This window comes from Carassius gibelio, chromosome B20 (genome assembly GCF_023724105.1).
Source record: "Carassius gibelio isolate Cgi1373 ecotype wild population from Czech Republic chromosome B20, carGib1.2-hapl.c, whole genome shotgun sequence".
Taxonomy (NCBI): domain Eukaryota; kingdom Metazoa; phylum Chordata; class Actinopteri; order Cypriniformes; family Cyprinidae; genus Carassius; species Carassius gibelio.
Window position 1 is genome coordinate 26,959,901 of NC_068415.1, and position 141,665 is coordinate 27,101,565.

The 141,665-nt window shown below is 40.1% G+C and overlaps 2 protein-coding genes, 1 non-coding gene and 2 pseudogenes across 4 annotated transcripts; 3 read left to right on the plus strand and 2 right to left on the minus strand.

The window, feature by feature from the left end:
• Positions 1 to 5,010: 5,010 nt before the first annotated feature.
• On the minus strand, positions 5,011 to 69,584 carry kcnk2b (potassium channel, subfamily K, member 2b). The gene is made up of 7 exons (XM_052586549.1): positions 69,344 to 69,584; positions 44,264 to 44,574; positions 34,791 to 34,908; positions 31,081 to 31,241; positions 14,680 to 14,902; positions 14,463 to 14,602; positions 5,011 to 9,460 (listed from the first exon to the last, which is right to left on the minus strand). Coding segments are annotated over exons 1-7 (1,278 nt in total). The 5' UTR covers positions 69,345 to 69,584; the 3' UTR covers positions 5,011 to 9,136.
• Positions 38,746 to 38,864, plus strand: LOC127984599 (5S ribosomal RNA). Its single transcript, XR_008160620.1, has one exon. It is a non-coding gene; the product is annotated as a 5S ribosomal RNA (ribosomal RNA).
• Positions 69,585 to 85,797: 16,213 nt separating the features above from the next.
• On the plus strand, positions 85,798 to 89,363 carry LOC127983553 (uncharacterized; annotated as a pseudogene).
• A 6,366-nt stretch (positions 89,364 to 95,729) lies between these two features.
• Positions 95,730 to 97,673, plus strand: LOC127983554 (uncharacterized; annotated as a pseudogene).
• Positions 97,674 to 100,625: 2,952 nt separating this feature from the next.
• Positions 100,626 to 105,549, minus strand: LOC127983480 (uncharacterized). Of its 2 annotated transcripts, XM_052585686.1 has the most exons (5): positions 105,316 to 105,549; positions 103,685 to 103,765; positions 103,402 to 103,567; positions 103,188 to 103,303; positions 100,626 to 102,078 (listed from the first exon to the last, which is right to left on the minus strand). In XM_052585686.1, the coding sequence occupies exons 3-5, from the start codon at positions 103,565 to 103,567 to the stop codon at positions 101,266 to 101,268; spliced, it is 1,095 nt and encodes a 364-aa protein (XP_052441646.1). In that variant the 5' UTR covers positions 103,685 to 103,765; positions 105,316 to 105,549; the 3' UTR covers positions 100,626 to 101,265. The 2 variants fall into 2 exon arrangements, with proteins under 2 accessions (XP_052441646.1, XP_052441645.1); XM_052585685.1 differs by lacking the exon at positions 103,685 to 103,765.
• Between the last annotated feature and the right edge of the window lie 36,116 nt (positions 105,550 to 141,665).

Genomic DNA, 141,665 nt, shown 5'->3' on the forward strand with positions numbered 1-141,665 from the left:
AAGTTTCTACAGTCAGTGATGGTTTGGGGTGCCATGTCATCTGCTGGTGTTGGTCCACTGTGTTTTCTGAGGTCAAAGGTCAACACAGCTGTATACCAGGAAGTTTTAGAGCACTTCCTGCTTCCTGAACAACTTTATGGAGATGCAGATTTCATTTTCCAACAGGACTTGGCCCCTGCACACAGTGCCAAATCTACCAGGACCTGGTTTAAGGACCATGGTGTCCCTGTTTTTAATTGGCCAGCAAACTCGCCTGACCTATGTTCCTAAATCTATGGGGTATTGTGAAGAGGAAGATGTGATATGCCAGACCCAAGAATGCAGAAGAGCTGAAGGCCACTATCAGAGTAACCTGGGCTCTCATAACACCTGAGCTGTGCCACAGACTGATCGACTCCATGTCACGCCGCATTGCTGCAGTAATTCAGGCAAAAGGAGTCTCAACTAAGTATTGAGTGCTGTACATGCTCATACTTTTCATGTTCATACTTTTCAGTTGGCCAAGATTTCTAAAACTCCTTTCTTTGTATTGGTCTTAAATTTTATTATAATTTTCTGAGATACTGAATTTGGGCGTTGTCAGTTATAATCATCAAAATTAAAAGAAATAAACATTTGAAATATATCAGTCTATGTGTAATGAATGAATATAATATACAAGTTTCACTTTTTGAATAGAATTAGTGAAATAAATCAACTTTTTGATGATATTCTAAGTATATGACCAGCACCTGTATATAATATCGTAAAGGGGGAAAAGCCATCAGAAAATCATTTTGCAAACACAGATCAGTGGTGTTTTCTGATTTTGCTAAATATGAAGCATAGACAAATAGCAAATTATTTTTTATTCATAAATCAATTCTTGCAAAAAAAAAAGCACAGCTTCACAAGCACAGAGGATTTCTTCACTAGTTACCTGACAGGTTATAAAGCATGACATATCTGTCAGACAGTAGAAATATTTTGTGCTACACTGATGTGTTCACAGCTGGCTCATTTTCAGCTGTTATTGGTCGTTCTGTTCTCTGGCTGGTTTCACGTTTTAGATTGCTAAGTGTTTTTAATTTTTAGATTTAAGCTTGTTTCAGACTCCTGTTTAAAACTATCATTTTTTAAAGAAAGGAATAGTTTTATTATGTTTTGTTTATGTTGATTAATCAGTTCATTAAACTGATAAAGAAAGACATTTATAATGTTATATGTCTATTTTAAATAAATGCTGATTTTCAAATGTTCTGTTCAGCAAAGAATCCTTAATAAAATACACCATATCATGGTTTCCAGAAAACTGCGATAATAATAATTAAAGCATATTAGAAAAAAAAAAAATCAGCACATTACAATGATTTCTGAGTGATCATGTGATAATGAAGACTGAAGTAATGATGCTGAAAATTCAGCTTCACATCAGAATAAATTAAATTTTAAAATATATTTAAAAAAGAAAACAGTTATTTTAAACTTTAAAAATATTTCACAATATTACTGTTTTTATACTGTATTTCTGATCAAATAAATGCGACCTTGGTGAACACAAGACCTTTTTTTCAAAAACATATGAAAATCTGAACTGATCCTGAATCTTTGAACAATAGTCTAGATACTAAAATGAATCTCTATATTAAATTCAAACTGTTAGACATACTGTAGGGAATAGATGATGTACAGTATTAGTGTATTATAGTGTAGTTTTCTATAATTGTTCACTGGCATCTTTCTAAGCCTGAGTTTGTATGAATCTGGGGTTTTCTAAGCATACAGCCTGTCTACAGCCTTTAAATGAGTTATAATATGAATTATATATTATGTTGTCATTTCTGTTGAATTATATATTATAAGTATTGCTGTCTCCAGGCCAGAAACCTCTCTAAAGCTGAAAGATCTCGTCCCTGTACTGTACCAGGAGGGACGTTCTCAAGGAGAGCCTGTATGAGCCTGGAGCTGGTATGAGAGGAGAGCATAGACAAAGGGTTTTCTGACTGCTTTTAATTGGGCCAGATTAATGATGATTTGTTGTTTATTTACAATGTAACTACCTTGCGGCACATAATGCCCTTTGACACGAAGAAGATCAGTAAACAGTATGCTGTTGCAAAAAGGCAGGAAACATTCTTCTAGAAAAGGAAATTGTCCAGGCGATCCAATGTTACTTCATTGTCAGGTTAGTGCAGCTAACCTGTAATCACATCTTATTCTGCTCAAGACTTTCACATATGAAAAACCAGTTGGATTTTTCTGGTGTTGATCAGGCTGCATACGTCTATATGATCATGGAGCTTTGTTCTGGTGGGGAAATCTGGAACAAGCTGAAAAAGGCGTAAGAGATTCACAAATGATTCAGTGTTGTTTACTAAGGCAAGCATCTTTATGACAACTGCTGTTGCTGTGTTGGTGCATTGCATAGAAACTAGCAGGAAAACCCTAGCAACCACATAACAATGCATTAACAACCACTCAGAACATCTTGGAAAATGCATAACGCATTAGTGTCCTCTGTCTTGCATAATATGGTAGACCATTAATTATAATCCGTTTGCTATCAGATATGTATTTCTCTAATTAGTGCTGTCTGAATGTGTGAATGTGGGCGCACGTGTCGTCATGTTGCAGAAGGCGAGAATATAGCCGTGTTCATAACAGCGTGTGTAGTTGAAGCCTTTGCATACCTCCATAACAAAGGGATCCTGTATAGAGACCTGAAACAGAAAACCTCACGCTGGACTACAAAAGATACTGTATGTCAAATTGGTAAAACAAATGAAATTCCCTTTTCCCTGCTTCTCCTGTCTTATACCGCTATAGTGTCTATAACACGTATACCTTATGTTTTAATGTGATGCAACATGCAACTGTGATGTATTTAAACAAGGAACTGTTTCTCATTAATTTCTCACTCTGGCAGTTTAATACGGCCACTAAAAGATGCTCTTTTTTATTGTTATTGCAAAAGAGCTTTCTCGGGGTGAGAAGATATCATCAGAATCATTCAAAAGCAGGGTCATGACTGTGCTGCTGACGTCTGGTCACTTGCTGTTCTAATCTATGAGACACTTGAGGGCAAATAATAAAGTTTTGTCATGTAATCCACACCTGTGGCAACAGTGATTTATTTATTTGCTATTTGGATTATTTTCTTTTTATCAAATAAGTTAAATTGGGTGAAGGCTGATGTTTTACAAACTGGAAGAATCTGTAATCTTCAGGCAGAGCAGAGCAGAGCAGAGGATCCAATCAAAGAAACAAAGAAAACAAATGACAAGGAACACAAGACATTACATTGAAACACCAGGGCTGTATATAAACAGGGTAACAAGCTAACACAGTTAAAATCATTTATTTATAGAAATGCAAAGTCATATTTGTTATGTTAATGTATTTATTAACTGTTGCACTGTATGCATATGTGGATACTATGGCACTAATGTGTAGTATTATCACTTTGTTCTGTCACAGTTCACATTAAAGGTGCTGTAGGGAACTTTTTTTTACATAAAAAAAATATTTTTTTACATATTTGTTAAACCTGTCATTATGTCCTGACAGTAGAATATGAGACAGATAATCTGTGAAAAAATCAAGCTCCTCTGGCTCCTCCCAGTGTCCTATTGCCATTTGCAGAAACTCCATCGCTCCCGGTAAAAAACAACCAATCAGAGCTGCGGTCCGTAACTTTGTTTGTGTTCAAAATGTAGAAAAATGAATATAATAAGCGAGTACACCATGAATCCATTTTCCAAACCGTGTTTTTAGCTTGTCCTGAATCACTAGGGTGCACCTATAATAAGTGTTTATATTCGGACTATTTTAGATTGCTTCGGGGATACCGCGGCGGAGTAACCCAGGACCTTTGTGATTCTTCATAGACATAAACAGAGGGAAGTAGTTCCGGCTACGATGTTCTTCCGCAAGACGCAAGCAGTTCTGTTTATTAACCGCTAGAGCGTCAAAAGTTCCCTACCGGAGCTTTAATGCATGAAGTTCAGTAAATTTCAAATGTAATAAAATGCAGGAGCAATTATCATTTCCAAAATAACTTTAAAAGTTAGTAAATAATTTTACATAAGAATACTGTATTTTGAATGTGAATAGAGGAACACCCCAAAATTGCATGTGACCATGGACCACAAAACCAGTCATAAGGGTCTATTTTTTTGAAATTGAGAAACAACTTCACTCCCTTAAATATATTTTTAATGATCAAAGGAGGCTAATGGATGAATTTGGACACATTTTTAAAACTTGAAAAGCCACCAAGTAACAAATTTTGTTTCATTGATGGTGTTTTTGTGTTTTCTTTGGTCTACAGTGTCCTTGCAATATAAACTTTGACCGTTTTCCCTATGATAAGACCCAAGCAGAGGAGGAATGTGATTTCTAAGCAGTCTTGAGGTCTCTGATATCTATAAGATGTCTTTACTTCCTGAGTAATGTACTCAGAAATATACTCCATTTGATAAACTTAACTTACACTTGACTATCTTAAGGGAAGATGAGCTAATTTTGTGACTCTTTTCATAGGACTTTCACAGAGAGTAAGTAAAAATGACTTCAATAAGAGCTCACTAATTATCAACTTTATGCCATTTTAATGAGCAGAAATATTGAAATGTTAATATATTATGTTACATGGATGTTCAGACTTTTATTTTGTATAGTTTTTGATGCAACCCAATGAATGCTATTTATATTTAATTCAATTTAATTTTGAGGAATAATAATAAAGAATAATAGTTAAACATCAAATGGGGAATGCAATTAAAATAATCTCAAATATCTTTTTAAAAGGACTGAAAAAGTCAGAACTTAATTTGTTCCATAACTGCAGCAGATATATTGCTGTTATGGTACCTTTAAAGAATAGTGTTGTTATCAGAAAGCTTTCAAGTCAAGTCATTAACAGCATCTTTATAGAAAGTCACTTATGTCTATAATTTACCACAGAGTAAGTTTTAGGTTCTGGGCAATATGATGACATATATAGGGAAGATACAAGTGATCCTCTGGATTTTAGATCAAGCTTTATTGTAATCATAGTATTAACATATATCAGTGCTGAAGTGACTTGGCCATACGCAAAACGATGCATTCAAAAACTTTCACACAACCATTAATTCCCATTTATTGTCAAGATTTATTGCAACAGAACAGCCATTGAAAACACACCTAATGTATGTGATTCAGTTTATTTGAAAAAGGCTGGTGCAGTTTACAATCACACTAATTATCAGCTTTACTCCCAGTGTTTTGGCTTAAAGATGCAGAGCACCAATATACTAACATACAATCATTTGTCAACTATGATTATTATTAAAACATTTGACCTTTGCCATTAAGTGATCCTATAGTGTAGAAATATTATATATTATTACAAAATGCTAAATAATTTGAACTGCATTGAATTTGCATGCTCACATACAGTATGGCAGATTTCACAAAGAATCTGTGCTTTTAGAGAAACTCGATGTACATCTGGTTAATAAAAGATTCAGTCTGGAACAAACTCCATCCAAGAACAGAAACGTAAATGCTTCTGGCTTAGTTTCAGGTCATTTTGTTATGGTAACTCTTTGTCTAACCTCTGCTGTTCATCTTTTGACGCCAGAAGAAGCTCACCGTGATCATCATTGTGACTGTGAGGGTTACAACCGTCTCAAACTCGCAACCAGTTTCATAAACATGAGGCTCTCAAAAGCCTTCAGAAATCAGTTGTGATGCAGCTCTATGACTATCATACACAGTAAATGAAATCGTCAATCACAGAATCTGGTTCACACACAGTTAAAAAACAGCCTGAAGATCTTAATTGCTTCTTTCTTTGTGTTGTTAACTAAGCTGATACAAAACAGAATAGGATTAAATATCGCAATCATATTGAAATAATCAGTACATTATGTTCAGCCAGAGCTGTCCTGTACAAGAAAAGGGCATTTTAGTTGCCTTCAAGACCGTGAAAAAAAGCACAATTCATCTATAAACGTCAGTCGTGGATGCTTTCAGCTGTGAGTCTACGACGAGAGAAACATCAGTTCCTGCCTCGTTCAGAGTAAATCATCTGAGGACACATCTCATCTGTAAACAGGCTTGTATGTGGTTTATCTGTAACTCTTCATTCCCTGAAGAGCGTCAAGTGGGTACAAGGAGGGCTAAATGTATGGTCATGGCTTGGCAACCGTAGTATTCCTCGCAGCAGAGTGGAGCTGTGGCTCAAAGCGTGTCTCAGATCTCCATGGCAACTGCATCTCTCCGTCTCAGCCGGGCGATGTGGATGATAGAGACTGCAGCGCTCGCTTAGCAGAACAGTACAGTTACATTCAACTGAGGCATCAGCACAGCAATAATGAACCATCATGAAAGAAATCCAGTAGGTTCAGTAAGAGTAGATGTGATTGTTTCTAGTGGTCACTAATAACATCTAATCTGTTTTACATAATCAGATTCAAAAGGTGGGTACACTTTATTTCAAGGTGTGTTTATACATTTAATTACTGAGTAATATTAATTAAATACATGTACTTTTTTTATAGTTAGGGTTAGGATTAGGGTTTGGCTTCGGGCTACTTGCATGAAGTTATGCATAATTTATAGTTGTTGTTATTATAATAAGTACATGTATTGTGTAACAAGCACACCTTAAAATAAAGCGTTACCAAAGTAAATTTCCATTTAAATACATGACATACAACATGGTCAGGATTGCAGAAGGTGATTTTTAGACCAGGGCAGCAGAAATATCTGACACCAAAGATGACCAAAAGTAAAAAGTACCATCTTTTGAGTGGTAGTTTATGTTGGCTAAAAGGATTCACATGAAATAAAGCGTTCAACTGTAGCTGACTATTTTAAATGCGTTCTCTCTTTATATCAAAACAGCTTTAGTTGATTACACACTGGATGGCCTTCTGTGAGCCTGTCAGCGTTGCTATGGGAAACAATAATTAACCATGAACTGAAGGTACCTGTTCCCAATTAAACACAAAACATAAGGATAAGGATCCGCGAAAAGGTATGTTCTCCCACTGAAATCCAATTACTCTCCTTGTATCCTTCTTCACCGTGTCTGCATGGGAAAAGGTCAATGGTTTGAGCTTGTCTAATCTGCATATGTTGAAGATGGCCACGCTCAAGGATATATATCAGCAACTGAAAAAAATTATTTTGTATCCTACTTAATTTTCAGTGCAATCCATTGCTTTGTACACTAAAGCTGATTTTGTAAGCGCTATTTGAGAACACCATAATGAGTATCTGAATAATGTTAAAAAGAGAGAAGGTTAAATCCACATGCAACCAAACATTCATGCTCTTCTCCCATGCACTTAAGTCTGATGCCATGCATCGTTGTGAGTCCAAACAATGCTTCAGATCCCATAACCAAATAATAAATGGTCCTAAAATACACCCACTGTGTAAGTCATGACCCTAACCTTTATCTCCATACTAAAATCTCAAATGGCTCAACAGTGATTAATGTTTTATGAATTGTTAAAAAGCATGTTTCCCGGGTGTCATGAATCCACAGACTGTAGTGTACGCTGTGAATTTTTAAAAGCATAAACAGCTGTTGAGAGTGTTCTCACTTGACCTGAGGTAGCAGCTTGGCCTCAGAAACAACATGACTTATGCGGATAGCAAGGACACAGGAAAAATGCCTGGAGTAGTCATGCAGCACATCAAAAATGGGAATGGTTCAACTGAAGCAGCTCTGCACAAACAAATACTGTGCAGTGTTAAAAGCTTTGTTGATTATATTTGGAGCAATATGTTCCAAGAAGAACTTTTATACCTGCCTCCACAGTGACCCCCTACACTTCAGCACCCTGTGCTCAGATACTTCTGCTGCCTTCGAGTCCACTTCAGACCTCACATTCAGTGGCTGCATTAGCCCCAAAAGCTTTTCACTCATTTTTTGAGTCCAAAACTTGGTTACTTTTTATAAATACACAATCTGGGGAGAGTGGGAGAGAGAGAGAGAGAGAAAGAGAGAGAGAGACAGAGAAGCCTTTACTTTGATGAGCGGTTATAAAAAAGGCACACATTGGCTGCCTGTGGTCAAAGGTGAATCATAGGAAATCATTGGGAAGGACTGTAAGGCAGAGACATTGTTTTTAATTATTTTGAGTGAAATCTATGTATCATCAACAATATTGAAAACACACACACACAAATTAAATGGGTGAGATCATAAAACATTTAAAAGAGTAATGGGTGTCTTTGACTATATGCATTAAGTCGAGTCAAATTTATGTATATAGTGGCTTATAGGGATACACAGTGTTTCCTCACTAACCTCTAAAGGGTGTATTTTATTAGCTTAAATGTAAATTTTAACAAGTCAAGTATAAATATAACAATATGATATCAGTACCTTTTGAAAGGGTATTGCCCCAGTGATCCCTTTTGTACCTTTTTTTGAGAGTGTACAAATAATTGAGAAACAGAATTTATCAACTATGTAAGATCTAAAAATAATTAAATAAATAAAATAAAACCAGCCAGCAGCCAATGTGTGATCCTTTTTTCTTAGGAGGGTTAAAACTGTCCTTAAAGTCTCTGTCAATGGGATTTAAGACATTGTGGTGATGTTCATATGTGCTTATCTCATAAATATGATCATTTTGACATGACTGACAGCAGGACTGCTATAGTCAGGTACACCTACCTGTCGACAGTGTCTCTTCTGGTTGTGATTTCATTTAGCTGGCAGAACCAAATGTCAGGCTTTGTAGATATAGTCTTGTAGTGTGCTCAAGATTAGCATTCCCATTCATTTCAATTGCAGCTGCTCAATCTTAGCCCATTCTTGCAGCAAAAAGACTGTCATGCCTTGTAGAGCCTTGCCACAGTAAGCTTGTGAAAAATCTACAGTATGTTGATGTGTAATCATATAAATATAAATAACTTGTTATACGTGGCTAACAAAATTATTAATTAGAATACATGGCTACTTCTGCATGGCTGTTAATGGAAAACAATGATTTTTGTCCACACTAAAAGTTAGGGCATATTTTCTTTATATAAAATGTGAAGTCTTTATTTTGCCCCCTTATTTTTTCTGTCGTATTCTTTTTTCTGAAAATCTTATCTTTCCACGGAACCACCTGAACTTTTCACAGTGAACATCTTTAATTCCAGTTCATTTTGTTTGTGTTTTAGTGATATCCCGATGGTCAGCATAATCCGGGATGAGACCGTTGAGGAATAAGCTTCCGTTTCGTACAAGCGTGTAGGGATACATCTCTCTCTCATCTCCAAGGTTAACTGAATGTGCACGTTTCCCTGGTGTCATCTGAGGATTGACAGGTGGGCTAAGGTTCATTTCAGCAGAAAGTTTGCGCTTGATAGATGCAGCACGCTGGAATTTGTCGTAAATGTCGACACTCAATCGCCGGCGTGTCTCTTTAAACTCAGCAGACACATTAGCAGTCCATTCAGCGGCATGAGCTCGAAATTCTCCTACCTATATGCCCAAAAGAAATAGAATGATATTACAAAATAATGTTTTTGGTTTAGTGCACTAAATATTCTGTCATTATTTACTCATGCTGTTCTAATGAAAATTTTTGAAGTAACTTTTTTAAGGAGCTTTATGTAGCTCTATTTCCATATGATCGCACTTTATTGCTACCAAACCATGCTCCAAAAAACAAAAACAAACAAAACAAAAAACTTCATAAAAGTTGTCTGTGTGATTCATGCCAACCGTGATTCATCTCTAATGTCTTAATGAACACAATGTTTCATTTTAAATTTGTAGAATACATAGAACATATAAATTAAAGGCACAATATCTATTTTTTCGCTGCTAGAGGGCGCACATTCAAAACAAAACAAAGAAACAAAGGAGTAGTTTGGTGACTGTGTGTGGAATCATGGAAGTTGTTGTTCTTCATCCCCACCGCCGCTACAATCCAACGCGACTCAGGCAGAAATCATGTTCCTGGATTTGTTAATGATTTATTAATGTAGTCGAATGAAGCAGGGTGATGCTGAAAGCTGTCGAAATGAAACGAGAATTGAGAATCGAAAATGAATAGAGCGCGACACATGGCTCGAAAGCAGCGAAGCTTTTATTATGCCACAGTGACCGCTTGTGCTCCTTCTGGTCGTGCGTATGCGGAGAAAAATCATACTAGATACGTTTGACAGTTATGTTACAATGCTACTCTGTGTAGTCGTCACCTGTCTAATAAAACACACAGCATATTAAAGCGTCTTTGGTATTTCCATGCTTCATTATGTAAGTTTTGATTATACTGTGTTGTAAATAAAATGCAAATAATTTAAAAAGCAATTTTTCTAAGTCTCCTCACATTCTGTTATCTTTGTCTCTCAGGTGTGAATCACTAAATATTCATGGCCATTTTCACTCCCTCGCATTAAGCTTGTCTATCACAAAACATCTCTTACAAAATTTAAGTCAATATATTGTTTCTTTGTGAATGAGCAAGCAGAAGGATTTTCACATAATGTTGTTGTAAATATTCTAGTGTACAAGACTGTTTACTCAAGAGTCTTATTCAGAACTATTCAGTATGGGTTTTATGGCCTTATTTCAGCTACATTGTTTTCCTCAAAACTTACTACCCACGCATATACAGGTCCTTCTCAAACTTGGTCGGGAATCCTTTTGCAGAAATGACTGCTTCAATGCGGCGTGGCATGGAGGCAATCAGCCTGGGGCACTGCTGAGGTGTTATGGAGGCCCAGGATGCTTCGATAGCGGCTTTAAGCTCATCCAGAGTTTTGGGTCTTGCGTCTCTCAACTTTCTCTTCACAATATCCCACAGATTCTCTATGGGGTTCAGGTCAGGAGAGTTTGCAGGCCAATTGAGCACAGTAATACCATGGTCAGTAAACCATTTACCAGTGGTTTTGGCACTGTGAGCAGGTGCCAGGTCGTGCTGAAAAAACGAAATCTTCATCTCCATAAAGCTTTTCAGCAGATGGAAGCATGAAGTGCTCCAAAATCTCCTGATAGCTAGCTGCATTGACCCTGCCCTTGATAAAACACAGTGGACCAACACCAGAAGCTGACATGGTACCCCAGACCATCACTGACTGTGGGTACTTGACACTGGACTTCAGGCATTATTTTGGCATTTCCTTCTCCCTAGTCTTCCTCCAGACTCTGGCACCTTGATTTCCGAATGACATGCAAAATTTGCTTTCATCCGGAAAAAGTCCTTTGGACCACTGAGCAACAGTCCAGTGCTGCTTCTCTGTAGCCCATTTCCTGCACACGCCTGTGCACGGTGGCTCTGGATGTTTCTACTCCAGACTCAGTCCACTGCTTCCGCAGGTCCCCCAAGGTCTGGAATCGGTCCTTCTCCACAATCTTCCTCAGGGTCCGGTCACCTCTTCTCGTTGTGCAGCGTTTTTTGCCACACTTTTTCCTTCCCACAGACTTCCCACTGAGGTGCCTTGATACAGCACTCTGGGAACAGCCTATTTATTCAGAAATTTCTTTCTGTGTCTTACCCTCATCTTGAGGGTGTCAATGATGGCCTTCTGGACAGCAGTCAGGTCGGCAGTCTTACCCATGATTGCGGTTTTGAGTAATGAACCAGGCTGAGAGTTTTTAAAAGCCTCAGGAATCTTTTGCAGGTGTTTAGAGTTAATTAGTTGATTCAGATGATTAGGTTAATAGCTCGTTTAGAGAACCTTTTCATGATATGCTAATTTTTTGATGGAAAAAATTATGGAAAATAATGAACTTTATCACAATATGCTATTTTTTTTAGAAGGACCTGTATATGTGTATATATATATATATATATATATATATATATATACACACACACACACACACACACACACACACACCGTGGTTCAAGGCTTCAAGTATAACTCGTTTGAAGTAATGGTGCTTCATATAACATTATCCAGAGAAACCAATGTTAATGATAAATCCCCTGTTATGTTTGTACTGGCTACTGTATGCAGGCCACCAGGGCACCATACAGACTTTATTAAAGAGTTTGGTGATTTCACATCGGTTAGTTCCGGCTGCAGATAAAGTTTTAATAGTTGGTGATTTTAATATCCATGTCGATAATGAAAAAGATGTATTGGGATCAGCATTTATAGACATTCTGAACTCTATTGGTGTTAGACAACATGTTTCAGGACCTACTCATTGTCGAAATCATACTCTAGATTTAATACTGTCACATGGAATTGATGTTGATAGTGTTGAAATTATTAAGCCAAGTGATGATATCTCAGATCATTATTTAGTTCTGTGCAAATTTCATATAGCCAAAATTGTAAATTCTACTTCTTGTTACAAGTATCGAAGAACCATCACTTCTACCACAAAAGACTGCTTTGTAAGTTATCTTCCTGATGTATCCAAATTCCTTAGCGTATCCAAAACCTCAGAACAACTTGATGATGTAACTTTGGACTCTATCTTTTCTAGCACTTTAAATACAGTTGCTCCTTTACGCTTAAGGAATGTTAAAGAAAACAGTTTGACACCATGGTATAATGAGCATACTTGCACCTTAAAGAGCGCAGCCCGAAAAATGGAGCGCAGCTGGAGGAAAACAAAACTAGAGGTATTTCGTATTGCTTGGCGGGAAAGTAGCATATCCTACAGAAAAGCATTAAAGTCCGGTGAAACACACCAATTTGAAAAACTAATGGAATGCATAGTCGATATAAAAAACTGGATGACGAGTAATTTCTTACTGCTAAATTCAGAAAAAACAGAGGTGTTAATTATAGGGCCTTTAAACTCTGCTTGTAATAACCTAGAACACTGTCTAAGACTTGATGGTTGCTCTGTCAATTCTAACCTAGGTGTGCTACTTGATCGCAATCTTTCCTTAGAAAGCCACGTTTCTAGCATATGTAAAACTGCATTTTTCCATCTCAAAAATATGTCTAAATTACGGCCTATGCTCTCAATGTCAAATGCACAAATGTTAATCCATGCATTTATGACCTCAAGGTTAGATTATTGTAATGCTTTATTGGGTGGTTGTTCTGCACGCTTAGTAAACAAACTACAGCTAGTCCAAAATGCAGCAGCAAGAGTTCTTACTAGAACCAGGAAGTATGACCATATTAGCCCGGTCCTGTCCACACTGCACTGGCTCCCTATCAAACATCGTATAGATTTTAAAATATTGCTTATTACTTATAAAGCCCTGAATGGTTTAGCACCTCAGTATTTGAATGAGCTCATTTTACATTATACTCCTCTACGTCTGCTACATTCTCAAAACTCAGGCAATTTGATAATACCTAGAATATCAAAATCAACTGCGGGGTTTACCTAACATTGTTCGGGAGGCAGACACACTCTTGCAGTTTAAATCTAGATTAAAGACCGATCTCTTTAACCTGGTATACACATAACATACTAATATGCTTTTAATATCCAAATCTGTTAAAGGATTTTTAGGCTGCATTAATTAGGTAAACCGGAACCGGAAACACTTCACATAACACCCTATGTAATTGCTACATCATTAGAAGAATGGCATCTACGCTAATATTTGTCTGTTTCTCTCTTGTTCTGAGGTCACCGTGGCCACCAGATCCAGTCTGTATCCGCTGTCGCCTCTGGCTTGCTTAGTTGGGGTCACTTCATCTACAGCGATATCATTGACTTGATTGCAAATAAATGCACAGACACTATTTAAACTGAACAGAGATGACATCACTGAATTCAATGATGAACTGCCTTTAACTATCATTTTGCATTATTGAGACACTGTTTTCCAAATGAATGTTGTTTAGTGCTTTGACACAATGTATTTTGTTTAAAGCACTATATCAAAAAAAAATAAAGGTGAACACTGTTTTTAGTGGGTTATGGATATATTAATAAAAAAAATCTTACATATTGTGCCTATAAGTCTATGGATTATAATGAAAATATTTTGACATACATGACCATCTGCTATTGAAGAGAAAGACTGAAAATACAGCAAACTGGTTTTGAGCAACATTACGGAGAGTTATGATATAGGGAATCAAACTCTGATAGTTGCAAGGAGAACTGGAGACAGATGTTGGTTGGATTATTTATTTATTTATTTTTTTACTTCTCTTTATTTGATACAAACTATTTTTATAGTGCTTGGATAAAACAAATATTGAATAAGATGACATATCTAATAATTAATAAAACTGAAATGGGCTATTGAAAAAAAAGGTTATCTGTATGAATCCAGAGGTTTAATCCCAGTTATTTGAAGATATATGAGTGCATTATATGATAATTAGTTTAGGGTTTTATTCACATATAAACATTGACCAAAATGCATACTGTACATTTGATTGCATTGGGTTTGGAACAACAAGAGTGTGAGTCAATTATGACAGAATTGTTATTTTGGGATAAACTAACCCTGTAAATGGGTTGTTGGTTTTAAATCTTGCATAGATGTGTGGGTGCAGCTATTGTTTAAAGATTGCATCATTCATTCCTTCAAATGAGAACATACCTCCTCTTTTGTTTTCTTGGATATGACACGAAACCAGTCTCCAATCATACTGAGAACAGCAGCGAAGTATGCTAAACCAATCAGGATCCAGAACCATACCAGGGGCTTGTAGTAGTCCAGGTACTCCAAATCAGAACCACCTGAACAAACAAGGAAGATGCTATAATCCATTTTGCAAGCTACTAATCGCATGAATGTGTGTCTCGTTTATGCTCACCACTGTTCTCTTCATGCTGGCGTCGCTCACCCTCGCCCGCGACAAAATCTCCAAAGCCGATGGTTGTCAAGGTAATGACGACAAAGTAGATGGACTCCAGTGCACTCCAGCCCTCAATGTGTTTGAATATGATGGCCGGCAGGGTGACGAAGAGGAGACAACCAAACAAAATGAAAAGAACGGTAGAAATCACACGGATCTTGGTTTGACTCACATTCCACTTCTGAGGAGAGAAAAAAGCATGGATGGAAAGATGGAGGCATCCACAGATGGAATGATGAATGAATAAATATACATATGCAGAATCCAGAGAATATACTTAGAGAAAACTAGTATATTGTGCCATGATAACTCTCTGTGGAAGGATGTTGACACAAATCAAATGAGAAATAGATCATTCTTTAAAGAACCTTTTACTGAATGATTCTTTGTGGAACCAAAAATGGTTCTTCTATGGCATTGCTGTGAAGGCCCATCTAATCAAGCATCATTAGAAATTTCCAGGCAGCTGTGTTGGAGCTAAACGATGCAGGAAGGTGGACCTCCAGGAGCAGAATTGACCTATCAGTAAGCCATCATGTTTTTATTATCTTAGATTGAGCAATTTATAACTACAGGTACATACACTGCGGGTCCGCCACCATGTTTGTACAATAGTCCTAAATGGACAAACTGCTCTACAGAGCTCGTTTCGTCCCTTTGTTGTTCTTGCGAATAAAAAAACGGACACAATGATGAACAAGTACATTAATATTCACAATGATTTATTGAATAATTAAGTTACTATAATTCCTTAATTTACCTTTGTAAAGAAATCTCATTGCTCTCTGCTGTCTTTACCAATGACATCTTAGTCCTGAATTGGTAGGGGTGAGCGGGGACTGAGCCATTGGTTGCAATTCGTAACCTCACCGCAAGATGCCTCTAAATTTTACACTGCACATTTAAAAACACTTTACGCATAATGGAAAACACTTTTGAGAAAAACCATTAACTCACATGAGACAAAGACTCCAGACATCTTTTAGCTAATGAGATAAATGCGGTTTCATTTTACATGGAGCTGGTTGTTATTATTTCTGCAATGACATTAAGCAGGACTCCCGGCACCTGTGTTTATCTCCCCAGATCACAGTTTATTCTTTCCTTCCTCTCTCTTTCGTTTGCTACCTCGTTTCTGCATTCTGTGTATTACAGTCCCTATCTTTACACCTCCCTTTTGTCTATGTAATGCATTCACTTTTACTTGTGGCAGCTGTAACTCAACATAATTTTGTTTTCAGTGCAACAATTCATGTAACTTGAACTCTTTTTTTTCTTCACTACACATTATTGTCAAGATTGTTAAAGGGGTCATATGATGCGATTTAAAATTTTCCTTTCTCTTTGGAGTGTTACAAGCTTATGGTGCACAAAGAAGATCAGTAAAATTGCAAATACTGAAGTCTCAAATCCAAAGAGATATTCTTTATAAAAGTTAAAAGGTCAACTAATCCGCCCTAAAACGCCTTGTACACATGTGCCCACATGTCTAAATCACGATGTGGGAATATTTGCATAACGCCGCCCAAATGTTCACACAAACAGCCTCCGCTGCCATGTTGTGGAGATGCTGTGTTTCGTTGTGAATGCTAAGCTACTACTTTGTTTGGTCTTCCAAAAGAGGACACTACTAGAAATCAGTGGTTAAGTTGTATTACCAACTGTTCCAGAACAGTTCAACCTAAGTATTCAGATGTATTTATTTTACGGAGGATGAGGACTGTTTTCCGTGAGAGTAGTCTACAATGCCGATGTCTGTTTCTATAAAGTGGGGAAGTGTAGAGAAACTGTTAGAGCTTGTTGTTAGTCGTTTCTCCATTCACAAATTCAGACATGGTTTTATGTTTATGCAGCATGCTATGCAACGCAACATGTTAAGACACAGTATAAATCTTTATAATCTGTAATTATGTCCCCACTGGATGCAATGAATGCCTCATATATAATGGGTTCTTATTGGTTTTGTCTTATCTCATTGGGCGTAACATTTCCGTCACACCCTTGAGGCATTTGGCCAATCAAAATGCACTGGATAGCTGGCCAATCAGAGCAAAACTTGCTTTTCAAAACGCTAAGCTTTGTAAAAATCTACGCAATTCCACCCTGGAATTGTTTTCTAGGTGCATTTTTTTACATCTGTGAGAGCAATAATAACTATATATATGTTGTCTTAAATTTAAAATGTTAAATTAAATGTTAAATTTAACCAATTACTTCAGTCAATCAAAATACAGTACTTTAAACTGTTAGACATAATAACTGACTGTTTACAATTGTATCTTAATTATATGTTTAAAAACATTAACTAATATGGGTGCAATATGACAAAAAATATTGTTGTCGATTATTGTTCTTGATATTGTGATAATGATTGAGGTTGATTAACAGAATACATATAAACTTTGTGTTGTGTTTTCATTTTGGGAACATGGCTCGTCGTGTATTCTGGTGCTGGCTTCCCAGAAAAACATCTCAGTCCATGAAGTTAGTGTCTAACAATGCTGGAGTTTTCAGAGTTGACTAATCTGCACACCTCTCAATCTAAGCGTCAATCTCTGATTGGCCATGACATTCCTAAGCGCATCAAACAATGTGTGTAAATGGCTATAAGGCTCAACACTGCAAACAAATAAATAAATAAATAATAAAAAACAAGGAAAAAGTAATTTGTTGCAGTGTGCATGAATGAAATTGTAATTTTGCAATTAGACACTTTTCTTTTCATTTAGCTCGACAGCTGAAATAGATTGTTTAATTGTGAAGGTGCATTTTTTGCCCAATTTTATATCTTGAATTTGTGGACATTTTTGCCAAAAGGCCCTGTTAATTGCCTGCACTGCAGGCCACCATGCTTAATATGCTGAACTATCTTATTATTTTGGTGGCTATCAATTTTTTTTATTTTTTTTTTTATTTTTTTTGTAGAGTCACTGGAATTACAAGTCTTTCTCATTAGCAGAAGAATATCTGGTAATGCCAGTTCTGCACTCACAAGCATGCATTTCTAGTAAGCAAGAGATAAAGTGTGCCTTTTGAGCTTCATTTATTTAAACATTTTTTTTAAGATTTAAGGTCCCTAAGTATAGTGAAGTGCAGACCTTGTTAATTTAGCATTTCACACTCGCATCACTGCCACTGACTCGTTTTCAGTTGTCAGTATGCTGTAGCTGTACTGTACATCAGACTCCTGCATATATACGTGACAGGTTTCCATCATATCATTTCTGTGTCAAGACAGCACCTAACCCACAAGTTAACCCTAACTTGCGAAAGGCCTATCTCTGAGGTTCGACCACATCCATACATTGTGTACCACAAATTAATGGTAAAAATGTAGGAAGGTACATTTAGTGTGAGACCCACTGACTGAATATTTGTCAAAACCCTGGCAGGCTTTGTTTTGCTTAAAGACAAGTTTTTTTTCAGTATGACAAAGCAAACCATTGACTGGTTTACTGTTTACTGGCCACATGAAATGTCAACAACTACTTTGACATCTGCAGGTTTTCCATAAGCACTATGCATTTTGTTATCCTGATGCTGCTATCTAGCTACTAATAAAACCCACTTATAATCATGGCAAGCCAATATGACATTACTGAATTCATATCAGGTGAAATACAGAATACGGAGGATATTCAGATTCAAGACTACAAATGCCTGTTCCTGTCAAAACCTTGTCAAAACCACTAGATATTTATAAACATAATTGTAAAAATGAGGCAAGATGAAATATTGAATACTAAGGACCCTCAGCATGCAGTGCCCCAAGTTAAATACATATTTAATATATACTGCATTATGCTGTCAGAATGGGGGAGTCAGAGGGAGTAATTAAAATATAATGTCATGATTTTTAATTAAATGAAAAGAAGACGAAATGGAACATTTGTGTTAAGAACACTCTAGTTATCATGTGTTATTAATTTTAAAGTGTGTTATTTTAAACTGGAATTTTAAAAAAGCAACAGCAGATTAAATTGTGGGACAGGTTTTGTCACATATTTCAATCAGCGATATATATTTCATTTATATTTCTGATGGTTCTCATTCTCTGTCTCACTGTTTTAATATTTTAATAGTTTAATATTCAGTAGTTATTGTGTAACGAATTAAATGAAAAATCTATCAACTATCTAATTGAAGTGTCCACTTTGATAAATGTGACCTGTTTGAATGAAATGGCTTTCTAGAACAGGCCAAATGAAAATACAATTAATTAAGTGGAACATGTTTGATCAACGATCAGCAAGAGCACTTAGTGAAGACAGTGTGCATCCATCTGTGCTGTCTTTGATCATGCTGTACAAACAGGAAGTCAACAGAGAGCATAGAAAAGCTGAAAATTACTTCATCAGCTGGGACAGAGCACGGATAAAAGACTTTGATGGTCTGCAGTATTAAACTCACGTGAATGTTCCCATTTAGTTCCTGTTTGTCCTTATTTGGTCCTTACTGTTACTGTCCTCATGACAATTGAATATGTGATGTGACATATAAGTCACGCACTTTATAAATCTCCAAAAGGAATGGAAATAGGTAAAAGACATAAGGAATATCTGGTAATACATGCAGTGTCCTTAGGACTGTCTGAGCAGTCACATAATTTCTGATTTCCATTTAATAAATCCTGAGCTGTTTTTCAGAGTTAGATTGTGCAAGTACCATGCTGCCCGTATCATTATGTTAGAAGGATGGCAACTGCAGCTCTGATTAATGGTACTATGGCTCATTCATACCTCCAGACTTCTACCGCAATCATGATTCAACTGATTTTTGGTTTGTCACCAATCTTCATGTATTTTTGTGCATTTTTATTAAGTCTCACAATCAGATATTTCTATTTCTCTATGGAGAAATTCAGAGGATGCCACAACACAGACATTTTGGCTGTTATTTGAAGTATTATGACATAAAAAATATAATACTACAGTAATTCACATTTTTATACAGAAATAGTACTGTATTTTTATACAAAGATTCTTATTTTCTCTTAAATTACATAATTTGTGAAAAAAAATTAGAAATCTATAATTAAACAGTAAAAAATAAAAATCTTTTAAATTGCTGGCAGCCAAAAAAAAAAAAAGTAACCACAAAAACAATTGTAACTACAAAAACTTCAACATTATAGAAACTCTTTTAAACATAACAGCATTTAACACTAACAGGGCCCTTTCCCAGTGAAAACAAATAAATCACTTCATATCAACATTTATTCTCCTCATCCAGTCCTATGCAAAGCATGCTGGGAACTAGAACTGCCTGCCTAAACAAATCGTAAAAAATAAAAATAGATATGTTAAAATGACTGACAGCAGCGGCTGCCAAACAAAATCCATAAAAGTAAAGTCAAATATCCTAATAAAAAAAAATCAGGAACTTACTAAATTATTATGACCAAGCTGTAAGAAATTATAGTCCGTCTCGACCCAGCTTCCACTCCACAATATGTTTGATCATGCTCATTTCCCGAAATGGCTCAATTATTATAGAGAAGAAGAAAGTCAGCAGTTATGTTGTTCGTAGACCATTTGGGATGATCACACCCTGAGCAACTGGTGACCAATTGTAGAGTGGGACACTGAGAACCACTTCAGACAAAGGGGTGTCAGAACTTAAAGGGGGGGTGAAATGCTATTTCATGCATACTGAGTTTTTTACACTGTTAAAGAGTTGGATTCCCATGCTAAACATGGACAAAGTTTCAAAAATTAAGTTGTACGTTTGAAGGAGTATTTTTGTTCCAAAAATACTCCTTCCGGTTTGTCACAAGTTTCGGAAAGTTTTTTTTTTTCGAGCATGGGTCTCTGTGAGGTTAGATGGAGCGGAATTTCCTCATATGGGTCCTAAGGCACTTCTGCCGGAAGAGCGCGCGCTCCCGTATAGCAGACCACTGAGAGCAGAAACATTCACTGATCAGAGCGACAGCGAAATGTCACAAAAGAAGTGTGTTTTTGGTTGCCAGGGCAAGAAAACTCTGCACAGATTACCAAAAAAAAAAAAAAAAAAAACAGCATTAAGGGACCAGTGGATGGAGTTTATTTTTACAGAGCATCAACGGAGTTGTGCAAGTGTTTTTGTTTGTTCCCTGCATTTAGAAGATGCTTGTTTTACAAACAAGGCCCAGTTTGACGCCGGATTTGCACATCGTTTATTTCTTAAGGATAATGCAGTCCCAACGAAAAAGGGTCACGATCGTGTGTTGGAACCGCAGGCGGTGAGTAAAACTGCTTCAAATATCTCTGTGTTGTTAACTTAACTATTGGCGCGTAAGAACATTAAGTAAACAACATGCAATGTTGCCATCAAACTGCACTTTCCACATGTACACCTTAAAAAAAATAAAAATAAAAAGACGACATAAAGTGGAACTTAGTCATTTTCCAAAACCGCTAAGCAAATATATACAGTTTCAATAAATACCTCATTCAGCCTCTGGATCTGATTCTGGATCATAAATATACGCTGAATCTGACTGTTAGCCATGGTTTATTTTGGATGATGTTTTTTTCCTCACGGTAATGTCACAGCTTCCAAACGCTCTCAACGCAAAAGCTTACTCGCGCTCGTGATTCTTTAGCTCCGCCCACACGTCAAGCCTACAGCCGTTCGTGTTTTTCCGGGAAAAAAAACGGTACAGACTATCTTTCTCTTATAAATATAATAAAACTAAAGACTTTTTGGAGTTATGAAGGATGCAGTACTACTCTATAGGAACTCAAGATTAACAGGATATTGAGTGAAAAACGAGCATTTCACCCCCCCTTTAATTAACATATAGACTACAGCTGTTACAACTGGAGCAACTCCATTTACATTAAGGGTAGTAAACTGAAAATGGATAAAAGGTTTGAACTTAGGATGTTCAGGGTTCATTCTAACTCCATTGAACCCAAGGTGCAACATGTATAGTAGGTGGCCAACCAAAATTAGCATTTTGCCGCCGTGTCTGCTGCCTCGTCTGCAAAGTGCATTTGCAGCTTTTGACCGCTGAGTGGCACTTTAACAACGCAAACAAGCGCATCAAAACACATTTTCGCAAATAGCCATCAACTTTGCCTAGCCGATATGTTACATTTGATGGCTTCAGTCGGGGAAAACTGTAGTTAAAATATTGAATATTCACAGATGAAAGTTTAGTACTTGTGAAATTATGTGCGTTTCTTAGAACTAATTCAATCAGGATAAATGTCAAGCCTATGAGCCTGTGCTTATATTTTATCTAAGCTACACAGTATTACACAATATTTTAGATTTAAAACATTTAACAGGTGTGCAGTATTATTTATATAATATGAATTATGTGTTATATTACCCTAAAGAAATTGTGGTTCACATTGCATCGAAGCATTAAAAGTGGTAGCCAAAAATGTCAATATTCTCACATATTAGGCCTATATTTGTCACAAATACATTTTTAATTTATTTTTTAAAATATAAACAAAATATTAACAAAACAGCATGCATTTTTGTCACACACTACTTTGTTATTTGTTACCTGTCCTTTATTTTGATAGATAACTTCTTGGGAAAAAGATATCTGTCTGTACACTGACTGTTGCGTGTTTTATAAATTATTTCCTTTAAGTAAAACTGTATAATTTCACTCCCATTATTTAGGCCGAATTAAAACAAGAAACGTACAAATTAAACCTGTATGATTTAGCTAAATCATTGAAACTCTAAAAAATGGACGAATTAATGAATTAGATTCTCTCATTATAATCAACAAAATGCACACAATGTAAAAAAGAGCTACATTAATTGACAACTTCAGTGATTTAAAAGGGAACCTTCTTTACTTGCTTTCATACAATTTAAGTAAAAAAAAAGAGAGTCAGCACTGTGAATTTCATCTTGCAGCTGACAAGAAAACATTTGTTTATTAATAAATAATTAAAATGTCTCCTTTTTCACAATAATTAGGCTATAGCTTGTGCTTTGTGGCAAACTTAATGCATGTGCTTGAGCGAAGAATGGTTTATAGATATTAATTTAATATAAATGTGCGATTAGTTGAATAATGACTTAAATGAATGACTAGGCTACTAGTAATAAGAAAAATCTTATGTGGGGGGCAGACCTATTAAATATCCTCTAGACTTCTCCGTTAAAGTTTTTAAAGCATTTTATACGCGTTTGCATAAATTCTGAGAAGATTTTCATGAATCTGGCCCCATGACTGACAGCAGCGGCTGCCAAACAAAATCCATAAAAGTAAAGTCAAATATCCTAATAAAAAAAAATCAGGAACTTACTAAATTATTATGACCAAGCTGTAAGAAATTATAGTCCGTCTCGACCCAGCTTCCACTCCACAATATGTTTGATCATGCTCATTTCCCGAAATGGCTCAATTATTATAGAGAAGAAGAAAGTCAGCAGTTATGTTGTTCGTAGACCATTTGGGATGATCACACCCTGAGCAACTGGTGACCAATTGTAGAGTGGGACACTGAGAACCACTTCAGACAAAGGGGTGTCAGAACTTAAAGGGGGGGTGAAATGCTATTTCATGCATACTGAGTTTTTTACACTGTTAAAGAGTTGGATTCCCATGCTAAACATGGACAAAGTTTCAAAAATTAAGTTGTACGTTTGAAGGAGTATTTTTGTTCCAAAAATACTCCTTCCGGTTTGTCACAAGTTTCGGAAAGTTTTTTTTTTTCGAGCATGGGTCTCTGTGAGGTTAGATGGAGCGGAATTTCCTCATATGGGTCCTAAGGCACTTCTGCCGGAAGAGCGCGCGCTCCCGTATAGCAGACCACTGAGAGCAGAAACATTCACTGATCAGAGCGACAGCGAAATGTCACAAAAGAAGTGTGTTTTTGGTTGCCAGGGCAAGAAAACTCTGCACAGATTACCAAAAAAAAAAAAAAAAAAAAACAGCATTAAGGGACCAGTGGATGGAGTTTATTTTTACAGAGCATCAACGGAGTTGTGCAAGTGTTTTTGTTTGTTCCCTGCATTTAGAAGATGCTTGTTTTACAAACAAGGCCCAGTTTGACGCCGGATTTGCACATCGTTTATTTCTTAAGGATAATGCAGTCCCAACGAAAAAGGGTCACGATCGTGTGTTGGAACCGCAGGCGGTGAGTAAAACTGCTTCAAATATCTCTGTGTTGTTAACTTAACTATTGGCGCGTAAGAACATTAAGTAAACAACATGCAATGTTGCCATCAAACTGCACTTTCCACATGTACACCTTAAAAAAAATAAAAATAAAAAGACGACATAAAGTGGAACTTAGTCATTTTCCAAAACCGCTAAGCAAATATATACAGTTTCAATAAATACCTCATTCAGCCTCTGGATCTGATTCTGGATCATAAATATACGCTGAATCTGACTGTTAGCCATGGTTTGTTTTGGATGATGTTTTTTTCCTCACGGTAATGTCACAGCTTCCAAACGCTCTCAACGCAAAAGCTTACTCGCGCTCGTGATTCTTTAGCTCCGCCCACACGTCAAGCCTACAGCCGTTCGTGTTTTTCCGGGAAAAAAAACGGTACAGACTATCTTTCTCTTATAAATATAATAAAACTAAAGACTTTTTGGAGTTATGAAGGATGCAGTACTACTCTATAGGAACTCAAGATTAACAGGATATTGAGTGAAAAACGAGCATTTCACCCCCCCTTTAATTAACATATAGACTACAGCTGTTACAACTGGAGCAACTCCATTTACATTAAGGGTAGTAAACTGAAAATGGATAAAAGGTTTGAACTTAGGATGTTCAGGGTTCATTCTAACTCCATTGAACCCAAGGTGCAACATGTATAGTAGGTGGCCAACCAAAATTAGCATTTTGCCGCCGTGTCTGCTGCCTCGTCTGCAAAGTGCATTTGCAGCTTTTGACCGCTGAGTGGCACTTTAACAACGCAAACAAGCGCATCAAAACACATTTTCGCAAATAGCCATCAACTTTGCCTAGCCGATATGTTACATTTGATGGCTTCAGTCGGGGAAAACTGTAGTTAAAATATTGAATATTCACAGATGAAAGTTTAGTACTTGTGAAATTATGTGCGTTTCTTAGAACTAATTCAATCAGGATAAATGTCAAGCCTATGAGCCTGTGCTTATATTTTATCTAAGCTACACAGTATTACACAATATTTTAGATTTAAAACATTTAACAGGTGTGCAGTATTATTTATATAATATGAATTATGTGTTATATTACCCTAAAGAAATTGTGGTTCACATTGCATCGAAGCATTAAAAGTGGTAGCCAAAAATGTCAATATTCTCACATATTAGGCCTATATTTGTCACAAATACATTTTTAATTTATTTTTTAAAATATAAACAAAATATTAACAAAACAGCATGCATTTTTGTCACACACTACTTTGTTATTTGTTACCTGTCCTTTATTTTGATAGATAACTTCTTGGGAAAAAGATATCTGTCTGTACACTGACTGTTGCGTGTTTTATAAATTATTTCCTTTAAGTAAAACTGTATAATTTCACTCCCATTATTTAGGCCGAATTAAAACAAGAAACGTACAAATTAAACCTGTATGATTTAGCTAAATCATTGAAACTCTAAAAAATGGACGAATTAATGAATTAGATTCTCTCATTATAATCAACAAAATGCACACAATGTAAAAAAGAGCTACATTAATTGACAACTTCAGTGATTTAAAAGGGAACCTTCTTTACTTGCTTTCATACAATTTAAGTAAAAAAAAAGAGAGTCAGCACTGTGAATTTCATCTTGCAGCTGACAAGAAAACATTTGTTTATTAATAAATAATTAAAATGTCTCCTTTTTCACAATAATTAGGCTATAGCTTGTGCTTTGTGGCAAACTTAATGCATGTGCTTGAGCGAAGAATGGTTTATAGATATTAATTTAATATAAATGTGCGATTAGTTGAATAATGACTTAAATGAATGACTAGGCTACTAGTAATAAGAAAAATCTTATGTGGGGGGCAGACCTATTAAATATCCTCTAGACTTCTCCGTTAAAGTTTTTAAAGCATTTTATACGCGTTTGCATAAATTCTGAGAAGATTTTCATGAATCTGGCCCCAGGTTTTGACTGCGAATATCTCATCATTAACGAATTGCCCAGTAATGAAACTAAATATAACTAGGCCTACATGATGTCTCGGGACAGTTTCTTATAACTGCAATATATTTTTACATTTGTATTGCCAAAACGACTGTAGCATTGCCGCGAACATTTAAAACTGAAAATAGTAGCTACAAAGCAACAAATACATTAAGAACAAATGTTTTTGTCTTTTGGCAGACGCGCATCTCTTTCGCCACTTTCTTTGTCTCTCTCTCTCTCATAGGCACCTAGCTCCTGAGAAAAAAAAAACATATTATATTGTAATGTATGTAATACTCTGTATGCAGTTGCAAAAATGAAAAAAGCAAACAAGGCATTTGTCCTATTTTGCCTAAACCTGCTCTGCAAGTTTTAAACCCTCATAAGACACTGTCAATATAAAGAGCAAGAGATTGACACCTTTATATCAACCCCCACAAGCTATACATATCTCCCCTCAAACCCCAACCCCCTCCAGCAGGACTGAATTCGGTCTGTTTTTAGTTGCGATGAACGGTGTGTTGTCATGTTACTGGGTTGAAATATGTTGCTTGCACTCACAGCAGCTCTACTATTTTTATTCATTATTTTCTCGCAGCCCATATTATTATTTTCACTAGACCATAATAATAACAAATTCTCAATTGATAATTAATCATTCTTTTTGCGAAAATCATTATATTTGTGAACGTAGGCATTTGAGGATGGTTTTAAGACCAATCTGAATCCTCTGTCAACTGCTCCCGCTAACTCTAACTGCACCCAGGTTCACCGTCTGCAAGTTTTGATTTTACAAAACCAGTTTGGGCGAATACAAATTATTTATCGTGAGTACAACATTAAGCAAGGCAGGAAAACATTCAGTCTACCTGAAGGAAGAAGTATTTCATTGTAAGTTAATTCTGTCAAATAGAGAGAGAGAAAAAATTGAAGTACAAATCAAAACACCAGAAGCAACCTATACTCTCGAAGTGTTCTTTCATTGAAAAGTATGGATTTTATTTATTCCCAGGCTAAATGGTTGAAATAATATATTAGTTCAAAACTTTAAGTGCCATTGTTTAAAAAAATGCTTTATTGATTAACGTCTCATAGACCTTCAATTGTTATGCTTTAAAATTCCATGCCACATGTAAGTTCACAGTATTTTTACCTCCTAAATTACTACCTTTGTAAAATCACAATTCTATAATGGTAAAATTTACTCAGGCTGATGGCATTTTTTATGACATTAATCTTTCTTTTTTTTGAATAACTGTACATAAATGTGTGAAGCAAAACAAATATGATTATTTCTTATAACTTTTTAACTGCAGGTAGATTATTGCAGGCCTAAACAGGATCGTCCCTTATTCTGTCCCTTATTTTCTTAAAGAATAAACACTCTTTTAAAGAATAAAAGACAAAAAATTTCAAAATTTGTAACTATCAGAACAGAACAAGATTTAAATTATATATAATTATAATGGATAAATATAGTTGCAGTATATAATAATAATATAGGCTTAGCTAAAAAAATATAATAATTTAAAGCGAAACATTAGGTAAGGTTGGTATTACTGCTCTCATTCGGGACAAATCCAAACATTTCCATATTCATGATGTTGCCCATTTGAAGCTGAACTATTATTCATTAGGTAAAATAAAATCATAATGAGCCAACATATGCCAAAGTGGACCGCTGCTCATGTAGAATGGCATGGTGAATGGCTGTTTCCAAAGAATATGAGGCACCAGCACAATCAATCAGCTGAAACAGATAATACTCAATTTTTGAGCACACAGTAAAGGCATAATTCAAAACTGCAAAGCGTTAGCAGTTTGAAAAATCAGGAATAATAGCAGAGTTAATAAGAATTATTTATAAATGCTGGACCGTTCTCATTTCACTCTGCATATGGAACCTGAAGGATTTTTTCATTTTATTTTATTTATTTATTTTTACTTCAAACTTTCATCTCTGTTTACAAACCAACATTTTACAATTACAGTCAGTTTGCAATCCATCCCTTTGTGCCACCTGGCGGCAGTTTCGCAAATGATTTTAAGACGAGACTGACTTGCAGTTAAAACCGCTCCCTTGTGGTGGTGGTACACACGGTGTTATTGTCCATTCTGGTTTTCCACCTATTGTACTTTGTCTCTGCTATGCTGCAATAAACATCTTCATCGAGATCTTCAATGTCCTCATCACTTTTTCTTTTACTGGCGAGCCAGCCAGGAGTGATATAAAAAAAAAGCAAGTAAAGGTAAAAAAGCGGTTTCTTTAATCTGTTTTATCTTTGTCAGGTAACCCCCTTGTTTAAAAAATCTAGAAAAGAAAATTTAAGGACAAGATCATTTGGTTTAGTCAGTATTAGCAGGAGGAGTTTTTAACCCTTTTCTGTACAAATTGTGTTTAAGATTCTAATGAAACTGAATCAGCCCGATGAAGTGTGGTAGCATAGTATTGGAATCATTGTTTCTTAAGTAACTGAAGCAAAGTGCTTGTATCAGACCTACTGTTTCTAAAGTAACTGAAACAGATTTGTAAGTTTCTAACATAATTGAAACTGACTGTGAAGTTGTGATATTTCTCATGAAATTTTAAAGTAACTGAATTGACCCGAAGCAGTCTGGTCTCAGAATGATTTCATAACTGTTTGTGTTTTAGTGTAGTGAGTCTGACGCACTGTGACTCTGTGAAGTTTAAAGCCCAAAAGCAATGTTGATTTGCCCGACGTACTGTGGCTAAATAAACTTTTAATAATATAAATTAAAACCTGAAGTAGTGTGGTTTTGTCTAACGTACTGTGACAGTGTTATTTTTTTTAATGGTTTAGTGTAGTGAAGTGTAAGCCCCAGTGGAGTGTGTGATCTAAAAATTTTGGTTTAGAGGCCCGACGTAGTGTGGCTGTTTTATTAATTTGCATCCAAAGCACAGGAGCTGTGAATAATTTGACTAACAGGTATCTTAAAGTAACATGATAATGTTCATTCAGTGAAGGAAAAGAAGCGTGTTGAATTGCTGAACACAACTTTAATAAGATTGTGAAAATGGAAACGCTGGTAGTTAAATACATCGCTAAGCAAGGCACAGTAGGAATGTTTGGTGGGATAGAGAAGGCAGTTGACCCCTACGAGTGGGCTATGTCTCAATTCAAAAATTGTCCCAAAATGCATAAAAACAAAGAAGGACAAACATGGTAACTAAGAAAAGATTAGAAGAAATGAAAACAGAAAACAAGTTTCTAAATTCTCAAGTCAGCGGCTATGTCATGTTTGTATGAAAGGACAGCTAGACAGTTGGTACATGCCCAATCCAATTATGAATATGACGAGAATAACTTCAAGGAAGCCTTTAGTCAACAACATAATTCTTCAGATGATTCTGTGAGGTTCCCTATAGAACCAGTGCGAACAAGACAGAATGGAAATTAGAGAGTTCTTGATCAAAGAAATGAAAATGGCCAAACTGTTAGACAATAGTATTTTACCGACTTTCAAAGTCTTGTTACAGCAGTGGGTACTTTTGAACCTAATAACATGGATCCTGTAGAGTTTTTGTCAAAACTGGAGAAGGTAGTGGATGTTTATAGTGTGTCAGATGACAATGCTTGTAGACTTCTTATGATCTGCATTCCTCGCTCATTAACTACTGCTCTCTCACTGGAAGTTCTTGACAAAAGAGCAGACAAAGGCGCAAGGAGAGATAAACTTGTTGGGACTAATTTGGTTAACTTGAGAAAGATAACTGAGGTGACAATGGACAATCCTCTAGCATTTTCATCCAGGATGAGGGAAATGTTCAGCTGTTACAGTGGTTTGCCAAATGCAACTAAACAAAACCTCATGTTTAAGTCTGCATTAATTGAGTAGTTAACACATGCAAGAAGCCATTGCTATGCATGTAGTAAATACACAATATGAGCAAATCATTTCCAAAATGGCACAGAATTTCAATGCAAGAAGTCAAATGAAAGCTTCAGAATCTAGACATCCAGTCGCTGCCTTTGGCAGAAAGGAATGTTCTGAATTATCTAATGGTTTCCATCAGAGACCAAAGAGATTAGAAAGAGTAAATTCAGAAGGTGTTACTCTTTGTTATGCATATGGAAAAGCTGGTCACATTGCAAGACATAATCAAGACAATGAGAGAATGAGAAGCTTTGTCTGTCATGCAGAGGAATAGGAACTGTTGTGGTTATGGTGCATGTTATTTTATTCACATACAGTAACTGTGTAGTTGCTGAAGCAGTAACATATAGTTATATTGTTTCATGCATGCTGTTTCTGGTTTACAGCAAGAGATTCATGTTTTTTATTTTTTTTTTTACAGTTAAGGTGTTTTATAATAATAATTTTGGAATTTGTTTTTTAGTAAAAAAAAAAAAAAAAGTAAAATTTCTGTTCAAGTTTTTTGCACTTTAATTCAATTATAATATTTTTAATTTTGGGGTATTTTTCGCAGCTGTAGCTGACAGTCATTTTACACTTTTTTTTTTTACAGTGTACCTGCAGAGTTCAGTTCCAGTCCTGCTCCAACACAGCTGTCTGGAATTTATCATGTGCTCATGAAGATCTCAATTATCTGGTCCATGTGTGGTTGATCCGACTTAGAGCTAAACTTTGCAGGTAATAACCAATTGCTGCGTTTTTATTACACTGCTTGAGGTACATATTGCGGCTGTTCAGAATTGAAATATCCGGGGAGTGTCGCTAAAGTTAATGCTCTATCGTGTAGGAAATATCCCCTACACCAAACCCAACTCTAAACCAACCTGATAGTGAAATGCAAAAATGATATACAAAATGCATTTTTTTGGTGCAGCTGTGCTATTTTAACTTCCTTATGCAGATTTGAGCAGTTTCGTCAAACTGTAGTTTATACAGAGTTCGTGCCGGAGCTCTTCATTACTCAAGTGCAAGTGAGCTACCAAGCAAACCTACTAAGGCCCAATACCAATTGTACTATATACATTTATTTTTTTTTATTTCAGATGGAAACTACAGTGATACATACATAAAGATATGTTTTTTATTATTATTATTCAGCAGAAATGTATATAGAGGCACGCATATACGTATATACATTTCCAATATGCCTAGTTTGTTTATAACGAGAAAATACTTGTAACTTCACAGTGAGGAATTATTTGTACTTATTTCTGATGTCAATTATTTAATAACTGATGTAAATTACATAAATGTAAAATGTTTATTTTTGTTTAAATAATGTTTAAAGTTTTGTACTGACTGAGCTAATACTTAATATCAATGTAAAATCTGCTTTAACTCACATCAATCATTTTCTCCACTTTAGCAATTGCCTTTCCGAAGATTGTTCCAAGCTGATCTCCCACTCCTGCCAGCAAGAACCCAAACAGAGGAATTCCCAACAGGGCATAGATAATACAGAAGATGCGTCCACCCTCTGTGTGAGGTGAGATATTCCCAAATCCTGGAGTGAACACAGGAAAATAATAATAAGTACTCAAAAATTATTTGACAAATGACTTGTACAAACTGTTGTTACCTCTCGAGTGGTTGAATTTAGTTTAACACACATATGCATGCATGCAGACGCACACACACACACACACAGGCACACACGCACAAACGCACACGCACACGCACACACACACACACACAAGCTGTTTATTGCAATTATGTAAGTTGATGTGATAAGGTGAGATGTAATGATTAAAATCTATATTGTGAATAAATAAAAGAAGTGATGAAAAACACAAAGAAAATTTCCAAAAACTAAATGTTTTATACACATTTATTTAAGATAATAAATGGGTAAGATTTTAAAGTGTCTTTTTATCAAATAACATTTTATGTTTTATGTTATTAATGTGGTGATAAGCTGTGTAAATAATGATACAACTGTACATTACACCTTAAATATCTGCCTTATCTGAACTTTGTCTAAACTCAAAGCAGTTTGTTAGGAACTTTTTCTTTTCCAAATCAGAAATCAATATTTCATGTCTAAATATTTACTCATGTGACAAGTAGCCATATTATATGCAGTATGATGGCAGAATAATTCAAAGTGATGCAAGAACGATTTTGCAATAACAACCCACTGGACGTACACTATACCTTACTTAAAAGTCAATCATGAGCAAAAAAAATGTTCCATTTTACTTGTGATTGAACACAGCAGTATGAACACCGCAACTATGCATGCATTCAGAGAATCTGAGTCTCATGAGTATATTGTGTTTTTCTAAAGGATTATAGACAACAGATTGTCATTCACAAAATTACAAAATATTTTGAAACAACATAGGATATTTAGAGATGACTGGCATGTACTGGATGATATTTCATCCAATATATTATAAGGGGACATAAATCAAGACATTTGTAAAAATCACAAAAGGAAGCAATCCTGGACTCACTACTTGAGGAAAGAAACACCCCGGGGTACAATAAATATCTCAACTGTCAATTGTCAGTTTTGGGTAATGTAAAACACTAAACCAAAAATTTACATTGTGTTGTATTTATTTTTTATTACATTTAATAATACATCTGAATTACACTACATAATTCTTATTATTTAAATTTCTATAATTAAATTGAAGAGAATATCATTATAGCAACAGTTTCAAAATAATACATTTGAATTATTAAGTATTAACTAATGTAATTATAATATTTATTAAAGTAAATAATAAAACCACAGCAACAATGTGCTGTTGGGGTTATATTCTGTTTTGGTTGAGTTTTCTTTGCTCGGTCATGTTTTTCCGTCCTTAGTTCCTAGTTAGTTCACACACGTTCTGTTTCAGGTAATCATAATCTGTGTATTTAAACTAATTTCATTTGTGTTTGAATGCTGGAAGTGGTTACATTTCTCCTACAATCTCCTGAGAGTTCTTTGTGGATGTACTTAAAGGGATAGTCACCTTAGCGCCATTTTGGAGAGTATCCACTAAACAAAAAAGTATGCTGTTCGGTGTCAGCTGCTCCTGGTGGAAATGTTGTTTTCATTCAAATCAAATCATAAATGATGTAACCGTGTACATTGCTGCAGACACAGAACACCATACACTGTTATCCTTCAATGGATACTCTCCAAAATGGCTCCAGGGTGATGCAGAGCAGACGAATTGTTGAATGAAGTCATTATTTCTGTTTTCTATGCATACAAAAAGTATTTTTGTAGCTTAGCAAATGACAGTTGAACCCCTGATGTCACATTGATTATTTTAACAATCTCCTTCCTATGTTTCTGGATGTTGATTGTGTTAATAACATTGTTGTCTATGGATGGTGAGAGAGCACTTAGAATGCATCAAAAATATCCTAATGTGTGTTCCATAGAAAAATGAATGTCTTATGAGTTTGGAACAACATGAGGATGAGTAAATAATGACAGAATTTATTTTTTGGGTGAACTATCCCTTTAAGACTATGTTTGTTATTTTACTCCATCGCTGTGTGCTGTACTACAGCCATCATACTTGGAAACAGAATATTTTAAAGAACTCAAATATGATATGATGACAGGAAAAAATAGGTAGGAATACATAAGTGGATGTGGGCTCTCAAGAGCATGAGCTGACAAGTCTTTCTATGACACTCAGTTCATGAAATATAGCCAAAAATGCCAACATTCAGTCCAGTTCATGGACCTTTTATAATGTGCAATTTATTTAATTTTACAATATATTCTTTCAAAAACTATAAGACTAAATCAAACATTGCTTGCTTGACGTTATGGGTTCCAGACAGAGTTGTCATACTGCAGTGCTTTTGCTCACTTTGTCTTTACTGTAAATGTTCATAAGATACCTTAAATATGATCAGTTTTCAGCTGTCCCCTGCGTGAGCAGTAATGTCACACCCCTGGACTGTTTTCATTCCTCATGTGTTCTGTGACCCAGTTTTTCCCCATGTCTGATTATGTTAGTCAGTACACCTGTGTCTTCATTAGTTGATTCTCCTCACTTGTCTGTCCCTCATTAGCACCCCCAATTTAGTCCCAGTCTGTCCTGTGTTTCCTGGTCTGGTCTTTTATGTCCCTACATGTGCTCCTGCCTGTTCTGTCCTGGATATACCCTTGTGTGGGTTTATAAGACTCCTCAGCCAAAATCCCTATTCAGACAGGAACCTTAGAGAAATTTGTGTTTTACAGACCCACTTTGTGATTTGTGAGTCTGTGTTTTTCCTCACACAACCTCTGAAAAAATCCAGAGCCAAATTACCTACAGTTTTTTGGGCAAAAACTCAATGGTCTTCTGAGAAATTGAATCCTGTCCAAAATGACTGTGATTGCTGATATTGTATTATCCCAGTGCTGCTCCTCGTGTGTTTTTTTGGGCTACCTGAGCTACCATTTCCACACTGGTCTTCTGCATGCTGAAACTTTCACTATGGATAGTATCCAATGAAAAAATGTAATTTAGTAAGGAGAGGTAGGTAAAAAAAAAAAAAAAAAAACGCTAAGACTGGCCATTTTAACATCAGCATCAGTCTAGATTTTACTGCTCATTTTCATGGGTTTGTTTTTATTTTATTAGACATATGTGTATGTGACGCATGCAACCACATCACATTTAAAAATAAATCACGAAATTTCTGACGTTCGATTATAAGAATTGAAATGAATAGTGCTAAAGAAGATCATCATATAACATCAGGTACAAAAACACCCCAATCTCATCACTAAAAGCACTTGAAGAAGAGGAGAAAGATGGGTCCAGAGGATAACAGCATTCTTTTCCAAGAAAGTCGAGTGCTTTATAAAGTGCATGTTTAATTGCCATGCATGCGCTAGGCAATCTGTTAGCTGCTCTTCCGCTGTGGGCAATAAACAATCTATTTCTCTGACATAAATGTAACATTTTTAACTGTTAATGCTTTTGAGCACTTGGCTCCATCTGTCTGCTTGCATCCACTGCTTGACATCATCACAGTGTTCTTAAAGAAAAGATTGCAGCCTCTTGGTGATGGCTCATGTACTGCATGTACTGTATGTGTCTTTTACTACCTATGGTTGTAATAACTGTTCCAGCGAAGAAGAAGGAGTTGCTGAGATCCCATAAACTGCTCTGATTGGATGAGTTTCCTGAAGGGTTCACTCCTGCTCGTAACGCTGACACCACTTGCTGGGATAAGAGAAAAAGGTTTCTATTATTACACATATTCCAAAAATATTCATATGTTGACACACATTTCAAAGTAAAAGTGTTTCTGCCTCAGTGTATGAGATATTAAAATATTTAATGATTAATAGACTACTTGCATCAATTGAAATTACAGAAATAATGAGCTTATTCTTTTATACATATTTACACCTATCTCTTGTAATTATCTCTTCATCGATCACTCCACCAGCATCATGGAAAGTAAAGCCTCTTGCAGTCAATGCTAGCTTATGTGAAAGCAAGAAAGAAAGCAAGAAAGAAAGATTGAGATCTGTGATTGAGCCGTTAGGTACACTGCTGGATGATGGAAGTGATCAGGGTCACGGAGAGCTCCACTGTGACAAATGTGATCTATTATCTGAATGGCAAAGAGCCTCAGGTGCGCTGTTTCAAGTAGCAATCAGCAGCACACTTAAGCAAGGACTGAAACCTCTGTGAGGTTTGTGTGTGACTAGAACACGAACAGATCTGTGAGCTTTCTTAGACTCAACAAATGGAAATAAGACTTAAACCCAAGTGCTGTATAAAGGAAACACCTTAAGACATAAATGACTTATCTCATCCCCCTTTCCTTGCACACTGATGTCTGAAGTCCAATGAAAATAGCTACAAAACAAAGCCACAGTAGATTTGGCTGTTGCATCTATCAGAGGAACAATTAATTTTTTTAATGTAATTTTTTATTTTAGCACAAGCAAAATACTCATATTATACTAACCACCCACAGACTGGTTTAAGCAAGTGCAATCACCCCTGAAATGGCACTGATGCTTCCTCTAAAATACTGTACTCATCGACCCACAATTACAATATGCAAATTACATTCAGCACAGACATTGTGAGTGTTTTTTGCATTGCTACACATGGAGAGTTTCTTTATTGAATCTAGTAACCTGTCTCTCAGCATCAAAGAGGGAAAGGCCAATACAATGTCACATAAAGTACCACTCTGATGAAGATAATTTGGGCAAAGGTAAATGCGAGGACGAGGGGCCTTGTCTTAGGAGCAATCGTGGAAGCATCCACACATTTCAAGTTTATATTTCCAGTAATTGTTGTTATGTCATTGAATGTGATCATCAGGCATGTGAAAATATGAAATATCTCATAACATGATATTTGCTGATTTTTATCTTGGGGTCTTTTCTGATCATAAAAAAAATACGTTGGAAATTTCAGAGTTGTCCTCTTAATAAAGGTTTAATAACCTTTTGACTGGAACTAAATACACTCTCTGAGGGAACACATCTTTCACGTATGCAGAGGAACTGAGCTGTTGTTCTTCAGTATGCAAATACCACCACTTCATCTCAATCGGTGCATGCATTTGACTCATTTTATTGATGGCACAGGAAAGGTATAGCTTCTGCCTTTGTCTCCAGGGTGCTGCTGCCTTCACCCTTTTATTCTTCCTATGTTGCCTTGTGGATGTGAGCAGGGTGGCCGAGCTTTGGCACTTCCTTTCAGAGGACGATAGGCTGTGCTGGTTTGCTCATTGACCAAGGCCCGCCCGCCCTGACATGTCAAACAACCAATCACAGATCGTTCATTCATCGTCATGTTTCGAGGTGTGGAAATGGTGCCACTATAACAAACATGTGTAAAGTAAAAGTTTTTGCTGCGAATTTTAAATATTTATGAAAATCCAGTATTTAGCTGATCTTGATAAGCGCTTGTCTTCACAATTGTTAACACTATGGCTTTCTTCTCTCGTGAGGAAGTTTAGCACCACGGTATCTTTGTTTCCAGATGTAAAATTAAAGAATGCGACACACACATCTCCCAGAAATCCTGTTCAATTCAACAAATCAGATGACGACTTCGACACTTCTGAAGTTTTTCCACTTTTGTGGCCCATACCATTTGCCTTAGGCCACACGCTTTTAAACTTTTAGACTGTTATGTTTGGCTATACTTCTATGTGAGAAATTTGAAAAGTGGAACTGTAGTTTCCGTCAGTTTTCCATCATGTTCTTAGCAATGCAATTTGCTATGGTCTGACTGATTTCTTCGACTCAGTTATATTAGGGTTCATATGCAGCCTGATGCCGGAATGCTTCTTTGATCCTTGGCTGATCACTGACTTCAGCCAAAGATGAACCAGCACTATATGCACATAAAGGTTTTTTTTTTTTGTCTTCTTCTTCAGCATTTACTTTATCCAAAGTACAGCAAAAACAGTTTAATTTTGAAATATTTTTACCATTTAAAATAACTGTTCTATTTTACAATATAGTTTATTCCCAAGATCAAAACTGAATTTTCAACATCTTTACTTCAGTCTTCAGTGTCACATGACCCAGAAATCATTCTGATATGCTGATTTGGTGATTATTAATATTTAAAACAGTTGAGTGCATTTTTTTCAGGATCTTTGATGAATATAAAGATCCAAATATTAGCTTTTGTAACATTTTACACTATTCCATTTAAAAGCTTGGAGTTCGTATGATTTCTTCCTTTTCTTATTATTTTTTTTTTTTGGAAAGAAAATTATATATATATATTTTTAATTTAGCAAGGATGCTCAAAATTGGATTGATCAAAAGACATTTATAATGTTACAATTTCTATTTCAGATAAATTCTGTTCTTCTGAACTTTCTATTCATCAAAGAAACCTGAACAATTCTACTCAACTGTTTTCAACATAATAATAAATTTTTTATGAGTAGCAAATTATAATATAAGATTGATTTCGAAGGATCATGTGACTGGAGTAATGATACTAAAAATATAGCTTTGAAATCACAGGAAAAAAATTACATTTTAAAATATTTCCAAATATAAAACAGTTCCCTTTCAGTCGGTCACTCTCGACGCCACGTCGGTGACCGACGAATATGGAATATGGTATATCGTTTTGATAGACCAATCTACTTGAGTGTAAACTAAACGAGCCAATGCACATTGGCATGCAATTATTGCATCCAGCTGGCGCTGATCACTACATGAGTATAAGAGGGCAGCAGGTGCAATGCATACCAGCTTTTCGTTTCGGAGCCGAGCATTAGTATCGCTTTGCTCTACTGTGTCTGCTGTGAACTACGAGTTCAGCACGCTCTCGGAAGCTTCGTGTGTTGGCGAGACAGCGCTTCAGCGGCGGTCGTTCCTGTGTCGAGTGGATTGCACACTTCAGGTTGCACTACCCCGTCATGTTGCAAGCGGCCAATTCCCCTGTGCACCTCAGCACTAAAAGAGCATTTCCTAAAGAGCAAATTTCTCTAAAAGAGCTTCACGGGTGCGTCTTTGTAAAGACGACGGATCGTCCTTATAAGGATGCCGTTTCACAAGTGCGTTTCTGGGTGCGGTCGTTACGTGGCAACGGGGGATGGTCACAATCGCTGCCTCACGTGTCTGGGCGTCAAGCACGCTGAGGTGGCTTTTGTGGATGAGTCTCACTGCGGGAATATGACCATCTCGGAGCTGCAAACCAGGCTCCGCTACCTTCAGGGGGGCGGAGAATCTGGAAATCTCGACAGGAGAGTAGTTTCCACCCTCTCTGGGTCCCAGGAGGGCATGGAGAGTTGCGGACGGCCAAGCACCGGACCTCACTCATCCTCCTCCTTCGCCAGATGGCAGCAGCGGGTGGTTCGAGAGCGCCAACAAAGGCCCTACTCACGCACCCTCTGCCAACCCGTGGAACCAGGTGAGCCCTGCACCCCACACTCGCACCACACTCCGGCCTGCTCACAAGCTGGGTCCCTGTGTTCCACCTCGCTGCCCCACTGCGGGTACGGCTGTGGTTTCACTGGTCCTGCTTGTACTGTTCTTAGGCGCCTGGTCAGCGCTACCCAGAGCTTACGGCCATACCAACCTGGCTATGCCTGATCTTGTCTGATCTCGGAAGCTAAGCAGGTTTGGGCCTGGTTAGTACTTGGATAGGAGACCTCCTGGGAATACCAGGTGCTGTAAGCTTAGCTACTGGGGCATATGGTGGCCACAGCGGCACTTACACCGCTTGGCCTATTACATATGAGACCGCTCCAGCACTGGCTTTATGGCCGAGTCCCGAGGTGGGCGAGGAAGCGCGGCACTCACCGGGTCCAAGTTACACCGGCCTGTTGCCAAACCCTCACTCCGTGGTCAGATATTGCATTCCTCTGGGCAGGGGTGCCCCTAGAGCAGATCTCCAGGCATGCTGTGGTTTACACGCATGCCTCCACCACCGCCTGGGGGGCCACGTACAATGGGCATGCAGTCTCAGGGGTTTGGACGGGCCCGCAGCTGCAGTGGCACATCAATTGCCTAGAGTTGTTAGCAACGCACCTTGCCTTGAACCGTCTCAAAGGTCTCTTACGAGGCAAGCCTGTGCTGGTCCGATTGGACAACACTGCGACTGTTGCGTATATCAACCGCCAAGGTGGTCTGCGCTCTCGTCGCATCTCGCAACTCGCCCGCCACCTCCTCCTTTGGAGTCAGAATGTTCTGAGGTCACTTAGTGCTGTTCACATTGCAGGCCTGCTCAGTCGTACAGCCGATGAGCTGTCTTGAGCAATGCTCCCGGGAGAATGGCGACTCCATCCCCTGACGGTCCAGCTGATTTGGAGGCGGTTCAGAGCCGCTCAGGTAGACCTGTTTGCTGCTCCAGAGACCTCTCACTGCCAGGTTTTCTACTCCTTGACCGAGGGAACTCTCGGACGCACTGGCACACAGCTGGCCACGGGACCTACACAAGTATGCGTTCTCTCACAGACATTGTGCAAAGTCCGGGAGGACGAGGAGCAAGTCTTGCTAGTAGCGCCATATTGGCCTACTCGGACCTGGTTCCCCGAACTAGTGCTCCTCTCGACAGCCCATTCTTGGCCGGTTCCTCTGAGGAGGGATTTACTGACTCAGAGACGGGGCACCATTTGGCACCCGCGTCCAGACCTTTGGAAACTCCATGTTTGGTCCCTGGACGGGACGCGGAGGTTCTAGGTGACCTACCCCAAGAGGTAGTTAACACCATCACTTCGGCAAGAGCACGGTCTACGAGACACGCCTATGCCTTAAAGTGGAACCTGTTCGTTGAGTGGTGTTCTTCTCGCCGAGAAGACCCCCGAAGATGCCCGATTGCGGTCGTGCTATCCTTTCTGCAGCAAGGATTGGAGCGAAGGCTGTCTCCCTCCACCCTCAAAGTACAGGTTGCTGCTATTGCTGCGTACCATGACCCAGTGAATGGGAAGTCTTTGGGTAAGCATGACCTCATCATCAGGTTCCTTAGAGGAGCCAGGAGGTTAAATCCATCCCGGCCCCCCTGTATACCCTCTTGGGACCTGTCTCTAGTGCTTAAATCACTACAGCAGGGCCCATTCGAGCCTTTGCATTCAGTTGAGCTAAAGTTTCTTTCATTGAAAACTCTGCTCCTGCTTGCACTGGCCTCCATCAAGAGGGTAGGGGACCTGCATGCATTTTCGGTCAACGATTCGTGCCTAGAGTTCGGGCCGGCTGACTCCCAGGTAATCCTGAGATCCCGGCCTGGCTACGTGCCCAAGGTTCCCACTACACCCTTCAAAGACCAAGTGGTGAACCTGCAAGCGCTGCCCCTGGAGGAGGCAGACCCAGCCCTGGCTTTGCTTTGTCCTTTCCGAGCATTAAGGTGCTACGTGGACCGGACGCAAAGCTTCAGGACCTCAGACCAGCTCTTTGTCTGTTACAGAGGCCGGCAGAAAGATGTCTCTAAGCAGAGGATGGCTCACTGGATTGTGGATGCCATAACCCTGGCTTATCAGGCTCAGGATGTGCCCTGCCCGTTCAGGTTGCAAGCTCACTCAACTAGAAGTGTTGCATCCTCCTGGGCGCTGGCTCGTGGCGCTTCGCTGACAGATATTTGTAGAACTGCGGGCTGGGCGACCCCTAACATGTTTGCTAGGTTCTATAGCCTTTGTGTAGAGCCGGTATCCTCCTGTGTTCTCACCTCAAACAAACGGGTAGTGGCACTGAGAGGCCCCAGTTAGTGTCGGCTTGCTAAAACTGCTCCAGAGTGTCCGTACTGTAGACCCTGTTGAGATCCTCCAACACCCTAGGCAGCTGGACGTGGCGGAACGTCCAACGCCAGGCCTTCATGATGAATCCGTGAGAACCATGGAAGGCTGGGTTCCATATTGAGACCTAAGCGGTACTCGTATGTGTATAGTCCACGGTATAGCCTTAGAGCCCGTGTTTCCCCGGCAGACTTCTGCCTTCCCAAGAGGGTTTTAATCACCTCAAATTTCTCCGTATACTCCTAAACGGATGCTATATGTGTATTTGCCTCCGAGACCTCCTTCGGGAAGGATGGGGCTTCCGCAGCGTCCCGGCTCCAAGCGGACCGGGTACGTTATCCCAGTGTTATCCAATCTCACACAGTGAGGTAGTGACACCTGTCACTGGAAGGGGCAGCACCCACCTGGCACAGGAAGGGGCAGCACCCATGGCGCTTTAATAGGGATCCCATATTCGTCGGTCACCGACGTGGCGTCGAGAGTGACCGACTGAAAAGGAACGTCTCGGTTACGTATGGTAACCCTCGTTCCCTGAAGGAGGGAACGGAGACGCCACATCCCGTCGCCATGGTTGCTGTACCGCCGCTGAGCTGCCGGGTTCCCGGCTTGGCTCCTCAGCGGAAAAACTGGTATGCATTGCACCTGCTGCCCTCTTATACTCACGCAGTGATCAGCGGCAGATGGATGCAATAATTGCATGCCAATGTGCATTGGCTCGTTTAGTTTACACTCGAAGTAGATTGGTCTATCGAAGCGATATCCTATATTCCATATTTGTCGGTCACCGACGTGGCGTCTCTGTTCCCTCCTTCAGGGATTGAGGGTTACCATATGTAACCGAGACGTTATTTTAAATAGTAAAAATATTTCAAATGTTACTGTTCTCGCTGTATTTTGGATCAAATAAATGCAGGCTTGGTGAGCAGAAGAGTTTTTAAAAACATTTAAAATCTTACTGTTCAAAAACTTTTGACTGGTATTGTATATTAGCCTATAGTTTGAAGTTTTCATATTAATTAGGTGAGACTGAGACGTTTATTTGACAGTGATTTCACAATTATTGTTTGTATAAAGGCTAAATACAAAAAAGCTGAACATTAACTTATTTTCATGTTTTTTTTCTAAAATATTATATCGACCGAAATGTTGAAATATATTGTAATATACATTTTGGTCATAATGTCCAGCCCTGAGCCAGACACACATTAGATAAATGTCTTGATATTTAGAGTGTCATTACTGACATTACTTAATTACAGATTATTACCAAAATAATTGTTTTTTTATCAGTATGACAACAGTATTGTATTGCATTTTTTCATGGATTGTATAAATATAATATAGCATTACCCACATATTTACAAATAAAACAGTTCATTCAGTGTCATGTACACTGAACTTGAACTTGATATTGATATCGTTACTTGGCCACACTGCCATTATTAATTACACAACTTAGTATTATTAAGTATTTTAAATGCAAAACGCAAACTTTAGCACAGTTAGTTGAGTTTTAGCTTGAGTTTTAGCTCAATTGCTGTACATGCAATCAAGCTGCAGATTACATGTACATTTTACTTTATTTTGGCGTCTTAGTAGTCACTCAGTGAATTGTTTCTAAGAGCCATGTCTATTTAATATTTAAATAGGTGGAAAATAGATTAGTGGAAAATTTATCGTCCTGATTTGTACTGGATAATTGTAAAGACAGTCCTTCGGATGAGATGTTAAATCAAATTCCTGACTCTCTGTGAACACTAAAATATCCCATGGCACTTTTTTGTGTAGGGGTATAGCCTGAGTGACCTGGCCAAATTCCCTCCACTGGCCCATGTCAATCATGGCCTCCTTATAATCCCCTTGCATTGAATTGTGTCTTTCTCTCTCCTCTCCACCTGTAGCTGGTTTGTGGTGACTGCACTGCTGTCGTTGTACTATAGCTGCCGTTGTATCATTCAGGTGGATGCTGCACATTGGTTGCGGTTGAGGAGAAACCCCCTCTTACGATTGTAAATTCATTTAATTTCAATTCTAGCAAAAATGTTTGAGGTTATCCTTTGTTTCAGTGCAACTTTCTATCCAAGTGTCTTACACAAAGTGGAATTTTCTTCAACAAATAATCCACTTGCATTTGTTTGGAATCCAGAATATTTCCAGATCTCCAACTTCACCATTTTGGAAGGGGGAAAAAGCTTCAGTTGTGTTCTTCCTTTCACCATACTTCTCCATGTTTTCATTTTTGGGCCCAGTGGTGGGGTTTTACAAAACCATAGGGTATGGCAGTGTCATAAATTACTAAGCATTAAAAAAAAAAAAAAAAAAAACATGTTATGAAAATCAAGCTCAATTAAAGTTTTTGACCAGCAAATGACAGAGATCTGTGTTTTGTCTGTCATTATAACGGCCGCATCTGAGGCAGCAAGTGCATCACATTATAGCCTACACTTTCATCAACTTATAGGTTAAAACATATATTGTTTCTACTGTATATGGGCACTTCGTTTTTCTTGTTTAATACACTTGGCCAAAATCTCATGATATACATTACTCATGATGAAGCATTATATGCACGGGATATTTAAAATGTAGCCTACAAAATAGCCTATATAGGCTACAACTAGACTGCAAAAGCTATTCTCTGCTCTTCAAACACACACACACACACACACACACAAAAACATTAGCCTTTACGAGACATAGTGTTTTAGTGAAGAAGACACTATACTAATTCAAACATCAGTGATTATTAACCCTTGCATTGCGAACAAACTGAGATCTGTCACCAAGCTGTGCGCTTCACGGCACTTCATTCTGAATGGAGGCAAGATGAAGTTACAAGGTTTCCCTGACAGTTTGACAAGCTCTTTTGAATGCTTTTCATTGGTTACATATTTGTAAAACCCTCAGACAGACACAATGAAGACCAATGTCAGTGATTTAAAACAATAATATAATAGAGAGTTTGGTTTTCCACGGCACACCTGACTGGGCTATGGTATGGCCCTGTTTGGGTCTATAACAGAAGGCAAAGCTTCTCCAGTGAAAAAGTGTTTTCTTTCTTTTACAACATAAGTTGTCATAAACTGAACAGGGCTGTTTTCCGTGATCCTTTGGTTTAAGATGGAAACCCAGCCCAGGATCAGACAGGCCAGTAAATGTTACATTCAACAGTGAAATTAAATCAAATTCTTATTTTAAAAATGAAAATAATAAGTAAAATGAGCCCATGGCATCAATTCAATATAACCGGACATTTGGGATAGATAAATAATAAACCTAAAATGTGTAACTCAAGTAGCCCAAAATGTGTTTTGTCCAATAATTAGTTTGTGTGCCTTTCAGCTGTTTCACCTTTACTAAGTTTTCCAGGTCTGATGAGTTGACACATGGATGCTGCTCAAGGAATTCCAGTTTTTCCACCAGGATGGCCAGTTTCTGGGACATTTCATGAGGCTGCTCCAGCTCTTTAAACACAGTTGCTCCGACGATCAAGTACAGTACCACTAGCAGGAAGACGCTCAGCACTGTTTTCCAGCGCATAACAGTCACACGAGGCTCAAAGTCATCTGGAGACTTCAGCAGCACAGGCTGAGCTGAGAACGACAGGCGTGGTTTGGAGTTGTGAGTGGCTGTTTTAGGATCAAGGAGGTCAGGAGCAGCCACTGCCAAACAGAAGAAAGAAAGAAAGAAAGAAAGAAAGATATATATAAAATTATATTCACATCAGTAGTCCATAGTGATCAGTAGTCCGCTGATAAATGAAATTTTTATGTGTCCTTTTATGTGTTTTATTTCAAAATATTGCACAGAATAAATCTGTAATGCCAAACTGAATTAATTTGCTAACTGCATTGCTAACATCTGACTGTGTTAAAGAAATTAAATTAGTCATGAACTTTACTTTATGCTTTTATGAAACATAAAAAAGTAAAAAAGAAGGGCTTGTTAACCCTAAAAAGGGCAAAACCATAAAGACACATCAGAAACACAGAGACATCAGAAAGACATTTACTGCTATGGTCCATCTTATTGGGACTCAAATATAATAAGAAAAACTCATTAAAAATAATCACGTTGTTTGTATTTGCCAAAACTGATTTATTGAAGTCAAAACAAGGACGGAATTAGTTTTAGCGCGAGCACCACTTGCTGTTAGGCAGAAGCGACCAGCTGGCAGGATGCCTCAGCCTTCCTTGAACAGTTATGTTGCATTTTCTGATTTACTTAATGTATTCGGCATAAGGGTGGCTGTGATTAGATGATGACAGGTGTCTGTGGTCATTCTCAAGTCACCACTGTTGCTGTTGTATCAGTCAGAGGTTAGCTGTCAAGAAACGGGAGAAGATTCTGCCATGCTTCTCATTGACACATTTAAAAAGATAATGACAAATTCTCAAATGTTCACACCTCATGTCTTTACAGAGGATGATGGTATATTACCATATGAATGTTCCTCTAAATTATGCAATCATCTGATGAGTTTTGAGCACTCTCTCTCATCCAACTGCCATTACACATAGTGTGGAAGAAATGTTATTAAAATTATTTTAAATAATGTTAAATAAAGTTTTTGTTTTCATAACATAGATATGCCTATGGTATACTTAGCCTATCACACAAACAAAAGTACCGTTTTCTTTTCTTTTTTTATATCTGCAGTATCGCAAATGTACAATAAACAACAATTTACAGAGTAACTTTCAGACACAACATTCTGTTTTGCTCTGTCAGAAATAAATTGCATGGGACACATGAAAAAAGCCATATATATGGGACGTCACAGCTCATACAGAATTGTTGGAAACCCGAGTACCATAACAACAAGACTCTTCATCATCTGATGCCAATGTTGTCACAGTTATATTCCATATGATTCTGTTTTTTGTCTTGTTTTCCCTGTCTGTTTGCCTGCATTCTCTTTAGTTATTAGTTTATATAGTTTCTAATTAGTATGCACATATGTCAGTTCCATTTGATTAACTTGTCTGTGTATTTTAGCCTCCCTTTGTTCTATGTTTGATCTTGTTCATGGTAATGTGTTGCTTTGTTTCCCCTTTTTATTCAGTCCCTCCAGAAAAACACAGATATTTTATTTGATTGTTGTGGGCAAAAATCCTTGATTTTGCGGCAGGTTTTCTTAAAAAATGCGATGGAATATGCTGGATATTTTTGCAATCTTATGCAATGAAATTGTGGGAACTTGCAAAAACTGCGGTTTGATGAAAAAGAGAAAAAAAAGGTGACCCCCCCCCCCAACACCCTGTTCTCACTAGGCTACTACCTTCATGTAATGAGTCATTTCTTATGACTTCCTATGATGAGCAAGCATACTAAATCACATAATATTTAAGTTCTCATTCTGTTCTGTTAAGTTCACACACTCCCTCTTTGAACTGTTGCCATCTGGTCGACGCTACAGAGCACTGAGCACTAGAACGACCAGACACAGGACCAGTTTCTTCCCTCAGGCAATCCATCTTATGAACAGCTGATAATAACGGCGAACACACTACACTTTATATTTATATACACATACACTTTTTTTTATCTAACACACATACTTAGTATACACTTAAATTTTGCACATAATATATATGTACATACATAACTGCATTTTTTAATATACCTGCCTACAATTGTCATTTGTATATTGTCATTCACTATCTACTTATTTGTATTTTTTATTCTTTTATTATGTGTTTTATGTTCTGTCGCTGTCATTCTGTTGTACTGCGGAGCTTCTGTCACGAAAACAAATTCCTCGTATGTGTAAACATACCTGGCAATAAAGCTCATTCTGATTCTGATTCTTCTGTTTTATTTCAGACCTTAATTAACACATGGCTCCAACTTACAAAACATTGAGTCAAACAACTTATTTAGCTTTACAAAAGGAATATTCAGCAACTTCTGTAAAAATGAATACAAATAAAATATACACACAAATATACAAATGCTGTTTTACAGGAATTGCATAGTGCAATCTCTTACTGCAACGTAAACTATTTTACATACTACTGATATAGGCTACTTACAACTGTAAGGTTTAGGTACTATTCTGTAACAAAAAAGTACAATCTTACAACTGTAGAGGTGCATCAACTTCTGAATGTAACTACAACAGTCCACTGTGATAATGAAATCTAACTGTGTAGCCTTTATTACTGGCCTATCATTCGCCATCCTCATCCTCATCCCTCTCTCAAAATAATTTGCCCCCACTGTCATGTAACACACCGGGTAACTGCTTCGCGGGGTCTTTTGCGCTTGTTTTTGTTGGCAGATGAGAATGATTTGCATCCTTCACCCTGGTTTCACCGCGGGCTTCACAGATGATGTTCACGTCGTGCAATTACGTCACTTCATAAGGTTCCCATTGGAAAATAATGGCGATTTATTTGTGTGAAGTAAACGCAAAATTTTTCAACTTTCTGCTAAGATATATGTGACTTTTTTGCAACGAAAATTATTATTATTATGAAATCATGCTACCTCCGCATATTTTGCTTCATGAAATTGGCAATTTATGCGGCAAAAGCGCGGCGTATTTGAAAAAATGCGACCCACGCATAAATATGCGGCCCTTGGCTGATTATGCGTTAAATCACGCGATCGCATAATCACGTTTTTCTGGAGGGACTGTTTATTAAAACTCTTTGTGAACTCTTCTTTCTGCTCTTGTTTGGATTATCACACAGAAATGTTCCAAACATGAGATTGATCTTTCTAGAACTGTAGTCTGGGACTTATTTTAGAATTTTCCCAACTAGGTTCACATAAGTGCAAATTTCCCCATCTCTAAACCTATGATTTAGATTCAAAAATCCTATGCTTTGTCTTTTTGTACTTTTTACTAAGAAACATTCAATTTACACATGTAGGCTCTTTTTGTCAGGTTTGAGCTAAGGGATGAGGTGAGGACTCAAGCACAGAGCAATAATAAGTTTTATTACATTTCTAAAAAAGAAACAAAACTATCCCTAAGGAATAGGGCAGGAACCTGGACACAAGGGTGTTAAAGACAACAAATTCTCACAGGACTGAAAACACAAGGGAAGGATAAATAGGAAACCAAACAGTGAGGATAGCAAAGGAGGACAGGTGGACAAATTATCAAAAGATCAGGTAACAAGAGAGTTCAACAATAGAGAGAAAAAACATTGCATTTAGAAACAAACAAAAAGCCATCTGTTCACATAAAACAAACACAAGAACACATGGTCAATGAGACCACTCACAAGCCGTATGTTAAACCAAACACGACACAAGAAAACAAAAAGGCATAAGACAAGACTGCATGGTGAGAGATTGTTATTATGTGTGCTCACAACAAAGACATAACATGTAGCATGAATGTCTGAATCCCGACAATGAACCGAAACCGAACTGACAGAAGTGCTAGGATCTGAACATCACACTCCAAACCAGGGGAAATGGGGGTATCAGGACCGTTTTAATACCATAGCGTGTTAAGTCATCCACTACAAAATAACATGGCGATAAGCCTGTGTGAACTTACATTAGGCTAATATTGTAGACCTACCAATGTGTCGGGTAGCAGTGTGCTTGCTGCAATTTCATATATATCTAAATTAGGGCTGTAGCTATCGAATATTTTAGTAATCGAGTATTCTACCAAAAATTCCACCGATAAATCGAGTAATCGGATAAAATGTGTTTTTGCTTAATTAAAGTGCAATATTAATTATGCAAGGGAAAATAAGGCTTCTTGGTTTCTTAAAATGAACAACTAAGTTTCCTTTTCAGAATTTTTTTTTTTTTTACTTTTTAAAAGCATAGAATGAAATGCATACATCAAAAATAAACATTTAATTATTACCCATTAGCCTCCTTCACACAGTAATACCAGTAAATTTCCGTAAACTTACCGGAACGACTTTACAGGTAAATTCAAAAATGCGCTGTTCACACAGTCAACGACATTCCTTCTTTTTAGAAGACATCCATTCCAAAATACCGGTAAATTCTTTGACGTCATTAATCTCTAAACAGCTTCACTTGTATTTTTAAACACGGAGGGTAATACGTGTTCAGTATTTCTGTTGAAGGTTTCATTTTTGGTTTCAAACTTTAGTATTCATGCAACTGCTTTTGTTACAGAGACATCGTAATAGACGACTGGTTTGAATAATTATACTCACCATTAATAAAACACCCTATGCTTTTGGGAGCTGACCAATTTAGTGAAAATAGGCTTGAAAGGATTAATAGCACACTGAAGTTGCGATTGTAAATTGCAGTCTGTAAGACGCACATTGCAGAAAATGTAGCCTATGCTGATCCAAATTCATCAAATAGTCTATCAGCGCAGATAAACAGTTCTGCGTTCAAACTGAGTTCAAAAGATGTCCCAAAGCACTGGAAAAATTACCATGAATGTGACAGAGGTAAATAGTAAAATATATTTTAATTATTTACTAATAAACTAGTGTTTTCTGAGTCTGTGTCCCAAGGATGAAATTGCCTGACCCGTCATCTCCTCATTAGACGCGCCTCCTAAACGGATTATGATTGTATTGAGATTTTTTGTTGTTTGTTTTTATTATTTCGTTAAGTAGTATTTAAAGCTTTCTATAGATATATTTATCGTGTATGTGAGGCATGTATTCGATGAGTTTCGGTTTTTGTAAGCTCTCCTGTTCAAGACATGACGGCAGAAAGCATATGTTTGTTTTCTTTATTTTATATTTCTTTATTTTATATTATCATCGCGCTGGCACCTATATGTCCCAAAAAAGTGTGCTTTATCTTGCACTCTCCGCACAAAATATTCGATAATAGCGCACATGTATCTGGGTTTAACGTTAAAACATCGTTACATGCTTGAACTGTTTTATATCTTTAGATTTTATTTTACACAATTCGTGATGGCTAAACTGATTAAACATAGGCTATGATCAACTCTCTCTGTGCTGGCCGCTTTAAAAACAAAACTTATAGGCCTGTTTAACGATCAAAAACTGCTTCAAACATACAAAACTGAACTATTATAATAGCTGAGACAGTAGTATAAGCTGTTTTGGGAGAATAGGGAAAAAAAAGACGGGCTGAGCATCTTCAAGTGAGTTGCGAGTGAGTAAAATAAGTTGTAAAACTTAAAGTTATTATTTTTTGTGTGTGTGTGTTCGGCATGGTGGGCAGCGTGTGATTTCAAGACATACTGCGGGTTGAGATCCACTGGTTTAGAGCGACAGGATTTGTGGAGTAGCAGGATCCCCAAATAGACTGACAAAAGTCATAATAAGAACAAGAAATACTTCCACTACTACTTCGTTTGTGATGGTTGTTTATTTTTTAGATATTAAGACACAATGTTTTCAGTTTATTGATGACCTGACTTTGTCCTGTGAATGCATTGCTCTCGGAGACAGTTAACGGTTATTTTATCATATGTTACTGCATCACTAACTGTTTCTCTCAGATGACATATTTCTTCATCCGCCCGGATAAGGAGAAGCGCTTTAATTTCACCATCACTTCAGTGGGATGACATTTATTTTATTTTCTTAAACAGTGCGTGAATGCGTCACATTGTTATGATTGGCCCGGAGTAGACGTCTTACGTCACCGCGTTCTGAACTCGTACGTGCTCATACCGGTAATTTTCCTTCTGCGTTCACACACAGCAGAATTCCGGCAATTTACTGGTAATGTTACAACTTCTCATACCGGTAAATTTCCGGAAGGTTGCCACATTTTTAATGATTACAGTAATTAAAACTGCTTTAACTCAACATTTTAGCTGTAAAATGTCACATGCAGTAGCTATTATTAAGAAATATGTTGTGCTTTTACTTTTAAAAATGTTGGTAACGCTACAGTTAATGCATACAAACTTTGAAGATTTTGAATACAGAAGTGACATTTGTAATGGTGTATTTTCATTTACATGTGGTATTATTATTTGTGAAGTTAGATTAATTACTGCGTAAAATGATTAAGATTATTAAGTAATACATTTATTTTAAGACAGCATGGAATAGATTGTATAATATGCTATTATAACATCATATTATATAATCTATTCCATGCTATCTTGGAATAAAAACAGTTTTTTTTTTTTTCATCATTTGTTTATTCAGGTTGAGCTTAGACCAGGGGCAGAGAAAGACACCCATTCCAGCCTAACATCGTCAACATCAGTGCTATTGCTATCATTTGGATGGTATAGTATCATGAGGCACAATTAAAGTCTTGTGACACTCATGCCAGGCGTTATTGTTGTTGTTGTCATCGAGTTTACACGCGCCGGTTGCTTTGGGCCGGGCCTAGTCAAAGTCCAGGGCTGTTTTTTAGACCCAGTCTGAATCAGGTGTGTTATTAAAGAGTATTGTAGTACATTATAAAACAGTATGCAATAATAACTTATTGAGTCTAATTTAATGGATGCCACCTTATTGGGACAATAAAGCCCTCCCTACACCTACCCTTAACTTTTTGATTATTTACTTAATATTCTTTGAGAATAAATGCTTTTCTGATGTGATTTGAAATTTGAAAAGGTAGAAAAAATCTCACCAAAAGGCAGATTCAAACTGGTGACCTAGAGAGTCCAGGGAATTGTACTGAAGTGTGAAAATCTAGGACTAGTTTGCAAAAGTATTAAAAAAAAATTTTTTTTATACATAATCTTGAATAATTCAAACAATTTTATTGACAGCAGTGGCTCTTGAGTCACAGTTGTTCAGAATGAACAGAGATTTATCAAATGATATAACACATTTTGCAAAATACAATTTCTCACAGACCTTTAGCTCAAAGGGAATCATTTAAGATTTTTAAGGGAATTTGAACAGAATCACTGTTTTACGGCTGATCACTGAGACGGCCAGCAATTCACTGAACGAACGGTATAACATCAACTCTGCAATGGATATTAAGTATAGTGAAAACACTATTAATTAGCACAGTAACAGGATTGGCAGTTTAAGACATTAACTTGTAACCACAAAACACGATGCTTCTTTTTTCAATATGAATAAGGCTTTTATAGATAAATCTAAGATAAATCTAAGACATAAGCACATGCACTCACTAATTAGATTAAATTAAATTAAATTACATTTATGCATTTAGCAGACGCTTTTATCCAAAGCGACTTACAGTGAATTCAGGCTATCAATTTTTACCAATCATGTGTTCCCGGGGAATCTAACCCTTGCAATGCTCTACCAATTGAGCTACAGGAACACTAATTAACACTAATTAGATACACCGGTTTAGCTCAGTCTGGAGGTATGTTACTTGTGTTGACTGTGTAAAGGGGTTCATTTAACCCATCCTTAGTCCACACACACAGCAGTGAACTCACACACACAGCAGTGAACACACACACACACAGCAGTGAACACACACACACACTATGAACACACACCCGGAGCAGTGAGCACCCATTTATGCTGCGGCATCCGGGGAGCAGTTGGGGGTTCGATGCCTTGCTCAAGAGCACTTCAGTTGTGGTATGCTGGCCCAAGACTTGAACCCACAACCTTAGGGTTAGGAGTCAAACTCTCTGACCACTAGGCCACAACTTCCCAAAATGGTACTTTGATGCTGAAGCTGAACTATTGCCGCGTTTCCACCGAAATTACCCGGAACATTTGTACCAGGAACTTTTTTCCCAGGAACTTTTTTCCCCTCAGACATGTTGCTTTCTGCGTTTCCACCGCGGTGTAAAGTACTGGGAAGATTAGGCAAATAGACTGGTGGCGTAGGTCTGCGCGCGTTTCTCAAAACAAAGTGCGCTGATTTTGGACGTTCATCCTTGGTAGCTCAGACTTTGCTCATTCGACTCGGGAGGGTGATGTCCGCGACGACGCAAGTCTGGTAAATCTGCAAACAGCAGCGTACTTCATAACTTCAGTCAGCTCGCTTTGGCTACCGCAATTTTCCTCTCTGTATATTTACAATAAAACGAAATAGGATATCAAATACCACTGCTTCCTTTAATTTTCATTTACGTTAAACATAATAACAGCTGCAGAAATGTACTTCGTTCAGGGATATGTGTATAAATAGCTATTACAATGAAACGAAATATTATATAGATTTGCCTTTTTTATTTTAACATATAGATAAATTGAATACAGACCAAAGAAAACCTGTTATGCTGTGTTCACACCAAACGCGAATAGAGCGTCTGGCACAAATTATTTCAATGTTAAGTCAATGCAAAGGCGCGTCTACGCGCGTCTGGAGGTCTCGTGGCGCAAATGGGGCGTTAAGCGCGGGGCGGAAGACGCATTTAGCGTTTGACGCGAATTCGCGTCTGCCGCCCGAGTTGAAAAATTTTTTCCGCTGCGTTAACCAATCAGGAGCCTGCTAGGAGTCACTCATTCAACAGTATGTTCCTGCAGCCTCCGGTTGTGCAGGAATACCCTTCTCCAATCATTCAACAAGGAGGAATGACTGATGTTGTCAGTGAGGAGTCAACAGGAGCTATATGACAAAAGTTCATATTTCTATAGAGACAGGAATAAAAAGGACCTATATATATATATATATATATATAAAACATATTAATAGATAAATTGAATAAAGGCCAAAGATAAGAAACATTTCATTTTACCCCGAACAAATTATATTTTATCTTGAACCACTAAAGAGACATCAGAGCCAGCGGCAAATGTCAGAAGATCTAGCCGATGTGAGGCAGCTCTCGGCGGATACATGATGACGGAGCTCCCGCTCATCGCATGGAGCTCATCTCCGAGATCGGCGAAACACATTTTTTAAATAGACACTGTCATTATAAATAAACCACATATTTGAGTTTAAAACAACTACATTCTCACCTGAAATACTTTTAAAACTACATTTCATGACACAGTAACAGTAATATTTTGAAAATTATCCGAATAAAAATGGCGGTTGAAAATGCTGCGTGAACTTAGCTGGCAGAAGCCCCCCCATGACGCGAATTCGCGTCTGTTGTGAAGTTAATTTCACGAGCGAATGAAGCGAATTACTTGCGCGAATGATCTCAAAATGGTCAAGCGGCAAACTAGACGTGGTAGACGCGAATTTGACGCTTTATTCGCGTTTGGTGTGAACACAGCATAAGATTTACCCCGCAACTGAATGATATCTTATGTTTAACCACTAAAGAGACATCAGGCCCAGCGGCATATATCAGAAGGTCTAGCTGAGGTGAGGCCGCTTCTCGTTGGATAGATGATCACTGAGCTCCAGCTGATCGAGTGGAGCTCACCGTCTCTGAGATCGGCGAAACACTTTTTTTAAATAGGTGCTGTCTTTATAAGTAAACCAAAGAGTTGAGTTTTAAATAACTACATTCTCGCCTGAAATACTTTTCATGACTCAGTAACAGTAATATTTTGAAAATGTTGATCCGAATAAATGGTGGTTGAACTCAACCAATGCTGTGTGAACTCAATTAATCAGCATGTTTAGCGCCCAAGTCCCGCCCCCGAAAGTTCAGGAACTTTGAAAAAGTACCAACTTACCAGCAGGGACTTTCTGAGGGGCATTTTTACACCGGAACTTTATTTAGTTCCTGGTTCCTGCGGTGGAAACACACAGAGTACCAGGCAAAAGTTCTTAGTTCCTAGGTAAAGTTCCTGCGGTGGAAACGGGGCATATGAGTGTTTGAATCTTCCATTGAATCTACTGATGAAGTCTTTGTAGTGCTTGGTTCTCCTGCTGATAATGTGTTTGGAGAGATTTGAGTGTGTCGCTGAAGTCGTTTTGGGAGTGTTTGATTCTCCCGCTGATGATGTGTTTGGAGAGAAATTATGCCGTTAACGATTTAAAACAGAGATTGAAGTACACCAAGCATGCTAGGGAAAGTGTAAGTGCAACTTTTTGTTGTTGTTTGTTCTAAAAACAGTTGATATTTATTCTTGTGCTAATTGTACTTGACTTGTTTGTGTTTGAGGTGGGTTTTGTTTTCTTTATTTGGAACTGGATACTATGTCGAACTACATATGCTTAATGGACATTTTTTAACATGTTTAGCAATTCACACCATGAACGTTGTAAGTTCAGCATTTGCAGATTCTAGGTATGACCAATACATGAGTGCAAATCACATTTCTAAAGTACATGCATGTTGAATGGACTGGGAGTTATGAACTTGCGTATGAATTGCATTTCAGTGGGGAAGCATTTTTCTGATATGTTTGGAATGGTTGTACTTATGATATCTTTGAATGTATAGCACTATTGTATTCAGAAGACATTATGAATTTGAGATGTATTTCATGAAATTTGAATATATGTTGTTTCACCTGCTCAGCTGGTCGATTAAGGGTCATTGGAATAGATAGCATAATACAGCAGAATAAACAGGATATGATAGGGCTCCTATGAGTGGATAAAATATTTTATTACATTGCTTTGGGACGATTTATTTCAAATGATAAAAAAATGTCTGGAGTAGCTACCAGGCTGGCATATGAAAATCATCATAAATTTTAACAATAAAATAAAACACAAAACAGAACCGAGTCAAAAAATAAAATCCAGGCTATCCAGTTGACTACATTTAATCACAAGCACTGCCTTGTGAATGGACTTTTTACCCTCCTTCCATTTACAAAGCTTCTTCCCCAAGACCATGACCCTGAACTCCACAACACCAATTAAACATGCACCTGCTCTCTTACTGCACTGGTCACAGTACTTTACATACACAAATTTGCACTAAAAGTATAAAAGTATCATTGCACTACTGATATTTTGCATAGAATACATTGTTTAACAATACTATTGTACACTCAACCAAATGTTTTTATTACCACTGTTCTTACGTTACTGTGGTTCATAATGTGCATATAATCCTACATTGCGTTCCTATTTATATTCTGTACACACTCTCCTTAATATTGTCAAGTCACCTTTATATAGTTCTTTAAACAAAACAGATTGTGTCAAAGCAACTGAACAACATTAATTAGGAAAACAGTGTGTCAGTAATGCAAAATGACAGTTAAAGGTAGGGGTGCTCCGATCACGATCGGCCGATCGTTATGCGCATCTCGTCAGTAAAGCCGGTTTTCTAATCAGCGGTTAATTCCATCAGGTGCCTGATTTCTCATAGAGCAGCTGTTACTACACAGAGCCGTTGTTAATAGAGAAGATGCGCAAATCACGTTAATTTTCAGCGTTTATTGGCCCATCTTCTCAGTTAACAACGGCTCTGTGTAGTAACAGCTGCTCTATGTGAAATCACGCACCTGATGGAATTAACTGCTGATTAAATAACCGGCTTTACTGACGAGATGCGCATTAACGATCGGCCGATCGTGATCGGAGCACCCCTAGTTAAAGGCAGCTCATCATTGAATTCAGTGATGTCATCATGCAGCTCAGTTCGGTTTTAATAGTATCTGTGCAATCATTTGCAATCATGTCAATGATATACTGTACTTACATGTATACAAAACACCATATTCTTGCACTTCTGGTTAGATGCTAACTGCATTTCATTAGCTCTGTACTTGTACTTTGTATATTGACAAAGTATAATCTAACTCTCTCTGTCTCGATATATATATATATATATATATATTGTGACATGCGTCCCGAGCGCTCGTCAGCGTCGCCCTGGCAACACAGTGGAGTCACCGGCACTAGCTCGGCACGGGCTGAGCGGCCGCACCTGCAGCTCGTCAAGCGGCACCTACTTAAGCAGAGGAGGAAAGCAGTGTGGTGAGGAATGTCTCCCAACAAAGACTCTAACCCTTACCTCCTCTGTTACAGAGAGCAGCGTGTGACCGTCAGCCCCACCAAGGAGAGCACAGCACGGGATCCACCACTCAGGACACAGAGAGCACGAGGGACTTGGAGCACCACGGAGAGCACCGCCTTCACTCAGAGCACAATTCATTCAATAAATCCACCCTTCGGGGACTTTCTCTGTCCTTCGGTTGTCGTGTAGTTCCTCACCCCGCCACACTGGTGGAGAATGCGGGCAAGAGTGTGAGGACAACCGAGGGGTCCGACAACCGACCCCTGAGGAGACCGTTAAAGCCACCCGTTTGTTTTTTTTTGTTTTTCTTTTTTTCCCCCTTTCATTTGTATCTGCTCTGTTTCCACAGGCGGCCGCTCCTCCCCCGGCATGGAAGAACTGCTAAAACACCTCACCGAGGTGAGCATCCGCCAGCAGCAGATAATGGAGCACATGGCCTCACGTCAAGGAGACGCCGAACGTGAGCTCGCCGCCCTCCGCGCCGCCGCCCACCGCGCCACCGCCCACCGCACGCCGCTGCCTGACCCCCGTGTCCAAGCCGTCCAGTTGATGCCACGAATGACGGCGCATGACGACGTGGAGATGTACATTCAGATGTTTGAGGCCACCGCAGTCCGGGAGGCGTGGCCAGAGGACGAGTGGGCACGACTCCTCGCGCCGCTGCTGACCGGGGAAGCGCAGCGGGCGTATTTCACCATGACGGCCGAGAGAAGCCGGAACTATGGAGAGGTGAAAAAGGAGATCCTGAGCCGAGTAGGCCTTTCCCCAATCTGTGCGGCGCAGCAGTTCCATGACTGGGAATATCGAGCTCGACAGCCCGCTCGCGCCCAGGCGGCCGAACTATCCCGGTTGGCCCAACATTGGCTGTTGACCGGGGGTCCCTCCGCACACCAGGTAGCTGAGCGTGTGGTGATCGACCGACTCCTCCGCGCCCTTCCCCGCGCGTTGAGGCAGGCGGCTGGCATGAGGAACCCCACCGATCTCGACGGGCTCGTGGAGGCCATTGAGCTGGCGGAGGCCGCCCAACACCGGGAGATAGGGGAGCGAGCGCCGCCTTTTCCCCGAAGGGTGGTCCAGGAGCGATGCTCGACGGAGGGCACCCAGCGACCCGTGAGCAGGCCTGCGGTTCCCGGCCCCCAGGACGAGCCGATGCCCACCAAGCCGCCGCATTCCCCCGGACGGACGTGGCTAGCAGGCTGTTCAGTTCACGGCCCACCGCCGAAGGCACCGCGAGCCAAGGTGCACATCAATGGCCGGCCATTCATCGCCCTCCTCGACTCGGGCAGCGGGGTAAGCCTGATACAACCGACTGTCCTTCCGCCCCGAACAGGCTCCAGAGCCCGGCTGGCGATAACGTGCGTGCACGGGGATACCAGACCCGGCCCGGCGAGTGACCATCAACGCGACACCTGGTTCCTGGCCCGTCGAAGTGGGAATCTTAAAGAACCTGCCGGTACCCGTTCTCCTCGGCCGGGATTGGCCGGGGTTCGATCAGCTCCTCACCTCCTGCGCACAGCCTGCTAGCCTGGCCGGGAACCGCCAACGCCGGAGTCCAGCAAGGCGCCCTCGACGAGGCCCCGCGCTGCTAACGTCGGACAGCCCTCGAGGAGGTGAGTCCCCCTCCCAGAACTCTAACCTGTTCTTTGATGTCTTCCAGCAGATAGCAGGGGGGGGGGGGGCGCTCGCCAAAGAGCAGCGTGGGGACGAGCGCCTCAAGCATTGCTGGTCTCAGGTGCGGGTGGCGGAAGGAGAGGATCTACAACCAGCTCCCCACCCCACACCCCACTTCGTCATCCAAAATGGCCTGCTCTACTATGTCGGCCAGCGGAGGGGGGAGGAAAAGATGCTGCTGGTGGTACCGCGAAGCAAAGTCCAGGCGATCTTGGAACTCGCCCACGCCCACCCGATGGCTGGCCATCTCGGGGCTCAAAATACGGTGCAACGGATCCGGGACCGCTTCCACTGGCCAGGACTGGAGGCGGATGTCAAACGGTATTGCCAAGCGTGCCCGACGTGCCAACGGACCTCGCCCCATACTCCTCCCCCTAGCCCGCTGATCCCGCTGCCGATCATTGAGGTGCCCTTTGAGCGCATCGGGATGGACCTGGTGGGGCCGCTGCCGAAGTCTGCCCGGGGGCATGAACATATCCTGGTTATCGTCGATTATGCCACCCGCTACCCAGAGGCCATTCCCCTCCCCAAGGCCACCGCCAAGAACATTGCACAGGAGCTCTTCCTACTGAGTAGTCGGGTTGGCCTACCAGCGGAGATCCTGACCGACCAGGGCACCCCTTTCATGTCCTGGATCATGGCTGACCTCTGCAAACTCCTCAAAGTCCGACAGATCCGGACCAGCGTGTACCATCCACAAACCGATGGGCTCGTGGAACGCTTTAACCAGACCCTTAAACAGATGCTGCGGCGTGTCGTGGCCGAGGACCGACGCGACTGGGACCAGATGATCCCGTATGTGCTGTTCGGGGTCCGGGAGGTGCCCCAGGCGTCCACCGGCTTCACGCCCTTCAAGCTCCTCTTCGGCCGCCAACCCCGAGGGCTCCTAGATGTCGCCCGGGAAGCCTGGGAACAACAGCCTGCGGTATGTCGGACCACCCTCGAGCACATCAAGGCCATGAGAGAGCGGATCGACAGGGTCATGCCATTGGTCCGGGAGCATCTGACCAAGGCCCAGCAAGACCAGCAGCGCCTCTTCAATCGGGCTGCCCAACCCCGGGAGTTCCAGCCGGGAGATCACGTCATGGTACTGGTCCCCACCTCAGCCTGTAAGTTCCTGGCCCGCTGGCAGGGCCCATATACGGTCACCGAACGGGTGGGACCCGTCACCTACAAAGTGCGCCAACCCGGTCGCCGAAGGGAAGAGCAGCTCTATCATATAAACCTGTTGAAGCGCTGGGTGGGGACCGGGCCCCAGCTCTCGGCCCTCGCCGCCACCTCTCCCGTGGTTGTGGACATGGATCCCCATCTCTCCGCAGCCCAGAAAACGGAACTGCAGCACCTGGTCGGTCAGTTCTCGGATGTGTTCTCCCCTCTGCCAGGGCGGACGACCGTCATCCAGCACGAAGTCCGAACACCACCAGGAGTTATCGTCCGGCAGCGGCCCTATCGTGTCCCGGAGGCTCGGCGACACGCAATCGAGACAGAGGTACAGGAGATGCTGAAGTTGGGGGTAATTGAGCCCTCGCGGAGTCCCTGGTCCAGCCCCATCGTAATGGTCCCGACGCCCGACGGCACCCTAAGGTTCTGCAACAACTGCCGCCGCCTAAATGAGGTCTCTGAATTCGATGGCTATCCCATGCCCCGGGTCGATGAGCTCCTGGATCGACTAGGAAGGGCCCGGTTCATATCGACTCTCGACCTCACCAAAGGGTATTGGCAAGTCCCCCTGTCTAAGGATGCCAAGCCCAAGACAGCCTTCTCAACCCCCAGTGGCCACTGGCAGTACCGGGTCCTTCCCTTCGGCCTGCACGGGGCCCCCGCCACATTCTAGAGGCTCATGGATGTCCTGCTGAGGCCCCATATGGCCTACGCCGCGGCCTACCTCGACGACGTGGTCATCCATTCAGAGACCTGGGGGGAGCATTTGGAGCGGCTCCGGAGGGTGCTGCTGGACCTCCGCCGGGCGGGGCTCAGCGCCAACCCCCGGAAATGTCACCTGGCTCTCTCCGAAGCCAAGTACCTGGGCTTCTGCGTGGGACGCGGCCTCATCCGCCCCCAGGAAAAGAAGGTGACAGCTATCCTCTCGGCGCCGCTGCCCTCTACCAAGACCCAGGTACGAGCCTTTTTGGGGTTGGCGGGATACTACCGCTGTTTTATCCCTAACTTCTCCTCCTTAGCCTCTCCCCTGACAGATCTGACCAGGAAGGGGCAACCCGAAAAGCTAGCCTGGAGTCCGGAAGCGGAAGAGGCGTTCCAGCAGGTGAAGTCAGCCCTCACCACGGAGCCAGTCCTGCGAGCCCCCGATTTCAACTGCCCCTTCCTGGTGCAAACCGACGCCTCAGACACCGGGTTGGGAGCCGTTCTCTCCCAGGTCCAGGACGGCGAGGAACACCCGGTGATCTTTATTAGCCAGAAGCTGACCCCGACCGAACAACGGTATGCCGCCGTGGAGAAGGAAGCACTGGCCGTCAAGTGGGCAGTCCTGGAGCTTCGCTATTACCTCCTCGGACGCCGCTTCACCCTGCTGACAGACCATGCGCCACTGCAGTGGATGGCCCGCGCAAAGGACACCAACCCCAGGGTGACCCGGTGGTTCCTTGCGCTCCAGGACTTCCACTTTACCATACAACATCGGGCGGGGACAGCCAACGCCAACGCGGACGGCCTCTCCAGGATATGGGCAGCTTTCGCAGGTCTGTCAGGCTCCACTCCCCACCCTCCCCATATCTCCCCATTGTCCCGCAGGCGCAGGTCGACACTTGGGGGGGGGGGGGGGGGTGTGACATGCGTCCCGAGCGCTCGTCAGCGTCGCCCTGGCAACACAGTGGAGTCACCGGCACTAGCTCGGCACGGGCTGAGCGGCCGCACCTGCAGCTCGTCAAGCGGCACCTACTTAGGAATGTCTCCCAACAAAGACTCTAACCCTTACCTCCTCTGTTACATAGAGCAGCGTGTGACCGTCAGCCCCACCAAGGAGAGCACAGCACGGGATCCACCACTCAGGACACAGAGAGCACGAGGGACTTGGAGCACCACGGAGAGCACCGCCTTCACTCAGAGCACAATTCATTCAATAAATCCACCCTTCGGGGACTTTCTCTGTCCTTCGGTTGTCGTGTAGTTCCTCACCCCGCCACAATATATATATATATATATATATATATATATATATATTAACGTGGCTAGCAAAACTAGTAAGTTCTGCTGTGCTTCAGGTTGAGGATGCTTGCAGGAGATGTGCTTTAAAGCAGGGACTTTCAATCAGGCTCTGCACATTTGTTTCCCTTCTGATTAAAATTTAGATAATCAGCTCATTAATTAAACTTAGTGTGTCTGATAAGAAAGATCTACAAAATGTTCAGAGCAGTGGGTCCCCAGGACACAGCTTTTTGGTTAGTTGTGATGCAGCCATAGTCCTGGTTAAAAGATCATCAGCTGCTCTGGAAACATGTCCTTGTGAGCTTGTCCAGGTGGTAGGGTTGCCACCCGTCCCTTAAAATACGGAATCGTCCCGTATTTGAGAAAAAAATAGCACGTCCTGTTTTGAATCAGTACGGGACGGGGTTTGTCCCGTATTTTCGGAGTTGTCTTCAATGCAGCATCTCATGCAAATCATCCCACAGGCATTCTGTGAAGACTCGTCCTGTTCTGCCCGATTGGGTAATACTTGCTGCCATCGGTGGATTGATTGGTTTGTTTCAGGTTCACAGCCAATCAGAGTCAGAGGAGGGCGGGTCTCTTGGCAGAGAGTCAATTTGAAAGAATGGTGGAGGCTGAAACGAAAGCAGACGCAAAAGTACCGACGAGAGTGGGAGGAATCAAATACTTGGCTGGAAAGTGTCAGCGGAAATAACTATCAAGCACAATTTGTGGGCGAGGGTTCTCTGTTGCGCACGGTGGCTTGTCAGATGTGCGACAGCATGCCTCGGGAGAACAATATTCATACACTTTATAATAAGGTTCATTTATTAAACATTAGTGTATTAACTAACATGAACTAACAATGAGTAAGTAATACATTTGTTACAGTATTTATTAATCTTTGTTCATGTTAGTTAATAGAAATAAAGCTGTTCATTGTTTGTTCATGTTAGTTCACAGCGCATTACAAGTATTATTAAATGTAGAAATGAACATGAAGAAGGATGAACAGTTGCTGTATAAGTGCAGTTCATTATTAGTTAATGTTAATTAACTAATGACACTTAAGGTGTACAGTCAGACACATAAACATTATTTTAATAAGTGATAAGAGAGATATATTTAATAATAAAAATACAGTGCCTATGTGAAGCAAATAAACAACTTAACTAATTTAAGTGATTTCATTCTTCAATAGGCTACTGTAGAATTATAGAATTATACTATATAATTATATAGAAAAGACTATATAAAATAGATTAACTTACCAATAATAATAAAAAAAAAATTGCGTGTTTTAAAAGAAATGTTTAGAAATGTTTATAGATCGGTTATTTATTATGTGGTTTCACTACCTTATGTGTTTAATACCTTATTTGTTCCTGTAGCTCAATTGGTAGAGCATTGTGCTATCAAGCCCAAGGTTGGGGGTTAGATTCCCCGGGAACACATGATAAGTAAAAATGTATAGCCTGAATGCACTGTAAGTCGCTTTGGACAAAAGCGTTTGCTAAATGCATACATTTAATTTTAAATTTATACAATTACTAAAGTTCATTAGCAATTAATATTTTTGTGGAAACATGTTTTAAGTTGTGATTTACCACCACTGGCACGTCATCAGACCTTTGGTCATCGAGGTGTCCCCCCCAGGCGTCCCTTATTTTTCTGTATTGAAGGTGGCAACCCTACCAGGTGGGGCCCACAGCTTTGGGCTCACTCTAGTGGACTGCCCACATAAATCCCATGATGGCCCAGTGTGGGCCAGCCCATTTGGGCCCAAATAAACTTTTGTATCGTTTGGGCCCATGTAGGTTTTGTGTAGGCAGCCCTATAATGCAAATAGGAGAATACAAACATTGACTGGACATTCTTTAGCCACTCAATTGAACTGTAATGGCTAAAACCAAAAGAGACCTTTTCAGAAGGATCATTTCAAAATGTCTGCCCACTGCTCCGGGTGTGTGTTCACAGTGTGTGTGTGTTCACTGCTGTGTGTGTACACTTTGGATGGGTTGAATGCAGAGCATGAATTCTGAGTATGGGTCACCATACTTGGCTGTATGTCACATCATCATCAAAAAAACAGGTGGGTGAGTTTGATCAAAGTTGGAGCTAAACTCTGCAGGAAAGTAGATCTCATGAGCCATATTTGAGGTTTAGTTTGAGGGCAGTTTTTCTCCTAGGGTGTTTTGGGTTTCCTTAAAAGCAAGGTGGGTTAAAATTATGTGGGTAGAGGGAGTTAGCAATAACAATCAGCAGTAGCCAGAGTGGGTCACCTGCTGAACAGATTGTGCTGTGTCCTTGGTGGGAAATGAGTCATTTCAAGCCCAGTCTAAAGGAGCTGTTATTTTTTCTGTTTAAAAGTGTACATTGCTAAGTTTTTTTTGCAGAGATGGTACATGTATGCATGGCCAATGTTTGGATTGATGCTAATAGTTTAAGATAGTGTATTTGTATGCATTTTAGAAGGACTCTTTATTAATGAGGTTTCCACATCATGGTCCAGTTTGAATATGGATTTAAAAGTTATTTTCGACGTGGGACCATAGTCTGGACTATTTTTGACTGTTACTGGTTAGGAAGAGTCTGGTGTTTGAGAGCTGTGGCATGTTTTAAATGGATTATTAATTTGCCATCAGCCAACTTCAGCTACTGACATTGTTTGTGATACAGATAAGACTTTCACATGACAAAATCCTACAATCTTACATTGCTTTGCATGCACTTTCTTTTGTTTTTTGTACTTTTTTGTATTTATATTTTTTTATTATATGTTGCTGTAATAACCAGAATTTATTTGTTTTCTATTTTGTTTTTAATAAACCCATTGTTTTGAAATCCCTTTGACTACCAACTTTAAACTTTAGATCCAAATTACAGTAGTTGGTTCAGGTGTGTTTGATCAGGGTTGGAACTGAAATCTGCAGGAAGGTAGATCTCCAGGACCAAGGTTGGGCACCCCTCACTATTTATCTATAATATAGATAAATAGTGTGGGCCCTATGTGGGTTTCCTGAGGGCTAAGTGAGGGCTGCCAGTGCAGGGCCAGTGCTAAGGAGCCAACATTTAGCTAATTCTCAGGGGACCTGTTCTGGCAGCCTGCTGGGGTACCTTAGGCTAGCCCTAAGTGGGACTGTAAAGGTCCAGTGCAGGTATGTTTGCAGGGTGGGTTCTGATCTGTAAGTGGAGAAGTCATTTGGTGTTTGCGATGGACACACAAAACAAAGAAATGTTTTAAGGCTTCGATGTGTAGGCAGGCTCTCATTACTGAGACTCAAGTCCTTGAAGGTGAGAAAGCTTGCATTATGCTGTTTGAGGCAATTTTATGCAGTTTAATACTTTAAAAAAGTGATGCTTTTAAGAGTGTACAGGTCAAAGCCTCAGAATCTGTTGGAAAATATGTATCGTCCATGTAAAAAGTGCCTCTTTTGCTCACTTTTCTTCGCAACTTGTTATAGACCATAAAAAGACTCGTTAAAAATTTACTTATATGTAAAGTAAATGTTTCCACTAAAGAAAGAAATTATCACTAACCGAGCATCAATTATGAGTCACAATCATCATTGGTAAGTATATAAAATTGTGATATTGCCAATAAAAATATCAAGTTATACTAAATACAGTTCCATGGCCGCTAAAATATTTATGGCCAGTTAATTTTCTCATGTCATCAACCATTGATTTGGACTCTCCATATGAGGTCAAGGTGAGTAAATAATGATAAAAATTAAATATTTGTGTATACTATCCCTTTATTTCAATGCAATATATATCAGTATTCTCTAGTAGACTGAGAAGAGAAACTGAGACCTTTGTCAGTTTAATGCCTACAAAAACAGCTCATAGGGACTACAACGAGTTACTTCCTGGGTTTGTGACATCACAAATCCCGCCCCTGGGAACATGCAACAAAGGGGGCGAGACGATGATGCACACAGGTTTTGTGTGATCCTCTTAAACAAATATTCTATTGTTCAAAAACAGAATAGACTGGGCAAAGAGAAGTAACGCCAGGTTCACACACTCAGTCTGTAGTACTTATGTTTTCAGCGCTCATGTTTATGGATCAGAATGTTCCCACTGCACATGGGAAAAGAAGCAAAGGATGTGAACAGAAAATATTATATTAATGTGCTTTCGAGCTACAATAATGCACCCTCGACAGTCACAGTCAACACGTCTTTAACATGATTAATCTAGTACTAACATATTTATTCTTTCCGGATTCAATGCCTTGACAGAGATATGCCTTAAACATTTAACCATAAAAAAATATGATAAAACAACTTTATACACTAAATAAAGTGCTTTTATTGATATATAAGCTTTACATTTTATTTTTCAATTCTCTTGAAGGAGGGATTTTTTGGTATTCAACATTAACAAATAATCAACAATTAACAAATGCTGTCGATTGTATGATTTATATGCCTATTTTGTACTGAAACCTTAACAATAATTTAATGTTCTTAATAACTGCAATTCATATTGTAAATAAGGTGCAAGATATCACAATTTTAAAACGAGCTGCACCATTTTTTTTAAATATGTCTATTAAAAGATACATTCGATCAAAACATCTGATCTGTATTCAGTCATATGTGCTTTCGAGCTACAATAATGCACCCTCGACAGTCACAGTCAACACGTCTTTTTGGCTAAAGTTAAAACAAGGAAAAGTGCACTTTTATATAAACAAGGCAATAATAGATGGCAATCGTGGAGGTAGGAAAACAAAGTTATATTTATTGAGTTAAAATGTGTATATGTCCATGAAAGATTGTATTACTGTACAGTGATAAAATTTTATCACAATTCTGAAAAAGCATTTACAGAAACAATGTTTGGATTTGAAATCAAAATAATGGATAAATGTTGCGTTTGTGGTAAACAGCCGTGGATCAGGAGCGGACTGCAAACGTGTCCTGTGCGAAAGCACAATGAGTCCATGCTGCTTCTGCACTGCATACATACACTGTATATGCACTGCAGACTGAGTACTTGTGAACCTAGTGCAACAAATCTATTTCAACACCTGAGGCACCGCTATGAGCTCTATGACCAATGCATGGCAAAAAAAATAAAAAATGTAAAATCCCTGGACATTAGATTTTTTTCTTTTGCCATACTCTGTCACACCTTTGACTTATATCTGTTCTAGAGACATGTTACAATTTTCTGATAAAGCTCTAATTGGGTTTCTTTTGGAAATATGTTTCAAATTCACACTGCATTTATGACAGTAAAGCATATCTGTGTGTGTCAAAATCGTTATTAAAAGCGAAGTAGCAAAACTGATTAAAGAAATCACAATCGTTTTTTTTTTTTTTTTGGTCCACATCACAGCCCTAGAATGGTATAAGGTATAAATTATGTGAAAAATAATGCATTTTAAAAAAAAATTAAGCAAAGATCTTTTTTGTGTGTATATTTGGTGTAACAGAATATGTTGACATGCTTTAATGTTAAAAAAAAAAAACATTATTTTTCAAATACTGTACATTATTGTAGGTCCTCTATGCCCTGCCTCTCTCAAATGCATCATTTTCTACAAAGTCCATCTTCTGACAAGCGCAGTCTGCTCTGACTGGTCAGCTGACCCAGTGGATTGGGATTGGCTTAACACCGCAAGCAACCCTTTCCATAAACGCAAGCTTCATCTTTCAAAATAAATGTAAAGACAGTTTATACTGTCCTTAGTTTTACCGTCAGTTCAAACCGTAAGAGTAACCGAGTCACCTGACAGACACAGTGATGAAGCTCGTATGTGTTTGCAGTACAAAAGCCACGGACGGTTAAGACAGCTGACTCCACTGTGTAACCCTGTCTCTCTCTCACACACACAATGCAAAAAAACTCTGCATTGAAACATTCAATAGCAAATACTTAAACTAATAACAAAACATACTTACAGTAGTTGATTCAGAAGCACCAGATTGTCATAGCAAAGTCAGAATAACCTCCTCTCCTAGGTTCACGAATCCAGTCCATAAAATGTGTTGCTGTTCTGTTGCAAGTAATCTTAAAGATTCCTAAATGCATCGTCTTTCAGAAGGCCAAATAAAGTGCTTTTGCTTTCGTTTAGATACATACAGCATCTCCCTGACATGACTTCTTTAACACTAACTGCGGTTACTGAGACCACGCCTTCTTTCTTTGCATCAACATTTGGGCGGCATTACAGAAATATTTCCACATAGTGACATAGATGTGGGGCGTGTTTGAATGAGCCGTTTTTAGGGGGCGTAGCTTAACTTTGATAAAGAATATCTCTTTGGATTTGATGCTTTAGTCCTTGCAACTTTATAGATCTTCTTCATGCACCAAGAGCTTGTAACACTCCAAAAGAGAAAGGAAAAATTTAAATCACATCAGAAGATGCACATGACATAAAGAACCACTATAAGCAGAAACACTGAAAAGAACTAAAGTCTGCACAATTTCATACATGTAGTGTTTTAGTAAATTAGGGTTAAAATACACAAAATACACTCACAAATTATTAAAGCACTGATTGTTGATTCAAAAGATGCAGGATATAACGGTGCTGCAGCATATGCCATGCAAAAAACAACTGCATTTTCATTTTTGAGTTAAGCATTTTGTAACAATAACATCTTAAATTTACCATTTTAAATAACCTTTATTACATTTTAGGCAGTGGGCTTATAAACCTAAATATTACTGAACAGTTTTAAATAGTGTGTTTTCATTCTTAAAATGAGATTTACATCATACAGTATTCTCCCTTGGCTAACACACATTCATGGTGGATGTTGATGCACTAGGTCATGTGTGGCTCACTCAAACTCACAATCTGACCATGTAGTACAACAGAGTTTAGATTTTAGTAATTCTAAAAGGGACACTCCGGGGTCAGTACAAGTTCATATTAATTTACTGCACGTGTGACATAATGCTGAGATTACCAAAAAAAAAAAAAAAAAGCAAGAATATGGGATAGAGTGAAGCATTTATGGTGAGATTTTTACATTTTGAAAGATTTTAATAAAAAAGCCAAAATTTAAAATATTATGGATTATAACATGATTAATCTAGTACTTAGCTACATATTTATTCTTTCCAGATTCAATGCCTTGACAGAGATATGCCTTAAACATTTAACTGCAAAAAATATGATAAAACAACTTTATACACTAAATAAAGTGCTTTTATTGATATATACGATTTACATTTTATTTTTCAATTCTCTTGAAGGAGGGATTTTTTGGTATTCAACATTAACAAATAATCAACAATTAACAAATGCTGTCGATTGTATGATTTATATGCCTATTTTGTACTGAAACCTTAACAATAATTTTATGTTCTTAATAACTGCAATTCATATTGTAAATAAGGTGTAAGATATCACAATTTTAAAACGAGCTGCACCATTTTTTTTTTTAAATATGTCTATTAATAGGATACATTTGATCAAAACATCTGATCTGTATTAAGTCATATCCTAATAATTTAAATACTATAAATAGTTCTTCAAATTAACATAAGAAATATTACGGTGATATTACATTTTATAATACGAGCACCTGCATGTATTACGCAGTTCGTTATACGCATCGCATTGATAATTTATGAACCATTTCTGTAGGCTGCAGGTTTTCTCTCTCTCTTTCTTCACCCATGTGACCGCTCTGCCTTTTGATCAAGGGAAATTATTCACGGGTACGTCGATCTTTTAATATTCATCTAGGATGTCGTTTATTCCTGTATTTACTTGAAAAACGACTATGTCCAATCGAAACCTCATGCGCACCCTGTCTTCTCTCTCCCTCTCTCTCACACACACACGAGAGCGCGCATAATAAAACACATCTGATGTATTTAAAGCCGGCTGTGTTTCTGTTTATGTAACTTACTTCTTTAGTCCTTTCCTCATCGACGCTCGCGTTACCGTGTGGTTGCAGAGGTTCGGTTCAATTTCCCCAACTCCATTTCTTCTGATCAGTGAAAGGATTGTTTTTTTTTCTGCCGTTAACCTGCCAGAACCTCTCGGAAACGCACAGCTTGTTGATTGAGTGAAAGCAGAGGGAACCGAATCGCGCCTCCTCTAGATCACAGACTCCAGTGACGCAAGACGCGCGAGAGTGGTCGGGATCTTAATGGTAACTAAAGGTAGTAGGTTTGAACCATCACATTTTTTTTTCTCCTGACTCTCAAACTCAGCCCTGCTAACACACGAAGCATAAGATCGTTTTAATTGTCATTTTAATTACTTTACTAATTGGATACCTGACGCCGACGCACGGGACCATCATTTACAACCTCAGCATCATATGGTCTCTTGTTTTCCAAGAAAAAACAACGTCCCCAAGTCAGTTCTAATCACCAAATTTGTAACTAAATATCTAATTAAAATGTGTGTTGTCTAGTCACAAAACAAGAAAAGTAGATTACATTTTTAAACAATCAAATCTTTAACACAACCATATTTAGTCTGTCCTGATATGTTACGTTTGCAAATGAACAATGAACTTTTACTAATCTACTATTATATTAGGCCCTACTGGTGCTATTATTACTAAGTAATAATTTTTTTTCAAGCCATCTCCAGAAGTAGTTAAACACAAGTAGATAAGGGTATAGTTCAGCCCAAAAATGAAAAAATAAAATACCTGTCTGAAGTAAATTTTTCAACTCCAATTTTAATATTGATTTAAAATGAGACAAATCTGCTATTATTTTAATCTCCTCTGTTGTCAGTTTAGTTTTCAAATGCTTCACTTACTAGCAGAAGACACTAACAAGATTGAAATTCCAGTTGCACACATGGGGAACACTGCAGTACAACGTGTTCTGCCTTTAATAAACTATGACATTAGAAATGTAATTTACACTATTTACTTTTATAAGTTTTAATGAGAAACCACAAGAAACCGGTGAATAAAGATCAATTATAATGATGTTTAATGTTCAGAAATGTAACGCATTTTGGCTCGTTTGTGTGTCTCATGCTCTGTGAGATCTGTGTGTGGAGGAAGGGAAGTAAGTGAATGTGTTTTTCTAAATGTCTTAATGTGTTTCTTCATCTATTTGCCCACACTGTTTTGAACTACGCTATACTGTATAGCTGTGTCTTGTGAACAGGTCCATCTCAAATGTTAATAATTAGTGGGTAAATTTAGGCAATTTAGAAATTCTTTTCAGAATTCTGTTCTGTCTCCATGAAGTCACTCTACTCGTCACTCTACTGTGAATGGTAACTTTTCACCAAACTGTGACAATGCATTTCATATATATATATATATATATATATATATATATATATATATATATATATATATATATATATATGAAATGTATGTACATTTAATAACACTATATATTATCAATGAAGCTTAAATGTATGTAAACATGTTTACTCTTTGTTAGTATTATAAATGTTTAAGGATCAGTTCACTTTAATATAAAGTCGTTATTTACTAGTGGTGGGCCGTTATCGGCGTTAACGTGCTGCGTTAACGGGAGACTCTTATTGGGAGATAAAAATATATTGCCATTAATCTATTCACAAAGTTGGGTTGAGAGCTGGGTTTATACTAGGTGAGCTATGATGACTTTGACCTTGATATTTAAGCGCGGATTTATGCCTAGCCGAATTGCATTGTAGGGGGCGAGAACGAGTCTTCTAACCTGTGTGTATGCCTACTGTGAAATTACCACATCACACTTGAAAAAAATCTTTTTTTTTTTTAAAGAAGCTTCCCAATGAAAACCTTGACAAGACGCACGCCTGTTTCACACATAATCTGCCTGCAGTGCGTATGCAGTCCTTGTGCATTTCGTATGTGGTGCTGAAGCAGCACAGACTCATACTTATTGTTTGCGTTTGCAGTCCGCTACTCGGTACGTGAACGATCGCTGCACTGCTGCAGACACACCACTCCTGGAACGCACTGACGGACCACAACTACATGAACGCTGGAATCCGTTAGTATGGGTGCATACTAGGGGTGTAACGATACGCGTATTCGTATTGAACCGTTCGGTACGACGCTTTCGGTTCGGTACGCGGTACGCATTATGTATACCGAACGGTTCGTTGGAGTAATTAATTATATTTGAAAAAAAAAAAAAAAGAGAGAGAAAGAAATATAATGATATGCGTTCAACAAGGTAGCCCAATAACCCAAACAACGTAACAGGCAACGCCCCTGACACTCCCGAAGAAGAAAAAAACACCATCTTATATGTTTATGTTAGGCTACTCAGCAGGCGCTCGCTCACTCAGTACGCGCTGAAGGCTCGTTGCAAAATAGCCAATGCGTTTAACAGACTAGAAATGAGAAGATCCTCCAATAACCAACAGGTCTGGTGTTTGGGTGCACTTTGGATTCCCTTTAAGCTATAATGGTGATGGCAAGAGAGTGGTGGATAAAAAAACAACGGTATGTCGCATCTGCAACATGACAGGGTACACCAGTGGGATTACAAAAAAAAAAAAAAAAAAAACCAGCGGGAATATCTGGGATATATGCGTCAGTACTATCTGGGAAAAGACGAAAAAAAGGAGAAACATGCACGCAGCAAACTATCCCTGCAGCATTTAGACACTATAGCTTACAGGGAATCCAACCCAAACACCAGACCTGTTGGTTATTTTAGGATCTTATATTTCTGGTCTGTTAAATGCATTAGACATTTTGCAACGAGCCTTCAGCGCGTGCTGAGTGAGCGAGCGCCTTAGGGTCCGTTCACATATCGTGCCTAAAAACGCATGGAAAACGCTAAGCGCGTCTTTCTCCTCCTTTCCAAAGCGCTCGGGCAGAAGCGCTCATGAGGCGTCTGTCTTTGCTAAGCAACAATGACGTGCTCTCTCCATGAGACGCGGAAATTTCAGCGAAGGATAAATGGATTTGCAGCTCTAAAAATCGCTTGCAGTAGCTCTGCTACTGAATTTATTTCAAAATTGCAATCCATATACAACTATGATCAGCTGTTCCTTCATCTTGGCTGAGCTCTCAACGTTGTTACGGGAAAGGATGAAGCTGATTGGTTGGTTCTTGTCACATGACCCGCGGTGCGCTTGCGGCATTCTGAAAAGTTGAGATGTTTTTACATTTTGCTGTATCTAAAACGTATCGAACCGAACCGAACCGAACCGTGACATCAGTGTATCGTATCGAACCGAACCGTGAATTTTGTGAACCGTTACACCCCTAGTGCATACACACTGCAGACGGATTATGTGTGAAACAGGCTTAAGGTTGTTTACAACTTGTGCAATGTGGAATTAGTTTACAGCTTTCTCAAGCACTTTGTGATGCATTTTGGAAACAGGAGATGAGCCCCTTTTCTAATGCACCACCTAGCTTGATAAACCCATTCTCAATATCTTTGGTAGAATTCAAATGAGCCATTTTAATCTAGATTAATCTAGATAAAAAAAATTAAAAATGCAAATTCATTCTGTGCCAGGAGTAGATGCTTTAAAGCGCGAGAAATAGAGGTTTCCCCAATAACAAATGTCAACAAAGCAGAGCTACGCTCACAAAGTCTTCCTTCAGAAATACAGTGATATAAAAATATGCCTCGTTTTGATATTTAAACATATAAATGTAAGGAATTATTAATAATCTAATTATTAAACGTGCAATACGTGTTCATGTTTATTCAACAAAGCCGTGGCGAGTCTCCACAAATAAATAAATATATGGGCAACACATCCCCACAGCACAACCACCTGAGCCCAACTTCAGTCTACTCATCACCTTAACTTTAACTGCGTTTGTAGATGGCACCGCAGCCAGACCGATATACACAACACAGACCGGAAGTTAACTCAGGGCCAGGTGCGTCTCTCAGTTCAAACAGCCAAGCCTTTAATACATTCATATTTAGTCTGTTCTGTCAAGTTACGTTACGTTAAGTTCTGTCCATGTAAAGGAACAATGAACTTGGAACTATTATTCTTATTTTTATTTAATAATCCTTCTTTTTGTTCACACTATCTCCAGGAGGTGTTCAAACACAGGTAGTTAAGAATCAGAGGCATTACAAAAATGCATTACTTATGCCTAGAGTCAAATATGCTGGTATTTGGAACAACTGCATTCTTGTAGATGCAACACTGATAAAGTAACACTAGTGGCAGGAAAGTAGAGTTTCCATAGCAACTAGGAACACATCCTTTAGCAACTGGAGATGACAGAATCGGACATTTCTGACGGTTATAAAGAGATTCTGTAATGTTTTTCGTTTGTTTTTGTTTTTCTAATCACTTTAGTGAACAATTCTTACTATTAACTAGATGCTTATTAGTATGCATATTACTAGCATATTGGCTCTTTGAGGTGCAAACTTACAAAGAACATTAAAAGTAGTCTTCCAGAATCCAGATGGCTCAAAGCGGCTCTGATTGATGCGGCGTAGATGTTCATGAGAGATGGTGGTAAATGCATATCGCAGTCCTGATGCAATTAACTCCTTAGCGGAAAGGTTGGGGTCATTTGTTCGTACATTGGATGACATCAGTCTTATGTTTGGTTAAACTGAAGCAAGACAAACAGTATCACTTACGTACTCCTCATGATTTGTCGCCAAGATGTCCGGAGAGGTTTTTAATGGATATTTCACTTGCATTGCTGGGTCAGTCTGTACATTTACGCAAATATTAATGTTCATATTTATTTGTACAGCACTTTTCACAATTCATATAATTTCATTGCAGAACATGCATGTATGCACCTTTTTTTTAGTTTTAAAAATGGGTGTGGCCATTTGTTCCAACGCTGTGAGCTCCTGTTGCATCGGCCTACCCTTCCAACCATTAAGTCGCTCCCACTGGAGTACGTAGGCTCTTCTGACCCGCCAACGAGATGACTTCTCAAAAAATAAAATCAGCCCCCGCCAGTACTCAATGCTATTTTGGGGGACGTTCTTAATCTGGCGGCTGTCCTCTTGTCCATTTGCGTTTTGGGGGCTACTCTAGGTTCGGGCAATTCCTAAGCTCGGAGCCCGGACAGCACGCCTAATACGCATACCGTACCTCAGCTAATTATATGTAAGAGTGAACTCATGAAATGATGTTCTCGTAACAAGGTTCGGGAGGAGCGTGTCAGATACTTAGCCTAATCAACACAGGTGGACCACAATCTAGTAATCAATCCCAGAGTACAAATATTGCTGACTTACCTCTATCCATTGACGGTTTATCAGCATCCCTCCTCCACCCCATCTCCTCACTTCGAGTTCACTTTATGAATAGACAGGGAAGGGGGGGTACTCTAAGTTCAGGCAATACCCGAGCACGCCGCCCTTCCCCGGACAGCACGCCAAATACGCATACCATACCTCAGCTAATTATATGTAAGCGTGAACTCATGAAAGGAAAGATTTCTCAAAATCAAATAGCACACCTAGGTTCCTAACTGATGACGAAGAATTGACAGAGCAGCCATCAAGTCATAGACAGTGTTCTAGGTTATTACATGAGTTTTTAGGTCCTCTGTTTTTTCAGAATTTAGCAGTAAGAAATTATGTCATCCAGTTTTTTTTTTTATACATCGACTGTGTATAAAAATGGAGGGAGTTTTTCCCCTCTACTGACTCACAACAGCGTAATTAATGTGGAAACAGAAGATAATTTATTAAACACAAGGAAGCAAACATAACTTCAGGTGGGGTCCAGGCCAACATAACAAACAGAACACACTAATTCCCAAAAACAACCTAACTAACCTGTAAAAATAAAATAAAAAAATAAATACAAACGATTACCCTAACTGTTCTTAAACAGGAGAAAAAGCATAATCAAAATAATTGGCAACCACCTCCCTACAGCTTCCCATGAAAACTAAAGAAAACAAACTCAATCAAAATAAACCTTGGTTCTAACAACAAAAGAAAATAACTCACATGTGGGTTGAATAAATCCTCCCACAAGAGGATGAATAGAAATTCTCCCACAAACCACAAACACTAGTGCAGTCAGCAGAAGGTACTCTCGCTCCAAATCTCCACAATACAGTAGAAAGAAGTTCCACAACTTCCAACTCATCACTCTGTCGATTGCGCTATTGATGCCATGCACCTCTTCTCCTAAAGGCCAGATATTTCCGTTATCTCTGATTACCTGAATCCGAAGTCAGTAAGTGTTACATTGCAAAGAACTCTCCAATGGAATTAATTCGGCCCTCCATTTCTCCTGCCTCATCTGGGGCAGCCACACTAGAACAGCTTTGCTGGGCCACATACTATACCAAGTTGGATTTACGTAATGCTTACAACCTGATTCGCATTCATGAGGGAGGCACTATGAGTACTTGGTTATCCCCTTCGCCATAGCAAACAGTCCATCAGTTTTCCAGTCCTTCATGAATAACATATTACAGGACATGCTCAACAGATGGGTAATCGTATTCATAGACCGCATCCTGATCAGTTCAAATTATCTGGAGGAACACGTCCATGTGAGGTCAATGCTGAAATGCCTTATCCAGTATCAACTCTACACCAAGACTGAGAAATGTGATTTCCATCAAACCAGCACTACTTTCCTTGGGTACAGTACATTATCAGTCAGGAGGGAGTAGCCATGGACGAGAAAAAAGTCAAGGCAGTGTTGGATTGGCCACACCCTCAGATGGTGAAGAAGTTACAACATTTCCTGGGGTTTTCAAACGTCTACAGACAATTTATTAGGAACTTCAGATCAGTCACTGCCACTCTGACTGCCACGACTAAATGACACACAAACAGACTGAGCTGGTCCCCAGAGTCTCATCTAGCCTTTGAAGAACTAAACACTCGGTTCACCACTGCCCCAATCCTCTGACATCCAGACCCAGAATGCTCATTCATTGTGGAGGTCGATGCTTCTAACACTGGGGTATGCGTTATACTGTCTCAACGCCACGGTTCGCCAGCCAAGATGTACTAGGGCTGTCAAAATGGCTGAAAAACTAAATTTGAATTTGTAATTAAATATGATCAAAATTCTAATTATATTCCAATTTAAAAATGAATAATTTCAGTTAGGGTGAAGAAAAGCTTTTGGCTTCTCTTCTTAGGCCACAAGAGGGCGCATTGGGCAAAATATTACTAATGCACGTTAATTCAAAGCATAAGAAAATATGACATATGTGAAAAAAGTGCATAATTTAAAAAATTATGTTTATAAACCAATTGTAATTAAGTAGCTTAAAGAACTATAAACCAAACAGCATCATATATGCATGCATAGTTTAAAGGGATGAAAGCCAATCACACAGAGTATATTTTTCATTTAAAAATGAGATGCAGTGGGATGGGGAAAAACCAACCATAAAGTCTCAAGATATGTTTTTGAAAAAAAAAATTAACCCATCTGCTTTCTAAACATGCGGCTCTGTCGTGCAAGACGTGAGTGCCACGGTGATAGAAGATATCCCTCTGTAGAACATTTGTGAAATATGAATTCTATGTGAATAGCTTGGTTTCAGTTATGACGTAAACAAGATCTTCTCCACATTCTCTTTTTCCGCAATATTTTGAATGAACATTGCAGCAGTGCTGCATCTAGTTGCTTAACTCTATAAGCTAACAAAAAATTATAATTATTATTATTTCCATCGCATCTCGTGTGCCACTGATAAAGGCCAAAGTATAATTTAACCATCCCCATCTGCGCACCGTCCGCATTAAGTAATTTTCGTCATGAAGAGGGCTCGCGGACAGCTGGACGAGCTCGACAAGCAGTCCCACTTCCGTCTCAATCATTCACCTTGTGCACGCGCTGTTGACAGCCACGCACCCCCAGTCCAAAACACTTTTAAAAAACTTAAAATAAAAATGGGGAGATGGAATGACACTTACTTTTAGAGTCTGCTGTTCTGTCATGATCACTCAGGCAGCAAGGGACAAGGAGACGCTGGAGAATACTTCAAAGGAGTTTTATTTAGGAAATAAGGAAAAAACAAACACTGTAACATTGGGGATGACATTTTACAGCAGACAGAGAACAAAGCAATGAAAACACTATTTAATGAAGTGACTAGATAAGGGGAGGACAAGGAACACCTGGGTCTGTTAAACATAAACGGGAATCAAATCATGGAACAACAGGAGGAGCAAAACACACCCAAAACATGGGACAGAGTCTGACAGCAACGATGTATACTGAGGTTTAGATCCAAAACAAATTGTTCCAGTATTTACGCAACTACTGTCCATAGTAAGTCAAGGTATATAGTATATGTAAAGGGGAACTCGAGCACCATAATACCAGCAACTGTGCAGCAAAGGATTAATAATAAGAAAAATTTCAGTCTGCCTTCTTACCAGGTTGTGTTAGGGGTGTTAGCACCGTTGTTCTAAGAACGTTTTCTGTCAACCTTAGAAGAACATTCATCAAGTACAGATAACGTCCTAAAGACATTCCGAGAACGTTGTTCTAAGAACATTTTCTATCAACCTTACAAGAACATTAACAACGTTATAAGAACGTTCCAAAAACGTTATTTTAATAACGTTTTGCGCTAACATTTACACAACTTTTAAAGAACGTTAGTGAATATTGTGGGAACGTTCCCTGTTAGCTGGCATAGTGCCAACAGCTCAACATGTCATCAATAAACAGAAAGCGTCAGTTGGCTTTCTTTAAATCTTGAACCTCTCACATTTCTTCTGTTGTTAAAAGTTCTTTTTTCCATCTTCATAATATTTCACGTCTTCTCTAACTCTATCTGTAGCCTTAATTCATGCATTAATCACTTCATGTCTGGATTATTGCAATGCTCTATTTCTTGGTCTGCCTATAAAACGTATTGCAAGGTTACAGTGTGTTCAAAACTCTGCAGCAAAAGTTCACACCAGGTGTTCTGTTCACATTACTCCTCTACTGCATGATCTTCACTGGCTACCTGTGGCATCAGGTATCCACTTTAAGACATTGTTTCTAACATTTAAAGCAATAAACGGTCTTGCACCTCCATATTTGTCTTACCTATTGTACTCTTATTCTCCTGCCCGGTCCCTCAGATCATCTGAGCTAGGTCTTTTGTCCATTCCTAGATATAATCTAGTTTCTCTCTTAAACTCTTAAAAAGAAATCTTGGGTGAGTACTTTCATATTGGATTTTTTTTTTTTTGTCCTAATGAGTTTGCATTCATACTACTGGATATAACAACCAATTAGATTTTTAATAATATTTCACAGTACTTCTAAATAGTACAACGCAATTTGATAAAATAACAATGTGTACGCCTAAATTGTCCTTCTTTATGTTTGGAGAACAAGAGTGGATTAAATATATCTGGGATAAGTCTATGCTTATGCACTTTAAATACAGTTGCTCCTTTATGCTTAAGGAAGGTTAACCCCTTACTAGTAACCCCCCTTTTTTGGCATGGATACCGAAATTACATACCCAAAATAAAAAGGTTTCTGCTCATGATTCTTTCTGACTAGATACATAATCAACCATTGTTCACAAAGCTGACACTTTAAAGTTTACTGTTCAGGAATCAGAATCACTCAGACTGTTATGATAATAGAGATATATAAGCTCAAACATAAAAACAAAAATAAAAATATAAAAAACATATGTTTTAAATGTATTTAAAAAAATGTTGATGTAAGATATGAGTTTAGAAATAGAGTGTAGCTAAGGCCAAAAGTCTTCCAAACCTTCATAAAAAATTTCATAATCGAATCTGTAAAACGGTGAATTTTATGAAATATTTTCTAAGGCCATGTCATGTGTGTTTTTAGAGAAGGCTAATCAGATTGATTTATGGCCCTTGTCATCTCTGTGAGATCTCACATGTAAACTCTCCTGTGTATTTTGTGTTTGTTTGGCTGTGAAAACTGCCCGATTAATCCCTATCTGTTATTCCATTGTTCTCACCAAACGAGTCTTTCACACCTCCGCCAGGTATGACACATTATCCGCATTATTCTTTTATCATTATTCTTTTGTTTTTATTCCACCTTTATTAGCCTTGATTGTGGTTTTTCAGGCTTTACAAAGACACAAAGCAGCAATCTCACTTCAGTCTCTGTTTGCATTTAGCCCTTATTTATCAAAAGTCTTACTATAAAAATACAACAAAACATTTCTTATGACCTTACGTGAATTATTGTGACAAAAATGCATGATGAAGAAGAAAAGCACCTGCTATTAGTAGCATTGGTGCTAACGTTAGCATCAAGCTACATCTGACAATTTATGAAATTATTAGTACACTTTTACTAAAAACTCACTTTAAACCCCGATCGAGTGTTTATAATAACTTCCTTTAGCGATTAGGGGTGGAATTTGGTCGTTTACTGTTGTAAAAATATGTTATTTGTAGCCTTTTTCATCACTGCACAAGTTAGCATTTCCGATGTACATTTTCGATTTTTTTTATAAAAACGCCCCAGATCTCAAGAAATTCTCATACCAAGCTTTACTATCGTAATCGCGGGTTTATTGTTCGGATATTTTGTGTGTACAGAGGTGTTTCAGTGTTGTTTTGGCCAGATAACTACCAGGAAGTGTGCAGGAAGCATGTGACACGATGGGGCGGTGTCCAGATATTACACTCTCAGATTGACTTTTGGGAAGACCCAATCAGAGTCTGAGCCACACAGCACGAGCTGCCGGCACAGCAAACACATACACAGATCGCTGGGAGAGGCTGTTTATCATCTGATCGCGTAAATCCGTGGAAAATGAATAGAAATGACGATTCTGTCTGAAGAAATATGAAGTAAACATCAGTAAATATATCCATATATCTCCGCAGATATGCATCTTTGGTCTAGAAATCCTTATTGACGCTGTTCAGTGAGTCTATGTGAACACAAATAAACCGCTCTTGATGTGACTGAGTATGAGTGAGTTGTGAATTTCTATTCAAAATGTGGCATAATACGGATTTATTATTTTGCACTCCTGACATAAATCACTAAATATCTGTCACTGCAACAATGTTTTATCAAAATATTGGTCAAATATCGAAGCTAGAGTCTTTAAACTTTCAATTGATGCATAGTTTGTCCAGATGAAGTAAGACAGTGATGTTTAATGTGCTGTGAAAGTGAAACAATAATAAACTGGGGCCGTCAGCGATGTTTGCAAACAGTCTGACACCATGGTATAATGAGCATACTCGCACCCTAAAGAGAGCAGCCCGAAAAATGGAGCGCAGCTGAAGGAAAACAAAACTAGAGGTATTTCGTATTGCTTGGTGGGAAAGTAACCTATCCTACAGAAAAGCATTAAAAACTGCTAGATCCGATTAATTTTCTTCTCTTTTAGAAGAAAACAAACATAACCCCAGGTATTTATTCAATACAGTGGCTAAATTAATGAAAAATAAAGCCTCAACAAGTGTTGACATTTCCCAACACCACAGCAGTAATGACTTTATGAACTACTTTACTTCTAAAATCAATACTATTAGAGATAAAATTGCAACCATTCAGCCGTCAGCTACAGTATCACATCAGACAGTGCACTATAGACCCCCTGAGGAACAGTTCCACTCATTCTCTACTATAGGACATGAAGAATTGTATAAAATTGTTAAATCATCTAAACCAAAAACATGTATGTAAGCTCCTAAAAGAGGTGCTTCCAGAAGTCATAGATCCTTTTCTGACTATTATTAATTCCTCATTGTCAGTAGGATATGTCCCCAAAACCTTCAAACTGGCTGTTATTAAGCCTCTCATCAAAAAACCACAACTTGACCCCAAAGAACTAGTTAATTATAGACCAATCTGGAATCTCCCTTTTCTGTCCAAGATACTAGAAAAGGTGGTATCCTCACAATTATATTCCTTCTTAGAGACAAAAGGGAATATGTGAGGATTTCCAGTCAGGATTTAGACCGTATCATAGTACTGAGACTGCTCTCCTTAGAGTTACAAATGACCTGCTCTTATCATCTGATCGTGGGTGTATCTCTCTATTAGTTCTATTGGATATTAGTGCTGCGTTTGACACAATTGACCACAACATTCTTTTGCATAGACTTGAACACTTTTTTGTCATTAATGGAAGTGCATTGGCATGGTTTAAATCTCATCAGGGAACATGGTGTTCCCTTACGAAAGGAAAATATATTTACCAATATATTTCTTAAAATATATTGTGATATATTGTAATATATTATTTTCCCTTTTTATTTTCTATTATTTTATATATTTTAATACATTTAATAATATATTGATGATACATATATTATATAATATATTGCAAAATATACAAATGATTGCCACTTTCAATATATTGCAATATATTGGAAAAAATAAATATATATAAGAATATATGCCTAATATATTACATGATATTTTCCAATATACTGCAATATATTTTTGTTTCATGAGGGTTAGTTTTCACTGTTATGCTGATGATACTCAGCTCTATATTTCCTCGCAGCCCGGTGAAACACACCAATTTGAAAAACTAATGGAATGCATAGTCGATATAAGAACTGGATGACGAGTAATTTCTTACTGCTAAATTCTGAAAAAACAGAGGTGTTAATTATAGGACCTAAAAACTCTGCTTGTAGTAACCTAGAACACTGTCTAAGACTTGATGGTTGCTCTGTCAATTCTTCGTCATCAGTTAGGAACCTAGGTGTGCTTTTTGATCGCAATCTTTTCTTAGAAAGCCACGTTTCTAGCATTTGTAAAACTGCATTTTCCATCTCAAAAATATATCTAAATTATGGCCTATGCTCTCAATGTCAAATGCAGAAATGTTAATCCATGCATTTATGACCTCAAGGTTAGACTATTGTAAGGCTTTATTGGGTGGTTGTTCTGCACGCTTAGTAAACAAACTACAGCTAGTCCAAAATGCAGAAGCAAGAGTTCTTACTACCAGGAAGTATGACCATATTAGCCCAGTCCTGTCAACACTGCACTGGCTCCCTATCAAACATCATATAGATTTTAATATCTTGCTTATTACTTATAAAGCACTGAATGGTTTAGCACCTCAGTATTTGAATGAGCTCCTTTTACATTATACTCCTCTACGTCCGCTACGTTCTCAAAACTCAGGCAATTTGATAATACCTAGAATATCCAAATCAACTGCGGGCGGCAGATCCTTTTCCTATTTGGCGCCTAAACTTTAGAATAACCTACCTAACATTGTTCGGGAGGCAGCAGCACTCTTGCAGTTTAAATCTAGATTAAAGACCCACCTCTTTAACCTAGCTTACACATAACATACTAATATGCTTTTAATTTTAATTTAAGGATTTTAGGCTGCCTTAATTAGGTAAACCGGAACCGGGAACACTTCCCATAACACCCTATGTACTTGCTACATCATTAGAAGAATGGCATCTACGCTAATATTAGTCTGTTTCTTTCTTATTCCGAGGTCACCGTGGCCACCAGATCCAGTCTGTATCCAGATCAGAGGGTCACTGCAGTCGCCCGGATCCAGTACATATCCAGACCAGATGGTGGATCAGCACCTAGAAAGGACCTCTACATCCCTAAAAGACAGCGGAGACCAGGACAACTAGAGCCCCAGATACAGATCCCCTGTAAAGACCTTGTCTCAGAGGACCACCAGGACAAGACCACAGGAAACAAATGATTCTTCTGCACAATCTGTCTTTGCTGCAGCCTGGAATTGAACTGCTGGTTTCGTCTGGTCAGAGGAGAACTGGCCCCCCAACTGAACCTGGAACCCCAACTTTCTCCCAAGGTTTTTTTCTCCATTCTGTCACCGATGGAGTTTCGGTTCCCTGCCGCTGTCGCCTCTGACTTGCTTAGTTGGGGTCACTTCATCTACAGTGATATCGTTGACTTGATTGCAAATAAATGCAAGATTCAAGATTTTTATTCGTCACATACAAAATTATATATAGCATATATAACCAGCAGTGAAATGTGAGTCAGGTCCGCTCCATGGGCAGTGCAATTATTAAAGAAAACAACACAGATGAAAATATACATAAATAAATGTATATTTATGCACAGACACTTTTTAACTGAACTTTTTAACATTTATGCACAGACACTTTTTAACTGAACAGAGATTACATCACTGAATTCAATGATGAACTGCCTTTAACTCTTTAACTGTTTTAACTGTTTAACTGTTTTTGCATAATTTGCACACTGTTTTCCTAATGAATGTGTTCAGTTGTTCAGTTGCTTTGACGCAATGCATTTTGTTTAAAGCGCTATATAAATAAAGGTGACTTGACTATGCTCATGCTCACTCCTGTACAGATATGACATTCAGAAAATATGTCTACGCAGGCAACAGTAACCAAAGGGGGGTCACTGCAAAGGGTCAATTAACCACTTAATGGTCCAATTAAAGTAAACGATTGTTTGGAGCAATAATACGATGTGTTGTCTACCTTACACAGATTCACTGTTACGGCTTTACAGGAACTTGGGTTTGGATATGTTTCCAGCTAGCACAAGCAAAACATATGAACAAAATATGAACATTCTCTATAATGACGTGCTCCTCACACAAGACCTCATACTATCTTTGTGTGCGTTTTCATTTAGAACATCAAACAGTCCAAGTCTATTTCCAGCCAATCTTGGACATTGATGTTATTATCAGTGATATTGTTGATAGATTGATTATTTAAAACAAAGATATTCACAGATACTCGTTCATGAATTTTGTTTGGTTTTAAAGAGGAGTTAATCTTGAAAATGGCTGCATATCTTTGCAGTATTGTATGAGCTTTGAAGCATCTACAGCATAAATTAGTACAGTATAATTGTATTTGAATTGACTGTCTAATTTTTCTCCTAAAACATTTTAGTGCATTGAAATATCTTGCAGTGTCATATTTTCCTATCATATCTACATTAGAAATATAATTTTTTTGACAAAACAAAAAGGCTGTCAAGTGTCAACAAACATTTCCATCATTGTTTTGGTTAACAAAATATACAGAAAGATAAAACAAAACATCAAGTAATTCCGGAAGTTTATCAATTATTTTATTAGGGCATTGTTAAGAGCTAGATTTTGTAGGCCTTAAAGCCTAACAAAGCAAAAGAAAAGGAAGGAAAGCACTGGCCAAGCAAATAGCCATGACAAACAGTAGGCCAAAAAAAAAAAAAAAACATAGTTGAGCACAATGAGAAATGAAACTTGCAATGAGTTGGATTTTCTATGGAAGTAAAATAATGACAAATGTCTTTGAAACAAAAAAAGCATGCTGAATAGCACTAACTGAAAAGAATATTCATTGCATTAACAGTACTTGCATTTTAATGCCTTGTATTTCCAAGGATTGCATTTTTAGGTCCTGAAATTTAACATAGTTGTTCTTTTAAGCTGTGAATATTTCAATAAAAAATATTTCACACACCTTTTCATAATTAAAAAATCAATAATTAATATTCACGTTCCAGAATTCACTTCCAAAATATTCAATCGGTTTAAAAATAGGATGTATAATATTCGACAGGCAAATTTCGGTCCATTTTATTTCACTTTCCAAATTCGCTTCCACAAATTCAGTGGTTAAATTTCGGCAGATAATTCGGCCTTTCACATCCGGGAGCTGCAGGAATAGCAGTAGAGCACAGAGGCATGATCTCCATCTCCTGTCAGTCGCTCACCAGCAGGTGGTGCAAGCGGCTTCTAATGAAGACCAAAGCAACAGGTGGATTAAGTAATACAGTTACAAAAACTGATCTGCATAAATGGAGCAGGCGCTAAGCAGAAGTTTTGATTATCGGGGCATGTGGAAAAGCTGATTGTGTGAATGTGAATGTTTATTTCAACATCTTTGTCTTTACCATAGACTGTATAAAGGCTGTTACCCGTAGCCTATTAAGCAGCATTCTCTACCATAAAGGAGATTATAATGGGATTTTACCCAACGCTGAAGTACAGAACTAACATTACATCTAAGGAAGACATATATTGCTTTCGGTTGTAACTTTGTGTCATGGCTTGTGTGTCGCTGTGCTGTAATACTGGGGTTCTCTTTCATCATCTCGTGTTCGAGATCCACCTATGGGAAGGGCATCCGTACCTGACCTCTGCAGAAGCATCCAATTGCACCAAGTCTGGCTAGACAGACAGAACACGCAGCCAATGCCAGGTAAGGGCCCGCCCCCTTACCTAGAGGTATAATAATGGCTGCAGCGCTGCTATTCCCCAGTTGACATTCGCTTCTCGCGATCTCTGCATTGACACAGTTCGGTTGGATTACGATGCTCACCTTCGTGTCTTCAGGAGGACATATCAATTGATCAGCCTCCGCCAGACGTGACTGTCGTCTTCTCAGCTTTTTCTGCTGTGTTCTGCATTTAGGGCCACCGCGCTCTCGTCGTTTTCACCTGCTCCCACGGCTGCCCGCCACGGATTTTTCCGATTTCTTCTCCGGTATGTCGCTTTCTATACATAATGCTTCTCCGGGGAATAGCCTATCACGGGCCAGCCCAGCCGCGTGTGGAGCACTCATCGCTGCTAAGGACCTTCTGCGTGGTTTGCTTGGGCCTTAAACACGCTCAAGAAGCCTTGGAGAACGCGGAAAATTGCAGTCATAACCTTATGCTGCCCAAAATGTTTTACGACGCCGTCTTAAGGTTGCAGCGACCCAGTGCTCCGAGCTCGGTTTTACTGAATCAGATCTGGGACACGGTGACGACGCATTACCGGGGGACTTCCGGGGCGCCTCCTCACTTGTTTGGGCTGACCAGCCCAATCCCGCATTCCCCGAAGAGGACATCTTCGCGGGCAACCTCATGCTCGGCGACGAACCGGCCGGTTCCGGCAATGAGGATGATGCAGCCCTTCTCGGGGTCTCAGAGGACGAGGATGCCATCCCGCCCTCTGGCGTTCCCCAGGCTAGCGGCAACGCAGCCCTGCCTCAGTCCATCCTCCTGGAAGTGTGTGAGCGAGCGGCCGCTCGCCTCAACATTGAGTGGCCGGCTCCACAGAGCGCCACCGACCAGGAGAGGGATATTTACGACGGAAAAGTGTTGGGATCTCCTCCCGGTCCAGGGAAACAACTCTTCCCCGTCCTTCCAGCGTGCGCTAAGTATATAAGGCACAACTGGAGCGAACCGCTCGACTTCAAACACGGCCTTTCGGGCCTTGAAATAAAGGATATGGCAGCTCATGGTATGGGCGACCCCCCCGCTATCGAGCATTCCATCGCCAGGCACCTTAAGCTCCCCCTAAGCTTGCCGTGCCCAACAAGCTGGACCGTTTTTCTGCCTCAGTTCACCAGGCCGCATACAAGTCCTCGGCCTTGGCTGTCAGGGCCCTGAACGTCTCGTCTCTCCTCTCCGCTTACCAGGTGGAGATTTTGGACGAATTAGGGCAACAGCTAAAAAAGCGAACTCCTCCTCTACACTTGTGGAAGGAGATCCTCACGGTGAACGACCTCATCCTTCGTAATGCTCAGCAGGCCGTCCAAGCCTGCGGGCGCTCTATGGCGCTTTCTGTGGTGGGAGAGCGCGCGCTCTGGCTTAACCTGTCAGGCCTTCCTGACAGTGAGACGCGGCGCATCGCGGGCACGTTGATGGAGCCCGATCGGGCTCTCTTCGGCCCCGCCATCGCATTGATGCAACAACGGTGTGACGACAAAAAGAAGGAGGACGAGGCCTTCAAGTTATGTCTTCCTAGGGGGAAAAATCGACTCCCGCCGCGGCTGGAGGACCCTCTAACCCTACCCCCATCGACTCGAAACGTAAGTGACCTGCCTGATGTTCGATTGATGGAGGCATCGAGTCCGCGTTCATGGGCCACGAGCCCTTCGGACCCAGGGTCTCCCGCGGATGGATCGATTCCTCTCCGTTCGAGGCTGCCCAGCCCATGTGTTTAATGAACGTTGTGTGTTCCCCCCTCACGTTCAGGGGGTCTGTTGTGAGGAAAAGTGCAAAAGCAGTGTCACCACACCGCATACACTCTGTTCCCCTCACCCAACCAATAAAGGCTTCGGCCCCAGTGTTTCCCCAACACAAAACACACAGAAAAACAAAAAACACATTAAAACAAACGAATCAAATGAATTCGTTAAGGAGAGAGGATCTCTCTCCGCAGAGAGAGTCCATCTCCCCGCGGAGAGAGGAAATCTGTCTGAACCCCTGCATGTTGCCCCTGGTGTGTCCACTAGATGGCGCCATTGCATCACAAATAAACCAGCTGGGCTTACACAGCCCCGCTGCAGCTCGGGTGGGAACACTTGCGAATCACGAATGGGCTTGGCAAACTGTTTCGGCTCCCGACTGGGTGATGCGTACTATATTGCAGGGATACAGACTGCAGTTTGCAATGAAACCCCCGCATTTCAACGGCGTTCTCTCTTCACACTCAGAAGAGAACGCCTCACACATTCTGAAAGAGGAAATATCCTCCCTCCTAAACAAGGGAGCGATTCAGGTGGTGCCCCCCAATCAGGGATTTTATTCTCGTTATTTCCTGGTCCCAAAAAAGGACGGCGCTCTCCGCCCTATTCTGGACCTTCGTGTGTTAAACAAACATTTGAGTAAATACAATTTCAGAATGCTGACTCATGGCTCGCTCGCCCGTGCCATAAAACAGGCACATGTTACGAATTCACAGTTCTGCCGTTTGGGCTCAGTCTAAGCCCCCGGTGTTTCTGTCTGTGTGCGGAGGCGGGTTTAGCACCCATGAGAATGTCAGGTATGAGGATTCTGACATAGACGATTGGCTAATCATAGCCGAATCAAAAGAGAAAGTGTTGCAGGACACCTGCCGTGTGCTCACGCACATCACATCTCTCGGGTTCAGAGTGAATGTGAGCAAGAGCAATTTTACACCCAGTCAGAATGTCATTTTCCTGGGTTTGGAGTTGAACTCAGTCTCCATGCGAGCGCGTCTCTCTCAAGAGCGCGTTCTCTCTCTAATGAACTGTCTGTCGCAGTTCAGAGAGGGGGCGAAAGTACAATATCGCACATGCGTCAGGCTGCAGGGTCTTATGGCTTCATCAATCCAGGTTGTACCGCTGGGACTCCTGAGAATGAGAGCGTTCATGAAATAGGTTTTGTTACTACATTTCAGCCCGACGTGCGATCTTTGCCGCTCTGTAATAGTGACGCGCGCCTGCTCGGCAGCCTTGCGCCACTGGAAGAGCGCAGACTTTTACGCACATGGAACCCCTCTGGGGACAGTTATGATGCGGAAAGTTGTGACGACAGATGCGTCCTTAACAGGCTGGGGCGCCACCCAGGAGGACAGAACGGTGAACGGTCTGTGGCCGAGCAGACTACGTTCAGCGCACATAAATTATTTAGAGCTTATGGCCGTATGGAAAGCTCTGAATCATTTTCTGCCTTGCCTGCAGGGACATCATGTGCTCGTACGCTGCGAAAATACCACGACAGTGGCTTATATCAACCGTCAGGCCAGCGTGCGCTCGTCGAAACTTCACGCTCTAGCTTACAAGCTTCTAGTGTGGAGCGGACGGGTTTTCCTGTCGTTACACGTGACTCATGTTCCCGGCCTTCTAAACAGAGGCGCGGATCTTCTATCAAGTGGAAACCCAATCTACGGAGATTGGCGCGTTCACCCGCAGATAGTGGATATGTTATGGATGAGATTTGGACAGGTAACCGTAGATCTATTCGCCTCGCGCGAAAACTACCATTGTCCTATGTTCTTCTCGCTAAAGGACGTGGACGCACCCCTCGGGGTAGATGCACTGGCCCACCCGTGGCCCAGAGTGCTGCTTTATGCCTTTCCTCCCCTGTGCCTGATAATTCCTACACTGGCCAGGGTGAGAGAGCAGGGCCTGTCTCTCATTCTGATAGCACCCAGGTGGCCCAAAGCACCATGGCTGGCGGAGATAATCCCTCTGTTATATGCCGAGCCGTGGCGCCCCCCCCCCTGCACAGATCTTTTGTCCCAAGCGAACTGGGAGATTTATCACCCACACCCGGACAGGGTGGCTCTTTGGGCGTGGCCCGTGAGAGGACGAACCTAAGCACACTGGGGCTTTCGCCGCGTGTGATTGCTACTATACAGAATGCCAGGGCCGTTTCTATGCGATTCTTGTATGGCAGTAAGTGGCAAGTGTTCGAAGGGTGGTTTGATGGGCGTGGTCTCACATCTTATCAGTGCTCAGTTCCTGATATTTTGTGTTTCCTCCAAGACCTCTTGGAAAAAGGCAAGTCTTTTTCCACAATTAAGGTCTACTTGGCTGCGATTTCGGCCTTTCATGTGGGCTTTGAGGGCTCAACAGTCGGTGTACTGACTAAGTCCTAAACGAAGTCTAGTAACGTTACTGGTTGCTAATAAAACGGATTAAGTTTAGACGTGTGCCCTTGCGTCCTCACATAATACAAACGGAGAGTTCAGTAATGTTACTATTATCTAGCAGATTTATTTTCCTCCGTATATCATATAGCGGCAATATCTTGACTCATAATACATAACCAAAACAACAAACCGTATTCTTTCCTATCAAGGCAAGACACAAAAGCACAGTCGAAAACTTTTTGCTTCCCAAATCAGCAACACCTGTGTCTGCGTTTCCTCTGGGTTAAATGACATACCTGGCTGACCTGAGATCAGCTGGGCCACAAAACACATCCAGCCCACTAGTGGCACAGGAATAAAACTACATACAATACCAAATGAATATGGCTCATACACTCCAGCCCCTAATTGCATCTGCCAGAGCAATTACACCAAATTCAAAAGAGCCATAAAAACCAAAAATATAGCTTATATGAATGGGAACCAATTACTCTTTAGCTTCATTGAGCAAGCATATCTTAGTTATGGGTCGTTCAATTATGTTTGTCCTGGTCTTCAAACGAACCACACGTACCAGACCTCTCTTATCAGGCAAAGTTTCCAAGACTCTTCCTAGCATCCATGACCCACGTGGTGCTGTGGAGTCCGCAACCATGACCAGGTCTCCAGGTACAAAATTCCTCTTCTCCTGGTTCCATTTTTGACGCTCCTGTAAAAGCGGTAAGTACTCGCGGATCCACCTCTTCCAAAAGAGATCAGAGATGTACTGGGATTGTTTCCACCTTCTTCTTGCGTAAACATCCCTTTTGTCGAACATTCCTGGTGGGAAAACTGGTTTTCCTTTAAGGAGGAGCAGATGGTTTGGCGTCAAGGCCTCAAGATCGTTGGGATCCTCTGACAGTCCTGTGATGGGGCGATCGTTGAGCATAGTTTAAGCTCCACAGAGCACGGTATGGAACCCTTCGTCATCCAAGGTTTGCTGACGGAGCACAGAGCACAAGATCTTCCTGATCATCCGTATCATACGCTCCCATGCGCCACCGTGATGTGATCCAGCTGGAGGGTTAAAGCTCCACTTGATTCCCTTCCTAGACAAGGCTCTATCAATGCGGTCATGATTCAAAGAGGCTAAGGCTTCTCGCAGCTCCCATTCTGCACCCACAAAGTTGGTGCCATTGTCAGATCTCAAATGCGAGACTTGTCCTCTTCGACAGATGAACCGTCGCAAAGCATTGATGCACGAGTCGGTGTCAAGAGAATAGGCCACTTCCAGGTGCAAAGCCCTGCTCGCCATGCAAGTGAATACTACTCCATATCTTTTCACGATGCTACGCCCTCTTTTAGCGTCAACTGGCCCAAAGTAATCTACACCAACATTAGTAAATGGCAGTAAATCAGGAACCACTCTCTCTTCTGGCAAGTTTGCCATTTTTTGCTCACCAGTTTTTCCACCATGGCGCTTACAAATGAGGCGTCTTGATATGATCTTCCTTACTGCAGTAGGTCCACTTGTGATCCAGTATTTTCTCCTTGTAGCAGAAAGCACATGATTTCTACCTCCATGTCCAAGCTGAAAATGGACATGACGAAGGATAAGATCGGAGATATGTTGGTCCTTTGACAAGTTGAGGGGGTGTTTAATGTCCTCAGGGATTGCTGCCTTTTTCAGCCGTCCCCCAACTCGTAGAACTCCTCCTTCTAGAACCGGATCCAATTTGAGGATGCTGCTACTTCTTGGCACTTGTGAGTTGCCAGAGGTTAGTGCAGCAAATTCCGTAGGGAATCTCTCTTGCTGGCAAAAAGCGATTATGGAGGTCTCAGCCTCCAAGAGATCTTCCAGAGACACCTTCTGATTCCCAAGCGATCTTAAGAAAGCTTGCATCTCCTTTTGCACATCCAACCTTGCTGCTCCAATAGCACTGGTGTTTGCTTGCTCCAACTCTTTTCTTTTTTCTTTCAGTTTGAGCAGAGTTCCTTTCAGCTTAATGAGCCACACAACTGCAACTTTCAATCTTTGCCAATCAGAGAAATGGGTCATCAGTTGTGATGTGGCGTTGGTGTCAACAAGTATCGCATTGACCGTCAGACATCTCTTTACTTCTGGATCATCAGCAGTGACACTTGTATCCCCAGGAAATGTTGGCCACTTTTCTTCTGGTTCCCATAGGAATTCCGGGCCTTCTATCCATCTTTGCTTTACAAGATTTTCTGCCTTCAATCCACGTGAAGCATCATCAGCAGGGTTCAGGGATGTTGGAACGTATCTCCACTTCTCAATTTCCGAGTTGTCCCTGATGGTGGTTACCCTGTTTGTTACAAAGGTTTGAAATCTTCGGTCCACATTCTTTATATACTTAAGAACTGATGTGCTATCAGTCCAAAAGCAAGTCTTCTTAAGTGGAAACTGGAGCTCCGATTGAAGCATCTTGTCCACTCGTACTGCAACAACGGCAGCGGTGAGCTCTAAGCGGGGAATGGTGACAGTCTTTAGGGGGGCCACTCGGGCTTTACCAAATAAGAAAGTAACATGAACCATCTCATCCATGTTCTGCAACCTCAAATAAGTAGCCGTACCATAGCCGTTATCGCTCGCATCGGCGAAGTGATGCAATTAGGCACTCATAGTCCTCCCAAATCCTGCAGGCTTCACACATCTGTGGACTTTGAAATATGCCACCTTTTCAAGATCTATCAGCCATTTGTTCCACTTCTGCTGAAAAGCTGGAGGTATTGGATCATCCCAATCACACTTCGTCCTGCATAACCCCTGCAACAACAGCTTGGCAGGGAGTACTACGGGTGCGAGGAACCCCAATGGATCGTAGACGGAACTGATGATGGATAGCATGCCTCGTTTTGTTGCCGGCTTCTCCTTGACTTTCAGCTTGAATTTGAAAGTATCCGTATCGATACACCACTGCAAACCCAAAGCTCTGTCCAACGGCAGCTTATCCATGTCCAGATCAAGCTCATACAGGTTCTTGGACTTGAGATCCTCTGGGAGGCTTTGCAGTACTTTTCGACTATTACTAATCCATTGAGTGAGGGTAAACCCTCCTCTGCCGCAAATGGTTATAATGTTTTTAACCATGGTGACTGCATCTTCTTCAGAGGGTAAACTCTTCAGTAAATCATCCATATAGAAGTTTCGGTTGACCGTTTCAATCACTTCTGTTGGAAAGTTGACCTGATTGTCTTCAGCAGTTTTTTCTAAGAGCAAGGCAGGCAACACTGGGTGATGAAACAGCTCCAAATAAATGGACAGTCATGCGATGCTCTACAAGACCATGCTCCAGGTTACCTTGTGGCCACCATAAGAATCTTAAGTAGTCCCTGAGTTTCTCTGCCACCTTAACCTGGTGGAACATAGCTTTTATATCCGCCATTATGGCCACCTGTTCCTGTCTAAACCTCATAAGAACTCCAACCAATGAGCTGGTGAGGTTTGGTCCTTGCAAGAGCTGACTGTTGAGCGAGATCCCTTTGTACTCTGCTCCACAGTCAAACACCACTCGTAACTTTCCTTTCCGTGGATGGTACACGCCGTGGTGCGGGATATACCACACCTTCCCTGTTGGCGTTTCCAACTGATGCTTCGGCACTTCTTCAGCATAGCCATTACTAATGACATCAGCAAGAAAGTTGTTGTACTCTTCATGAAAGCCTGCGTCTTTCTGAAGTCTTCTTTTTAGACCACGAACACGTTGCATGGCAACACCAAGGTTGTTTGGCATCGAAACATCTTTCCCTTTAAAAGGCATTTGAAATGTGTAGTGTCCGTTTTGAAGTTGAGCAGAGCTTTCCATTATCTCCACAAACTTCTTTTCTTCCCTTGACATTTCTTCCTGTTCTGCAGAAGCTTGCTCATTGAAATCATAGATGTACTGGTTAGTTAACAGTTCTTCGATTCTGTCAATGGCAATTCTGTTGGCACAAACTGAAGGGTGGTCACTTACACAGTCGCTACATCCCCGTAACGGACCATTTATCACCCATCCCAATAGGGTTCTGATAGCGTAGGGTCCTTCCCCTTCACAACTGTTAATCACCTCCCAAGGCTCCATCAACTTGGAGGCGTTTGTGCCAATTAACAGGTCAACGTCAGCATTTATATGGGGAATTTTTACATCCTCTAAATAAGGCCATTTTCTCAGCTCCCTTTCACTGGTTATGTTTGCTGTGGAGACAGGCATCTCTTTCTGGGTACACACTTTGGGAAGTGGATAGAAGCACTCACCAAAAAAATCCAGAAATTTCCAAGCCATCAACAATGGAACTTTCTACTGCGTTATTATGGCCCAAGGTGCGAATATGAATCTTGCATTTGCGTCCTTCCATGTTTAACTTGTCAGTGAGCTTCCTGGTGCAGAAAGTTCCTGTATTCCCTGGGTCCAGAAAAGCATAGGTTTCAATAACCTTGTTTCCCTTTAAGCACTTTACCTTAACAGGGAAAATGGGAAGAATTCCATTGCAGTGGCCAGCCCCTGTAAGACAACAAGCAGAGGATGCTGTATAGCTGTCAGAAGTATTTGACTGCTCAGTAACTTTCTGCTCACCATCTTTCTGAACCTTTTGAATAAACCTTTCCTTCTCTCCTATGTGCAAAACACTGGGGTGCGTTCGGTTGCACTTGTTGCAAATGATGCGCCTGTCGCAATTCTTACTCAAGTGTCCTGTGCACAAACAACTAAAACACAAACCTTTCTCCTTTAGGTAGTCCAGTTTCTCCCTGTGTGTCTTTCTTCCTAGTTTAAAACATCGTTCCAAAACATGATTAGCAGCAGCACAATACAGACAGGAAATAGAATAGGTCTTGGTAAAGGATGTCACTTTGTTCTGAGTCTTTTCCTTCTTGTTACTATCTGGTTTGCTGTATCCATCTTCAATGACCACCTGTGTTGCAAAGCTGTTTCTTCCCAGCTGAGGTTTCACCTGTGACTTACTTACTTTTATAGCTCCTTTGATAACAGGTGAAGTGTCCTGTATGTCACCAAAGACGGGATCTGAAGTGATTCTGACCTGGCGCTCAATGTACTCAACAATGTCTGAAAACCGTGCTCTTCGACCAGTTTTCTCCAGTATCTCACATGCCTTTGCTCTCCATTTGTCTCTGAGTTTATACGGAAGCTTCTGACTCAGACTCTTAATGTTTGCTGGCATGTTAAGCTCTTCCAAGTACTGAAGATCATCCATAGCATTGGAACACTCACGTAGGAAAAGTCCATAAGCTTTGAGCGCTTTGGGGTCCTCAGCTTTGATACTTGGCCATCCTATGACCTTCTCCATGTCGGCCTCGGTTATCTTAAACTCATTTCCAAAGTGCTCCTTTAGCAATTTTTTTGCAACAGCAAATCCTTTATCTGCAGTCATATGAAGGCAGCTGTGCACAATATCCCTTGGTTGTCCCCTAGTAAATTGCTCAAGATAGTACAAACAGTCTCCTTTACAGCTGGTGTTTGCTTCCACGCAATGTTCAAATGCTTTTATAAATGTGTTCAACCTTAGAGGATCTCCATCATAAATTGGAATTTCTCGGCTCGGCAGCAAATGTAACGTTTGCATTTTAACAAGGAGAGCTGTTATGTCATTCTGTTGTTGCAGCAAATTGAGGAGACCTGCTGTCTGATATTGGTCTTGCAGGGGTTGAAATACTTGTTGGTCTAGAGTGGGCTGAAAGCTTTGACTGAAAGCTGTCTTTGATTGTAACCGAGAAGGTTGAGAGCCTTGAATGACAGTTGGCTTTTGCAAGATAATTGGCGTGGCTGATGGTGAAGCATTGCTTTGTAGTGGTAGAGATACATGTTGCTGTGATTGCAGAGCAACAAATATTGAGGCCTGTGGATTAAGAGAGGTGGGCAGGAGCTCAGATCTAGCCCCCTCTCCAATATAGGAAGCCATTCCAGCAGATCGCCTTGAATGGACGCTGCTACCACCCTGTAGCACTTCTAGCTTAGCAGAAGTGGCAGCTATCTCAATGTCCAACTCAAGCTGCTCCTTTTTTCTCCTCAAGATGAGCTCCTGCTCCTCCAATGCATGCTTATCCTTTAAGGCAGCAGCTCGAGCCAAGAGTGCGGCCTGTTCCGCCTTCGCCATGCGTCTGGCTGAAGAAGTGGAAGATCTGCTACTGGAGGAACTGCTACTTGAGCCATGGTGCCTTGACTGCACGTTTGAAATGCTGTCTTGAGGTTGAATATGATCATCCTCTTCCTCATTCCTTCCACCAGCAGCACTCCTTCCATTGCTGGCATCAACCTCATTTCCATTTACAGCATTGGCATCAACAGTTTGAATTTCAATTTGACCCAGCAAATCATCATGATCATCATCCACTTTAGTAATTGAACAAGCTTTACTGTCATACAACCATTGTTTTGTACCCACAAAAAAGTCATTAAAATTCAAAATTTTAGCTTGGTACCATATTTCATGTTTGTTTGCTTCATCAGTAGGCAATAAACCCAACAAAGATGTATGTACATGATTTATCTCGTCACACAACTTATTGAACATGTTAAATTCATTTTCAACCTCACTTACATGCTCTTTATCTTCCATCAGTTTAGCAATAAATGTTTTTGCGTTCAACAGTTTACTAAATTTAGACTTTCTTTCCTTTTCTAATGCACTTATTTTTTCCAACAAAGCTTTGGGTGTTAATTTAACCACACGTTTTTCAGTTACAGATTTTACCCCTACATCCACACAAAGTTCAGTCTCAAGTCCAAGTTGACCTTTTTCCTTTTCGGCCATAATGACCTCACATAATACAAACGGAGAGTTCAGTAATGTTACTATTATCTAGCAGATTTATTTTCCACCGTATATCATACAGCGGCAATATCTTGACTCATAATACATAACCAAAACAACAAACCGTATTCTTTCCTATCAATGCAAGACACAAAAGCACAGTCGAAAACTGTTTGCTTCCCAAATCAGCAACACCTGTGTCTGCGTTTCCTCTGGGTTAAATGACATACCTGGCTGACCTGAGATCAGCTGGGCCACAAAACACATCCAGCCCACTAGTGGCACAGGAATAAAACTACATACAATACCAAATGAATATGGCTCATACAGTCGGGCAACATCATCTAATCCGCAGATTTATGAAGGGTGCCTGAGTGGGACCTCTCCATGGTGTTGGAGGCTCTGTCTCAGTATCCTTTTAAACCTCTTGGAAGTATTTCCCTAAAGCTGCTGTCCTTCAAGACAGCTTTGCTCTTGGCCTTGGCATCAGTCAAACGTGTCAGTGAGCTACATGCACTTTCGGTTCATCCCTCGTGCACTAAATTTTCTCTTAGTGGAGATATGGTTTCCCTTAAGCCTAATCCGGCCTTCATGCCGAAGTGCTTCCCTGCGTTCACTTCAGAGGTGTTGGAGCTGTCCGCTTTTGACCCTCCACCTTTTTCCTCCCCGGAGGATGAGAGGCTAAATGCTCTGTGTCCCGTCCGTGCTTTACGGACATATATGAACAGGACTAGTGCTTTCCGGAAGAGCGACCAGCTCTTTATTTCATGGGCATCCACTCATGGAGGGAATCCTATTTCTAAGCAACGCCTCTCACATTGGCTTGTGAATGCTATAGCTTTGGCTAATGAATCAAAGGGAATGCAGCCACCAGGGAGCGTCGCTAAAGGACATCTGCTCCACTGCCATTTGGTCTTCTCCTTATACCTTTGTGCGTTATTACTGGCTGGTTGTCACCAGCATCTCGGTAGCACATTCGGTTTTAGGGGTGGGGTCCTCTTAGCCCTTCCCTGCAACCCCGCTGGAAGAGGTGAAGAAGGAGTGAATGGGCCGGCTGGCCATGCACATCCCTGTCACTAGCATGTTTTTACATTCCTTTTTCTGGGTGTATTTATATGCACATTGGTTATCATGTGTGTGATGCTAACATTTTTTCATGTGCTGCATATGCACAGCAGTCACGACTGTGCATCAGTATTGCAGGTTCATGAGTATGGGACGTGTCAGGCACCGCCTCTCTGGGGCGACCGTCCTTCTCTGGCTTTCAGAACCTCACTGTGAGTGTATTGGGTAATCGGGGAGCTGTCCATGTCTCTCCCATAGGTGGATCTCGAACACGAGATGATGAAAGAGAACAATAGGTTACTGTCGTAACCCCGGTTCTCTGAAACATCGAGTGGAGAGATCCACCAGCTTTGCCCCGCTTGCCACACGAGAAGCGAATATGCTTAACTGGGGAATAGCAGCGCTGCAGCCATTATTATACCCCTAGGTAAGGGGGCGGGCCCTTACCTGGCATTGGCTGCGCGCTTCTGTCTGTCTAGCCAGACTTGGTGCAATTGGATGCTTCTGCAGAGGTCAGGTACGGATGCCCTTCCCATAGGTGAATCTCTCCAATCGATGTTTCAGAGAACCGGGGTTACGACAGTAACCTATTGATCCCCTCACGTCACACTGCAGGATTCTCCAATGACGAGGAACGCTTCTCAATCAATTTATACTATGATATAAGACCTCAGATCTCAGATTACACTTTATTGGTGATTATGCAAACTATATAGACAGTTAAGCAGATGTAAAATATGAACGAACGCTCAAGGTTTCACGCGGTTTCCCTCAGAAATCTGTTAAAGAAAAGAAAACTGATTAACGTGGCTCAGCGCACTAACTTTTATTTTAGTCTTTTATTGCCTCAAGATATTAAATTCGCCATCTAATTAATACAATATATTACTGTATATTATGTACATTTCAGCAGATGAGCACAGAGATGAGCCCCACAAATCAAAAAGTTTCACCAAATATATATATTTTTTTCGTAAAAAGAAAACCAAGCGCAGTAGTTTACTTTTTATATTTACTATCTATTCCCCATGGAGGGAGGGGGCAGAGACGTGATTGGCTCGGAATGCATTTTCAATGTGCATATTGAATTTTGCTACATTCATTTCAGGACATTGAATGAAAATGCAATCGTAAGTGTCTTGACTGTGAGGCTGGCGTCACACTGGATGCGTGGTGCAAGCGTCTTGAGCCCCGCGGAAAACGCGCGCATGCTAGAAATAGAACCGACGCCTATCTTTACCGAGACACGCCACACGTGTTGGAAGCGTTTCCAGGCAAAATATAATAGGAAAATGTGTTTTTATGTCATTTTGTACACAAATACATATGAATTCATGATATTTTGATATTTGAAAGTCTATAGGTTGACATAAATTCAGATATAAATGTAATTAAAAAAATAAATAATTATCGATTTTCAAATATTGCACCTGTCAAACATAACCTATTTCACCGTCAATACTTTTGACGGTGTCTTTTATCAGTAGGCGTAGGTGTGTAAAAAAAAGTTGTCATGCAGACAAGAGCCTGGTCTGTCAACGGTCTCCCTCTACAGCAGCAGCGCGCCAGTGCCGCGTCAGGCATGCTTCTGGTGTGTAAAGACACAGAATCCACCACGCTTCTGGGACGCTTCAGACACGCGGTGCTCACGCCACGCAGCCAGTGTGTCACCGGCCTGAGTGTTAATGCAATTAAGAAAAATTGCATTTGAATGATAATTTTGCCACAGTTTTTGCTTGAATATGTTATACATATCTAATCATTTTTGTAATACTTTTTCATTTTGCAACTTATAAAGCGTTAAAATTAGTATTCATTTTACATATTAAAACTAGCGTGTGGAATGGAAAATGAAAATTATGTAATTTAATTTTCATTTTGCACCAAACGTTGCACAAATGTATTGGACAATGTAAATGTAAATACAGAAATGCATTGCCATTTTGCATATTGCATTCCAAATTGAATATTGCTACCCATATGCTTCCATAATTTTAAGGAGTACACAACTACATTTACAACAAACTGTAGCACTGTTGGGTTACTGATTGCAAATTATTATCAATCTATATTGGCTCAAATAAACCCAGCTTCCTTACCCATCAGATTCAACCCAGCATTTGTGTTATTAGAAAAACATCCCAGAGTGAGGATATTTTCTCATTTATAGTCTCATATTTCCCTTTTCTATTTTTATCCTGTTCTAACTCTCTAAACTCTGAGCTTCTTTCTGACACTTTTCCACCTCACACATTCCCTGTTGTGTCTCTGTTGCTGTCTCAGCATTGCTCTCTTGAACCACAGCTGCTGTCCCAACGTCATCGTCACATACAGAGGAATCAACGCTGAAGTACGGGCTGTGCAAGAAATCAGTCCAGGGCAAGAGGTCAACAATTCATGTGTGTACATTATTCATCTATTACATCATATTAATATATGCACTGGTATTAAATTGCATAATAGTTTAATAGGTAAATAATTTATCAGACAGAAATTTAACAAACGCACAGTTAGGCTTTTATTTGCGCACATAACTTGAATCTATCGGGGCTGTTTTCGAGACACTTTCGAAACAGTCAGAGTAAAGCCTCAGTGCTTCATGAGTTCTCAAACTCTGGAAATTTGATAATACCTAGAATATCAAAATAAACTGAGGGCAGCAGATAATTTTCCTATTTGCCGCCTAAACTCTTGAATAACCTACCTAACATTGTTCGGGAGGCAGACACACTCTTGCAGTTTAAATCTAGATTAAAGTCCCATCTCTTTAACCTGGCTTAAACATAACATACTAATATGTTTCTAATATCCAAAACTGTTAAAGGATTTTTAGGCTGCATTTGACAATTAGATGAGTCCAAGATACAGATCCCCTGTAAAGACCTTGTCTCAGATGACCACCAGGACAAGACCACAGGAAACAGATGATTCTTCTGCACAATCTGACTTTGTTGCAGCCTGGAATTGAACAACTGGTTTCGTCTGGTCAGATGAGAACTGGCCCCCAACTGAGCCTGGTTTCTCCCAAGGTTTTTTTCTCCATTCTGTCACCGATGGAGTTTCGGTTCCTTGCCGCTGTCGCCTCTGGCTTGGTTAGTTGAGGACACTTTGTGCACTTCAAATGATAGCACAGATACTATTTTAAATAAACTGAGATGATGACAACACTGAATTCAATGATGAACCGCCTTTAATTGTCATTTTCCATTATTGACACACAGTAGCTTTGACTCAATCTGTTTTATTAAAAGCACTATATAAATAAAGGTGACTTGTCTTGACAAAAGTCTGTATATTTTTTTATTTTTACAAAGGTCCTTGAGACTATGTAGTATGGCGCTAATAATATTGTGAGAAGAAACCAAAAATGCGAAATGAAAGTGCAAAGTGCATTTCACCACGAAAGAATCACTAAACAGCTGCTACTTCTTGTATAATAAATTTATTATAATTTTTTTATTTTATATATATATATATACTCTGCTTTCTTTTTCCCATACTTTTCCAGAACTGGAAATTACTTTATTCAAATTCCATATTTTTCCAAAACCTGTAGGAACCATGTATAATATCTACATAACATTCTGTACTAAAAGTACCACAACAGAACCACAGTTCTGTAAATGCACTTAAAAATTATTATTATTTTTTTTAAATAGCATAGAGGCATTCTGTCAGAATCTCTCCCTCACACAAAATATTTTTCTGTAAAGCTGCTTAGAAACTATGCGTATTGTGAAGAGTACTAAAAAATGCATTTGACATTTGAGTGTTCTCCAATACAAAAATACTAGTCCAACATTCTTATAATACTAAATGTGTTCCTCTGGTGAAGGAATGCAACCTGCCGGCAAGACAAAATAATCACGCAGAAGATTTCGTTGCACTTCTGCCATAGCTAATGCATTGTGTTCCTCTGTTTGCTCAAGCAGCTGACAAGTCCCGTGCCCTGGATTCCTCCAGGTTCCTTCAGCTGTGCTGTGGTCCCCATTCTTCAAATCTGCAAATGCTGGACGTGTATATGCCTCAGACCTGCGCTCGCAGAGGAAGTTATGGATGCATAGAGAGGCCATAGTGATCTTCTCCACTTTGTCAGGCTCCAAGAATATGGTGTTCCTGAAAACCCTTAACCTGCTTGCTAGAATGCTGAATGCATTTTCTGCAACTCTGCGTGCCCTTGAAAGACGATAGTTTAGTACGCCCTGACTGTGGTCCATCTCTTGATTTGGATATGGCGTCATGAGATCAGGCCTTAAAGGATGCGTCTCATCACCCACAAACATGTACGGCATTGTTATGTCACTGTTGGGCAATGGTTCAGGTGGAGGAAAATTCAGCAGACCCTGATCCATCGCTTTACACAAGTCCGAGTGAGCGAACAGTCCAGCATCAGAGACCTTCTCTTGGGTTTCCAAACTGGCATAAATGAACTTGTGGTTTGCATCCAAAGCAGCCATTATTGTCACATATACCCTGCCCTTGTTGTTATTGTCAAGGCAGCCACTTTTTACTGGAGGCTGTATATAAATCTGTTTTCCTCCAAGTGCACCTAGGCAATGTGGAAATTGCCATTTCGATTCAAAGTCCTGGGCTATTTCCCGCCATTCTGTCTCTGTTGACGGGGTCTAGCAAAAGAAAAGAAAAACTGTTAAGAAAGATTTGTACACTGATTCTTATATTTTTCTCACACATGATAAAAAAGTAAGTACTGTGAATATGAATTCATGATTTGACACTTATGACTTGTCACTTTATGACTAGACTTGTATTACAAAATAATCACAGACAAATGAAAGCAGAACCCTATCACAATTAAATATAGGTTTTAGATATATCGCTTAACAGAGCATTTCATGTTTGTGTCTAGTATTGGAAATCAACAGTAAAAGACACATTCAGATGTTTAACTGAAACACGGTGACCAGGACAGAACATGTTCAGTTCACTTGTGTTTGCTGTGGCCACAACAAATTAACTTGACCATTTTTACATAACATTTTATTATGAATAAAGAATAACAAAGCCAGTTAAGACATGGCTATATTATAGTATGCACAATGTATAGATACCTTTTGTCTTTGACAGAATTATGAAGTATGAAATGTGTTATTAATATATGAAAAACAATTCATATGAAAAATATTTTTATTCACGCCATCCCAAAATCTCTTAAAACTTTTTCTTTTTGTGGTTTAATATTTCTGTATAATATATTTAGTTATATTTTTATTTTATTTCCCCCTTAGGTTCATGCTTCTCTTCACCCATGCAGTCGATGTTGTGCATTAGCTATTTTAAATACTGTAAATATCTGACCATCTTGCCACAAAAAGAGTTACTTTTATATGACTAAGTTAATCATTTACATGAGTAAACTTCACTTTACAGTAACTTAACATTTATTTCAGGCTATAATGGTCCATTTCAAACTAACTTCATTTCTAACTTCATTTGAATGCTGTCTACACATTTGCATCTGCAATATAATATAGCCATATCTTAATGTCACACTGTCATCATTAATACAAAATAAAATGTTATTGAAGTGGAGACTTTGTTATCTTTTATTACAATTTCTGATAATCCCAGGTTGTTATGGTTGTTTACACATTAAAAGTTGTTTCCTCAACATATGATCTTGAGGCCATGACTTCTCATTGCATGGTCACGAATCACCATACATTATCACGTCCTAACAAGTTCAATGGAACTCATCTCACTGAAAAGAGCTTACCTTCAGGAAGTCTGTTTTCATAAGCTGGTATAGAGCACCACAGGTCTCCATAACTATCTTTGAAATAGTGCTGGCCCCAATCCTGTACAGTGCACTGAGGGAACTGAATGTTTTGCCTGCATGAGAGATAAATTACAAAGTGCACACTAACAGACTCTTAAAATGGAAAATAGTTAAATCGGTAGCTATGCTGATATCCCCCTGGCAGACCCACCTGTTGCCAAAAACCGCAAGGTCACAGATAGGCGATCTCTTGAAGATATCGCCCGTCTCATTTTTGTGTGCTGCTTTGTAATGAGGGGTCCGACCATCTGCAGCAGAAACTCAAACTCCTCTGCTGTCATCCTCAGCAGCTCCCCAAACCCATCCTCATCGGTCATCTATCAGAGATGCAGACAGGTTTAGGGGGGTGAGAAGAACATCGCACGGATCAGGGACATGCTCCACATGGAATTTATTTTAAAATATATTTGCTTTACATGTTCATTTATAGTAACTTTAAGACAGGGGTGCCCAACCCTGTTCCTGGAGATCTAGCTTCCTGCAGAGTAGACCCTGATCAAACACACCTGAACCATCTGAAGGAGCACATGATAATTACAGACATGTGTTTGATCAGGGCTGCAGCAAATATATCAAAAAAATTGACATATATATATATATATATATATATACACACACACACACACACACACACAACTACAAATTCAGCTTTAATCAATATTTAATTCACTATTTTTAAATGTGTTTATACATATTATATATATACACAACTTTGCTACCTCGAAATGCTTCCTCAGATCTGATAGCAAACTTTTGATGCCAGAAATGTACCTGGTTAAAGTTATAACTGAAGCTGAATGTGTGTGCTTGATGTGTGAAAACAAACCTCATTGGTTCTTTCACATCAAAAGCACTTTTGAGTTTCTGTTTTCCATATTTAATGTGCATAAGATTTAAAAAAAAAAAAAAAAAAAAGTACTTCTTAAAAAGTACCGTTTTCTTTCTTCAGAAATGAAATCAAGTAAAAGTAATACTTTTTTACATTTGACATGAATAAAGTACAAATACCTCAAAAATAATACTTAAGTACAGTAATCCAATATAATTATTCAAGTATTTTACACCCCTGCAAATAACAAACATCTCAAAACAGTAGGCTAGTATTATAACAAAATTATCGCTTTACAAAAACACACTAAAATAAAACAATAAATATGATAAATAAAACAACAAATGTGTTATTTTCTAACCGTATTTTAGATTTTCACAACTGTGTGTACATACCTACAACCTTTCAAATGTTATGTTTACAAACATGTTTCTGGAAATTGATTTTTTTTCTATCCCTAGAAAAGTTAATATTTTGCATTTTAGGCTCATGCTGACTACAAGCATGTGATTTCTGCAAAAGTAATTGTGCAAGTGTAACATATATATATATATACATATACATATACATATATACATATATATATACATATATACATACATATATACATACATATATACATACATATATACATACATATATACATACATACATATATACATACATATATATACATACATATATATACATACATATATATACATACATATATATACATACATACATACATACACATACATACATACACATACATACATATACATACATACATATTCATACATACACATACATACATACATATACATATATATATATATATATATATATATATAACGCGGTCTCTTTTGATAACTGGTGATTTCCAAGATTTTCATGGCTTGTGACCATGTAATCAGCTCGCAGCGCCCTCTGCTGCTGAAAACAATCCCAATCCAATCATATGATTTTTCCAGCGTATTTGCGGGTTGTTTTGAACGTGCTGTAAAACGGGAACATATCTCGGGGACAGGACGCTAAAAACCGGGACCGTCCCCGGAAAACGGAGACGTCTGGTCACCCTACTGAAAGGTGAGGAGTTGGCATTCATAATCTATAGTACGACAAGCACAAACAAAGTTTCCACCTGAATAATTTACACACAGAGATTGGCTTTTCAATTATTCGAAGCAAAAACAAAGCAGGCGAGTTTCGAGCCGCAGCAGGAAGCTCGCATCCACTGCAAAATGATTTATTTACCTCCAACTCTCTCTGCAGAACAGACAGCCCAGGCTGCTCGCGACGTCCCGGACATTCTCTCTTCCATATTCGCTTCTTTTTATTTTTCTGTTTCTGTTTCTGTTTATCGCTGCAAATCAACGCGCACACAACTCGAAAAGCAAGCTGCTTGTTCAACACCGCGTCAGGGTTCATTGTTTTCAAGAACTCTTCTTCTGGTGTTGACAAACCAATGTCTTCTTCTTCTTTTGATGTTTTATGTCGGTCGGCAAACCAGCTTTTGGTGCATATTCCGCCACCTACTGGGATGGAGTTTGAGAGGGATGATATCAAGGGAAATGCTAAAAAATATATATTTTTTAATTATATTTTATAAATTATATATATTCTACCTATATCTTATTATATAGGCTACATTTGTTCTTTTCAGATAATTAATAAGAGCTTTATAACCTTTATGACAACTGTTTAATATATTCTGTAATGTCATATTAATGCCAGCAGATTTCAGTTCCTCTTTTAACTGTATTCTTTCCCTTTCATATGCCCTACAATTAATCAGCACATGCTCTACAGTTTCTGGAAGTCCACAATGATTGTGTTGACCAGATTCATGTCTTCCTATCATCTGGAGTGATTTATTAAGAGCACAGTGTCCAAGTCTCAATCGAGATATCTATTACCATAAGCAGTTCTGACATGGCCTACTTGTTTATATATATATATATATATATATATATATATATATATATATATATATATATATATATATATATATATAATATAATGTCACCCTTTATTACCCTTATCCCATCTCTCATGCCATATATTTCTGACAGCTATTTTAGTTTAACATTTAATTTCTGATTTACTCAAGGGTACATGTGTCAGTCTTTGTGTGCTTAAGAGCCTGTTTCACTATCTTGTCTACCTCCTCATTTCCTTCCACTCCAACACGAGCAGACACCCACAAAAACTCGACTATAATTCTGCCATATTTGGTACAAACTTTGCAGTACTTCTAATAAAATTTCTTGTCTGGATTCCACTAAGTATACTTGTGAGTGCAGAATATGAATCTGAACAGATTACCACTGCTGTTGGTTGGATTTCTTCCACCCACTGTAAAGCGATCTGAATAGCGATCATCTCTGTTGCATATACTGATATATTATTAGCAGTTCTTTTTGCAGATTTATATTTAAAGTGAGGAATATACATGGCAGCACTTGTACGCTCAGTTTCTGGGTCTTTAGAACCATCTGTATAAATTTGTAAAAACTGAAAGTAACAACTATCTAAATGCTGCTGCACTATTGTCTCTTTTGGAACATTTTCTGGTTTTCTTATATTAAATTCAATATTTGCAAATCAACTGTTGGCATAGAGAAAAGCCAAGGTGGATATACTGGCAGAGTCAGCATGGGACTAACATCGATATTACTGATACCTATTTGCAGTTTGCCTACTGTCCAGCCAAAGGTATAAAGATATGTCTGCTCATACTCCCAGCAGCTTAACAGCCCTTCCTTCCACATCATGTCATACGCTTTCTCAATGTCAAAAAAAAAACCCTCCTATAACCGCTTCTTTTTTTAGGAGAGCTGTTCTTATTTCTTTCCCCGAGGATACATACATTTAAAGCTGCAGTCGGTAACCTTTGACACTCTAGCGGTTAATAAACAGAACTGCTTGCGTCTTGCGGAAGAACATCGTAGCCGGAACTACTTCTCTCTGTTAATGTCTATGAAGAATCACAAAGGTACTGGGTTACTCCGCCGTGGTACCCCCGAAGCAATCTAAAATAGTCCGAATATAAACACTTATTATAGGTGCACCCTAGTGATTCAGGACAAGCTAAAAACACGGTTTGGAAAATGGATTCATGGTGTACTCGCTTATTATATAAATTTTTCTACATTTTGAACACAAACAAAGTTACGGACCGCAGCTCTGATTGGTTGTTTTCTTACCGGGAGCGGTCAGTAACTGCAAATGGCTATAGGACCACTGGGAGGAGCCAGAGGAGCTTGATTTTTTTTACAGATTATCTGTCTCATATTCTACTGTCAGGACATAATGACAGGTTTAACAAATATGTAAAAAAAATATATTTTTACAAAAGTTACCTACTGCAGCTTTAAAGGGAAGTTTTTGTAGAAAGTTTGACTCCTCACCCTAAGGTTGTGGGTTTGAGTCTTGGGCCGGCAATACCACGACTTGGCAAGGCACTGAACCACACCATACAGGAACGCAACAATCCAGTGTTAGAGGGGTATGCAGCAAAACATTTTGCCCCCCCCCCCCCCACTTCAAAATAAATAATTGCGCCTGACATCATCATGTATGGGCTTTTAAATAATAAATGTTTATTTTAAAGTATAACAAACAGCCACTGTAAGCCTACCATAATTATATGGTATATATGTACAAACACACACACACACACACACACATATATAAATACAATACAGACCAAAAGTTTGGAAACATTACTATTTTTAATGTTTTTGAAAGAATTTTCTTCTGCTCATCAAGCCTGCATTTATTTGATCAAAAATACAGAAAAAAACAGTAATATTGTGAAATATTATTACAACTTAAAATAATAGTTTTCTATTTGAATATACTTAAAAAAATATATATATTCCTGTGATGCAAAGCTGAATTTTCAGCATCATCATTCCAGCCTTCAGTGTCACATGTAACATCCAGTCTATCACATGATCATTTAGAAATCATTCTAATATTCTGATTTATTATGAGTGTTGCAAAAAGTTCTTCTGTCTAATATATTTGATGAATAAAAGGTTAAAAATAACTGCATTTATTCAACAACAACAAAAAATTCTAATAATATATTTTATTTACTATCACTTTTTTCATCAATTTAACACATCGTTGCTCAATAAAAGTTTTGATTTTAATTTTAAAAAAAGAAAGAAAAAAATTACTGACCCCAAATTTGTGACCAGTAGTGTATATTGTTATTACAAAATATTTATATTATAAAAACATAGCTTCTTTTTTTTTTTTACTTTTTATTCATCAAAGTATCCTAAAAAGTATCACATGTTCTGAAAAAAATATTAAGCAGCAGAACTGTTTCCAACTTTGATAATGAATCATCATATTAGAATGATTTCTAAAGGATCATGTGATAATGATCCTAAAATATCAGCTTTGCATCACATAAATAAATGATAATTTAAAATATAATCAATTAAAAAATATATCACAATATTAAATTTTTTCTGTATTTTTGATCAAATAAATGCAGGCTTGATGAGTGTAATGATTTGACGACCAGTGAAAACACAGGGAGACGAGATCCAATTGCAGGTATGTTTATTGGGATAATCCAAATTCGTCGTCAGACAAGCCAGGGTCAAAACCAGAAATGCAGTCCAAACAAACAAAATAACAAAACAAGGAAGGGAACAGGAAAGGGAAGGAAACAGAACGGGAACTCAGAATGTGAGAATGGAGGAATCTCGGGGAACGAGAAGACTGACACATCGAAGGGTAAGGACTCCATACAAACAACAGGGAAAGACAGGTATTTATAAGGAGACTAATGACAATAGATTTCCTGCACCTGGTGAAATTAACTGGAGTGCAATTACTGTGAAGACAGGACCAGACTAGAGGAATTTTAGTGCCTATGGTGAAGTACCTAAGGAGAAGTGAGCTCACTAGTGGACACCCAGGGAAACAGAGACTGACAGCGTGACATTACCCCCTCCTCCACGGAGCAGCTGCCACATGCTCCACCCGAAACTTAAGGGAAAACCAACAGACAAAGAAACTAGGAGGGAGGTGGAGCGGTAGAGGACTAGGGGAAGGGACGGAGGGGCCAGATAACATGGTACACAGAGACAGGAGGACCAGGTAGAATGGGGAAACAGAGACAAGACAACCAGGTAAAATGGGGAAACAGAGACAAAACAACCATGTAAAATGGGGAGACAGAGACAAGAGAAGTGCAACACAAAACAAGGAGTCCAGGAGGGTGGTGGACCAGCAGAGGATAAGGGGGAGGGATGGAGGGCCAGGTCCTAGAGGGAAAAGGAATGACAGACACAGACTAGAAACCCAGGAGGGAGGTGGACCAGCGGAGGATAAGGGAGAGGGACGGAGGACCAGGTCCAAAGGAGGAAACCGATAGAAAAAAATGAAAGAAAACAAAAACACAAAAACATAAGTCCATGAAGGACATCACGTGATGCCCACCAGGGCGGAGCAGAAGACCACCACAACCGTGTTTATACTGGATTCCAGAGGATCGGTGCTGACTTGACTCATGAAGATTATTGGTGACTTGCATTTGTTCATGAAGATCCCTGGTGACTTGACTTTGTCCTTGAAGATCACCGGTGACTTGACTTGACTCTGAAACGTCAACGGTGACTAGCCTTGTCTCTGGAAAGTCTATTGTGACTAGTCCTGACTCTGGAAGGTCAAAGGTGACTAACCCTGACTCTGGAGGGTCAACCAGAACCTGACTCAACTCTGAAAATTCAATGGTCACCTGACTCGACTCTGAAAGGTCAAAAGGAATCTGACTTGACTCTGGGGAATCAACTGGAACGTGACTCGACTCTGGAAGGTCAACAGGAACTAGCCCTGACTCTGGAGGGTCAACGGTTACTAACCCTGACTCTGGAAGGTCGACGGTGACTAACCCTGACTCTGGAAGGTCGACGGTGACTAACCCTGATTCTGGAGGGTCCATGAGCACCTGACTCGACTTTGGAGGATCCACGAGCACCTGACATGACTCTGGAGGGTCAACCGGATCCTGACTCAACTCTGGAAAGTCAATGGGCACCTGACTCACCTCTGGAAGGTCAACAGGAATCTGACTTGATTCTGGGGAATCAACTGGAACGTGACTCGACTCTGGAAGGTCAACAGGAACTATCCCTGTCTCTTGGAGGTCAACGGTGACTAACCCTGACTCTGGAAGGTTGACTGTGACTAACCCTGACTCTGAAGGTTCCACGAGCACCTGACTCGACTCTGGAAGGTCAACAGTAACTAACCCTGACTCTGGCAGGTCGACGGTGACTAACCCTGACTCTGAAGGGTCCATGAACACCTGACTCAACTCTGGAGGGTCAACCGGAACCTGACTCAACTCTGGAAAGTCAACGAGCACCTGACTCGACTCTTGAAGGTCAACAGGAATCTGACTTAACTCTGGAGGGTCAACGGGAATATGACTCGACTCTGGAAGGTCAATCGGAACCTGACTCAACTCCGGAGGGTAAACGGGAACCTGACTCAACTCAGGAAAACCCACTGTAACTGCCATCCTCTGCAGTGGCTCCGGGCTGACGGCCATGTTGCGCAGCGGCGCTGGGTTGGTGGCCATCTTATACTGTGGTGCTGGCTCAGCAGACGTGACGTGAACAGTTTTGGGAATCTCTAGGATCTTTAACAGCATGGTGAAATAATCCAAAGACGTCTCTGCGGCCTTCTTGGGCGTTGGCGCTGGACTGGTGCCCACTTTGTGCTGTGGCGCTGTGCTGGGGTCCATCCTGCCTCGTGGCACTGGTTTGGTGGCCATCTTGTGCTGTGGCGCTGGGCTGGCGGCCATCTTGTGCTGTGGTGTGGGGCTGGCTTCCATCTTGCCTCGTGGTGCTGGGTTGGTGGCCATGTGGCCTCGTGGCGCTGAGCTGGCAGCCATCTTGTGCTGTGGTGTGGGGCTGGCTTCCATCTTGCCTTGTGGTGCGGGGTTGGTGGCCATGCTGTGTAGCAGCACTGGGTTGGCGGCCATCTTACACAGCGGCGCTGGCTCAGCTGATTTGCGCCTCCTCTCCCCTCTCTGTCCACAATGGGGAAACGGCTGCTCCCATCCGAACCCCGGGTCAACGGGAGGGCACAGTGGAGATTGCTGCCGGACCTCCTCTCGACTACTCTCTCCTGAGCGACCTCCCCTGGTTCCACGGAACACTACCAGGCGGGTACCCTCAAACCCATTCCTCACCCGCTCGGTGACTGGGAAGGAACTATGGTTAGACATACCGCTGGATCCTCTTGGATGGAGTCCTTCTGTAACGATTCGACGACCAGTGAAAACACAGGGAGACAAGAGATCCAATCGCAGGTATGTTTATTGGGATAATCCAAATTCGTCGTCAGACAAGCCAGGGTCAAAACCAGAAATGCAGTCCAAACAAACAAAATAACAAAACAAGGAAGGGATCAGGAAAGGGAAGGAAATGGAACGTGAACTCGTTGGTGGACACCCAGGGAAACAGAAACTGACAGCGTGACAATGAGCAGAAGAAACTTCTTTCAAAAACATTAAAAATAGTAATATTTCCAAACTTTTGGTCTGTACTGTATATATATATATATATATATATATATATATATATATATATATATATTATTATTATTATTGTTATTATTATTATTGGGGTGGCACAGTTCAAATTTTCACAGTTCGGTTTGTTTTACGGTTCAAGAGTCACATTTCGGTACATTTCGGTATGTGCTGCGGTATCTAACTACGAGCTACAGCAAAAATAAGTACAATAGAGTAAACTAAAACTAATACTAAAAATAGTATTAGTTTTTAGGTACAGAAATGTTATAAAGTAATCAAAAGTAAAACAGCATCGCATATTTGACTATAAATTAAAGATTGTTCTTTATTAAAGTTACAAAAGCTTTTTTTTTTTTTTTTTTTATATATTTTTTTAGATATTATTTTTATTAAACATTTTAATTATTACAAACAAAAACATATTCATGAAAATGTGGACAATTTACATACAGCATTTCATCATATGATTGTACCTACTTTTTATCCAGTTTTTTTTATGACCGCTTAACCTTTAGACACTTAAAAATATTCTCCCATTTTTTAAACAGGTGCGATTTACCATTGCGACAATACCTCAATCTTTCTAGAGTTACAACTTTAGATATCATAAATTTCCACATCTGAGTAGAGGGGGCATCACTAACAACCCATTTGACTCAAGAGAGAGAGAGAGAGAGCCGCAAGTCTTGGACAGCGACACTGAACCGAGCTCTCGTCTGCTAAGTTCTCCTCGAAGCCCCTCTTGCACCTGAGCGAACAAATACAAATCGCAGTTTGAACAATAAAAAGATGTGAAAGAGCCCAATTCAGCACCCGCTGTCAGGGCCTTCGCAAGTGGGGTGAAAGGTGGTGACGATTATAGAGGCCCACAGCCAAGGGGAGGCCCCCGGGGATCTCAACCGTCTGGCTGAGGCTAGACTAAAAAGACGATCAGGACAGTTGACAGGCCACTGCTGCATGTCGTCACGAATGCTTATAATTTTTATGTTTTTTTTAAGCCTGACCACTTTCCAACTTAAACATTCAAAAGAGTTTAAACCATTCAAACACAAGATGCGGAAAATATCAACTCGCGCGCTGTGTTAGGTGCGCACGTATGGAGTCAATTTAACTCCGTATATATATGAAAAAAAATATGTTTTGCAAAAGAAAATAAAGTTTTGCAAACGAAAATTAAAGTATTGAGGAAAATAAATGTGCTTTTTGCAAACAAATATTAAGAATTGCAAAACAGAAGCACACAGAAGCATTCTTTGCTCACATTAGTTCAGAGTTACTGCTAGTTTTAATGTAAAATAATGTAATTCACTTCATAAACCAAAACTTCATCATTATCACATTGTGACGAGTGGGGCGGGACCTAGAGACTTGGGAACAAGGAGTGAGGCCAGGTTTAGTGATTTGAAATGAGCTACACCTGCGACCCACCACCTGTCTCGAGTCCCACCCCCAGGTTCCCGCAGGTCCCCGTGAGCGGTCCCCCCCGGAGGGAAGGGGGGGGTGGAGCGCAGTCTCGGCAGTACACCCCGGCCTGCGAGGGGCGATGGGGGTATGTGGCCAGTGGGGCGGGGCCGAGAGGCGTGGGAACGAGGAGTGAGGCCAGGTGTAGTGATTGAAGATGAGCTGCACCTGCGCCCCACCGCCGGTATCGAGTCCCACGTAGGAGATGGAAGGATATAAAACTGGAGCGACTATAGTGAAGGACGAGAGAGGACCAGGCCTGGGCCATATTTTATGTTTTGGTTTTTATTTGCGTGCACCAGTCATCCGCGAGGGGCTGGTGCGCTGTTTTGTGTTTATTTTGAATATTAAAATGATGTTTGATTGTGCGCCGGTTCCCGCCTCTTTCTTCCCGATGAGTATGGAGATTTTATCATTACACACATTATCACACATCATTAAAGAGGTTTACGACTCAAGTTTCATATCGATCGCAAATTAGTTTTTCATTTACATAACTACTGGCATAAATTAATAAATGATATTCATGGAATGATATTCATATATATATATTTTAACTCAAGTTTTTTTGTTTTAGTTTTTTCATGGCCATGAGATATTAATTCTTAAGAACGTGATAATTTCGTGGCCACGAGTTCAATGAATAAACAAACCAGGGTGACCAGAGCAACCTGAGATTATCAGAGATTGATAAAATATTTTTTTATCCATCCCACAGTCTGTTGATCATGTCTTTTTATGCAATATATGTTCATATAAGGCTATTATTATTTTTACCATTACCGTATTTTTCGGACTATAAGTCGCACCTAAGTATAAGTCGCATCAGTCAAAAAATAAGTCATGACAAGGAAAAAAGCATAAGTCGCACTGGACTATAAATCACATTTATTTAGAACCAAGAACCAAGAGAAAACATTAACGTCTACAGCCGCGATAGGGCGCTCTATGCTCCTCAGTGCTCCTGTAGGCTAAAATGTTCTCTTGGTTCATGTCAAATTAATTTTGATAAATAAGTCACACCTGACTATAAGTCGCAGGACCAGCCAAACTATGAAAAAAGTGACTAATAGTGACTTATAGTCCGGAAAATATGGTATATATAATGTATCCAAGTGGATGCTGCACACTGCTGGTGGTTGAGGAGAGACCCCTCACATGATTGTACAGCACTTTGGGTGGACAACAATACACAATAAAGCACTATATAAATGCATCATTAATTTATTCATTCATATAGGCTAACCGTATATAATTGCTAAAATGCTTATTTTCCCCTTTCAATTTGTGTATTGCTTACCTAATTAACGTTCTGTGATTTCATTTACAAATGAAACTAGCAAATTATTAATTTATAATTCTACTATTTATTATTGTAGGGTTAGGATAATTATATAGTTATTGTTAAATTCATCCTCTAAACTTTGACCTCAGCATGTTTTGCTTACGTGTTATTTTTTCCTGAATTGCTAATGCAGCCTTTTCACTCCTCAGACTGAACAAAATTAAGCATTGCTTGGTAATTGTTCAACAAAGTATTGATAGTTTTGCAAATATTGTCATACTAACAGTTTTGGTTGATTGTAATCCATGACATATCTTTCTATCAAAGTTATCTGACATTATCAAGATGAATTTGTTCTGACAGTTCAACTCTGAGGTCTTGTCATATTTTATTACCATTTTATGTCTGAATACATTTTGGTTTTACTGTTAATTTAATTTTTAAAGTGAAGACTATGCAGTTCTATTTTATATATAATTATTTGTTTTCTGTACCTGAAAACCTACAAACATAAACAACTTAAACATTGTGCAATTAGCACAAATAAATAAATAGAATGAACATATAAATTAAACAATTTCAAACAGGGCCCACTGGTACAACCTGCACCTGGGCCCCGCAAACCCCAGCTACGGCCCTGACTACCCCATAATGTATTGTGTAAATTAAAATCCTGACCAAACTTCTACTATCACTGATCCAAATTTTTCCTTCACATTCATTTTTTTATAGGATAGTTTGTAATGAATGTTACTACTACACCACCATTTTCAGCTTCCCTGTTCCTTCTTAATGCAGTGTATCCTTGGAAAACAAATTTCAAGTGTGGTTTGATCCAAGTTTCTTGAATACTGTCACAATCATCAGCTCGAGTGCCCATGAACATCAGTAGAGGGCACTCCACTCAGGACTCACTCAAGACCCATCATGAACTCCATTTCCCACAAGGCCTCATGCCTGGGACTGATTGCACTCACACCTGCACCTCATTTCAGCTAATAAACACACACACTCATAAGCAGCACACTCATTCCACCACATTGCGAAGTCTTGTTTAGCCTGTCTGACATTTCCAAGTGTTTTCCTTGTGTTTGTTCCTTCCGTACCTGACCTTTGGATTGTTTATACCGACTCTGATTCTCTGCTGCCTGCTACGACATCTGCTTGTTTCTGTTATTGATTCTGGTTATCCCTGACATACCTGACACCGTTACTGATCATTGCTTGTCTGACCATTCTCATAATAAAAGTTCTGCATATGCATCCAAAAGTCTCTGGCTCTTACAGAAGACTTCGCCAAACCAGGCTTTATTGAACACCAGGTCAGGTATGGAGCCAGCTAAAAGTTCATTTTATGTGGAGGAATTTTCACTGTTTCTGGAGTGGTCTTGATGCTAAGATAAGCTTAAATTTACCAGAAGAAAACCCTAGCTGGACTCTGGGACAGTTTATTGACTTTGTGTTGCAGTTTTGTGGCTCTCCCTTTTACAGTTGAGGAGGTCACTACTCTGAGGTGTCCAGCTCTTATCCGTTCTGTGGTCCCTGTACCTGTGCTTTATCACAAGATGGCCATTGCACAATGGCCAGCCCAGCTCCACTGCACAAGATGGCCACCAGCCCAGCGCCGCTGCACAAGATGGCAGCCGCTGCTGATCTTCCAGAGTCAGGTCAGGTCCCCGTCGACTTTCCAGAGTCAGGTCAGGTCCCCGTCGATCAGGTCCCTGTTGATTTCCCAGAGTCTAGTCAGGTCACCATTGACCAGGTCCCTGATGACTTCCCAGAGTCAGGTCAGGTCACCGTTGACCATCCAGCTTCAGGTCAGGTCACCGTTGACCGTCCAGCATCAGGTCAGGTCACCGTTGACTGTCCAGTGTCAGGTCAGGTCATGTCAGCATTGACCGTCCAGAGTCAGGTCAGGTCACCGTTGACCGTCCAGAGTAAGGTCAGGTCCCCACTAACACACAAGAGTCAAGCAAAACAACAGTTAAACTTCATGAGTCAAGTCAGGTACCCGTTGATCAGGTCCCTGTTGATTTCCCAGAGTCTAGTCAGGTCACCCTTGACCAGTTCCCTGTTGATTTCCAAGAGTCTAGTGAGGTCCCTGTTGACCATCCAGAATCAGGTCAAGTCACCGCTGGCCGTCAAGACGCAGATCAAGTCACCACTAACACCCATGAGTCAAGTAAAACCACAGTTAAACTTCATGAGTCAAGTCACTGTTTATCTTCTTGAACAAGGTCAAGTTTCCGTAGATCTTCAAGAGCAAAGTCAAGTCACCAATGATCTTCAGGAGCAAAGTCACCAGAGGGAAGTCGTGGCCTAATGGTTAGAAACTCGGATTCCCAATCGAAGGGTTGTGAGTTTGAGTCTCGGGCTGGCAGGGATTGTGGGTGGTGCATGTACAGTTCTCTTTCCACCTTCAATACCACGACTTAGGTGCCCTTGATCAAGGCATCGAACCCCCAACTGCTCCCTGGGCGCCAGCATAAATGGCTGCCCACTGCTCCGGGTGTGTGTTCACAGTGTGTGTGTGTGTGTGTTCACTGGATGGGTTAAATGCAGAGCACAAATTCTGAGTATGGGTCACCATACTTGGCTGAATGTCACTTTCACTTTCACTTTCACTTTCATTAACCTCCGTGAGTTCAAGTAAAGTCAAGTCACAGTTGATCTTCATGAACTAAGTCGAGTCAAAGTGGATCTTCATGAACCCAGTCAAGTCACCGCTGAGCTTCCAGAGCCTTGTCACGTCTCAGCCGAATTTCCAGAACTCTCGACCTATCCTGTCATGGCCATGGAGGCCATCCACCAACTCACTGTCTGCCATCTGCCCTGGCATGGCTATGTAGGCCGTTTTGGAACTCCCTAACCACCTTATCACGGCCACGGAGGCCACCATTAACCTGTTAATGTTCTCTGTTTCAGTCTTACTCTGCCCTGGTGGGCTCCAGCTCGCTCTGTCAAGTCAAGTCACCTTTATTTATATAGTACTTTAAACGAAATACATTGCGTCAAAGCAACTGAACAACAGTCATTAGCAAAACAGTGTGTCAATAATGCAAAATGACATTTAAAGGCTGTTCATAACAGTACAGACGATCAGTGCAATAAATTCCTTGATTCTTTCACCACAAAAATAACTACCATCCATTCTAACCTAACACCCAGCAATGTCATTCCATCCATCCCCTCAACCTCAGCACCAACATTCTCTCATTTCATTCTCCCCACACACAGACAGGTTGAGACTCTCATACACAGTATGAGACCCTCAACGTGCTCACTGGACCCCTTTCCCACTGCTCTGATCAAATTCACCATCACCATCATTATAGACTCTTACCTGCAATCTGGCCATTTTCCAATCTCTCTGAAAACTGCACTTATCAACCCTCGGCTTAAGAAACCCTCCCTCGATCCTGATGTTTTATCAAATTACCGGCCTATTTCTAACCTCCCATTTCTCTCCAAAGTCATTGAAAAAGTCATTGTCACCCAAATCCACAATCACCTTCACTCACACAGTCTCTATGAAAAATTCCAGTCTGGTTTCCACTCCGCCCATAGTACAGATACAGCCCTGGTCAGGGTCACAAACGATCTGCTTGTTGCCGCTGACCAGGGCTCTCCATCCCTTCTCCTGCTCTTGGACCTCTTAGCCGCCTTCGACACTGTTGACCATGCCATCCTCCTCCACTGTCTGCAACAGTTCATCGGCATTTTACACACATCATTTCAGTGGTTTCAGTCCTACCTGACTGATAGAGTTGAGTATGTGGCCCTGGGGGGAGCCAGGTCGAGGCCCCACACAGTCACATGTGGAGTGCCTCAGGGTTCGGTCCTCGGCCCCACCCTTTTCTCCATTCATATGCTTCCCCTGGGCCACATCATAAGCAGGCATGGAGTTGCCTTCCAATGCTATGCTGATGATACTCAGCTCTATGTCAGGTTGGACCCCACATCCCCTACATCATCACTCCCCACTCTAACTGCCTGCCTGGAGGAGACAAAGTCATGGATGACTGACAACTTCCTTCAGCTAAACAGCTCCAAAACTGAAGGTCTCCTCACTGGGACCCCACACCAACTCCGATCCTCCACCCTGACCATTTACTCATTTGCTGGCCATGACATTTCTCTCACATCGTCTATAACAAACCTGGGGGTTCGATTTGACCCCCACCTATCATTTAACACCCACATCTAACTTATCTGTAAGACTGCATTCTTTAATCTCCAGAACATCTCCAAACTCCGCCCCTCCCTCTCCTTTTCTGATTCAGAGAAGCTGGTTCATGCCTTTGTCTCCTCCAGGCTCGACTACTGCAATGCACTCCTCATCGGGATCCCTGGCAGGAGCCTGCAGAGACTTCAGAACTGTGCTGCCAGGGTTCTGATGAGGGTGCGTAAATCTGAGCACATCACATCCATCCTCCATAAACTTCACTGGCTTCCTGTTAGGTTCAGGATTGAGTACAAGATATGTCTCCTGACCTATCAGTGTGTCTGCGGTAGCACCAGTGTACCTCCAAGACCTCATCAATAGGCAAAACCCAACCCGACATCTCCGTTCCTCTGATAGCCACCAACTCCAGGTCCCCAAGTCCAAACTCCGCACTACGGGAGATAGGGCCTTCCAGGTGGCTGCACCTCGACTGTGGAATACCCTCCCCAACCACCTAAGGACGCCACAATCTATTGAGGTTTTTAAAAATAATTTAAAGACTCACTTATTTTGTATTGCATTTTCTTAATATAATTCTGTTTTAATGCTGTTTTTGACTGTTTTTATGTTCAAATATTTTATCTGTGCACCTGGAGCACTTTGAGATGTGTTCTTCATGTGTAAAGTGCAATATAAATAAAATGTATTATTATTATTATTATTGTTATTATTATTATTCATTGAATTCAATGATGTCATCTCTGTTCAGTTTAAATAGTGTCTTTGCATTTAATTGCAATCAAGTCAACGATATCGCTGTAGATGAAGTGACCCCAAATAAGCAAGCCAGAGGTGACAGCGGCAAGGAACCGAAACTCCATCTGTGACAGAATGGAGAAAAAAACCTTGGGAGAAACCAGGCTCAGTTGGGGGGCCAGTTCTCCTCTCACCAGACGTAACCGGTAGTTCAATTCCGGGCTGCAGCAAGTCAGATTGTGCAGAAGAATCATCTGTGTCCTGTGGTCTTGTCCTGGTGGTCATCTGAGACAAGGTCTTTACAGGGGCTCTGTAGCTGGGGCTCTAGATGTCTTGGTCTCCGCTGTCTTTCAGGGATGTAGAGGTCCTTTCTAGGTGCTGATCCACCCTCTGATCTGGATACAGACTGGATCTGTTGACTACGGTGACCTCGGAATAAGAGAGAACAGACAGACTAATATTAGTGTAGATGCCATTCTTCTAATGATGTGGCAAGTACATCGGGTGGTATGGGAAGTGTTCTGGTTCCGGTTTACCTAATTAATGCAGCCTAAAATCCTTTAACGGATTTGGATATTAAAAGTATATTAGTATGTTATGTAAGCCAATGTTAGGTAGGTTATTCCAGAGTTTAGGTGCCAAATAGGAAAGGGATCTGCCGCCTGCAGTTGATTTTGATATTTTAGGTATTATCAAATTGCCTGAGTTTTGAGAACGTAGCGGACGTGGAGGATTATAATGTAAAAGGAGCTAATTCAAATACTGAGGTGCTAAACCATTCAGGGCTTTATAAGTCATAAGAAATATTTTTAAATCTATATGATGTTTGATAGGGAGCCAGTGCAGTGTTGCCAGGACCAGGCTAATATGGTCATACTTTCTTGTTCTAGTAAGAACTTTTGCTGCTGCATTTTGGACTAGCTGTAGTTTGTTTACTAAGCGTGCAGAACAACCCAATAAAGCATTACAATAATCTAACCTTGAGGTCATAAATGCATGGATTAACATTTCTGCATTTGACATTGAGAGCATAGGCCATAATTTAGATATATTTTTTAGATGGAAAAATGCAGTTTTACAAATGCTGGAAACGTGGCTTTCTAAGGAAAGATTGTGATCAAAAAGCACACCTAGGTTCCTAACTGATGACGAAGAATTGACAGAGCAGCCATCAAGTCTTAGACAGTTAACACTTCTGTTTTTCAGAATTTAGCAGTAAGAAATTACTCCTCATCCATTTTTTTTATATCGACTATGCATTCCATTAGTTTTTCAAATTGGTGTGTTTCACTGGGCCATGAAGAATTATAGAGCTGAGTATCATCAGCATAACAGTGAAAGCTAACACCATGTTTCCTGATAATATCTCACAAGGGTAACATATAAAGTGTGAAGAGTAGTGGTCCTAGTACTGAGCCTTGAGGTACTCCATACTGCACTTGTGATCGTTATGATACATCTTCATTAACTGCTACGAACTGATGGCGGTCATATAAATACGATTTAAACCATGCTAATGCACTTCCATTAATGCCAACAAAGTGTTCAAGTCTATGCAAAAGAATGTTGTGGTCAATTGTGTCAAACGCAGCACTAAGATCCAATAAAACTAATAGATAGATAGATACAACCACGATCAGATCAATCAATCAATCAATCAATCACCTTTATTTATATAGTGCTTTAAACAAAATACATTGCGCCAAAGCACTGAACAACATTCATTTGGAAAACAGTGTCTCAATAATGCAAAATGATAGTTAAAGGCAGTTCATCATTGAATTCATTGATGTCATCTCTGTTCAGTTGAAATAGTGTCTGTTTTAATTTGCAATCAAGTCAACGATATCGCTGTAGATGAAGTGACCCCAACTAAGCAAGCTAGAGGCGACAGCGGCAAGGAACCGAAACTCCATCGGTGACAGAATGGAGAAAAAAACCTTGGGAGAAACCAGGCTCAGTTGGGGGGCCAGTTCTCCTCTGACCAGACGAAACCAGTAGTTCAATTCCAGGCTGCAGCAAAGTCAGATTGTGCAGAAGAATCATCTGTTTCCTGTGGTCTTGTCCTGGTGCTCCTCTGAGACAAGGTCTTTACGGGGGATCTGTATCTGGGGCTCTAGTTGTCCTGGTCTCCGCTGTCTTTCAGGGCAGTAGAGGTCCTTTCTAGGTGCTGATCCACCATCTGGTCTGGATACGTACTGGATCCGGGTGACTGCAGTGACCCTCTGATCTGGACACAGACTGGATCTGGTGGCCATGGTGACCTCGGAACAAGAGAGAAACAGACAAATATTAGCGTAGATGCCATTCTTCTAATGATTGTAGAAAGTACGGTGTTATGTGAAGTGTTCCGGTTCCAGTTTATCTAATTAATGCAGCCTAAAAATCCTTTAACGGATTTGGATATTAAAAGCATATTAGTATGTTATGTGTATGCCAGGTTAAAGAGATGGGTCTTTAATCTAGATTTAAACTGCAAGAGTGTGTCTGCCTCCCGAACAATGTTAGGTAGGTTATTCCAGAGTTTAGGCGCCAAATAGGAAAAGGATCTGCCGCCCGCAGTTGATTTTGATATTCTAGGTATTATCAAATTGCCTGAGTTTTGAGAACGTAGCGGACGTAGAGGAGTATAATGTAAAAGGAGCTCATTCAAATACTGAGGTGCTAAACCATTCAGGGCTTTATAAGTAATAAGCAATATTTTAAAATCTATACGATGTTTGATAGGGAGCCAGTGCAGTGTGGACAGGACCGGGCTAATATGGTCATACTTCCTGGTTCTAGTAAGAACTCTTGCTGCTGCATTTTGGACTAGCTGTAGTTTGTTTACCAAGCGTGCAGAACAACCACCCAATAAAGCATTACAGTAGTCTAACCTTGAAGTCATAAATGCATGGATTAACATTTCTGCATTTGACATTGAGAGCATAGGCCGTAATTTAGATATATTTTTGAGATGGAAAAATGCAGTTTTACAAATGCTAGAAACGTGGCTTTCTAAGGAAAGATTGCGATCAAGTAGCACACCTAGGTTCCTAACTGATGACGAAGAATTGACAGAGCAACCATCAAGTCTTAGACAGTGTTCTAGGTTATTACAAGTAGAGTTTTTAGGCCCTATGATTAACACCTCTGTTTTTTCTGAATTTAGCAGTAAGAAATTACTCGTCATCCAATTTTTTATATCGACTATGCATTCCATTAGTTTTTCAAATTGGTGTGTTTCACCGGGCTGCGAGGAAATATAGAGCTGCGTATCATCAGCATAACAGTGAAAGCTAACACCATGTTTCCTGATGATATCTCCCAAGGGTAACATATAAAGCGTGAAGAGTAGCGGCCCTAGAACTGAGCCTTGAGGTACTCCATACTGCACTTGTGATCGATATGATACATCTTCATTCACTGCTACGAACTGATGGCGGTCATATAAGTACGATTTAAACCATGCTAATGCACTTCCACTGATGCCAACAAAGTGTTCAAGTCTATGCAAAAGAATGTTGTGGTCAATTGTGTCAAACGCAGCACTAAGATCCAATAAAACTAATAGAGAGATACACCCACGATCAGATGATAAGAGCAGATCATTTGTAACTCTAAGGAGAGCAGTTTCAGTACTATGATACGGTCTAAATCCTGACTGGAAATCCTCACATATACCATTTTTCTCTAAGAAGGAATATAATTGTGAGGATACCACCTTTTCTAGTATCTTGGACAGAAAAGGGAGATTCGAGATTGGTCTATAATTAACTAGCTCTCTGGGGTCAAGTTGTGGCTTTTTTATGAGAGGCTTAATAACAGCCAGTTTGAAGGTTTTGGGGACATGTCCTAATAACAATGAGGAATTAATAATAGTCAGAAGAGGACCTATGACTTCTGGAAGCACCTCTTTTAAGAGCTTAGATGGTATAGGGTCTAACATACATGTTGTAAGTTTAGATGATTTAACAAGTTTATACAATTCTTCCTCTCCTATAGTAGAGAATGAGTGGAACTGGTCCTCAGGGGGTCTATAGTGCACTGTCTGATGCGAAACTGTAGCTGACGGCTGAATGGTTGCAATTTTATCTCTAATAGTATCGATTTTAGAAGTAAAGTAGTTCATAAAGTCATTACTGCTGTGGTGTTGGGAAATGTCAACACTTGTTGAGGCTTTATTTTTCGTTAATTTAGCCACTGTATTGAATAAATACCTGGGGTTATGTTTGTTTTCTTCTAAAAGAGAAGAAAAGTAATCAGATCTAGCAGTTTTTAATGCTTTTCGGTAGGATATGCTACTTTCCCGCCAAGCAATACGAAATACCTCTAGTTTTGTTTTCCTCCAGCTGCGCTCCATTTTTCGGGCTGCTCTCTTTAGGGTGCGAGTATGCTCATTATACCATGGTGTCAAACAGTTTTCCTTAACCTTTCTTAAGCGTAAAGGAGCAACTGTATTTAAAGTGCTAGAAAAGAGAGAGTCCATAGTTTCTGTTACATCATCAAGTTGTTCTGAGGTTTTGGATATGCTAAGGAATTCGGATACATCAGGAAGATAACTTAAAAAGCAGTCTTTTGTGGTAGAAGTGATGGTTCTTCGATACTTGTAACAAGAAGTAGAATTTACAATTTTGGCTATATGAAGTTTACACAGAACTAAATAATGATCTGAGATATCATCACTTGGCTGAATAATTTCAACACTATCAACATCAATTCCATGTGACAGTATTAAATCTAGAGTATGATTTCGACAATGAGTAGGTCCTGAAACGTGTTGTCTAACACCAATAGAGTTCAGAATGTCTATAAATGCTGATCCCAATACATCTTTTTCATTATCGACATGGATATTAAAATCACCAACTATTAAGACTTTATCTGCAGCCAGAACTAACTCGGGTGTAAAATCACCAAACTCTTTAATAAAGTCTGTATGGTGCCCTGGTGGCCTGTATACAGTAGCCAGTACAAACATAACAGGGGATTTATCATTAACATTGGTTTCTCTGGATAATGTTATATGAAGCACCATTACTTCAAACGAGTTATACTTGAAGCCTGCCCTTTGAGAAATCCTGAAAACGTTATTATAAATTGAAGCAACACCTCCCCCTTTGCCTTTTAGACGCGGCTCGTGTTTATAACAATAATCTTGGGGGGTGGACTCATTTAAAATAATGTAATCATCAGGTTTTAGCCAGGTTTCTGTCAAGCAGAGCACATCTATATTATGATCAGTTATCATATTATTTACAAAAAGTGTTTTCGTAGAAATGGATCTGATATTCAATAAGCCAATCTTTATCATTTGTTTATCCATATTGCATTTGTTTTTTATTTGTTGAACCTCAATTAAATTGTTAACCTTAACTTGGTTTGGACGTTTTTTGTATTTTCTAGTTCGTGGAACAGACACAGTCTCTATAGTGTGATATCTAGGTGAAAGAGTCTCTATGTGCTGAGAATTAACTGACCTCTGTGACGGGAGGCAGCTAGCAGACAGTCGGTTTAGCCAGTCTGTCTGCTTCCTGACCTGGGCCCCAGTTAGTCAAGTATAAACACTAAGACTATTTGCCATATTTCTAGACAGAAGAGTGGCGCCACCCCAGGAGGGATGAAGACCATCTCTTTTAAACAGGTCAGGTCTGCCCCAAAAGCTCGTCCAATTGTCTATATAACCTATGTTATTCTGTGGGCACCACTTAGACATCCAGCCATTGAGTGATGACAATCTGCTATGCATCTCGTCACCACGGTAAGCAGGGAGGGGACCAGAGCATATTACAGTGTCTGACATCGTGCTTGCAAGTTCACACACCTCTTTAAAGTTATTTTTAGTGATCTCCGACTGGCGAAGTCGAACATCATTAGCGCCGGCATGAATAACAATCTTACTGTATTTACGTTTAGCATTAGCCAGCACTTTTAAATTTGCCAAGATGTCAGGCGCTCTGGCTCCCGGTAAACATTTGACTATGGTGGCTGGTGTCTCTATATTCACGTTCCGTACAATAGAATCGCCAATAACTAGAGCACTTTCATCAGGTTTCTCAGTGGGTGCATCACTGAGTGGGGAGAACCTGTTTAATGTTTTGATCGGAACAGAAGAGCGGTGTTTTGACCCACGACTACGCTGCCTCACCGTCACCCAGTTGCCCTGCTGCAGGGGCTCTGCTGGAACCGGACAATGTACAGGAATCCCTGAGCTAGACGCATCCAAAGCCATATCTAGAGCCCTAACATTCTTACTGTCCTCAATTAAAGTTTGGATGCGTGTCTCTAATTCTGAAATCTTCTCTGTCAGCCTAACTGTTTCCCTGCATTTATCACATGTGAATCCCTCATCAGCGACAGAGATAGATAAACTGTACATGTGGCAAGAGGTGCAAATAACAATTGTAGGAGAAGCCATTACTCACCGTGCTTGATGAAATATTCTTACTGCGGTTGTTTGATGAACTTGTGGAAAACTGCAGCGTGAGAGAGGAGAGGAGAGGAGAAAAGAAAACGCTAATGACAAGCTAACGAGTGCTAACGCTTTGCAGGTGTGCTGCAGTCACGGAAGAGTGAACGATCAAAGTTAATCTGATAAGATTGATCGGTAATATCAGAAATATGGTGTGAATTAAGTTATATTTTACAATTAAAAAAACAAACAAACAGACAGTGATAGTAAGAAAGATTATAGAGAAAAAATATAAAATAAAAACAGCTACATGGAGCTATGATTAGCTACAGAAGGCCAACAGGAAGTAGAGAAAACACTGTCCAACAGCGACACCAACAGGCACCAGCCAGTCCTCAGTCCTCAGGTGAAATGATAAGAGCAGGTCATTTGTAACTCTCAGGAAAGAAGGCTTGGTTCAGTAACTGCAGTTAGTGCTTAAGTAGCCATGTCAGGGAGATGCGGAGTATATCTAGGCAAAGACCTTTGCACTTTGTTTGGCCTTCCAAAAGTAGATGCATTTAGGAACCTTTAAGAGAACAGCAACGCATTTTATGGATGGCCGTTTTGTGAACCTAGGAGAGGAGGTAATTCTGACTTTGCTATGACACAAACGTTGTTTTAGACTTTAGCCATGTACATGTTTATAAGCAACTGAAAAAGCACAAAAGTTAGGGGGTCAAAACTTGTCTAGGCCTCCAAAACCCAATTAGACCTCAGTGGGTTAAAAAGATGGTTCTTTAATCTAGATTTAAACTGCAAGAGTGTGCCTGCCCAACCCCTGACCAATCATATATATATATACAAACATACATACACACTACTCATCCAGTTTTTTTTGTCAACTAGGCATTCCGTTAGTTTTTCAAATTGGTATGTTTTGACGGGCTGCAAAGAATTACAGAGCTGAGTATCATCAGCATAACAGTGAAAGCTAACAAAGTGTTTCCTGATGATATCTCCCAAGGGTAACCTGTAAAGTGTGAAGAGTAAAAGCCCTAGAATGGAGCCTTGATGTACTCCATACTGCACTTGTGATTGATATGATACCTTTTCATTCATACAAGTATAAACCATGCTAATGCAATTCTATTAATGCCAACAAAGTATTCTAGTCTATGCAAAAGAATGCCCTGGTCAATAGTGTCGAACACAGTGCTAAGATCCAATATCAATAATAGAGATATACAACCTGTGAGGGAAGGATAACAGGAAGCAAAATGCAAGTAACAATTTATTGATAGGAGTGAATATGACAGGCTTCAGCTGACGGTGGGTGGTGCAGGGACCTCGATGGGCAGCACGGGGCGGGTGAGATGGTGAGTAGTGTGTGTTGGTGAAAGATGATGGAAGATCCAGAAGATGATGTAGTAATCCACATTGAACATGGAACCGGAACAAACCCACGAGATTGACCGCTGAACAGGAGGGAGACAGACATGCAGCACAGAGGACCTCAAACAACAATCTGACAAACAAGAGACGAAAGACGGGGCATTAAGTAGGCAGATGGAATAAGATGCAGATGTCGCTGAGCACTAATGATCAGCGGTAACGCCAGGGTGCAATTTACCTGGGGGATGCGTGGGATTTCCCCCTTTCTGGTCAATGTATCCCTGCCTCTGCTTAATTATTTTTATCCCCGGTGGGGATAAATTTATCCCCCCACCTCAAAGTGATGAGTGCTACACTAGTGGCGCGATGGATCACAAAACTGATCACGGATCCGTGGTTTGATTAAAGTCAATTTTTATTTTAAAATGCACTACTTTGGCTGGCTCTGCCACGCAGCCTCTCTGTATTCACCACTCTGAAAACTTGCTCAATGTTTATACAATTCTTCCTCTCCTATAGTAAAAAATGAGTAGAACTTTTCTTCAGGGGATCTATAGTGCAATGTCTGATGCTATACTGTAGCTGACGGCTGCATGGTTACAATTTTATCTCTAATAGTATCGCTCTTAGTAGTATTTCATAAAGTAATTACTGCTGTGCAGTTGGGAAATGTCAAAACTTGTTGATGCTTTATTTTTAGTTAATTTAGCCACTGTATTGAATAAATACCTGGGGTTATGTTTTTTTTCTTCTAAAAAAAGACGAAAAGTACCTCTACCTCATGTTTTGTTTTCATCCAGCTGTGCTACATTTTTGGGGCTGCTTTCTTTGGGGTGCGAGTGTGCTCATTATTCCACGTTGTGTCAGACTGTTTTACTTAATCTTCCTTAAGTGTAAAGGAGCATCTGTATTTAAAATGCTAGAAAAGAGAGAGTCCATAGTTTCTGTTACATCATCAGGTTGTTCTGAGGTTTTGGATATGCTAAGGAATTGGAATACATCAGGTAGATTAAATTTAAATTAAATTAAATTTAAATTTATGCATTTAGCAGACGCTTTTATCCAAAGCGACTTACAGTGCATTCAGGCTATCAATTTTTACATATCATGTGTTCCCGGGGAATCAAACCCCCAACCTTACGCTTGCTTGCTTGCTAGCGCAGTGCTCTACCAGTTGAGCTACAGGAACACTTACAAGATTACTTAAGCAGTCTTTTGTGGTAGAAGTGATGGTTCTACCATACTTGTAACAAGAAGTAGAATTATCAGTTTTAGCTATATGAAGTTTGCACAAAACTAAATAATGGTCTGAGATATCATCACATGGCTGCATAATTTCAACACCATTAATATCGATTCCATGTGACAGTATTAAATCTAGAGTATGATTTTGACAATGAGTAGGTCCTGAGACGAGTTGTCTAACCCCAGTAGAGTTCAAAATGTCTATGAATGCTGATCCCAATGCATCTTTTTCATTATCAACATAAAAGTGGATATTAAAATCGGCAACAATTAAAACTTTATCTGCAGCCAGCACTAACTCAGATACAAAATCAGCACATTCTTTAATAAAGTTCGTATAGTGCTCTGGTGCCCTATATACAGTAGCCAGTACAAACATCACAGGGGATTTATCATTTACACTTGTTTCTCTGGACAATGTTAAATGAAGCACCATTACTTTGAATGAGTTATACTTGAAGCCCGTACTGAAAACATTGTTATAAATTAAAGCAACCCCCCCCCCCTTTACCTTTTGAATGTGGCTCATGCTTATAACAGTAATCTTGGGGGGTAGACTCATTTAAAAGAATGTAATCATCAGGTTTTACCCAGGTTTCTGTCAAACAGAGTACATCACGGTTATGATCTGTTTTGTATCTTTTTTTATTTATTTGTTGAACCTCAACGTTTTTTTTTAGTTCAGGGAACAAACGCAATCTCTATACGCGTGTGAAATCTAGGTGAAAGAGTCTCTATGTGCTGAGAATTAACGGACTCCTGTGACGTGCGGTGGCTAGCAGACGGTTGGTTTCGCCAGTCTGCTTCTGTCACTATCATTAGATGGAGTGCCCATGAACTTCAGTAGAGGGCACTCCACTCAGGACCATTCCACCCATCAACCACCAAATGTCACTTGGACACTAGCACCTCTCAAACTGTTGCACCACACCCAAACTACATTCCCCATGAGTCACTGCATCACAATCACCTTGCCACACCTGCACCTCATTCATCAGCCAATTTCTTTGCCACACCTGCACCTCATTTACACACATATAAAAGCAGCACAATCACTCTCACTCACTGCGAAGTCTTGTTTAGCCTGTCTAGCATTTCCGAGCGTTTTCCCTTGTGTTTGTCTGATCTTGGATTCTGTATTTCGACTGCCCCGATCTCTGCATGGTTCTGTTTTCGATTCTGGTTGCCCCTAACATACTTGACGCCATTCCTGATTTCTGCCTGTCTGACCATTCTTTGAATAAAGTTCTGCACATGGATCCGAACACCTCTGACTCCTCGTTACAGAAGACTTCACCATACCAGGATCCAGCAGCCCGGTATACTCTCGTTACTGAGATGTCTGTTCCCACTTCAAGGTGAGCATATCAACTCTCCCGCTCTATCGTTGACCCAGTAGATCAACTATTGCACCTTCGTCAAGGAGCCCTATCTACTGAAGAGTATGTTCAACAGTTCTGTGAGCTATCATATCAAGTACAGTACTATGATGAAGTTGTGTTTAAAGACTTGTTCCGTTTTGGACTCAATGAATCAACTAAATCATTGTTACCTGGAGGGGATTTTAAGGGCAGTTTAAGGGACATTATGGACTAAACACTGATTTTATGTGACTCTCCGTTCATTGTGGGAGAGGCAGAGGACAGCATTGAAGCTCCAAAGTCTCTATACAAAATGGCTGCCAGCCTGGAGACCGTTCACAAGATGGCCGCCAGCCCAGCGCTGTTGAGCAAGATGGCCGCCAGCCCAGAGCCGCTGCGCAAGATGGTAGCCGAGGTTGATCTTCCGTAGTCAAGCCAGGTCCCCGTTGATCTTCCATAGTCAAGTCAGGTCCCCGTCGACTTTCCAGAGTCAAGTCAGGTCCCCGTCGACTTTCCAGAGTCAAGTCAGGTCCCTGTCGACTTTCCAGAGTTAAGACTGGTCCCCGTCGACTTTCCAGAGTCAAGTCAGGTCCCCGTCGACTTTCCAGAGTCAAGTCAGGTCACCACTAACACCCAAGAGTCAAGTGAGACAACAGTTAAACTTCAAGAGTCTCTTAAAAGGTCACCGTTGACCATCCAGAGTCAGGTCAAGTCACCATTAACACCCATGAGTCAAGTGAAACAACAGTTAAACTTCATGAGTCAAGTCAGGTCACCACTAACACCCAAGAGTCAAGTGAAACAACAGTTAAACTTCATGAGTCTAGTCAGGTCACCGTTGACCATCCAGAGTCAGGTCAAGTCTCCGCTGACCGTCCAGAGTCAGGTCAAGTCACCATTAACACCCATGAGTCAAGTAAAACCACAGTTAAACTTCTTGAGTCAAAGCAAGTCACCATTAACCTCCGTGAACTAAGTCAAGTCACAGTTGATCCTCATGAGCACAGTCAAGTCACCAACGATCTTCATGAACCAAATCAAACCACAGTTGATCTTCAGGAACCAAGTCAAGTCACAGTTGATCTTCAGGAACCAAGTCAAGTCACAGTTGATCCTCATGAGTACAGTCAAGTCACCAACGATCTTCATGAGCACAGTCAAGTCACCAACGATCTTCATGAGCCAAGTCAAGTCACCATTAACCTCCATGAGTTAAGTCAAGTCACAGTTGATCTTCATGAGCCAAGTAAAGTCACAGTTGATCTTCAGGAACCGAGTCAAGTCACAGTTGATCCTCATGAGCACAGTGAAGTCACCAACGATCTTCATGAGCCAAGTCAAGTCACCATTAACTTCTGCGAGTTAAGTCAAGTCACCATTAACCTCCGTGAGTTAAGTCAAGTCACAGTTGATCTTAATGAGACAAGTCAAGTCACCAATGATCTTCATGAGCCAAGTCAAGTCACCAATGATCTTCATGAGCCAAGTCAAGACACAGTTGATCATCATGAGTCAAGTCAAGTCACAGTTGATCATCATGAGTCAAGTCAAGTCACAGTTGATCTTCGAGCCAAGTCAAGTCACAGTTGATCTTCATGAGCCAAGTCAAGACACAGTTGATCTTCATGAGCCAAGTCAAGTCACAGTTGATCTTCATGAGCCAAGTCAAGTCACAGTTGATCTTCATGAACTAAGTCAAGTCACAGTTGATCTTCATGAACTAAGTCGAGTCACCAGGACTTTAGGAGGTTAAGGTGATAGATCTGACGTGCCTTGTTCCTATCGGACTCTATTACCTCATAATCGAGATCTCTGACTTATCGTGCAACCTCAAACGCTCCCTGCCACTTAGCCATTAACTTAGAGCTCGACGTTGGGAGTAATACAAGTACTTTCTCTCCCGTTGGAAATTTGCGTAATCTAGTTCCCCTGTTATACAGCTGCCTCCGGGGGTCCTGGGCTTGTAACAAATTCTCCATTGATAGCCGCCCCAAAGTGTGGAGTTTTGTTCTCAAATCCAGCACATACTGAATTTCGTTTTTGCCTTGAGATGGCCCCTCCTCCCAAGTTTCTCTCAGAACACCCAGCATCCCTCTATGGAGTCCATAGAGAAGCTCAAAGAGGGAAATTAACTGACGGAACTGACATTCCGGACAAGATGCACACCTCCTGCGCACGTTGTCGTGAATGGCCGTCCAAAAGAAACAGGTCATGAGGCGATTCAGTGTTGCTGCCTGTCCCTGCGGCTCTTCAGAATAAACAACTGGGTTGTATTCACTTTTGTCCGAGCATCTTGGGTCACTCGATTTAACCGATCTCTTAAAATGGCAAAATACGGATAGGTGAGTGGGTGGGCAGGTTGGAGAGACTGGCCATCGAAGGAGCGGACCTGTTGAAAAGCGTGTTTTAATGTCTCATACTGAGACTGCTCCAGTGGAAAGTCATCACACTCCGTAAGAATAAGTCTCCCGATTTCGTTTGGTTCCCCTGAAGCAGAACCCACTGGTGCCTTATTTCCACAAGAGGAATCCGCACATAACAACCCCAATAAAACAGTAAACATGGGCCAATTTGTTCCCAAAATTATTGGATGCCGGAGGTGGGGACTAACCACCACATCCTCACTATGCTTTTGTCCCCTGAATTGAATAATAATCAGGACCACCAGATACTCCACCACATACCCGTGTACGCACTGCACCTTAACCATGCAGCTTGTATCCAATGCCCCTGGTTGAATCAGGCTTTGATGGATTGAGGTTTGGTTACATCCTGAATCCACCAAGGCTGGATATGTACCCCCCTTGATACTCACAGGTATTTTGTACTAGCCAGCCTGACCGTGGTTGGCCTGTGGGACATCCGGGACGCGGATCATCGTCCCCACCTCCATCACTGGACACCTGTCCACAAAATGCTCCAGGTCCCTGCAATGCCAACAGGCCAGCCCAGACCTACCCGCTGCCCCAGTGGCAGGGAGTGGATTGGAGAATTGGCGTGAAGAGAGCGAAGAAACAGAAGCGAAAACCTGTCCCAGTCCTCCTACTGGGCTTGAAGGATGGCGTTGAATCGCCGCTCCTCATCCGTTCTCAAGTCCAGCAGAGCCTGGTGTTGCTCTTGATGTAGGGCCGCGAGGGATGAAATGACATCCACAAATGGCGTAGAGGAGGGACTCTGCATGGCGGTGGCACTTCTTCTTCCTTTCCTGGGTTTCGGCACCGGTGTAGTAAGTACGTGAGAGGAAAGGAAGAGGAAAAAGGGGGCGGCTGGACTGCTGAAGAATTTATTAACTCAAAATACTAATAAACACCAATGGTGACTTTTCCTCTGACATCAACACAGACACGATCGCACAACACGTCCGGGTTACTCATTCCGGTTCCGTTTCCGGTTTGTGTCAGCAGTCCGTCTCTCTCTCGACTGCTTCTGTCTCTCCTGGTGTTTTATACTCTCTCCTCGTCAATTACTGAAACAAGAGACAGGTGTTGTTTGTTTTTGCCCAAACCACTCACTTACCGCTCGTCTCCTGATTCTCTCTCCCGCTGCAGACCTCGCTAAACCACGCCCCCAACCCCCCAACTCTCATGTGGGGTGGCCATCTTGGCCGGGAACTCAGGTGTGCTGGCCATCTTGGCATGGCATCCATTTTGTCTGGAGACTCAAACGGGGTGGCCATCTTGTGAAGAGGCAATTGAGTGGTGGCCATCTTGTGAGCAGGTGCTGGCTTGGGAGGCATTACGAGAGCAGGCCATGGCTTCAGAGGCATGACGAGAGCAGGCCCTGGCTTGGGAGGCATGACAAGAGCAGGCACTGTCTTGGCAGGAATGACAAGAGCAGGCCCTGGCTTGGGAGGCATGACGAGAGCAGGCACTGTCTTGGAAGGAATGACGAGAGCAGGCCCTGGCTTGGGAGGCATGACAAGAGCAGGCACTGTCTTGGTAGGAATGATGAGAGCAGGCACTGGTTTGGGAGGAATGACGAGAGCAGGCCCTGGCTTGGAAAGCATGATGAGAGCAGGCACTGTCATCGAGGAAATGATAAGAGCAGGCCATGGCTTGGGAGGCATGATGAAAGCAGGCACTGTCTTGGTAGGCATGACGAGAGCAGGCCCTGGCTTGGGAGGAATGACGAGAGCAGGCCCTGGCTTGGAAAGCATGACGAGAGCAGGCACTGTCATCGAGGAAATGATAAGAGCAGGCCCTGGCTTGGGAGGCATGATGAAAGCAGGCATTGTCTTGGGAGGAATGACATCAGCAGGCCCTGGGTTTGTAGGAATGACATAAGCAGGTTTTGGCTTGGCAGGCGTGACGTGAGCAGGCTTATGGCTCGGCCCACAGTAAATGAGGAACCAAATTAAGTGCAAATTAAGTGCAATGTCAAAATACTGTATGTGATGCAATCTAGGAAAACCCAATACATGCTGAAATTTTACCCTTTTTAGTTTTGAAACCATAACTAAATTACAGTATACTCATATGATACCATATGAAAGCCCTTTCCAAAACTGTTTTAATTTTGTCCATAGCTTGAACATAACAAAAGTTATGGCTATCTGAAGTTGGCTTATAGCTATGATTTTCCGGAATGGAAAAAAACTGAGTTTTTTACACTGTTAAAGAGTTGGATTCCCATGCTAAACATGGACAAAGTTTCAAAAATTAAGTTGTACGTTTGAAGGAGTATTTTTCTTCCCAAAATACTCCTTCCGGTATGTCACAAGTTTTGGAAAGTTTTTTTCGAGTATGGGTCTGTGTGACGTTAGTTGGAGCGGAATTTCCTTATATGGGTCCTAGGGCACTTCTGCCGGAAGAGCGCACGCTCCCGTATAGCGAGGCTGAGCACACAGACATTTCACTGATCAGAGCGATTCACTGATTCAAGAGCGTTGCGAAAAGTCACAAAAGAAGTGTGTTTTTGGTTGCCAGGGCAAGACAACTCTTCACAGATTACCAAAAAAACAGCATTAAGGGACCAGTGGATGGAGTTTATTTTTACAGAGCATCAATGTCAGCCACAGGATCTGATTCTGGATCATAAATAAACGGCTGAATCTGACTGTAAGCCATGGTTTGTTTTGGATGATGGTTTTTCCCTCACGGTAATGTCACAGTTTCCACATGCTCTCAACGCAAAAGCCTACTGGCACTCGTGATTCTTTAGCTCCGCATTTCACCCCCCCTTTAAGGATCACTGTCTGTCAGAAGCACTATACTGCATCATTACACAAACAGACTAATGTTACCCTGAAGAGGACAGTTTTCCGTTGGTTATCATGGGCATAGTCTCTGAACTTTTGATCACCTCTTGTATGTTTGGATAGCACAAATAGTGTACCATTTCAAGCTAGCGCAGCACACTTGTGCATACAAACAGACTGTCATTGGACTGCTCCTCTTGAGTAACATCATCATCCGATCCTTCATCTCTGGATGTAGAATAGTCCATTATAACATCTTTTAGGGTACTGACATCACCACGATTGAGCAGACAGAAACGAGCAAGATTGTAAGTGAGCAGCTTCAGACTGTTTTGTTTTATTGCTCTCCGCCATCTCACGATATAAAAAAATACAGCATGCAAAGTTTTTATTTATTTTGTTTACAGAGGACTGGTGGAAATGTGCATTGATACACTTTTATTATATACGTTACTTCATTTTTTTTTTTTTTTTTGATAGGTTAACTGTTTCTGTGGTGTTAAGAGAAAGCACCTCCACAGCATGTTCTTTTCTGCTTGCTGCAATAAATAACTCTTTTTCTGCACTAAGCAAGTACATTTTGGCAAGATGTTTTCAGAGATTATAGACAAGATATTATATAATAATAATTCAATGAAACCCTAATTTTCACAAAAATTTTACATATGACCTATTTTTAGAATTTCCTGAAAATGTCCCAGCGCGACATCCGAAGGGTTTTCCCAGATCGCATCACATATTGTTCCAGAGTCCAGTGCGGGGTGTGATGTGGCATTAATTTAGGGATTTCATTTGTGAGACCAAAATGGAAAATGTCCTTGAGTGCAACAACATTGAAGTCCACCTGATGGCACAGTCCACAAAAGTCCTCCACATAATCCTCTATGGCCTGGGTTGACCAGATAAGCAACCAGGAAAACAGCCTGAGGGGGACTTCGTTCTCTGAAGGCGACACACGACATAAGACGACAGAGCACAATTAACAATGAAAGGCGACAAAATTGACATAGTATACTGATGATCTGATTTATTTGTATATTAAAGGGGTCATATGATGCTTTTTTAAAAGATCATTATTTTGTGTAACAGAATATGGTGACATTATTTTGTGTAACAGAATATGTTGACATGCTTTAATGTTTTAAAAAACAACATTATTTTTCAAATACTGTACATTATTGTTGATCCTCTATGCCCCGCCTATCTCAAAAGTGTTGTTTTCTACAAAGTTCATCCTTCTTACGAGCGCAGTCTGCTCTGATTGGCCAGCTGACCCAATGCATTGTGAACACCACATAACTGCTAGCTTCATTTTCAAAATAAATGTAAAGACGGTTAATAATGTCCTTAGTTTTACTGTTATGTCCCTTCTTTACCTGATGGTGGCAGGATAACCAAAATCCATTATAAAAGTTGGTTTAGCAATTCAGTGAAAAGTACTAAAGCTCAAAGTTACATAAATATCAAAAGTTATGAAACTTTGTCCTCAGCCACAGTTATTTACTTTGGCACAAATAATACATTGATGAGACCATAGACTGATCATTCGATTTACCTAAAACAATGTATATCTCATGTTTAACCACTATTGAGACATCAGAGCCAGCCACAAATTCCAGAAGTTCAGGCTGAGGCTTTTCTCCATGGTTCATGAGGGCTGAATGACTGCTGACTCCCTAGAGTTCACGACTCCGAAAATATTTAAGTTAATTCTTAAATATGTTCTTTATGAACAACATTCTCTCCCAAAAAAACAAAAACAAAAAACCTTAAAACTACTTTTGGTAACACAACAACAGTTATAGTGGATTTTGGCGTCTGCTATGACACGCTGTGAGAAATGATGTAAAGCGGAGTGATACAAACTGTAAAATGGTTCCCATGGTGATACTGGGAAATATCTCATGATTTGAAAGACCTCCCAGCCAATCAGATTTGAGAACCACAACAAACTATTGTATAAATATATACCTGTGACTATAAGAACAATCTCTCTCTTGATAAAATCTCATGAACAAAAAAAGGACAGCAAAGATTGCATTTCCATAAAATACTTGTTTGTGTAAAATCTGCTTATGTTCCTCTGAGAATTTAGGAATGGACCTATCATATATTTTCAAATTAAATAGTCAACTTGTGACTGGGTTGGCTGTTCAGATTCTTCTTCTTACAACATAATTGTACTCTTTTATAAAAAACACAATGGTTGTGAACTGGTTTCTTCAGTGTGTTAACAAATATTTTTCAGTCAGTCCATACTAATTTGAAATGCTTTCATTAATTTAGAAATATCTGTATTTCTTTACTCTAGAAGTATTCCCATATTAAAATACTATAATAGGTATTTTAATAGAAGAAAAAGACAGGGAAATTAAGTTTTAAAGTGTCCCTGTGAAATCCAGATGAGAGCCATGATGCTTTAGACAGTGGGGATTGAACAGAATACAAATTAACACACTGTAATATCAACATTTTTGATGTGGTATTTAAATGTGGATTTATGTTTTTATAATACAAGCAACATCACCTCTGTGCACAGGGTATGATTTGATAGTTAATGATTTTGTTTGTATCGCCCCTGAAATTAGAGCGGCCATTATAATCTCATAATACATGCTCTTTATCTAATGTCCCAGATATGGAACACTTCCTTTGCAGGACCACAATTAAAGTCTCACATCAGTGGGTCTGGCACACGACAGGAAATGGGTGTTTGCATCCTCCACTTTAGTACCGACTTTCCTCCATTATGACATCACGGGGATCAGGAAGTCATTGGAATGGAAAAAAAAATGCATTAAAGCCCTGAGCGGAGGACAGCCATGAACCACACAATATACAAACATATGCCAGGTGACTGAGGAAAGACTAGGAGATGAATGAAAGGGAAGGAGACGCGACCTGCCCCAACACAAAGTGCTGCTGGTGAGCCACAGGCTTCGTTTGGGGCCTCTAGAGTGCTGCAGAGAGCAGGATGTTTTGGTTTATTTAGCGCTTAATGTGGGTGTTTCAGACAAGGTGTGCAGTGCCCTCCTCACCACAGAGAAGTAGATTTATGAGAATGATGGCTGATGGCTCAGGGGCAAGAGTAGGGTATAATCTCTACAATGCTACTGCTATGCCACAAAGTGAAAAATAATACATTTACATATAAATTTGTTAACACTAGAGCTGTCAAGATATTACATTTTTCATATCACGGTTCTTGTGGCCATAAGAATTCATGATATCGATATATAGTGAAATCTTAAAAAACTTTTTTTTGGCTGGGTATCAAACTATTTGTTCCTTTGTTTATTGAGTTTTTCTTTTTCACCCAACGAACATAAGGATACTGATAAACGCAGGGAACAAGACTCTGGCTTTCTCCATCTTCTTTAAAGCTCATATGAAATAACAAGAGAGAAAATACTGCAGAGTTCAATAGTATGATGAATAAATATTAATGGTAACATTTTACAATAAGATGTCATTTGTTAACATTAAAGTATTAACTAGCATGAATGAACAATGAAAAATACATGTATTACACTTTTTTTTGTTTTGTTAATGTCATTCATTGTTCATGTAAGTTCATATTGCATTAATGGAAACAGCACAAACTAGAAAAAATACATACATAATAAATCAACTATGTGAAATGACAGGTTTTAGAAGCCAGGCAATGCAGTGCCTGTGCAAATATTTCAAAATTAGAGTAAATAGACTTGCTCTGGTCCTGATTATGATCCAAGCAAAGAATAATAGTTTACATAAATGTTAATATTTTTACATAAACGTTAATATATTTTTGGAGCTTGTCAGCTTCTGGACAATATATGCTTTCACTGTATGGAAAAGAGTTGCAAAAAATATATATATATTTGCATTAATTTACTCATGTATTGCTTCAGGTGTAGGAAACAATAAAAAGAAAATAATTTACCAATCTAAATCACTGTCTGCAAATTAAAATTTACATTTTCACTTTAAAAAACAACACAAGGATGAATACATGATTAAAGAATTTTCCTTTTTGGGGCAAACTAACTCTCGCATGGATTCACATTGGTGTTATTTTCTAAGTTAATGTATTTTCCAGAGTGTTGTCTTGATGTCTAGCTGCCATAAAACAATTAGACTTGTAGATTCTGGCAAGGCTTCAGCCGATTCTCTGCTTTGATTTTTACAAGATATCATTTGACTTTCTTGTATAGATGGCTAAATAAAAGAGAGAAAGTTTAACCTGTGAGGTACTGTGAGGTCAAATATAATTAGCACACATGTACTACAAACGCACCGCTCTTATCTATGTTATTTCACTTAGTCTTTATAAAAATAACAGGTACAGCTGGAGTACTGTTTGTAGTATACTGTCTGGCGACCTTGTTTCACACAATCAGTAGGTCAGGAGAACATCAAAGCAAAGGAGCAGGATACATAATGTGAAAATAACCAGCGATTAGACAGCTAGATAGAGAGATAGATGGACAGACAGACAGATAATCTGCTATGATGACCATCACAGATTAGTGGCCTTTCTGTCATTGCACTCTAGTATGTGTGTGTGTGTGTGTGTGTGTGTGTTTACTGAAAGCATGTGAGCTGAGAAGATAAACAGCTAGTTGGCCATTAAGTGTGCTGGACATCAGACCCTCATTTTTCTCTCTCAAACAGTCTTTTCTCATTTGATCGGTCATGGGCCGGTGTGGCTGGCAGTCTAATCTGGGGCAAAACTGGCATGCTAACCAGCTGCTTGATCCGAGGGTCTTTTCTCCATTTGCCAGAGTATCACAATCATGACCTGTATTCAAAATTAACATTTTTATTCTGTATAAACAGTTATCATATCTGATGATGCAAGTTTCTCATCATAACAGGCCTTGGGTATGTCCAGATCTTTATCTGATTGTTGTTAAAAAGACAAAACACATGAGTATGAGTTCTTCAGTGCAATACAAACATCTACTCAGAATTCGGTCATCCTCAAAAACCAGAAGTTGCAGCATGGAAAATCAGTATTCTTTCTGTAAACCAAGAAAAAAATGAGAATAATAATTGTTTAAATGGTTAAATACTTATCTTTGATTCACTTTGTAAACAGATTTGTGTTGTTTGGTTACAGCATGCCACACTTTTGTATAGTTTTTAGTCTGACTGGTTTCTACATTTCTACGTTCTAGGTTTTCGACAGTTTAAGAAAGTTGAGGAATTGTGTAACAAAACTGTAGTGGAGCCACTTGTCACTTCTAAACTAATATTAGTGTACAGTAGTCTGAACACTGCAACTGAATGTGGAGTTTAATTGCAGAGGTGTGTACTTTTTCCGCAAGAAATCAAGTTAAAGTTGTTATTTGATTATCCAGACATATACTTATGTTATTGTTGGGAACACAGCTCTGTGGTCCAGAAATCCAAAAATGAAAGGAACACTTAAGGTCTGCGCATTGAGTCTAAACCCGACTGAACGCTGAGGTGAGTCTGGTTTGTCAAGTAAAGGAAAAAGACGCGCATTAATTTGATTACACAATTGGAATATCACGCTTGGTTCGTGTGGTCAGCAGGTTGCTCTTATTGGAGGGTACTGCGTTACATCACACTGATTAAATGACGCGAAGTCTTCCTGTTTCCTTTATTTGAGTCTTTAAGTGCTCTTACAGCTGGAGGAGCGCGTGCAGAGCGCTGGACAGCGGCTGGCTCTTTATTATCACCTGTCACTCACTTTTTCTTTATCCACACCGTCTCGTCAACTGGGAGATTGTATTTCGTATTGTACTATTTATCATCTCATAAACCACAGAAGTCTTTCTGCAGTCATCTGTGAGGTAAGTGACCTCTTGTCCTGTACGACAGTGAATGATGAAGTTTATCGGTGAGGGAGTAACAATGTACTGATGTTCACTTGTCTTTCGCGCCGTCTGTCCTCGCTTCATAGAGATTGTTTCCCCGTCCTTGCATTGTTTATGTTTCTTGTTGGACTTTTATGTCGCTTCTATTATATTATTTATTATTTACATATAATGTATTTATATGATTTGGATGCTTATGTGACATGTGAAACGTAACATGAAATATATTATCCTTATCAATAAGTTTGACCTCGTCAAATACATTTTAAATTTGCGTCAATGTTACACCTTTCAGTATAATGAATAAAAACATAAAAACAATCTAAGCAGTTCACATATAACATGACTTGAATTCACGATTTCAACTCTTCAAGTCATGTGCACGTACTAAGAATGCCATTCTCAAGAGCAAAATCTTAGTTTGGCATAATGTTTTATTTCTTTTTTCTCTTTTTCTTTAAGATTGCTTATTAATATGTGCAAAAATTTGCATGGTCTGACCAAAAAAAAAATCCAGCAGTCCAATCACAAAATCACAGAAAAAATAAATAAATAAAAAATATATCATAGATACCAATAATGCATGGTATTTATAAGCAAGCAAGTAAATAAGTAAATTGGTCACACCACATTAGAATTTCAGAGTCATTTAGTTGTTGAAGTTGGTCAAAACATCAATGTTTATTTATTTATTTTATTGTTTGTGGAGTGGGTCTTCACTTTCTTTTTAATTCCTTTTAAAGGACATTTATATTTTATTGGGTTGAACTTTGGATTAACATTTGTCTTTTATTTTTAGTCCTGGTTATTAAGATATTTCCATAATCTCCTAAATTTTATCCACGTTTAAATGTTGTATCATAAAAACATTTTTTTCAATAATTTCAATAAATTAAATAATTGTTGACTGAGCAATTTATCTTTAGTCTCAGGGACAGATGTCTACACTGCTGCATGTTCAAATTAATTCA

Bases quoted from the DNA above. Each gene is read 5' to 3' on its own strand.
- kcnk2b (XM_052586549.1), bottom strand. The intron at 14,603-14,679 runs GTGAGCATAAAC...TTGTTTGTTCAG, and splicing joins CCAGCATGAAGAGAACAGTG to GTGGTTCTGATTTGGAGTAC. The intron at 9,461-14,462 runs GTATGTTCTCAT...TTGGGCATATAG, and splicing joins CCAAGAAAACAAAAGAGGAG to GTAGGAGAATTTCGAGCTCA.
- LOC127983480 (XM_052585685.1), bottom strand. From the start codon at position 105,489: ATGAACCCTGACGCGGTGTTGAACAAGCAGCTTGCTTTTCGAGTTGTG. The intron at 103,304-103,401 runs GTGGGTCTGCCA...TCTCTCATGCAG, and splicing joins CTTGCGGTTTTTGGCAACAG to GCAAAACATTCAGTTCCCTC. The intron at 102,079-103,187 runs GTAAGCTCTTTT...TTCTTTTGCTAG, and splicing joins TGAAAACAGACTTCCTGAAG to ACCCCGTCAACAGAGACAGA.